Source organism: Athene noctua, chromosome 2 (genome assembly GCF_965140245.1).
Source record: "Athene noctua chromosome 2, bAthNoc1.hap1.1, whole genome shotgun sequence".
Classification (NCBI taxonomy): domain Eukaryota; kingdom Metazoa; phylum Chordata; class Aves; order Strigiformes; family Strigidae; genus Athene; species Athene noctua.
Window position 1 is genome coordinate 147779178 of NC_134038.1, and position 121896 is coordinate 147901073.

At 41.9% G+C, this 121896-nt stretch overlaps 1 protein-coding gene across 2 annotated transcripts; it reads left to right on the forward strand.

Moving 5' to 3' along the window:
- The first annotated feature begins 53325 nt into the window (after positions 1-53325).
- On the forward strand, positions 53326-120765 carry TGFBR2 (transforming growth factor beta receptor 2). Of its 2 annotated transcripts, none has more exons than XM_074900574.1 (7): positions 53326-53702; positions 81518-81689; positions 83200-83390; positions 101701-102500; positions 106671-106812; positions 114718-114845; positions 118343-120765. In XM_074900574.1, the coding sequence occupies exons 1-7, from the start codon at positions 53609-53611 to the stop codon at positions 118520-118522; spliced, it is 1707 nt and encodes a 568-aa protein (XP_074756675.1). In that variant the 5' UTR covers positions 53326-53608; the 3' UTR covers positions 118523-120765. The 2 variants fall into 2 exon arrangements, with proteins under 2 accessions (XP_074756675.1, XP_074756676.1); XM_074900575.1 differs by lacking the exon at positions 53326-53702 and adding an exon at positions 79963-79977.
- Positions 120766-121896: the final 1131 nt, after the last annotated feature.

The window sequence follows — 121896 nt, forward strand, 5'->3', positions numbered from 1 at the left end:
GGCCCTTGCAGGGCAGCATTGATCCTGGTCTTGTTCAGTAACCTTTGACACTAAAGGTATCTGCATGTTCTCTTTGAAGCAACTACAGGCTTGAAGGAAAAGGTCATAGTTTGCATTAGACCAGCTGGAGCACTTGGTAAACAGAGACAAGTCTTCACGCATGCAAACCTTTCTTCTGGTCTGAGGGAGAAGCAGCAGGCAGACTCACACTACCTAATTTTGCTCAGCCATCATGGCTACAAAAACATCATTACTATTGTATTTTAATGCTTTCTGTAAAAATGCCAGAGAAATAGAAAATAGAAATCTGGGGAGGGGTACTTTAAATTTTTAGTATTCTGCCCAAGAAGCAGTTCCCCAAACTGAAATAATTTTGTTTGGCATTTTTCCTAGATTTGTACTCGCACAAATCTGACTCCAGAGCAAATATGATCATTTAACAGGGTCACAAAAGTATCTATCAGCAGGCATCTTTAAGATTGACTTCCTCTCTTTCACCTTGTTTCAGTTGCCAGGCCACATTCCCTCAGCCCTGCAGAACTTAATTTTCCTTCCAGCCCGAAGGCTGGTTCTCTGATGTCTATTCATATACATAATAATGCCTTTATATTTAAAAAAAAAAAAAATAGGATCAAGTATGAGACTTTTCAGTTTGCAAATAACAGCAATATCTATCAGGCAAGCAAGGAAGCAAAAACTCATCATTTAAGTCCCAGATTAGAAACGGTGAGTATAAAAAACTGCTTGAAATTGTATCCTGCATTAAAAGGAAAATAGAGCCTGTCTTTCACTCACTGGAATTTACATGTCTTTTTCTCTCATGCAATAAGTGGGCTTCAATAGATGGGCCATATTAATTACATTTTAACTTCAGCCATTTTAAGGCTTGCCCCTTAATCTACATGAATTATTTTCGTTCTGTTGGAGACATAGGAAAAGAGGCAGACAGCTCCTGAGAGTAATTCAACTCACCTCTCTTATGAGAGGATGAATAGTCCTGTGTGACTGTCTTGGATTGCCTTTCTTCAAGATAGCTGAAACTAGGTGAGAAGAGCCCTATTTCCCAAAGTAAAACCCTACAGAATCAGTCCCTTATTTATAGTTTTATCTTATAAAGAAAATGGTATGACGTAAACTTCTTTTTTAAGGCATGAGCAAAACATTCGACTTTGAGGAGGATCTTTAAGTTCCCAAAAATATTTACCATGGTGTGGCCTGATCCTAAAGTGAGCTGAGAAGCAGTGGCTCTTCAGACTGTGTGGAGACTCCCTATGTAGAGTTTCTGTATGGGGTGCTCTCTCCAATGTGGATTACATTACCACCTAGCCATGGGACTCTTCAAAAATGTTTCCAGTCGATACACAGTAACAATGTTTACTGGAGAAAAATGCAGTCTTGCAGATCCCATCAAAAGACCCTTTCCTTCAGCCTTTATCAGAACTGAGGAGTGACTCATTTCAGAACTGAAGTAGAGCCTACTCTGCATCTCACAGGCATCTAACCACTTTCTAGGAGCCTCAAAACCCACAGAAGTCATTTCTGGGTAAACATTAATCTGGGTATTTAGAAACAGATCTTTTTAACCCAAAATAAAGGTGCCATTTCTCATTGGTTATTCTACTCTACCTTTGTGTTTCTCTTTTCCTTAGAAAAATATGTAACTGCAATAATTAAACTGACGCTTTTAAGAATAAATTTACCTGAAGCCTCTTCTACAAATATGAAGTCGTTAGACTTTGGCCTTTGCTTCAGATTTTGCCAGGAGGCCACTTCTTACAGTCAACTCTATTCAGCCAAAAAGAAAACTGTCACATAGAAATACTATGCAGCTGGATGGAGTGATCGTACCATTTATGAGTTTTGGGCCAAATCTCATCTTCAGTGATTACCTCATAGCACTCTAATGGATATACCACTTAATGGTTTTGATGTGCAAAGAGATCAAGCTGATAGAAGCTCAACCTATGCTTTCAAGCCAAGGCTACAGGCAACAAATCCAAGGCACATTGATTTAATGTATACTGATAAAGACAATGTCTTGGCATAAAAATTCAGTAGTGTGCTGAAGTGAGGAAGGCTAGTAGGCTAATGTGTACATGGTCCAGTACAAACAATTTCACCTTATACTGACAAAGTATGATTAGTAGGAATAAAAAATCCAAACTCTGGTAAATAAACACTAATGTTTGTTATACCCACTAGTTGTGTACCAACAGAAATTGAAGAAAATTATCCCCCGATGTGCTCAATACTAGTCTTGTTAAATTTCAAGCATTCTGATTCTATGAAACATGCAAATAAACCTGGCTGCAATCATCTGAGAAGTCACATGGAATTATTATATTAGCTTCATTGCATTTTCTTCAAATGGATAATCAAGTCTAAACTTGCAGCTTCTTTACTAGATGGCACTTTGCACCTAACTAGAGTCCTGTGTGCCTCTGTCTGCTGATATGGTTAAGGACTTCCAGGAGTCCATTCACTGAACACAGGTGGCAAATATGCTCCTAATTTCAGGCCATCAGTTAAATGCTTAGATTTGGATGGAAGTAATGCCAACCATAGTCTTTCCAGGAGGATAGTAAATGCCAATTACATTATAGTCAAGAGGCAAAACTCATGGTGCCCAGAATAGATGTGGAAAGCACAATGAGATATTATCAGTGTACATGACATGCCCTTGAAATTTCTCATCCAGAAACACAATCTCTTTCTGAAGAGAGTAATAGTGCTGGGAAGCAAGGCTGCAAAACTACATGGCTAAAAGAAGCAGTTAAACTAGTGTGTGGCCTCAAAGGCATTTGGGAAAGAATGAAATGGGAAGGCACACTCGGGGATGCCTTAGTGTTAAGTTTGAAGTTTTACAATTGCAAAAAGAAAATAGATTCTGTAAATCTCTTCACTATGATGAGAACACATGTAAGAGGTCAGTTTTCTGGAAGCTGGTCATTTGAAAGTAATTCTGATCTGCATCTTCTCATTTGAACTCTACTTCTTTGCTTCCTGAAATGCATAGTGTTAGTTTCCTAAATAGAAGATGGATTAAAAGCTCAGAAAAACTCATGTCACTTGATTCTTTTCACTGGTAGAGCTATTGTTACATAATCATCATAGGAACATAAAAAAAAAAAAATGGGAAGGGACCTTTGGAAGTCAACTGATTAAACTACTGCTCAAAGAAGGCTAATGAAAAAGTTTAGAATTTCTAACTTCAGAATCTTTTCTGGCAGTGGCATAAACCATGTTCTTTGATTTCAGTCACTGTGGTTAGTGTAGAGACTGGGGAAAGAGAGAGATTTTTAACAACCTCTTTGATTTTCCTGTATTTTTGTGCTCTTAAGTCTGCCTGGCTCCCACTGTAAATCGGGACCTCTCTAAAGTATGTCTTGCTAATGGGCCGTGAGAAAGAAAATACAGTTTTAGCATTCCCTACTCTGCCTGTGTCTTTTGTTCCCATTTTAGAGGAGTGCCATTACAGTGGGAGCTGAGAGAAGAGCTGGAATAGGGTCATTCCCACAACCTGTGCTGATGGGGGAGGCTCCTTTGCCTAGTCCCACAGTACCTTTCATGCTGAAAGATCAAATGTAAACCTTCCTTACATCTTCTGCTGTACTCAAAGAAACAGTACAAAGGACCCATACATTTAGGTTTCAAATAACCATGTTTGCTAATACACAGGGCCCAGCTGCACACAAACCTCTGCTATCTGGAGAGTTGGAATCCATCCACGTTTGCTGGATTTCAAATTGGCACTTAATGTATCTCTCAGAAAACCAATAAGAGGCATGTAAAGAAATGAGATATATTTTCCAGTTCAGAATTTCCCTGTAATTAGAAATATTTCAAGTCCTCTTTTTCTATTTCAGTAATCTAAAATGGAAAAACTCATCATAAGCAAAAGGCAAGCAATTTTCAATCTGCATGTGAGACATCATTTATCATTAGGAGCTATGAGAGCATGACCATTAATTTTTTCCCAGGTCTTTCATATCTTGTATTTTTTAACTCACTTTTGTATTACGTTTTTGAATGATAAAGTGTTCAATTCACTGCTTAGGGATTGTTCTCAAACTCTTTAATATAAACCACATCCATACAATATTGAAGGATCTGACTTAAATTAAATCTACAGAAGAAGGGATATTCAAAGTTCTCTATTTTTATGAGTGTATCATCCATCTTCATCTGTCACGTCAGTGTCTCTCTGTACTTTAAGACTGTGTTATCTATTGCTTAGATATCCTTGAAAAGCCAGGAAAAAAAATCACAAGCAGTGAGCATTTTGTCATCAACTTCACAGAGTCCAGAATTCAGCTTTTAATGCAAGGAATATTACTTATATGAAAGTGTCTGCTCAGTCACTGAAGAAAATTAAGTATCAGGTGTGAGAGACTATGGAAATTAGGTTTCACCTTAGTTATGCAAGTGTTAATCATAACTAAGCTCCATGGATTTAAATGGAGATGCAGCAAGGTCAATCAACTGCCAGACAAGAACCAGGTTCATTAAGTGCTAAGGGAGTGACTTCCACCAATTTTCCAGACATTGCATCTTCCTGTATCATTGCAGGGTGAATGGGAAGCTATAAGCAGCAGTAAATAACAGAAGAGAATATGATAAAGTGGGGGGATGGTGGGGGTGGGCGGGGGGTGGTTGTGTGTGTGTGTGTGTATTTAACTGTAACCTTCCTGTGAGTTGTTTTTTCTGCTACGCGTTCCTTTCCCCTGCAGTTGGTTTGCAGGCCAACAGAATGTCAAGCTGTTGCAAGACACACTGTTTTAGCACATCTGTCAATTCTCCAACCAGTGTTTACTTGATACACTATATACATGCAACCTGGCTTCCACATACCATCTAAGAAGGCACATATATATGCAAATGAACTTGAATTGTTCATGGGGACTTCCAGTGGTCTGGTACCTTTGGAAACACAGTAAATCATCTGATACCTATGCACCAAATTGTGTAGTAATTTGCTCCTGAAAACACTTTTGGTACCAGTTTCAGTTTTAAAATTTGTCCATGATCAGAAGTAGGTTTTTATAGTGTCTGCTACTTAGAGTAGTTGTGAAGTGTATACACTGTAGAGAACATTTACATGCTTTTGATGCAGTATAGAAACAGATTGTCATAATAAAATATAATACAGCCTAAGTCATCACTAGCAACCTAGATGATTTTTAGAGTATAAATACTTCTTCCATTTCTTAAAGTGCAAAGACTTGACTCACTTCACTATGCTTCCTCTTAAGGAGAGATGCTATCATGCAGAGGTCATACTACTGCAGCTCACAGTTACAGGAACATGCATATATATACATCAACAGTATCCTTAAAAAATTGATGTCATTTATGAGCCATTTTAAATGAATTTATTACTATTTATTATAGGGATTGTATTTATTAAGACATTTTATCAAAGTTTTTGGACTTTTTACTTAAATAAAATAAAAAGATATGACTTTCTTCTTTGCTTTTAGTGTTGCAGCAGCCAGTATAATTTGGAGAACAATTTGGCTTTTCTTATTTATGTTCATAATTAAGTTAAGATGAAATTTTGTTTCCATTTCCGTTATTCCCGGATGAGCTGTCATGAGAAAATAAGCTCAGGGCAATACCGTTTGGTCATGGCATGTCTAAGAAATCCAAAAGCTTGGCTTTCAAATGAAAAAATCAGTAATCAGAGGTGACTTTTGTTTATTATTCCCTACCGTGTCACTGTCCTGCAGTGGACACATGGATTTTTAACATTCCAGTCTGGAGACCTGCAGCTTCTCTCTCTGTTAACAGCTTTCAAGACTCCAAACCTCCAGCAAGCAGAAATGTCTGATCGCAGAGCTGTGTGCTTGCTGCCCAGCTGGGGAAAGCTCTGCTTGACTTTACCGTCTGCCTCCCCCCAGCGCTTCTAAGAACACCGTGCAGTGGGGTGACTAACGGGTGAAACTCTCTTCTGGGAAGAGTTAGCGTAAAATACAAGGAACCCGAAAAGAATGAACTCACTGTGTGGTTGGGGGTGTGTATGTGCACATGAAATTCAAACCAAATGTCTTACAGAATGAAGACTGGTTTGCAGAGAGACCTCCTGTGTTAAGATTGTAAACTGATCATGTTCTGCAAACAGAAAAAGATGAAAAATGAATGCCGTGGACCCTGCAGATTTGTAGTCACCTGGGAGCTTGGGCACGTGTGAAGCTTCTGACACATAAGCAGCCACACTGAAGTTGGTGCCCGTGATTAAGCCTTTTCCTGAATCAGGACCTGCTCGTGAATTATTGGCTTAGTTCTAATTCTTGCCACATGGGATTGCTTTTAAATCTAAATTCATTCATTAACGTTTATAAGGTGCACTGAGATCTTCCAATGTGTATGGCACTATTGAAATGCTAAGCATCGTTATAACTCATGCTTGCAAAAGCAGCTGAAGATGGATTTACTTTACATGGCAGACAGTAATGGCTCACTTGGAACAGTTACACATTCTATTGGGTAAATAACAGGAGTGTTATAAATTGTAGCAGTGATATGTTTACATAATAGATGGTAACCACTCCAGAGGAGCCATAACAGTCAGCTTAATAATGCGCATTTTGAAAATGATGTGCATATATGTATATGTGAGGAAACAAAATGGCTGTAGGAGATAGAGAGCTGACAGTTCCTGGTAAATACTGCATGTTTTCAATGCTGTATTTTAATGGTTTTATGCAAACATGTCCATCCGGTGGCTTAACATGATAGCAGAGCAGAAAAAGTGTTGTATTCCAGGGCTGTCGCTAATGTATATACCAGTGCTGTTAGATGCAATGTAGATGGGCTACACAGTGGGCTGCTGACTTTGCAAGTCAGGCAACACTGCTAAAAGCTTTCAGGCATGTTTGTTCCTCAGGACAACTCCCTCCATTTTCTCATCCCCCTTTTGGCTGTGTACCTTCACATAAACTTCCTCCCACACTTTAAAAAATGCAACCATTTCATTTCTGCCAAGCATGTTGCCTGTCCTCCATCTGCACAGTGCCTCAGGAAAAGCAGTCCTCCCAGCTTTGTTCTCTGGCTCTGTAGCATTTACCTGGCTTTTTCTACCTTACTGTGTCTTAATTTTTAATATTCTGGGTAGTAAAGTTCTGGTAAGGAATGCTCTCTATGAAACAGTATGAAACTGTATCTTACATATACCATAACCATGCTGTTAGGTACTGACTGTGTACTGACTATGTGAGAGGGGAAATAATGCAGTAGCATTACTGTAAGAGCAAAACCAAATTCTTGACTGGAGCTATTCTGCGGGTGTTTGTGAAACATTTTTTTCAACAAAAGAAAAATGCCTTTTTGACCAAAGGAATTTTTTTCCTGGGAAAAGAATACTTTGATCAAAATCATTCATTCTGGAAAGGAAAAAGGAGGGGAAGCATACAAAAAAGGCATCATTTTCACTGCTAACAAAAAAAAAAAGATAGGAAAATAATAATGCAACTTTTTCTTTTTTTCAAATTATCCTGTCAAAAATAGTCATATCAATCTGCTTTATTTCATAGTTGTGCTGATACACTTCCATCACATAGTTCATATAAGAGCTTTCCCCATAATCCCTCCACTGTTTTAAGAAAAATACTTGGACAGTCTCACTCTCTTTGGTTCCTCATCTGTTTAAAAAAAAAAAAAAACAAAACAAAATCCCCCCAAAAAATAACAACAACAACAAAAAAACAACCCAAAAAACTTTACTCAAATAACTTTTTAAGTACTAAAGATAAGCTAAGAACACTTTAAAACTTATTTTTAGGATTGAAACTATTTTTAGTACCCTAAAATAGGAAGCCTAAAGACAGGAAAAACTGTCAACAAGGAGCTCTGTTAGCCCCTGTGCTGTGGTGGCTGTATGACAGACCAGAAGAACTGTATTCTTACAGCTTTTGTAGAGTAAGAATCATACTGCTCTTTCCATATTTACCTGTTTTTTGTTTCTCTCTAAGTCTGTGCAGTTTGGGTCCCCATGACAGAAAAGGTTTCCTGGGGGGAAAATCACATGGGAGTCCAGAAATCAAGCTGCCTTTTCAAATCTGAGAAGCACCCTACAGGGATGCAGCCTGGTGCTGTGGCTGCTGAGCCGCACAGGTCTTTTGGTATGTGCCAACCCTTTGGCAGAGCCCATGCTGTGCATGCCACAGCAGAAAGCCCTGTCACCTGTGGAGGAGTCATCTTGTCCTCCTTGCCCTGACTGGTACAGAGATTCCTCCCCTTGGGTCATCTGGGTTGACACACGAGGAGAAGGAAGTCTGCAGGAGCTGGAGACAGGAGCTTTGGAGGTGTGGTCCATGGACAAACTGGGATCTGTTTGTCAATTATGGCTAGCAGTAAAAAATGGAAACATTTTCTTGAGGGCTGGGACGGGGGCGAGTGCTCCACTCCCCCCAAAGCTCTTGTACCTCCAGTTCATTTGTTAGACATCTCCCTTCGCCAGAGGATGAACTTGGACTGCAGATTTAATACCCCCTTGCAGCTTAGCCCCAGTGCGTGCTCCTTGCCTCCTCCCCTCTGCTGTGCAGCTCTTGAGTTTCTTCCTCTACATATAGTAGAAGCCAAGCAAAAGTCAGGAACAGAAAGGTCGGGGCATGAGTCCTGTGTGAAAGCCGAGAGAGAGGAACAGCTTCAGAGATTATATGGCTTTACATGTTGCTAATAAGGATTGTTTAGAGTTAAAATAAAACTTACTGTAAGGTTCTGAATTGTTTCTTAACTCATTTGCCTTCAATACTGTCTGGGAGCTAAATAGATTTCTACTATTACCCATTTCAGATGCCTGTTTTAAAATATAATACTTTGATCCAGATTTATAAAAATTTTCCTTCTAGAGGATTCTCTTCCCAAACTACCAGTATTATCTCAGTGTTAGAGTACCTGGCAGATCTAGAGGTTTACAGTCAGTTAGATGAAACCTAGGAGAGGTGGGGAGTTTGGGTTTCATTCTTATCTGTATGTGCAGCAGCTGGGTTAGGATGAGGATACGCTCGAAAGATTGATTTTTCTTTTCCTGTAAATACAATGGAGAGATGAGTCTTTTCAACTACAGAAAAACCACACCCTGCCATAACAGGATCCCCACCCTGTCTCTGCTCAAACCTTTTGATAAAAGCCCCATGCTGTGGGCAATAGTTTTAGATTAAGAAAACTGGAGAGGTAAGGATGGGGTGGCAGGTCTCTGACTTACAATGCAGTCCATTCTATTTATCTACAGAATGTCTAAGGACCACAATTTATCTTACCCCAGCAATTGCTAAGAACTCTGTGCCTCATCAATGTTCAGTCCAGCTGTGGGACTGGGACAGTTTCACTTTTCATATAAAATGGTCTTAACCCTTCTCAGGCACATGATTTTAACCAAAATGTGGTATTTACAATATATCCTTTTCTCATTTTGCAACATCAACGGTCATTTTAAAAAGAGACTTACAGGAAATATTAGGGGAAAAAGCAAAAGTACAAGAGTTTCCATCAGCAAGACACTGGGAAAGTGAGACACGCAGACCAAAAAGGAAAAAAGAAATTACCAAGCAAACCCAGCAGACATGCGTTGACATTATTCTTCCTAAAGTCAAAATGTCATGACAGCAGCAACGAACGAGATGTATAGTGTGATATTTTAACTGGTCTCACTCGTGGTAGACTTACATGTGTTGCAGAGAGACAACTCTATTGACAAGTAAATTTTAATCAAGATGCAAGTCCTTCTCTTTCCCTCTTTGTCCTAAAGACATACCATTAGCCCAATTAGTGACTTTTGCTTTCTTTTTCTTATTTGAGCAGTAAGAGAAGATGATTGAGAGAAAAGAGATAATCTATAAAGTAGGCCAAGTACTTAAAATTTGGATTTTGGACAACATACCTGTGAGTGTTAATTGGGGAACAAACCATTAGAGTTTTTTCCCACAAGTCTTTCAAGGTCCAGCCCAGTACCTCCAATTAAGTTGTTCTGAAGAACAGTTTATCCTGACCAGGGTCTCTGTCTCAGTATCGAGTAAGGAATGGGGTTGACTCATTGTCTAAAAACTTATTCTGAATAACAAAAAATGTATTTCTCTCTCCTTTCTTCCTAATATCCATTTTGTGACAGTGACTTGATTGTAGCCCATATTTTGTTTGTAGTATTTTCAGTTGGGAGTTTCAAAATGCATAGGCAAGTCTGATACTTCTTGCCTCTGAAATACAGGGTTAACTGGGAATCGTAACTATTTTTTACTGGCTTCAGAAATCTGGTCTTTTATTTTTCCATCTGTTACTAATTTTTCTAACAGATTTCATTTTTGGAGGTGTGAAGAAGACAAAACAGATTTTATTGGTTTTTTTCACCTGCAGAACCTGATTAAAAAATGTCTTTCTGCACAGAATACACTCAGCTTTTGAAACTGTGGGTGGGAAGCTCTTCTGAATCCTCATGTACTAAATCCTGTCTCTTGTGATGTAATTCGCATTTTAGTATGTAGCATATTTTTCTTCCCAAGCTGTAGCATTTTCTAATAATTTTGGTGACAGCATTTGTCCTCAAAAGGAATATATGCAGTACATGTATACTGCGTATATGCATGTAATTCTAGTGTGCAAGAGAGCAGGGTGCTTTATGGAGTTACTAGACTATATATGCTATCTGAAGGTATTGATGTCTACACTGTAAAATCTGAAAAGAATGTAAATTAACTATTGTGACACCAAGAGAGAGTTGGCAGCTGAAAAACTAAGTATTTGTGGGCCAGCCTGTACAAGAGCAGCAGAGCTGGTGTGCTGTGAGACTGAGTAGGACCCTGTGGTGCTGCTGCTTAGTTCCTAAAACACCTCCACCTCTCATTCCCTTTCCTTATTTCTATGTTGAGTAAAACAGTTTTTCTTCTTCCTTTTAATTTTTAGAGACATTTAAATAAGTTCTTTTTGAAGAAGCTCTTTTGCCTGACTGCAGGAATTGTTCCTTAGAGGAAGGCAGCCAGCAAAATACCCTAGAAACAAAAGAAGTAAATGAGAAAAACAGCTCCGATGGGAATGATTTACAGGCAATCTCTGTGAGATTAGCAAATGGAATAAAAGCCAAGTCTACAAAAGGAGGCAATGCAGAAATGAGATACTGATCTCTCTGCAAGAGACACTGTCCCAGAATTTGGGATCAGCTCAACTGAGCAGCAATAAACAAACAAACAAAAACCAACAAAGCTTACAATAGCTTGGATCATAAAAAAACTTAAAACCATGCTGCCAGCCATCTCAAAACAAAGCCAACAGAAGAAATAACAAAACTTTCGAGTAAGCTACAGTATTCTGCACATCCTAAGAAAATTGCCCCCTCTCCCAATATCTAACATGAATATATGTTTGCTATATATGTTACAAAACCTCCTTAGCACTGGCTGACCATATCTTGGTATTTTACAAAGGACCTTACAAGCTGGGCCTTGTTTCTGTTCAGCTATTTCTAATAGTCAATGCAGTATTTTGTCTCCATCCTCATCCCTTCCTGAGAAACTTGGCCCTCAAATCCACACACTCCAGTCAGCTCTCAGAAGGTGCTTTGGAATATTCAACTGGGTTTTTTTCCTCATATTTTTTCTTTTTAGTCAAAAAATACTGAACCTAACTTTTTGAAGGAAAATGTATCCGATGTGATGAAATTTTAATTGGAAAATATTTTTCAGTTCCAGGAATTTGTGGTCCAAATGTGACAGTAACAAATTGTTTCAATCTAGATTTTAGTATCTTGTGGTTGGAAGAGATCACAGGATTTTCCAGATTTTAGGCATGGTATCTGTTTTAGTTTCCTGACCTGTTAAAAGTACCTGACAATGGATTAAGACTAATAGAAAACTTGCTCTAGGCCCATTGGTGTAAACTGTGATCATGAATTTATATTAGCAGAATGCAGTCAAGCCATCCAAAACATCCAATATTTGGTGCAGCACCACGCTGGATATTTCTGAGCTACCTTATTCTATTCCAACTCTGGGCCCCCTGCACTGCACTCTGTTGTACAGCAAAGATAGGACAAATTCAGGCTTTGAAGATTTTGCCAAGTTTCACGACAATTATGTTCCAGATCAGATTTCTTTTCACATTAATAGTCACTGCCCTCTGATTACTGCTGGAGCCCACTCTTGAACAGTTCTAGTGATTTGCCCCGTCCCTATTCATAATAATGTAGCCAAACTCCTTAGTTCACTGAAAATAAAAACAGATCCACAATTTACAGTCAGCACATCCATTTTGTATTTTAAGAACAGATTGTTCAGTGCAGCAAAGTGCTATTCATGATGGAATAGTACTAAGGCATTTCCCACACTACAAACTGGGATCTTTTAATGAGACTCAAGGGACTGTTATTCCCTGACCTGCTTTTCTAGCTCAAGGACATGGTGGAAAGAAGTTCAGCCTGAGAAACTCATGTGGCACCTCGTATTTGTTGGCAGCTTTGAAAGCCTCACCTTTGAGGCCAAAAACCTGCACTGTCCTGGAGTCAGCCCTGATCCCTCAGTGGAAATGTTGTCTGCATGCTAGAGCTAGCTGACAGACACTTAGGACATAAAGCATAAAGGTACTCAAAATTCATCTTGTTTTGTTTTGCTACTGGACATGTAGTGGGGGAATTAAGAGCAGTCACCTGGGGAGGTAGAATGGAGAAGTCACTGCTTCCTAGCCTCATCCCCACTGCACTCCAAGAGAGCTTGCCGAATAACATCAAGAAAATCTTCTGCAGTGCTTCCAGAACTCATTTGCTACAGAAAAGGCCTTTGGTCTGTAGTTATGCTCCAAGCCAGAAAGCATTACATTGACTCCAAAAGTGTTTAAATATTTTTGATAAGGAAGAGAAGAAAGATTTTATGCTATGAGTAAGGAGGTGTGGAAAAGGAGCAAAGAAAAAAATGCATAAAGGTTAATTAAAAATTATTTGCTGCATGAAGCAGTTATGTAATGTGCACCTAAAATATAATCCTGCTAAGAAATCATAACATGGATTTCTTTTATATTCAGGATGAAACTTTTCACTACAGTATCCAGTAGCTGGAATCACTAAATAATCATTAAACAATCCATGTTGGAAGTGGTTTTGTGGTTATTTTAAAACAAAAGGAAAATAATAAGTGTTGGTGAAATACAATAGTTTGGAAATACTTTTCCTGGAAGAGAGATATACCTTTTAGGGTATTCACAATCCAGTGGGACAAGTACTTCTTCTACTGCTTTGATAAATGAATTTTTTTGCTGCTTCAGAGTCAAAGGGAGAGCCACTTTCCAGAGTGAATGGAACTGGGTGAATCACATGGTCTATGGCAAGCTCTGGAGTGCTTAGCAAATGAAGTCATCCAGACAGGATTAAATAGAGTTATGTCTCCGTAGCAGAGCCTTGTTTATGGAAAATGAGTTTGGGTGATTGGCTTAGCCTGAGCACATACTGTTCTTTTTTACCTAGGCACATACGGCTTTCTTCGAAAAAGTAGTCCTGTCCCAGGCAACAAATGTTCCTGGTTTTAGTTCACAGAGGTGGAGCTTGGGGGAAGGAGGCTGGCCTATCTCTTCCTCTGATTTCCCATAGCCTTGGCAAGCTCCTCAATATATACAGCAGTCAGTGCTGCTTTTTTTTTTTTTTTCCCTAATGAAATCCTATACTTTTTGAGGTCCCTGTGTCTTTTCCAAATGAAGCCGCCAAGAAACACATGAAGCATATATCAGCTGCAATTAGAAAATGGTGTTTTGAAATTATGTTGGTAGTTTAATGCATAAATATTCCTATTCATATTCATCTAAAATACATAAATGCACCAGCTGTGAGGTTCTTTCCTTTACTTCAGCTTACGAAAAATTCCGGGAGATCAGGAAATTTAGAGCACAAGAATGGTTTATTTTTATACCTATTTCCCTTGTCATTTCCTTTTCCCATTCCAGTCCCTGTGAGAAGAACCAATTAACTTGAGAGATTTTCTACATTCATTAGTATCTTCATTAAAAAAAAAAAAAAAAGCAGAATTGTTTCAAGAATGGTATTTTATGCCCAGTAAACTGCGATAATATTGCCTGCCAGAGTGCAGAAAATAGGGGAAGTGCCAAAGATGTAAAACCTGTGAATAAATACAACAGTTAAATTTTGCATCTGCACCTGTATCAGAATGGAACAGATGCCATTACAAAGCAGCAGGTTGCTGAATAAAAGGTACTTTAAGAAAGCAGGTTAGTGGCCATAAATGAAAAAGTGATGGTCGATGCTGCTGAACTAGTTGCTGGAAAAGAACCTGATTAGCACTTTTCAATAGAAGAGCAAACTTGTGACTTCAGCAAAACTCTTTAACACTATCAGACATGTAAGGGAGTCACCAAAATGTCACCTGGGCTACATGCCTCAACCAGAGAGACAGGAGTGCCCTGTGTGGATGCCATCTGAGTAGTCCTGGGCCCACAGGGCATCTGCTGCTGGTACTGCTGCATGCTTCCCTTCTCCTCCTTCCCTCTCTCCTCCTGCCACAGAGATGCCAAGCCACCCTGCCACGAGCACAGCCAGTAGCAGAGGAAGGTGATAGGGAGGAGCACAGTACATGTGGGGGGTGAGAGCTGGTCCCTTCACGTTTATGGTCTTCTCACCTGATTTGGCTGGCTGGGGATACTGCTCTAGTCTCAGAATACTCCTTAGATGTCTGCTTGGGTTTGGGCTTGATGCTTTGCTCATTCACTTCTTGGCCTCAGTAGAAAAACACTAGGTCAGTAATAGTGCAGAAGAGAGTTACTTCTGCTGTGTACATAGTTCCCTGCTATTTACCACTGTATTTCTATGGGTTATGTTGCATACCATTTTTTTCACTGTTATTATTATTTCTAGTGAAAAACACTAACAAGTTCTTTTCCACTGCTCTTTTTCTTTTAGTACTGAGGAGGTTGGAATTGGCTCAAACTGTCCAGCCAAAATTGTGTATAATATCCAGAAATCCTCAGATGGCAAAAGACCAAGGTAGCTGGTTCTTATGCTCACTCATCTTAATTCTTTGCTATGTAGATATGAAGTCCTGTGCAGATTTTTCCCGTCCTTCAAAGAGTTGTCAAATGATGTATCGTGAACATTAGATACCGACCAATAATGTACATTGGAGCAACTCAGAAAAATTTTTGTTCTAGGATTAGAAAAGCCTGTGCATCAGCAATATGTCACACTTCCTCATGCTACTCCCTGGTTCTTTCCTTCTTGCCATGTTGAGCAAATTGTAGTATTATCAGTTCTTGCTAGACTGGCAGGAACTCTACTCTGACCCATTTACTCCAAAGGGCTCTACAGTCTCTTGCAGTGACAGTTCCTCAGCACAGACAGGTCTGACACTATCTTTTGGTGAAGCTCCAGCAACTTATTCTTTAATTCCTAGCTGAATCTAGTTTTTCCTATTATTAGGGTTTTTAAGTTGCCAAACTCAGCCAGCATTTCAGACTTAGGGTTTGTGGATAAAGTCAAGTACAGTCAGTTCTGAAAGTAACGATGGGTCTAGTTGCTGTTCGAATAAAGTGACTGGATCTTTAGTAGCTCCATTTCAATTATTAAAGGTAGAGTGAGAAAGAAGAGGGAAGGAAAATAAAAGCATTTATGGTGGAGCAAAGCTGTCACCCCAGAAATAAAGTGGAGGAACATTTCATAATTCTTAAACTGGTATCCCCAAACCTCTGATAAGACAGGATTTTTGGTTGGATGCCTTTAGTTCCCAAGCTCCTGTTTCTTTAAGACCCCACTCAGAGTATTCAGTATGCTGTTATGTAAAAGATAAAAGTTTTCCTGACTAAATTATCAAGAAAATTTACAGCTGCCTTCAGTGGCTGTTTGCAAAATACTGTTTCTCTGGGGAAGAAAAAAAGGCCCCATTTTTAAGGAAAGGACTTCACATACATCTGCTACACTGTAGGTTCAAACATAGAGAAGAGAATTTTAAATGCAAAATTCAGTATGAGAAACATAATAGCTGAGTTCTTGATAGACATGGTGAGGTTTTGATCTTAATCACAAACAGCACAGAATACAGCTTCCACCTCTCAGTCATATTTGCTGAAGTAATTTAGTATCTGTTATCATGTTGCCTAAGAGGTTTCATTAAACATAGAAGACAAATCTGAGCCAAGTATCTCAAACATCTTTCAGAGTTTGTAAACTCAATACCTTATAATAGAAAGCATTTCAGTGTCAGAATGCTGCAAAAATCTCACGCTTAAGAATGTTACATGTAGGACAGTTCACCTCAGAAATTATGTTTAGTTTTTTAAAATAACATTTTTCTGATTTTAATCAGCTTAAATCTTCAATCTCCTATACTTGAAAATACAGGAAACAAGAATTAGACAATGGATAAAAGAGCTCAAAATAACTAAACCAAAATTTCCTCCCATGAAGTCAGAGATCTGAACCTTGCAGGAGTATCAAAGTACTGCATATATTTTCTGTCCACTAAACTAAATATTTTAAAATACCATAGAGACTTTTAAAAATAAATACCTTACTTAGAGCACTATTTCTCCTAAAAATATTTTTTAGAAACACAATTGTGGTTTTGGTTTCTATATTGTTCAAAAGAAGAAAAGAAAGTCTGATGAAGCAAAAGCCAGAAAACAGAGCAAATGCTGTAGTGTTCCTGTAGAAAAGTCAACAAACAAACAAAAAAACCCACTATGGGGAGAGATGTACTGAACTATCCAGGGCAAGACTGTAATGGCAGTGAAGGGAATCACATATGCCACATTACGAAAGGGAAACCAGATGTAAAGCTAAATTAATCCCACTTCATAGAATAAAACAGATAACCGAAGCATACACGTGCGTCCTGTTGGCTTTACTTGTTCCTGCCACACATCTTGGATTTCAGTGGCTGATTAAGGATTTGGGAGGTTTTTACATTTTCATGAGCCTGCTGCTTTCTTGGGGTTATAAACTCTCTCCCTGACAGTATACTGCATATGAAAGGTGAATGCTTGCAATAAGAAATGCCAAACCTCTTCAAGACAAGCTTAAAGCTCTGCATTTCAGTGTTGTCCATAGAGCTGGTTGTACAATACTCACCCTGCTCTAATCATTAATGATATCTATGCCTGTGCAACAAGGAAGATGGAGTGATAGAGCCATAGCACCTTACACGAAGAAAAGAGGTCTAATATTTGTGAATGTTTTCTAAATTATTGAGTAACAGCTGAGACTGTTCTGATGGCACAGGTGCCTTTGTAGTGGAAAGATCAGCAACAAATGTTACCCCAAACAATATTTGATTAGTGTGGGAATAGCTGCAGCTCAGTTTTGTGAGCCTTTTGTCTCATGAATTATGACTTCAGGTTTGACCCGGCTCCTTCTGAAGTCAACAAGTCTTTCCATTGTCATTCAAAAGAAGCTGGATATAGATAGACCTACAAAGTCAGTAGTCTTTGGGCAAAACTCTTTTGGCTTCTACTGAAGAAGAAACAGCCTGAAAAGGCTGTAAATATTTCAGAATGGAGTTATATACTTGTGCTGACACAGCAGACAGTTTCTTTTTATCTGGAAGTAAAGAGCATTTCAGCTTACTTCTGGATTTTAGCTGGTTAGAGAAGAGTTTTAAAATTCACAAAATACTGCATTACAAGTTGCAGATGTATTCCTCACTACTGTGGGTCAATGTGAAACAGTGGGAAAGTAAAACAGCTTGAATGAAATTGCCATGTGCCATGTTGACAGACATTCACTGAATGACTACATGTTCTTGGGGGTTAACTACAACTTTGGATTTGAGCATTTTGGCACATCCATGGGTCAGCAGAAGTCCTATGCAGCCTTTCTTGGAGTTATTGCACAACTGGACTTGTGTAGTGTGAATGATTCAGAGAGGCTGAGCCTCCTCCCTGTGCCTGAGAGGATCCTTTAGAGAGCCATTTTCTGTGTTTGCTCAAGTGTCCTGCAGAGATTACATTTGTGGAGTGAGGCTATTACTAGAACTAGTGAAAGGGATGGGAGAACCTCACAGATCTTTACACACAGATAATTGCTAGGGAGTTCAAGTTCTCCAGCACAAGGACATGTTAAGAGTGGACAAAGAACAAAGGTGTGAACAGATCTCTGAAATCATCAAAGGAACCAAAGGTGCGATTTAAGTAAATGTACAGTGCTACCCATGTCTGGAAATAAACACACTGGGAGAACAGAAGTATGTGCATGTTGGGGATGACAGGAAATTCAGTTTCTCCATTAGAAGATCTGGCTTATGCTATACATTGACTGATGTTAATGAAGCAGACTATATTTTCATCATTGCTTGGTAACTCTGGCCCTGCTGGTGTATTTGTGTATATTTGTATAGTGTATAGTGTATAGTGTATATTGTGTATATTTGGTGTGTGCGTAAAAAGGACGTTTTTCTCTATCTTTCTTCACATTCTCTTCCCTCCAGTGGACAAATCTGGCAGGTGGTTACTGTCTTTACCTCTGCTTCTTCATGACCTCTCCTGAGAACAAACACTGTTTCTGAAAGATTTCCCCTGCAAGTTTTTATAGCTCTACTAAAAATATTGTACACACACACACTTAAAAAGATGTCTTATCAGCATAAAATAATGTGGAAGCCCTTTAGAGTAAATTACTGTAGGAAAAACATATCCTTCCTCTCCTCACACAACATCAACACGTACCGTTATTACGTATGTGTTCCTGTCTTGAGTCCAACCACGTGTACTGCTACATATTGAAATGTCTGTACATTAGACAGTTACTTACTTTGAGCAGCTTCAAAAATTACAAGCAAATTTTTAAGTACATTCTGTGCTTTGTCCTTACGGACCAGTTCCTGTTATCCATCAAGTCTCTTTTCAAATAGGACGCGGTTTTGGTACTGCAAAGTCAACAGCACTGGAAAATTGGCAGGTACGCTTGTTTAAACAACATTCCCAAGTAGTCTCCTGGCAGGTGTTTCCAGAGTACTTTGAGCACAATTCTTTGGATGGGATATCTGCCAAGGTACATAGCAACAGGGAAAAAAGTGTTTTCCTTTCACCACACTTGGGACAGTGCAGTGGTTTAGATGCTGCGCTGTGCATCCATTTCAGGAGCTTATTTTGGCACAGGCTCAGAGCCTATACAATGGCAAAATACACAGCATCTTCCTGCCTGTTTAATGCAAGTGAGTTCCAGAATACCAACTGGTAGGTTATCTTTCTGGAAATGGGCCAGCCTCTGGCATGCCTCTTGCACTGATTTAATCTTTCAGCCATATAGCAATCCTTTACCTTAGAACTCCTTACCATAGACCATCATGCTGCAAGGGTTTCTGCAAGTTCAGAACAAATGTTCATTTCATAGCCGGCCAAAAGAACAAAATGTGAAGGGTGGGTGAGGCAGGAGGGGGATCGGAGAAGCCTTGTCTACCTGGCACTGATTTCTGTTACAGCTGAACCTAGCTTTGCTTAATTGGAACCTGTCCTTTAGATTTGAAAAACACACGACTGGTTTTATAATCCTTCTGGCAGACCATCCACGTCTCAGTATGTGTTCTAGACCTAAAATTACCCTCTGTATTATCCATGCAGAAATAGTCCCTTAGATATGTATACTCTTAGATACATACAAATGCTCTCTGACCTAAAATAGAAACAGGTATGTGGAACAGTAAACAGACATCAAAGGCTAAAGGAAACATTAACTGAGAGAGATGCTGTTTTGAAATTTAAACTTTAATGCTGTGCTGAAATAAGCCCTGTTCAAAGACACGGTCACAGCGTGTTTGGTTGTTAAACGAGTACTTAGTAGTCTAATACCAGAGCTGCAGCCACAGGTGACCTGCACTCATGCAGCCTTGCCACAGGTTATGGAGAGTGCTCTATGGCACAAAGCTAGTTTCCAAAATAAGGGCTTTCATCTCAAATCCAGTTCTAGATTTTGCTTATAAAGAAAAAGACCTGGCTCAAATCAAAGCACTTGTGTTTTCCTGGGTGTGTAGACAGGGTAATGCAGAAGTTTCAGATGTGACCTACTCCAGTTACCTCAGAACCTCTCCCCACTGCAGAGACTGTGTAAGCATCCAATACTGCCAGTTATTTCACTTGACCTGTTACTGTCTGTGTGACACAACTCCATACTGCCTCCTTACCCACGCCACCAGCTGTATAGTGAGCTACCGATACCTTCACCTCTCATTCGCAACTTCTGCAAGTTGGCATAAATGCAGGAACCCGTAGTACTCTGTAAGCTGCAAATGACAATATCATGTGGTAAATACTGCAGGAAGACAAGCAGTGTGGGTGGTAGGCTTTTTCTGTTTCATTTTGTAAAAATCTCCATTTCTCTGTTGAAATTGTCTGGCACAGACTTTTCAGGTTGCCAGAGCAGGCTGCCATCAAATCCAGCTGGCCTGGCTACAAAATGTGTGGACTGGCAAGGACTATCCCTTGCCCCTGTAACTGCCAACCTTCCTGTTTCACTGAGCCGGATCTGTTTCTCACACAAAATTCACCTCGGCCTGAGCTAGAGGCAGACTCTTCTCTAGGGGCTAGGCTTCTCTGGGGAGTCATGACTCCACCTGTCTTCAAAACTAACTTCAAAGCTCTCCTGTTGTGAATATTTTATAGGTGACTATTTCCACTACTTTTCTTTGCCTTTTATGTGTAAGCAGAAAGGGGAGCTTGTTTTTGTTATTGTATCTTATGTAAGTTAGAGAGCCTAGGCGTACACATGTGGACAGGGATGCTGTGGGACTGGGCACTGTGCAAACACAACACAAACACAGGCAGCCCGGCATAGACAATTGCTTGTCCGGGTGTAAGGGGTGGGTGAGCAGGAGAGCATGAGAACACAGCTAAACACTACAGGGTGGCATGATAGGTCTAAGCAGCCCTGCTCTTATTATACTGTGCCATTATGAGCATTGCAGCAAATGGAAGTTTTCAGCAGGCTTTGGAAGAAAAACTGACTGTCCAAAACAAAGCACAAGTCATCACTTCAGGGGAGCGCAGCCCAGATAAGATACTCAAATGCTGTTATTTGGGGGAAGAGTACAGTACTTTCTTACTATTAAGTCCTTTATAAATTGTTTTATATTACTTTGTGTAGTAACTCTTTTAAAGAATGAAACAAAGAAATGAAACAAAGAAAATGTACAATGGATCCAGTGGAATCAGATATTCAGTTCCTAGTTTTTGGTATTTGACTTACAAAACCACTTTTCAGTGGTACACATAGATACTTGAGTATTACTGGGGCATTATAGCCATATTTGCTAAGCATCCTTTTTTCTTGATTTGTAGACACAACGGTGTTTTCAATCATTTGATATTCTCAGAGGGTGACATTCACTCTGATGCTAGCTCTGTCCCCAGGGAAGAAAGTAACCTGAGAAAATAAATAGAAATGCTTTAAGTCTGGGTGAAGCAAAATCTGAGTGAATATCTGCAGAAATGTTTACAGTATTTGCCAGTCTATGTTGCTTCAATGAACAATAGAGTGAAGAATACTAGTACTAGTACTGCTTGTAAAAAAGGCTATATTCTGAGTTGTTACTGGAATCCTAAGCATTTCCAGGTGTTGTGCATGGCTTACAATAGTAAGGATGGAATTTTTCCCAGCCTCCTTTTCCTTTTTGTTTGGACTTTTTCTACAGTTGTGAAGGTTACTAGATTGACAAGCCTAGAAAATACTCATTTGTCTTGCCACAGATCATATACACTCCTGATGTCTGGGCTTTTCCACTCTGACCAATGAACATATTTCTTTTTTGCTTTGATTTCTTTATGTTGGAGCTGTCTGCCTTCTCCAGATAATGGGGTAAGACCATCACCATTTTCCATTAAAAAAATTTATTCTATTCAAGTTGCATAAATCCACCATGGACATCAATGTGAACACAATCACTTTCAGTGATGATAATGCTTTCTAGTCATTACCAAAGTAGGTCAGATAAGGGCTAGCGACCTAAAAACCTCAGAATTACTTTATTAATCCTGTAAATCTCTGGATTCCTCAAACAAAAAGTGGGCCTGCTGCATCTGACCGGTGGTCAGGCTGATGGACATTCCTGTTCAGGGGAATAAGGAATTTTTGGTTCCCTAATAATTTGGATTAGGTATATATTTTCAAACAACTTGCCTTTCATTTCTGGGGTTTCCTGAAAAATATTACTTTTGAAGAAGGTTCTTTTAGTTAGTAAGCGCTCCTGCTGGGGAGGGTGAATTATTGGTGTAGTTTTTCTTAAAGAAAATCTTTAAACATACGTGATCTTACATGTTTGCATCAGTCAGACAGGGCCTTGGAGATGGAACTTCGGAAACTGCAACTGCAGAAATTTTGGAAGAAGGCATTTCAGAGGTTTTCCAAGCCATAGGGGACACCCACTGACATTCTTACAGATACTTTTTGAAAGAGGAACATTCCTGAATGTTTTACTTCCCTTACAGTACTGGATGTAATTTTACTCCAATGCTGGCGTAGCTTTCTCTAGAGTGGGCAAAGGTCTTGCAACCAAAATGGAATTTCTGCGAGTGTGGTTACAACATGCTTCCTCCAGAGAACCTGACAAGGAAAACAGGGAAGAATGTGCTGAACAATCAGTGTGAAGTTTTTTTTGCCAAGCATTCTAATGCCTGTCATCCTCTTTGAACAGTCACTTCTGAAATTTCTGAGAGTTTATCAGAAGCACTGCCAAATTACCAGGGATCCGGTATTAAATCAACGGTTCAGACTGCAAAGAAATCACCACATCTTTTCCTCTGTTGAGTGCAAGGTGCATAATAACTCAGTGGACATTTTCCTGTAGAAAATAGAAATCACTAGGAGTTTTCAAACAAAATGTTTTCTAAGCCTAGCTGAATGGTCACCAGGTTGCCGAGTTGGAGCCAGCTTTCAAATCCCTGTTTGGAGCTGTGTCTAGGCACGGTTTCTAAACCAGCTTACCAGTACACCTCCATGGAACAGTTCTGTCTAGTATCTGTCATCAGCGTGTGCTGTCATAGCATTCAGCTGCCAGAGACCCAAGCATCAGTTATGACACATCCCATTTCCTTTACTCATATCACTAACTGAAATATGTCCAGAGCTCTACCCTTTGGATTTTGTGACCAATTAGTACAGGGATAGAGAATATCAGCTGACTGAGTAGTCTGTTCCATAGCAAGGAACACAGACTTGGAAATCCCAGCCCAGAAATATGGAAAAAAAAAATTTAAACACAGGAAGGAAAAAACCAGAATTAATGCATTAGAACTGCCTATTGGAAGGCAACTCACTTTCTAGCAAGACATGAGGACAAGGCTAGGAAGGCACAAGAGAGCCCACATTCTTTAGAAGGGTGCTGTGGCCAGGACTCTCCGAAAAGGATTCTCAGTAAAGACACTGAAGATCACATATGTAAGGTGGACTGTTTTCTTACAGGCTGTTTTCTCCTCAGCTTTGTCAGTAAGGCATCTCATTTTAACAGTTGTTACAATTGTGTTCTGTGACACCACCTAGTTCTAACTATTCCAGCCTTGTTTTAAAAATAACAGCAGAACACGAGAATTTGTTTCCTGAGCCAAAATCTGAAATTATCTTCAGGCTTCTCTATGCAAGCAAGAATCACTAGGCTTGAAATGACTACTCCCTCATTACATCTTAAATACCAGACACAGCCAAATCATTGTCCACATTTTCTTTGAGAAGAAATGTAATGATTATAAGGCAGTAACAATTCAACATTGCCTTTTGTTTTTTAAAAACTGTTACTAGTTCAGTGTTAATTCTCAGCTTGTAACTTGCTGAACAAAAGACGTGAATGTATTTCCAATATATCGTTCTCCTTTACATATTTTCTTTTTCCAGGGGTATTGTAGCAAATAAATTCACTAATAGCATTCTTAGAAACTATGAATTTTAAGTGCATGTTAGGGTTTATCTGCAGAAAATAAATTTTCAGCTCATGAAACCTGATTTTTAAACAAGATAATCTCAAGGAATCATGTTTCAGCATCTTAAATAATTCCATCTCAGATCGAAGTTATAGCCATGCAACTGAGTCATTGTAACAGAGCATCGCCATGCTTTTAAACCAGTGTTGAGCAGAGTCAAATGAGTTACTGCAAATAACTGCAAGTTGTTACTCTGCCACAGAACAGGAAAAATATTCCATGGTCAATGTATTCAAAACAGACTAACCCACAGTCTTTGAATGTTAAGTATTGAATATCCTTACCCAACTGTCTACAAATGATGCAGTCATTGAACTTTGAAAAGCGTATGCATTGGACGAGAATTGGAAGGTGCTCACAGATATTTTTCCAAAACTTTTATTTCACTGAAGTATGTGATTTGTTGCAAATTATTTACCAGTTCCACTAATGAGAGAGAGAAGAAAAGGAAAGTTGCACAACTTCAAAATAGAAAATGGAAGTAGTGTTGAATGTCTTAGTCTACAGTGTAAGGAAGAGATTTGTGCACACAGATCAGGCTTCAACCGGTGCAGCGAACCATGTAAGATGGAATTCATTTCGTATCACTCCAGTCATCTGGAAAGTAGATGTTTAATTTAGTAGCAGCCTCAGTTCACTCTATAGCCAGTGGCACATAGGCACCTCCTGAGAAAAGTCAACCATTTCAGATGGGTTGAATACTTCTCCACATTAATTACAGAGGAAGGAAGCCTCAGTAACCAGCACAATAGCTCAGATAACTGTTTTTCAGTAGGTTAGTGTTAGGTGAGATGAAACCTACCTACAGGAGGGCCTAGCTTCTAGTCAAAGTTACAGGTCAAAGTTTATCATGTGCAGTAAACATGTTTACATTATGCAAACAGTTCTTTGTCAAAAGGGCCTCTGGTTGGTGAGGGCCAAATGCATTCATGACAGGGTTGTCCTGTCCCTGGAGTAACTCTTGGTTCTTGCTCTGTGAAGCACAACAGCCCTGGAGCAGGGAGCACTGGGAAAGACCTGCTCAAGGAACAATGGGCTCATAGCTGAGCCACGCACAAATGAGGAAAGGAAGCCATTTATCATCTCTAGGCTCTAATGGAGAGCCACTTCCTATTAATTAGAGAAACACAGAAATGAAAAAAGAAAACAAGAAACTTACGCAATATGATCTCAGAGCTGGCTGATTTGCTAATGTAAAACACAGGGTGGAAAAAAAAAGGCTGATAATGTGGAACAGTAGGGCATGACTGCTGATCTCATAGAAAAAACATGCGGAAAATACTATTCAAAACATTGGCAAAATGACTTCATGTGAAAGGCAGATTTCTTCTCTTCCAGTGGGCAGAATGTTCCAAAGGAACCTGTATGCATCTGCCTGTATGCTCTTTCCATTAGCAGGCGTGCAGACAGCTTGGGTATTGGAGGGCCAAACGAGCAGTGTTTGGTTCACATGTGTGTATCTTTGTTGTAGACTACAAACCTGTCAGATTGAACATGAGATATTTTCCCGCTTGAGCCCTGGCTGTAAGTCTAGAAACATTTTCTGTGGTTTCAAGGATTTGGGGAGCAAAAGAAAGGTCCTTATCAGATGCAGTCACTCACCTCTAGCTCTCTAGACACAAATGGTAACAGCATCAAAATTAGCATCAGGATATGGCCAGTGCCTGCATTTTAAAACTGGAGTGTTGAGCATGGGTAAATGACCCAGGGACACTCTCTACCACTGCCATTTAGTAATGACATACACTTGTTATTGTTTTCATAGTAGTTATGAATGACCAAAGTAATAGGTATTTGTTCAGGTAGATTTAAAAAAATACTCATGATACTGTAAAAACATTACAATTTACAAGACAAAACTCCCCTTCATTTTCATGTACTGCAAAGAAGGTTTAACAGTGATTGCTTTCGGAAGAGATAGTATATTGCACTAAAATAGGAGATGTCCAGCATTTTTCATGGAAGGTGGTGTTCAAAATCTTTAGTAGCTCCCAAACGTTTAGGAAAAATTTCTCTATGTGCTTATGAATTCTGGCTCCCACTATTACGCACTCAAGCACTACACTCTTTTGCTATTATTGGCAGGAAAATGAGCTTGTCAGGGGCTGATCAGAGGCTTGAGAAACAAAACTGTTGGCCTCTGTTTCTCATGCTGTTTTTCCTGCCCTCACAAAATCTATAATAAGCCTGAGCACTGAATGAGATCCCACACATGCTAAGAAATGAACAGCTAATAGAAAGAGATCCCAGATGTCCCTTTGGAGGTGATCATGATCCTCTCCTGAACAGGCATCTGTCCATCATTTGACCAGAGGTAAACACGCTACATCAGCACTAATTGTGTGACTACAGTCTCTGTCACCTTCTTCCTTCCTAGCAAACCTATGCTTCCTGTCTGTGTATTTTTGGAAACATCAGAGCAAAGACAAAACTGATGTTTTCACCCTTGCACAATACAGAAAAGATGTGGAGTCCTTTTACTCTGGGTACTAGGTGCTTGTTTGAGCATTGAGTATTATTTTGCCTTCAGATTCTCTGACACCTGGCCTCTGGCAGAGGCATCTTCTAATTCTTTGACAAACCCAATGGCTAAATTAATTATTTTATTGCTCATAACTATTACATGCACCATCTTACCTTGGTAGTGTTGGCATCTGGCTTGAACTAGTAGGCTTCATGGAAAAGCAACTAGGAGCACCCAGTTTTAGGCAACAGTATTTTTGTTAGGTCAGTCACTGAGCTGACTCAGATGTAGCTTACATTGGTTTTTGGTTCTTTTTAAAGAGCCGTGCAGATGCCATGGCAACTGACCCAGGCTAAGAGAGGCAGGCTGGGTGTCACTCAACAAGGCTTTGGGCTTTTTAGTGCAGTTCACTGTAGAATAGCCTGACCTCTATATATGTGGCACTCAATCAGGCTTTTAAAGTATTTTTTTCATTAAGAAAATGGTTTTGTATAATTTCTGGCCTGAGGCAAAACAGCCTTGGCATTTGCAAAGGCTATAAAGATTATTAATATTTGACTAGTCCCTATCACTTCAGCGAACTGAGCATAGGAATGGCATAAGGGATACAGAACATATCAGGAGTTTGTCTTTTTCTGTTATTCATATAGGAAACATACAGCACATAATAAAACTTTATTCTGAGTCATTGCATTTTCCAAGAACAGATCTAAGAGCTGCAATAGTCTACAACAGAAGACCAGCAAGAAAGGCAGGAACGCCAAAGGTGGCACAGAGGCCCGTTTTCATGCTCTGTGGTCTAGAGCTAGCAGCAACACTGTGAGAGAGAGATCTGTAAACAGCAACAGCTCTCTGCTTCTGTTTAAACCTAAATTGAACTGGAAACCATTGTCTCATAAAGAATTGAGATGACATCAGTAAAACTTTCTCTTGGAGGCGCAACATGTCCCGGATTCTGGTGTGTTTTTACTAGTCAGGTTTTAATCTCTGCTTTGGGGGTAGAAAATCACATCCTGATGCAACCCTTTCAGATAGGTTGCTACCTTCCAACATAGAACACTGGGCAAAATACCATACTGCCTAGATAAGGAAGGTTTTTTTAATATAAATTGTGCCCCACATTTTCTCCAAAGAAAATTTTCTTCGCTCTTTCTTTCATTTTTATAGCAGCTGAAAATATGTCATGTACCTTAATATAGGGTTGAAGATTTAATCCCAGTTTTATGAGGTCTATGAAACTGATATGTATTGTGCAATGTGGGAATTAATCCCAGGTGACCACTAGGCAAACCTGGTGTCTCTAGTTATCAAGTGCTGGACTCCTACAAGTACACGTGTGATCTGCGTGTTTTCCAGTGTGTACAATTTTACAATTTAATGAGATAAAGACAAGTGGAATGTGCACACTTAATCAGTTCAAATGATAGTATTTCCTAACCCACATCACCAAGAAAGCCTCACAGCTGTTCAGGCTCATTCCAGTGAATAATAGCTTTCAAAGAAAAATGAACCATAAAAAATAGTAGAAATCAAAATGCAATTAGAGGCAACTGGTAATCTTTCTGTCTTAATTACAGCACTGCAATTGTCCTTATTTCAGAGAGAGAACTCCTGGGAGAATTTTCCCCACTGGATTGTTCGGGGAAAAAAATGAAAAACCTGTATATTTTTGTCCGTTTCCCTCTTGTGTGATTTGTTCCTTTATCCTAAAGACTGTCAGGTTGATGTCCTTTTAATTTCATTGTCTGGGAATATGTTAGCTGTGGTATTGAAGTGACAAAGGGAAATTGGGGGTTTCTGAAATCTTACAGAAGAATTAGGAAAAGTTCTAAGAGAGCATGCTCTGCATTGCTGTAGACACTAGTGATTTGTCATTTTCAAGGAAATTGTTTAGAAAATACCTGACGCTAGTTTTATGGAGCGGGTTGTATTACTTCATCTGTTTGGAACTTGGTGGATTGTACATGTTTCTCTGAATTAGATATACCCTCTCTCTTTGCTTCTCACCCTTCCTATCCCTCTTCCATGACACATTTCCCTAGTGCCTATTTTTACCCTTTGCTAGATTGTCTGTATTCTGAACAAAGTTCTTCTCTTTTTTTCCCCTCTTCATCTTCTCCATTGTTATCTTGTCTTTCCTCTCCTATAATAAGCTGTTTAATCCTGTGCATTTTCTAGAAGAGACTGTTATGGGTATACTCTGGCCATCTTTTGTAGGGCTTGTCCTTCCATTTCAGATCTCTCTGCTCACTAGATCCCTTCCACTGCTTCATTTGGCTGTGAGGGTGGGATTCACTCATCTAAACATAGGTGTCCATAGATATTTCAGTTGTCTGTCTTGAAATCTCTCAGAGGGCCTGAGTATCTAAGTGGGTGTCTTAGATACTCAAGGACATCTAAACCAAATTTGTTGACTGTGTTTAGGTAACTGAATTGTTTCTTTTCAGCTCCTCTTCCTCTTCTCTGGCAAAACAACTTATTCTCTGTGACAAATACAGAGTCTGCAGGCACAAGGCAGGGAGTCAGATGTCTCCTCTCTGGCATATAGATCTCCTAGGAAGCTCTAGCTATTGTTCCCCTTGAAATTTTTTGCACAGTACCAATACTTAAGAGTTATAGAAAGATGAGTAAGTCACTGTGCCACATCAAGGTTTATCCCGTTTATGACTGGGATATTGAAGAAAGACCAGCAAATTATCACCCATACTTGAATCCACATCCTGGTTTACCTCACCATACTTTTTCACAGTAGGCTTGACAGAAGGAAATGCATTCACTTGTACCACTAAATCCTTCTTTCTCAGTTTGTGATTTCCACTTCCTAGTCTCTGACAACCCTGTTTCTTTTTACGTTTCCCACGTGAGGTCCAGTGAAAATGCAGCCTAGTCAGGAGTTCTGGGTGCAAGTTTGAAAGACTGAACAAGAGCACCACCAGGTCAGATTCTGATACCAGTTTCATTATTTTATTTTTTAGTATTTTATTTTATACCTTTAGAGTAGCTGTGAAGCTCAGCATTACTTCAAATAAATAGGGCTCTGAAAATGGTGGCAACAGCCTAATTCAGCACCCACTCATATCTTGAGAAACGCCCATTGAAGTAGAAAGACTCACCCTTAAGTGCCTTTTGACCTTTTCCTTAACTAGGGCTTTAAAGTATAAAGGATATACAAGGAACCAGGTTCAAAACTCTTAAAAACTTAAAGAATGCAATTTTGCTGGGAAAAAGCATCCTAAATACCTCAGTTCCAAATACAATGATTAAGAATCAACAATATTTTTTTATCCTTTCTAGTGGCAGAGTTAGGCAATAACATTCAGCAGGAACTTCTATGTCATTCATTGTGGAGTCAAAATATTTTCTATGACAGGTCACAAATGGTTTTCCAGCATTTCCACACAGCTGGAGAAATATTCATACAAGCAAAAGGGCAGCAGCTGTGAAATTTCAAAGTCTTACCAGGAAAGGAATTCTAGAAATGTAACAGACATTTTAAAGTCCCCATCCTCTATCCAATCCCCCCATCTCTCTCCATTTCTTGCCTACATATGTCTTAAACACCAAGTAAAAGAAATTATTGACCTGGTATAGCTCTGGTTTCCAATTTGTATTCCCTGATATTGACAAAAAATCTATCCATAAATAAAATTAGAACTCTTTGTCTTAGGGATTGGATATCTCAGCATTAAGTATTAAATTGTTCTTTAAAAGACCATAAAGTATGGATACCCATTTGAATCCAGTAATTCCAGGCTGTGTTGTGAAACAAAGTCAGAAGGGAAACCTCCAAAACTGGAAGTGCACAGCAGCCATTGACAAACTTTCAGCCCACCAAATAAATGAATATACAGCATGCCTTTTTCAACATACTCCTAAGTCTCATGGAGAATACTGATTACATGCACTGTGGAATGAGCAGTTTCTTGAGCAGCAAACACTGATTGTCCTGGCGCTGCAAGTTTGAAAAATATGGATGAACTGCAGGAAGAGAAAATTAAGTAGTAGGCAAGTGCAATCAGCATAGTAATTTTACGGGCAAATTTTTCAGGGACTTGCTCTCTGTCTTCGGTAATAGTTTGGGTTTCTGCAGATTTTCTTGAACCATTCTAATCTAGAGCATTTTTCCTCACACAAAAGAGATGCTATTTTCAGTTCACAAATATTCAGCTAAAGCAAAAGAAGAGTTTATTTTGTGCTCTTGAACGCTGCTATATGTGTGTCATATACATCCACTCAGCAATAGTATAATGCAAAGAAATACTGACCAGCATATATTTTGTTGTTCTTAAACCTTGTTTTTACTTCTTTGATTCATTATGAAGCAGGTTTGCACTATGGGTGATCAATTTACCATCTTCTGTAGGTACAATCTCTGTAGCCACCTGTAACAATAAACTCTTTTTGACCTCAATGGCAACAAGAATGTGTGTTAGGCAGAGAAAAAGAACAGCAAGCAAACACTCAAAAAGCAGGAATGGTAAGCAGATGTCAGTCTCAGATTTACAATCTGAGAATTCACTGGTTTCATCAATATCATATAAATAGCTAAAGGCATCTAGTGGTGATTTTGTCATACCTAGGTATGGTGCCACAGCAATGAAGGATATATTCTGGAAGGGCTTAGTAGCCCTGTGCAGGGACAGATTCTTGGAGCCCAATTCCTTCGAATCATTTCAGTCACAGACTGTCCAAGATTCCTATTGCTCTTAGGAATGGCTCTTTATGGGTGCCAAAGTGGGCTTTGTTTTATTCAGTTTGGAAAGCTTCTTTTCAGTTCTTGCATGGGTGCTGGGGCTTTTAAAAATCTGGTCATTTGAGGTGTTCAGCCCTTCTGAAAAGCAAGCTTATACTGCAGTGTTTTGCAGGTATATTCATACAGGACAGAAGTGTAGGATAAAATCTCTATTAACCAGCACAACCTGTTAAAACCTACCAACAACATAGGGTAGGCACAGCTATGCCAAAATAAAAGGTGTCCTCTGATGTGTCATGAGGCGTTATACAGAAAGTGTCCACTAGGAGGCTCTGCCAATTAATCTCCAGTAGCCCAACTCGTCTTGCAGGTGAGCCCCTACCAAGCGACGAGGCTTGGCACCTTTTGCTAAGTGTTCAGAGTACATGGCATGGCTATAGATTTTGCTAGGGTGTTAGTGAAATACCTAGAAGGGAATTCTGTCTTAATGTAAGTTACCTCACATTTACTGTGAAGTGTGTCCATCCAAGTTTCCCTTGGCTTGTTCGTCTTCCTGCACACCCATGGTCAAAGAACGCAACCACCATCACTTATACCATGTCAAAATGCCTACTAGAAACTATCTAGATGAAGAACAGTCAGTTCAGGCTGAATCCAGGCAAGATCAAAGTGTGACTGGCTGAAAGGGGAAACACTTTGAAGAGCTGGCCAAAACACCATCACCAACCTTCCTCAAAGATATACAGCCCTTATTGATCAAAGCTATAGCTGGCGCCTCACTAGACTTGGATGATCAAATTTGCAGCAATTCCCAGAAATGCTTTCTCTCACCTTCAGCTCACTAGGAAACTCTGTCATTTCCTTGTAGATGGGCATCTCACCCCAGTGATTCAGGCAGTTGTCGCCTCCAGCCTGAACTCCTGTAACGGGAGTGGAATCTGAAACCTGTGAATGGATCCAGAAGGTGACTGCTGATTTTTTCCATACTGTAAGGTGCTTTTAGCACAGTATGTCTGAACTCAAGTCCCTCAGCAGGCTTCCACTTTCTCTCAGTACCTGTTTACAGCCTTGGCCATAATTTTCAAAGCAACTGAAGAAATATCAGGGACAGCTGCATACTCTGATGTGCTTTAGATCAGGAGGTTCAGGAAAAAATGTGTGAGAACTACTCACAATATGAATCTGGTTTTGCTTTGCTATATCTGCACCTCTTGCCAAGGTAATCCTGCTGAGGAATGCTCTGCTGGATTCTGATTATCTTCGTGAAATATTGCAGTCTTCCCTATGTGATTGGGAGGGGGGCCGGGACCTTATTACCATATATGACACAATTCAACAGCTGTTTTTATTCCATAATCCCTTCCTTCTTTCTTCCAGCTTTCTCCCACCAAAAAGACCTTAATCAATGTTGATCCCACAGAGCATATGCAAAGAATCCCATCCAGGCAACCAAGGACTTTACTATTGCTTTTGATGTCCTGTGGAAGGTATTCAGATACTGCCTTGTTCTGTTTAGGATTTAAGTCTCAGTAGCTCATTTTTTCACCTTCGGGCTCTTTTCAGCTTTGGTTATTTTTATTTCAAGGGACGCTGTAAAGGTTTTCAAGTACTCTGAGTTTTAAAACAATTTGAATTCTGAAGTTCCGTGAGTGAGACCTCCTGAGGGCAAAAGTCAGTTCATGTGGTTTATTCACTTGGCTATCTGTGGAATACAATTTGTTTCAAAATACTTAAATACTGAGATGTTCTCTCTTGATTCAAACTCAGTTTGAGGTTGTTAAGATATTGTGTTTCTGATATAATAAAAATGTTGGAATTAGGCAAGTAAAGACAACTGTTTCATTTAGAATGAAAACACATGAGGATGGAAGGAGGTAGTATTTAGAGCTTGCTTCTAAAACAATGAAACTGATTAATATTTAGGGTTATTTTGACAAGTGACTAAATCCAATGGAGTACGGGTCAAACCACTGTAGAGGGGGTGGTCTTCATATGATAGTTAAGAATGTGAATACAAGTAAACTAAACTGAAAGGAATGCTCCATCAAAATGCACGTTTTTCTTTGGAAGAGCAGGACAGTAAGGTATGATGCAGAAGGCTTGGATGGAAATGAGGAGACACAGACTGTTACTGCACAGAGGCTAAGATTTCAAAATGCACGTACAAGTGCATAGCAAAAATGCCTTTGGTCTTCAAAGTATAAATCACCCTTGAGTCAGTATACCCATCTCAAGCAAAATCATGGGCAAACTGGCTTGCCTCTATCCTTTCTCATTTTAGAACATCTTGTAGATCTATGAGGCCCACGGCCAAAAGTTTTACCTGGCTGTATGGACTAGACTCTGATTTTGGAGGTGTGCTTGAGTTGTGAAGTACCGGTTGGGAAACAAGGAGCTGCTTTGAATTAAACTGAGCAATAGACCTGACTGGAATTCATATGACACAAAGACAGCTGTAATTTTGTGCCTAACACAGATTTCTATGTAGAGGAGGATTAAAAGATCATTCACACCAGTCAGAGGTTGTTGCCTTGGTTGTTCATATAGCAAGTTGTGTGTCTGTAAAGCTCTCCCTCAGTTTCCCTTTCCATCATAATTCTGGCTGCATTCATTTCTGACTAAGAGACATACATGGACTAAACAAAGCCTTGCTATGCTCTGGGACAACCTCAAAGCCTAAACTGAATATCTGATGAAGGTAACTTGTTCACAAAGTAGACGAAGTAAAGATTGGTAGAAAAGATGTATTTATGTATCACTGTCAATGGTTTGGGAGTAGGGCCTGCCTTTTGATTCTGTGCATTCACTGAGTTGGCCCAGATGATCTTTCGAGGTCTCTTCCAACCTGTGCTGTTCTGTGATTCTATTATTAAATGAATGGTTTGCTCTGTCTCATGTATGTCACAGCTGCAAGAAAAAGAGAAATAATCATTCCAAACTGTCATTGTTGTAGAAAAACTGGGTAGATAGGCAGGCAGGCAGGCACATCTGGCACAGACGTTACGTGTGGGAGCCGTTCATGGAAAGAGCCATTTTCCCATTCACAGTGATTATTGCTGGGGAGAATGGGCAGCCCAGAAAGTTTAGACAAGGCATTTGGTGTGAGGTTATTAATAAAATTCTCATATATACTTCAGCATAAATTTCTACATCTCTGCCAGACTGAAGTTGTTTGTTCCAAGGCAGACCCCATGAAGCTGAAGCCATGGTTCTTCCTTTCTGTCGTACATGGAGGAATTTCTACAAGAAATCCAAATTTATACAAGTAAAAAGAGCCTGGTACAAATGCCAGAGAAGCAGAGATTAGTCCAAAACAAGAAAGCTGAAGAATCTCACTCTCCTAGTAGCCATGGATTAGAGAAGTGTTCTGCCCTGAGCCGCAGTCAGTGAGAAGCAGCAGCTGGGGCCAGACAGATAGAGCTGCTGCACACACTTTTTCTAGTATTCTCACACTCTTTTGGAGATTCCTGGAATTTACAGCCAGCAAGGACTATTAGTTAGTTTAGTCTGACCCACATTTTTTTATTCTGACTTACTCCAGTAACTTGTGTTTAGTTGCAACACATTTTCTCAATCTGAAGACATCAAGAAATGCAGAATCCACCACTGCCTGCACCAGTTTGTCCAATGATCAGTCATCCTCATAATTTTTAAAAGAACGTATCTAATTTCAAAGGCATTTCCTTTAAGCTTCTCATCATTGGATAAGTATGATTTTTTTCTGATATTTTATCCAGATGAGGGTAATTAATGGAGACGTCTCAGTCTTATCCTAGGTTGCCCTCTCCTACTTGTGAAGCTGACTTCCCACCTGAATTAATCTCTAAGACAGGAGTAAAGCTATCTAATAGTGTCTGTGGAGACACAGCATTGGTTTAACTTAAATAGTTCATTTTAGTTTTGTATTTTGCTTAGCACAGAAGACTCTCTCCCATCACCATCCTTCTGTAGAGACCTTGGACACTGCTACAATACAGCTAATGTATGACCATGGACATCTCATTTGTCCCTCACCATTCATCCAGCCCTGTAAGACTATAACCCTTTACGATGATAGCTGTACTTTCATTGTACTTACATTTATTTTTGTACAATGGCTAGCACCAATGTCCTGATCTCGTTTGTATGTCTTTGTAATGGTCAACACTAATAATTGATGAAAAAGCTCTGACAAGAACAAGGAAATTCCACTGTTCTTCAGTCTCTGCAGGTGGGAATATATGGCAGTTCCAATGTTTTGTAAGCTCTTCCAATCTAACCACTGGCCAGACTTTTCATCTATATATACGGTCACGTTTATTGGATGTGGGACACATCAAGAAAAATAACTTAAGAAAACAAGCTAATGTGGCAAGTTGTTTACAGTTACCTATGTTATTCTTTCCATCTCCAACTGTTTTGATTAATCTTTTGAACCCTGTCACAAAAGCTGCTGTGTTCTTTATAGCAGGATAGGAATAACAGTCACCATAGTTATTGCCAGTGCTTCTAAAACCCAAGAAGTTAATGAAAAAATAAATTGCATGTTATCTTTAATGAGAAAGTTGTATTTTTTTGAAAATTATATTCTTTTTTTTATTCATAACTGGAGAAGATTCTTCAGGGCAGTCTGAAATTAAACTTTAGTGTTTTTCTAATTATTCCTCCATTCAATCATTTTAGGGGCAAAACATGATGTGCAGGGGGAAGAGGGGTGGCAGTAATAACAGAAAGATAAACATTTGAGAAAATTCTAAATATTTTTAAAAGCTTTTAATGGAAGATGCTTAGGGAATGAAGTGCTGTTTCCTTTCAAAGCATACAAAATATGTATCTCTTTAAATTTCCTAAAAGTCTTCATCAAATCTCAGTCCTTTCTAATGTTGCGGATAAGGGGAACTCCTGGGGAATGTGGGTCTAAGCTGGATCCAGCAGATCCTCTTAGGGAAATTATAAAAAAATGTTTCTTCTGCAACTTCCTCAGATCAGGAAAACCTGCTGTATTTGCTGCTTCCCTGTTTTCCTTCCTTTGTGGAACCAGCAACACAGAGTCATTTCTCAGGGGTGTCACAACAAATGTATGCATGGATCTAATCGCACTGAAGGAAAACAACATTCCTGATGAGCTGAGCAATATGAATTGCTTACACTCCTATTGTGAGAGTTCTTGTTACTCAGTAAGACCTCAGTAGTTTAGGATCACTGACATTAGAAATTATAAAATCACCCAGAGTAAATAACAGTAAAATAGTTACAGTCCCTGTGGGGAAATGTTTAGTGTTAAAAACAGCACCTTGCTAGTTGAGCTACAGGAGCACTAAAGCCTTCAGCCTTTCTAGAAAGATTCACACTGAATCCTGATTTTCTAATGTAGATTGACATTAGCAAAGGTAAATAAATCCACAGATCTCTCTCTTAAGACACTGATTTAATCTATTTGGTTATGATTACAATTCAAGAACTTCCAAGAAGGGCATGGTTTGTTCAAGAAAGAAGCTTGAATACCTTTGAATTTGACTGCCCATGTTTTATTCTCTGCCACAGCTCAGAGGGAGACCCAGTCACCTGTGGAATTAAGTGTGCTAAATAAATTGCAAAAGTGCTAGAACTTGAACACTAACATCATTACAAATATCAGTCAATTTTAAACAATGCATTTGTGCAGCAGTGCTCCACCTGAACAAATCATATGTGTACAGCTCTCTTCTCCTCCAAAGGAAGGCCAGATGGCACTGTTGCAAAAACTCTCACTCACTCTGCTCATCTGCGTCTGTAAACTGGTAGTCCTTGAATAACGGCTTATTGTCACTGGTGAGCCATTTCTTTCTAGTTCTCACCAGTAAAAATTGCTTTCCAGGCTCTAATCTCTCTGTGAAACCATTGTAGGTAAGTCTGCTGCCACAGCAATCAAACAAAATATTGTGCAGTGCCAAGATGTTATGCTACAAATGAATTCTCAGCACATAACTCTCCAAGAACATCTTTCCACCCGGTTAAAAAGGGGTGGGACTGTTTCTCTCGTTTCCCTTGGCAGTTTCTCCAACAGTTCTCTCCCTAATTAAAACAATTCCTTTGCAGATTATTTTGCCTGAACTTACTTTACTGAAAGAAATTATATATCCTAACAGTTTAAAGGCACATTTGGAAGGTACTGTACAAGAAAGTAAAGACAGATGATGTAAAAGGCAGGACAAGGTGTGGTTTGTGAAAGAGAAAATGAGCTAAATATCAGCTTGTTCCCAAATATCCAGCAGTTCACAGAACTTTAAAATCTGCTTTTTTTTTTTCTTTCAATGTTAAGGTATGGAAAGATTTTTCCGTTAATTGTATGCATACCCATACTGAAGTATTGCCATCAGCTTGAACAGTCTTTTTGCAGTACAAGATGTAGAGACACTAACTCTTCTAGAAAAGGCAATGTACAACTGGAGGACAAGCTGCACTGAGCGGAAGGGACTCACCTCTCGCTCTGCCCTGTGGTGCTGCAGAGGCAGAGGCTGTTCTGCAGAGGTTGCCCAGGGGGTTATTCTGATGGCTCTGGAAGGGGTGCACAGGTGTGAGCTGCTGATTCTCTTGAGGGAAATTCACTATCATGGGTTCTTATAGAATTCCATTCTTCCCTTATTTAAGGACTATTTCATCTAGACAGTAAATATACTACTCGCTTGAATGACAAAGAGAGTCCTCATGTACTGTGATACATATTTACATCACTTGTGCATGTACTCTAACGAAGCTGCTTTCTGGATAAAAGCCTCAAGCATTTCACTGTGTCATAGTGCTAGGGAACTTCCACTTATAGAAAAGCTGATATGTGGAAAGAGTTAAAAACATGATCTTGGTAACAAAGGACTTCACTTTATCTAGGTACTTCTCTGCCCACTTCCCAATTGCTGGAAAGCATCCCACGCAGTTATGTGAGCCTCATAATGCTGTTGTATTGTGAGGCTGACCCCTTCAAAAATGCTCCCGGCCCCTTTCATAAATGTGGAAGTATTCTAAGCATCTTATTTTCCAGCAACATGGACACTTTGTAGCTGGTTCCTGGAAGAACCTTTTTTGTGTGTGTGTTGAAATCTTAAATCTCTTGCCTATACTCACATGGTAAGAGCAGTAACAGAACTGAGAAGTGACCATAAGTAACCACATGAATTTATTTCTCTTTCCTTCCTTACACAGTGTAATCATATGCATAGTAGTTTGAGGTGACAGGCGCTGCTGCAACTGCAGATTTTTGCAGGGCTCTGTGCTGATCTCTAAGGTCTGATAGAGCCTTTTTGCTCTTGCTACTTTTCTAAGCACTTAAATACCAGCTGTCATTATCAGGCCTCTGAAACGAAATTCAGATACATGAAGATTTCCTTCATCCAACATAATGGAGTTTCACACAAACTCTGAGCAGAAACTGCTGTTACGCTTCAGAGGGTGACAACAGCCCAGGAGCACCATGCAGCATTGAGGAGGAGTGCTATGTTCGTCATCAGAGGTCACTGAAACTGCTTAACAGTGACCACAGCCACCCCCTGCTACTGATAGTGTTTCTTTCTACACAGCTGGAGAAGTAGCTGTTTATACAAATAATCTTTATCACACTTTTACCAGGAAATTGCTTAACATGTATCTGAAGCTGAGCATGTTCAAGTTGAGCTCATTTCATTTCAAGCCAACTGCTGTTTCTGTGCTGCTCAGTGAGCACAAGCCATTCAATTTTAATTTTGCTACAAACAAACAAAGATAACTAATAACATACGCTTTAGAAAGACTCTTTTTTCCTAGAGCAAGATGTTTTTCAAACCCCTTTCCAACACAGAGTTAAGAGCAAAAACTCTTCTAAAAACTCCTGTGTGAGCCTGAGGAGTGCTGTGCACTGCATACATTGCTGTCCTCTCCTTCAGTGTTCTGAGCCATTCAGCACACTATCGGTTCTCACCTGTTTGGGTCAGACCTTAGTTTTACACAATGGCAGAAAAATAAAAATCATTGCCTTGGTATGGCTTGGTGGTCCACTCTCATCTGTTATTCTATCTCAGTTCTAAATCTGTTAGAAGAAACAACCCACCACCCCAGAAGCAACTATTAGAATGTATGAGGTCACACCAAACACTTTTTTTTTTAACATGTTTCTTGAGTTACTGCTAAACAGAGAGCGCCATATGTCTAATGAAATAAAATGTGGCAACAAAATGTTACGCATGTAGAAAAATTCCTGAAAATTGCTGTTGGCATTGATCATACCTATATGATCTAATTGTCTTTTTTTAAAGTAGTGTCAAGAAAGCAAGACTCTACTGACTTCAATGGGACAAAAGTCTGGCCTTACATTTTCTACTTGGAGTTTTCAAAAATATCTAGAAATGGAGCTAAACCAGACCTACAGCTCCAAACCCCAAAGCTCTGAGGAAGTTTTGGTTCGAAGACAAGCTTTGAAGCTGGACTTTGATCTGAATGGAGCAAGCCTAAACCTAGGATTAGATCTCCTATGAATGCTGAATAAAATTGTGTTTGGAACTAGATTCAGGCTTTACAACTTGGGACCTATCTCCTAAAATGGTGTAGATGAAGGCCAGAAATGTCTGCCTGCTATAAAAGGAGGCAGAAAGCCCCCCACCAGCTGCATACTTTGAGCTGCCTGTGTACAATAGTATCAACACTGCAGGGGTAAACCCACAAGGAAGTCTTTGTGGTAAACTGGTTTGCAAAAGCTGAGAGTGGTATGCATCCTTTGTAGCACAATAGCAGAAGGCTTCTGCAAAAAAACCTCTAATTCCTGTCTAGTGCTGCAAATGCAGCCTTTGCAAAACGTGCGTTATGCTTTGAAACCAATGTTCACACTGGTTCCTGCTTATCATATTGGCTTACACGCTCTATCAGCACCTGCCAGCTCTCAGTTGTCACCACTTCTTTCACACCTGGAAGATCACATTGCCACTCCGTGATGGGCAACAAGTTCCAAGTAGTAAGTGGCGATGTTAGCACGCCCCAGATGAATCACATTTGATACTGCAAATGTCTTCTTAAGACTCATCAACATGAACACTGTGAAGAGAATTATGTTTGCACCTGAAAGGCCATGTAGAAGAAAACATACTAGAGTTATGAAGCACATATATCATTTACGGTGTTTTCCACCTGGGAAGCAAAGTATGCCTTACATACCCTAATATATGTCCCATCCACACTGTGGGCTAGTAATTGTTACTTCCATGCCACACATGAGAAAACATGTCCACAGAGGTATGAGTTATACCCCATCTAGTCCCTTCATGTGCCACACACAAAAGTCAACAACAGAAATAAGAATACGTATACAACCTTGTCTAAAAATCTGCTCAGTGATGTAAGAAAAAGGACTATTTTTTAAGGTCATAATGATCACTCATGAGAAAAGAAACTTACCTGTGCTTCTCAGGGGTCTCTTTCTCCACCATGCATTCCAGCTGAGATCTTCAAGCACTTCACAGGCAGTAGTGTGTCTCTTAGTTTACAGGAGTCATTGGGTTTCCTCTGATTCTTAGAAAGCTCCTATGGCTTCCTTGAGAGAGGTTCAGGCTGTCAGTGTGCATGGTGCAACTGTGATAATTTGTAGCTTGAGTGGTTTATTTCAATGCAAAAAAATAGGTTTTTTCAAAAAATAGCAGGGGAAAAAAGACTCAGGTCCTTCGAGTGGTTACCTCCAGCTGTTTTCTCCAGTGGAAAATTATAAAATGAGTTATGGCTACTTGACCAAAGTTCAGTGAGGTGAAGGTCTATGTGTCTATGTAGAACAGGCAAAATGGTACCTTGCTCTATCACCTCCATGACCTGCCTGACTTCTGGTTGCCAGTGAAGCCCCTTCAAATGCATTAATTCCTTTGCCATGAGGTGAGTGGACAGTAAGCAGAAAAGAGGAAGGCAATGGAGCTTAACTCCACGCTCCAGCTGTATCATGCAATATGACCGCAGGTGGCCCCATTTGTCATAGCATGTGGAAGGAGTTGTGACTTTCAGGGGACGTTCTGCGTGACTGAAGACTTTTGAAGCCTGTGATGATTGGGCTGACAGCCATGTCTGGCTTGGTACAGGAAAGGAAAGGAACAATACTTGAACTGTCTGTGTAAATTCGTTCTTTGCCAGATTTTTATTGTTCTCACCGACACCCAAGAGGATGAACAACATCAAAACTAATCAATAAGCAGCAGCTAGATATCCAAGTTCTTAAAGAATCCAATAAATGTTTTTGGTGTAGAAAGGCAGTGATGAAAAGCCTCTTGTCAATGATTATATGACTGTGGCACCAGCAAACTTTAATCGCAGTGTTAAAGGCAATTCAGTGCTAAAAATCAAGTTTACTTTTTAAATTCTTTTGCCCACTGCAGGTAAGTAAGAAAAGGAATTAAAAAATGACCTCGTAGGTGATTTAGATTGCTTTTTTTCTTGAATCCTTACTGGTTTTAAGAAACTTTACATAAAATACCACGTAAAAGCTTCCACAAGAGCCATGGAGGATGATCCATACAGGATGGGCAGGGACATGTACCCCAGCGTTCCTTCAAGGGGCATAGCAACCCAAAGCAAGTATGTCAAACCCTGCCAGCCAGGGCTGCTGCCCAGCAAGATGGGAAGTGGGTTGAATGGGCCGAGCAGGCAATGGCAGCTGGCAGGAACTCAGTGGGGCTAGAAATAGCAGTGGGGGTACTGAGAGAGGACTCAAGAACTGGAAGGAACAGGTGAGAGGATACACTGGTGGCAGAGGGGAAAGCAGGACAGAAAGGGGATGCTCTGAGTCTGAAACATCCCGCTACAGCTCTGCGTTGTGGTAAAAGTCTGCCAGTGTTTTGGCTTCCAGTTTAATTACATGGAAGATAGGTCTTCACTGCAGTCAGCATAGGCTCTGGAAACATGGATCTGAGTGTGTAAATTAATCTAATGTACCTTTGTCCCCTCTGGGTCTCCTGTGGAGAGTGTGTCAAGCAAGTCTGGGAGTGTGTCTTGGTGTAGCACTCACCTGAGCTCATGATCCAGTCCCTGGGAAGGGTGGAAGAGCTCACAGCCAGGTCAAACTGTGGGACAGCACTGGCAGGTGTTGAGCGCTCTCATGAGTCAGTTTGTGTCCTTGCTTCAAATTAAGCCCATTTTTGCAGTGAAAATAGGATCTATACTCCCCGATATGCCACCAAGCTTCGTGAGCAGAGGAGAGGAGTATAAACAAGGTTCTGTGCAGGAGCACAAGCTCAATCTACAACACCATTTCAGCTACACCCTGCCAGCACCACACACACATATATGATGGTACTGGTAGAAAAAGTGGCCCTTAGTGCCACGGCTTTTTGCAGGACTTTATCAGCACATCTGAGAATAACTAGAAGAAATTGTTGAGGGCAGTAATGGAATGGAAACCAGCCTGAGCTGGCACTCTTAATTGTGTAACCACACAGCAAATAAAAGTGCTGTAAAGTACATTATGCCACTCCCATTTCACAATGCCCGTTATTCTAGGCTTTGACTAAAAGATACTATATGAGACCCAGAAGTTTTACCACTGATAAATTAACTGAGTGTGGTTGTTGCTAGTTATGAAACTAATAGTCAGAAATTTCTTCTGAATTAAATGTTCTTGTGCACACACACACACACACATACACACACACACACAAAAGCAGACACAATTTTGAAGAAGCAGCTTGTTAAGTCTAACAGTACCATAGTTTGGAATAGCAATAATTGCAAAGATGTTTAAAAAAGGATTTCTAAAATAGCAGTCTGTAATTGACACCCAGAAGAAAAATCAATGGGGATAGATTAAAACGCTCAGAACAAATAAACCGAAAGAAAAGAAGGAAAGAGATATTTGAGAATAGGAGAAATAAGGGAAAGGAACACAAGGAAAGGAGGCAAAAAAAAAGCAACTAAATGAAGAAAAGAAAGACATGACAATTCAGAACAGCATGCCCTTTAAAGGAAAAACATTGAAATCATACAAGAGTAATGTCATGCAGGCAGCTATAAATTACTTTTCATTTGTGATGGAGATTACTGAAGTTGATTTTTCATTTTTTTCTTATTTTTAAATCATAGTAAAAAATCATCAAAGAAAGGTAGAGATGAAAACCAGGTTAATATTCATGGCAAGCAAATACATGCATCAAATAGCAAGTACTATAAAAGGTCTTCAGAAAATTCTGACTTCAACAGGATCTCCTCACTCACTAATGAGCATCACTGCACTTTTTTGTATAACACCCCATCCCATCCCATCCCATTGCCTGTCTTGTTTGCCTCACCATAACACCTATAAACTCCTCCATTTCTAAGCAGTTTTTATATTAGATGGGCAGTGGTCACTCAGGACAGGGAGGCTCCAACTGCTGCATGATTCAGAGATCAAACTGTGGTAGCACTGGACGAGATGTGTCCTTATCTATACTTCAGAACCAGAATCATCCAGGTTGGAAAGGACCCTGGAGATCATCTAGTCCAACCGTTCACCTAGCACAGTTCCCACCTACAGCATATCCTTAAACTCTAAATTGACCCTACTCGTGAACACCTCCAGGGATGGGGACTCCACCACCTCCCCGGGCAGCCCATTCCAATGCTCAACAACCCGTTCTGTAAAGAAATGCTTCCTAGTATCTAGTCTAAACCTTCCCTGGCACAACTTGAGGCCATTCCCTCTTGTCCTATCGCTTATTCTTGGTTAAAGAGATTCATCCCCAGCTCTCTGCAACCTCCTTTCAGGAAGCTGTAGAGGGCGATGAGGTCTCCCCTCAGCCTCCTCTTCTCCAGACTAAACACCCCCAGTTCCCTCAGCCTCTCCTCGTATGACCTGTGCTCCAGACCCTGCACCAGCTTCGTTGCCCTTCTCTGGACACGCTCGAGTCATTCAATGTCCTTTTTGTAGTGAGGGGCCCAAAACTGAAAGCAGGAATCGAGGTGCGGCCTCACCAGTGCCGAGTACAGGGGTCAGATCCCTTCCCTGTCCCTGTTGGCCACGCTATTGCTGACACAAGCCAGGATGCCATTGGCCTTCCTGGCCACCTGGGCACGCTGCTGGCTCCTGTTCAGCCAGCTGTCAATCAATACCCCCAGGTCCCTCTCTGACTGGCAGCTCTCCAGCCACTCCTCCCCAAGCCTGTAGCGCTGCTGGGGGTTGTTGAGGCCCAAGGGCAGCCCCCGGCATTTGGCCTTATTGAAGCTCATGCAGTTGGGCTCAGCCCATGGCTCCAGCCTGTCCAGGTCTCTCTGCAGAGCCTCCCTGCCCTCGAGCAGATCAACACTCCCACCCAACCTGGTGTCATCTGCAAACTGACTGAGGGTGCACTCGATCCCCTTGTCTAGATCATCAGTAAAGATGTTAAACAGGAGTGGCCCCAACACCGAGCCCTGGGGGACACCACTCGTGACCGGCCACCAACTGGATTTAACTCCGTTCACCACAACTCTCTGGGCCCGGCCATGCAGACAGTTTTTTACCCAGCGAAGTGTGCGATTGTCCAGAACTCGAGCAGCCAGTTTTGCCAGAAGAATGCTGTGGGAAACGGTGTCAAAAGCCTTGCTAAAGTCAAGGTAAATTACATCCACAGCCTTTCCCTCATCCAATAAGCAGGTCGCTTTGTCATAGAAGGAAATCAGGTTTGTCAAGCAGGACCTGCCTTTCATAAACCCATGCTGACTGGGCCTGAGTATCTGGTTGTCCCTCATGTGTTGCATGATGGTGTTTAGGATGAGCTGCTCCATCAGCTTTCCCGGGCACCAAAGTCAAGCTGACAGGCCTGTAATTTCCCGGATCATCCTTCCGACCCTTCTTATAGATGGGTGTCACGTTGGACAATTTCCAATCAGTTGGGACCTCCCCGGTCAGCCAGGAGTGCTCATAAATGATAGAAAGTGGTCTGGCGAGCACCTCAGCCAGCTCCTTCAGCACCCTCGGGTGTATCCCATCTGGTCCCATAGACTTGTGTATGTCTATGTGATGCAGTAAGTCACTGACTGTCTCCTGGATTGCAGGGGGGTCGTTCTCCCAGTCTCTGTCTTCTGGCTGAGGAGGCTGGATTTCATCAATACAACTAACCTTGTTATTAAAGACTGAGGCAAAGAAGACATTAAGCACCTCAGCCTTCTCCTCATCACTTGTTACCAAATTTCCTCCTGCATCTAGCAGGGGATGGAGACTCTCCCTGGACTTTCTTTTGCTACTGACATACTTATAGAAACTTTTCTTGTTATCCTTGATTGCAGAGGCCAAATTAATTTCCAGTTGGGCTTTAGCCCTCCTGATTTCCACCCTGCATAGCCTCACAGCCTTTCTGTAATCACTGTGTGTGGCTAGCCCCTTCTTCCAAAGGCTGTAAACTCTCCTTTTCTCCCTGAGTTGCAGCCAAAGCTCCCTGTTCAGCCAGGGTGGTCTACTCTGGCGTCGGCTTCTCTTACAGCACCTGGGGACAGCCTGCTCCTGAGCCATTAACACTTCCTTCTTAAAGAGCGCCCAGCCTTCCTGGGCCCCTGTACCCTTCAGGATCGTCTCCCAGGGGATCCCTTCAAGCAGGTGCCTAAACAAGACAAAGTCAGCCCTTCTGAAGTCCAGGATGTCAGTCCTGCTTAGCCCTCTCCTGACCTCTCCAAGAATAGAGAACTCTATTATTTCATGATAGCTGTGCCCTAGTCGATCTCCAACCTCCACGTCGTCCACCAGCCCTTCTCTGTTCACAGAGAGGAGATCCAGCAGGGCACCTTCTCTGGTCAGTTCACTCACCAGTTGCATCAGGAAGTTGTCTCCCACACATTCTAGGAATTTCCGGCACTGGTCTCGTTCTGCCGTGTTTTATTTTCAGCAGATGTCTGGGAAGTTAAAGTCGCCCACAAGAACAAGGGCAAGCGATCGTGAGATTTCACCTAAGTGCCTATAAAATATCTCATCCATCTCTCTGTCCTGGTTGGGTGGCCTATAGTAGACTCCTACTACAACATCTGCCCTGTTGGCCTTCCCCTCGATTCTAATGCAAAGACACTCAACCCTGTCTTCACTACACCTGTGCTTGAAGCAATCATAACAGTCCTTAACATACAGAGCCACCCCACCACCTCTCCTTCCCTGTCTGTCCCTCCTAAAGAGCTTGTAGCCATCAGTTGGCGCACTCTAGTCATGGGAGACATCCCACCATGTTTCTGTAATAGCAACAACATCGTAATTTTCCTGTTTCATCACGGCTACAAGCTCCTCCTGCTTGTTACCCATGCTGTGTGCATTGGTATACTGCACTTCAGATGGGCCGATGTTTTGCCCCTTTCCCCCTTCACATCTAGTTTAAAGCTCTGTCTATGAGCCCAGCTAACTCCTGCCCCAAAATCCCCTTCCCTCTCCAGGACAGGTGCATCCCATCTAATGTCAAAAGATCAGGTGCCCTGTATACCAAACCCATGATTGAAGAATCCAAAGCCCTGATGGTAACACCAGTCTTGGAGCCACCCATTCACCTGCTGAATTCTCCTGTAATTTTCCTCATCCATCCCCCCAACCATAGGGATGGAGGAGAACACAATTTGTGCCCCCAACCCCTTAAGAGTTTTCCCAAGGACCTAAAATCTCTCTTCATTGCTTTAGGCCTTCTCCTGGTGATGTCATCACTACCTACCTGAAAAACCAGGAGAGGGTAGTAATCCTTCAGTCTCACTAGGGTAGGGAGTGTTGCTGTGAGCTTCAAAGCATGTGAAGAGACAACAAATATTCACTCTCATCCCTCATCAGTGTCAATTGCACCTTGATTTGTAGTAGGCAGATGAATTACCAAACCACTTTCTCCTCCAGCCGTGGTCCCCAGAGACATAAGAATGTTCATACAGACAGGGCAAAGTTGAGCAAGAAACGTTATGTACCTTTGTACAGAAAGGAAGTCTGACTTTAAACCAGCAATACTCATTTGTTCCCTCACTGCAGTCGCTATCTGGGTGTAGAATCTGGGGAACTGACACTCCAGAAATGCCAAATTGACAGAAAATGCATAGTGTTATTTCTCCATAGACAGTGGAGTCGATCATGCATCTTTTATTAACTGCAAAGCATCTCTCAGTTATGTTCTATTTATAACACTTTAATATTGTAAAAGGGTAATAAAATGGGTGTTTTCTGTTTTCTCTGTGGTCTAAGCTCTAAGCTTTCTCTAATAGCCCCTATATTGTTACAGTGATGCAGAGAGCCTGTGGATCACAATCAGGCCTGAGGCTGTAGATTAACAACCTCCCCCTGATCTTTGCAGAAGTCTTTAATGCCCTCAAGGCTTCTCCCAATCTACCAGATGGAGTTGGTATCCTTCACACCTATTGAGAGTTTCAGGTGAGCACAATGTAATTTCCACTGCCCAGTATTAGATGGCTTCAGCCAAGATTTGAAACTATGGATGGTAGCCTGGCCAGTCTGGCCTGAGTTGTGAAGGAAAATGCCTGCCCAACAGTCAGGGCTGGTAGGACTGCATGGAGAGTGTCTTCCGATGGGGGAGATGTCATACCAGCTGGAAGATGTGGGGGATTGTGTGTGCACAGCCTGAAAACAGACTCACAGGCTAGTTTGGTGATGGTCTCTGTCACGGAAAAGGAAGATAGCAAAAGTGAATTATATTAGTTGAGTTATTTTCCAGCCACAATTAGCCCATTTGTTCCAGGGTCAGCTCTGTTGGAACAATATCCCAGCTCCCAAGGCATTCTGGATCCTCCCGTACTGCTTGTTTCCAACCTCTAAAGCACAGTAGCCACCTCCTGTGACCACAGATCATAAAGTTGCCTTGCAGATAAAAATTATGGAACCATGAATTTCCTTTCTGAGAGGAACAGCTGTGCTATGGCAAATAAATTTGTTTAAAGATCCTGGTCAAATGAGTCAGTTTAACATCATCAGTTTACTGCATTCCTGAATAACACAGACATGATCTTCTTCTTGGTGGGGTGAGAGGATACTTTCCTCGGTTCTGGGGCTTTGCGGTTGCAGCATTAGGATTCTTTCAGATTAGATTTAGGGATATGCTCTATCATAGATTCACAAATCCCTTTTGTTCCAGTGGGAAAAATGAAACAGCAGGGCCTCTGTGTTACGCTACTTAAGTTCTTTGATAGCTTCAGATATTTTTTTGAGGCTTGGCATCCAACGCTCAAATTCTTTCTAATGAAGAGCCTAAAATAACAAGCTTTGATGATAATAAATACTACAAATTTTGTGGTAAAGCAGACACATTCTACAGGTAACCATATTTTTGAGCAACTTAAATCCCCCAAGTATATCTGTAATAATTTGGTTCCATGTCTTTTAAAAATGCCACTTCATCTGGACTTAGTTTTACTAGTTCTTTGTACGTGTAAAAGAGTTAAAACAAAAGATAGAACATGCTTATGGAAATGTGCAAGGTTTTTTCCCGGCTCAAATACCCATTGTGAGAAGTACAAAAATCCGAAGAAAACAGTATAAAATTCTTGAAATGTCCTTTGCTTTTGGAAAAATATAATGGAATTCTTCATGTAAAAGGTTGTGTGGTGAGATTAATGGTGCTTCCTGCTACTGGCAGGGCCAGCAGCACTGAGGGAACGATATCTCGTCTGACACTTCTGCTTTCACTATTGGGAGTGTTTATACGTACACAGTAAACACAGAACAAGCCAATTCAGTGAAGCTTAAACATGGTTGATTTGCATTATAGCTAAAAGTCAAAGATCAGGTGAACAGCCCTGCCCTGAGAGTCTAGCGCTAATTTGAATAATATTTCAAAACTTTATTTTGCTAAGTGTCATTCAGGAGATTTGTACAGAAAGCATTAATAAGATAAATCTTAAAGATAACATTATTCTTGTTGCTTCTGAAGTATGCAGGAGTTGATAACAAGCTGATTGCCTCCTTCTGATGGATGATTACACACAACAGATGTTTTAATCTGATTATATCTGTGAGATAAGCATATTGCTGTGTTAATTCCAGACATTTTTTGTGAGTCTTTCAGACTATTTTGCAACGAACCTAACCTTTGTAAAAGTCTGCTTGAGTCTGCGTGCATCCACATAATTGTGCAAATTATTAATAACAAGTTGAAACCAGTGATTATGCAAAAGAAGAAAACTGCATTTAATAGTAGCTGTAATTCTGTGCTCTATGATAACCTAAATTAAGAGAGAAATGTGATGCCAGTAGTGATACAAGGCACAATAGTTTAACACTACCCTAAAGAGGACTATGTGTTCTTCAGCAAATGATGCACAAGACAGGCAGAGCTTTTATCAAGAATGCTGAAAGGCCAATGCTCCATGCCAAGCAGCCTCAATTTGAAAATTAGCTGGCAAATGTCAGCTCTGTGAACAGAGCGCTACAGGGAATAGAAGTTTTGGGCTTGTAATAATCTAGGGTTACAAAATTTGACTTTGATTTGAACTGAAATGACAAAATTTCCCTGAAAATACACCTCTTCTTTCACTGTAGTGAAATAAGTATGCTGTATGTTGCTCCCATGCTTTATTTTTATACGTAACATGGAGAGAACAAAAAATTTCAAAACTAATTTACTGTTTCAAAACAAAAACTGATCTGTATCATACCAAAAAACATCAATATAAAACATGTCAACTTTTCAAAGTAGATTTCCTATTTTTCATTTGAAAGTAGATATGGCAAAACTTATTCAGAGTCATCAGTGTTTCTATTTTGGTCAAATTACTTATTCCAGTTATGTCATTAACAGTTTTGTCAAGGCAATATCAGCATACTATGTGCCCAATTGACTTGTTTCACTCCAAACAAAAATCACAGACAGTAATTCCAATGAGTGCCAGCCAGTAAAGCATCTTCTAGGTTACCGTATATGATGTATACAATTCAAAGAATATTTTCTTTAGGATTCATGTCATCTAATATCAGATACCTAAAAAGTAGATGTCTGGGCTAACTATGCTCTCTGTTGTCATCAGCTCATGTGTTTAGATGTTTTTAAAATATCTAGACTCCTCTCCATCCTTTGATGACTGAGGGAATGTAGGTGACCTAATAGCTTTCTGTCACCATAATGGCAGTTCTGTTTATCCAGCCTTTGTCCTCCATCCTTTGGACCTTGAACCTGATCTGGGACTAACCCTCTACGGTCAAACAAATGAGACTGCTCCTTTAGATGGCAGGAAAGGTGCTAGGTTGTCTCAGCCAATCTCCCAGAATTGCACTCCAAGACTAACTTTTAGACAGCTAAAGTAAGGTGAGATGTCTTTCCCTAAGACACATATGTCAGTTTTATGTAGGCATGAACATCACGCCATGTTAGTGCAGCTGCACAGGCCTTATTTAATTCTGAGTCAGTGGATCTGGAAAGTAGCTTGTTGTGGGATTCTTAAACAAAGCAACACTGGAGCTAATAAACTAATCAAACTAATGGCTTTACTGGGTACATCAGCAGTTCTTAGCTGTGGGTAGAATGATTTTGGGTTAAAAGTGTATGCTGGGTACAGTGAAATGACAGCTTGTACTAGCAATGCAAGTTTTGTGGAAGCTTGAAAGTGTTCTTCATGTGAGAATAACGCTGTAGCTTGCATGGGATTTTGACAGAAATATGATAGTGCAAGCTGAGAAATGGTTGGAATACTAAAGAGAGATTATTCGTACTCAGTAGTTTTTATGGACTGTTTTAAAAAGCTGTACCTAAAACTGCAGCAAGAAGCACTTAGCTCGTCTTCACTAGAAAGCCCTGAGATACAAGAGGTACTAGCTTGCTTGTGTTCTGGGTATCTCTTTTTAAAGCTCAGAAAGAAAACACAATATTCAGTGCTTCAGTATTTTGCCTTTCTGAGTAGCGAACTGAAATTAGCTGACCCTTCCTTACCCTGTCAGGCTGGAGTTAATTATTTACAGCTTTAATCTGTGGCTCTTTGAAGCGGGCGCTTTCTTACCTTAGTCAGGCTGAGGTTAAATATTCACGGTTTCAGTCTAGAAGTAAGTAATAAACTGCCATCTTTAAATAGGGAACTGGGAACTATGAAGAAGGAAATGGAAAGAAATGACTGGCTTAGTCTTATTTTATATATTTTGGTTGCCCAGGAAATCCTGATTAATCTGCATTTGGGTCCTAACAAGGAAGCTTATAGGACTCAAAAAGGCAGGATGTGAGCTTTTGTCAGTAAGCTTGATGGGACAAACCTGTGAACCAAACCGGGGTTTACTTCAACTTTCACGTTGAATTTTCGTGACAAAGGTACTCGTCCACTGAGGATATCCAGGTAAGATATATTCCTTCCACCCAAAAATTTATAGTAGCACCTACCACTCTCATGGGCTCTCTGTACAGCCGAAGTGCAGCTGTAGCACAATCCTCACTGCATGATGTATCTGTGAAAACAAAAACAACTCTTACTGAGAAATATAAGACTTCTGAAATCCACTAGTAGTAGTGTGTAACAGGCACTGTATCACCTCACATGAGAGAGAGGAGCTGTGATGCCAGCCTGCAGTCAGGGACGTGAGACTCCTGGGGACCTGAGTACAGCCTTCCCCAAGGCCTCCATCTCCTGCAAGCGCCTCTCCTAATCCCCAACCCCGGATGAGGGAGACTGGTCAGAAGTTGCCCATGTGGGAGAAGAGCCACTGCACTCGTGGAAGGAGTGGAGGCAGAGGCCAGCTTGCCAAGTCACGCCCAGATTGTGGTAGGTTTGAATAGTAACGTTAAATCTGTATTTAATGGCTTTTAAGCTTCTTTTTATACTGAAAGTTAGTCACCAAAAACTAACAGGAGAGTTCAGTATACACAGCCAATGTTCTAAGCAAACAGCAACTCTTTGGCACCTGCAGCTTGACAGCTACAAGGAGAGAGAAGTGTATACAGTCTATACTGATGGGGGTTAAGAAATGCTTTTGTTTAAGTGGATTACTGAAAACACAGCTTCTAGCACAGAGCTGGTGCACAGGAACTGGTAAGAACACTCCAGTCTGTGCACAAAGGGGAGTCCCAACATTTTTCTTACCTCTGGAAGGTGGCAACTGTATTTGGGAGAATCTTGACTGTATTGGGGGGGGGGGGGGGGGGGGAGGGAATGCTCTTGAAGAGGTTGATGAGAAATTGCACCATAAACTGGGACTGCACTGTGAAAATATGCATTTAGGGAGTTTTTAAAACTAAATTTACATAAAATCACAATGAGATTTTTTATGTCTGTTATAGGCCAATTAAAGGGATTATGCAAACATTTCCAAATTCACGCAGAGTTGATCTGGGACATTCAGAGCATGATTACATATATTCCCCCTGAGGGCTTAGCCCTTTTTCTGAAATACCCAGATCTGTACCTTTAACTAGTGCTGTAACCGAGATAAAAGCAAATCACCAAAATTTGAACAGACACCTTCAAACTATCCCCATGTGCATCAGTTTACCTTTGCATTAATGCCCAGTCATTTAACTCACAGAGGAAGGAAGGCTCTGTGAACCAAAAATGGGTCTTGAGACAAGTTCTGGCTATGCACTGGCTGGAGTTATATGGGCAGAAAGCTCAGGCCTTATTCAAGTTGAGAGTCCAATGGTTCTTATAGTCTCTGTCTGAGCCATGCCAAGCTGGTATCACTGGTGTGGACCTACTCCCTGAATCCTATGTGCAATTTCTCCCTTCTGGAGAAGGCAAAATCTCTGGTAAAAGCTAAACCTGTTTCGGAGGGGGATGGAGAAGAACTTCACCTGTGTCGCATACACAGCATTTGGGACCAAATGGTGCACGTTCAGCCCATTTGGGAGCAAAATGCAAAAAAAAAAGAGGCAGGTGACAAGTTGTCCCAGTCAGCTTCCACATCTGCAAACTGCCCAGCTACTCTGTGTGAACGTTTCCTGTTATTACCCTGACTTCAACCTCCTCTGCCCCCTGCTCTAGTTCATCCGGGGGTTACGTCTGACTTTCCAGTATCAGTTGTGCACAGGGGGAAACGGGCTGCAGCAGCATCGATAAGGTCAGGGATGCAGATACAAGGAGGAGCTCTGGGAAGTCCCCACGCCCCAAATGACAGGACCGGGGAGAAGGAACCGTTCGACCTGGCGGTTTCCCGTCGACCCTGAGCCCCTGGCAAGGCAGCGCGTCGCTCGGGGGCCCGGCAGCGCGGGCGGGTGGCGGTGCCCGCTCCCTGCCGAGGGAGGGAGGGCAGGAGGGAGGGAGGGAGGCGCAGAGATCCGGGCTGCACGTCGGGGCTGGCCCCGGCGCGCTTGTGGTGGGAGAGCCAGACCTGAGAGGGGCTGGCCTCTGGCAGATGATTGACATCAAACTGGGTGAGGTTTCATGTTAAAAAAAAAAAAAAGAAAAAGAAAAAAAAAAAAGAAAGAAAGAAAGAAAGAAAGGAAAAAGGGCGAGCGTAGGGGAGGGGGTGACTGTGGGAAGGGGGAGAGGGAACTACTGTAAGAGTAAGAAAGTCCTGCCCAGCTGTTTGCGAAGTTTAAGATTTCCTGTTTCCCCTGCAGCGCCGAAGTGAAGTTTTCAGTGAGTCACCCGCAGTCCCGAGCAGCGGAGCGGAGCGGCGCAGCCCGCTCCCCCGCCAGCCCCGCCGCGGCCTCCCCCGCTGCCCGCCCGGCCCGGCCGCCCCCCGCCCCCCGGCTCGGCCGCCCCCCGGGCTCCGCCGCCCCGGCTCCGCGATGACTCCCCGCCTGCCGAGGAGCCTGCGGCGGCTGCTTCTGCGCGTTTCCCTCTGGGTCCTCATGGGCAGCTCCGTCCCCGCTCTGCTCCGGGGTAAGTGCGCGCCGGCCCGGCGCTCCCGCTTGACAGTTGCTGGGGCCGGGGGGAGGCAGGAGCGGGGCCGGGAGGGGGCCGAGGGAGGCAGGCGTCCGCCGCGGGACGGAGGGACGCGGTTGCTAAGAAAGTTTTGAGGCTGGAGACATTTCGGGAGGGATGAGCGTGTTTGTTTATTGCCCTGCTGGAAAGCCAGCGGGGAAGAAAGGACTGGGAATCGGGGTTTCGCGGCAAAAAAAAAAAAAAAACAAAACAAAACAAAACAAAAAAAAAAAACACAGCAAAAAACAACGGAGGTCCGTCCGTGGAGGGAAGAGCGGGGGAGAAAAGAGAGGATTTGGCAGGAAATGCAGCAGGGTCTGGTCCGGCCGGAGGAGCCCGGGGAGGGCAGCACGGGAGGTGACTGCTGTCCCCGGGGGGAGCGGCTGCCCGGCCCTGCAGCTGCCGCGGCAGCTCCCGCACCTGGTGCCGGGCCGCAGCGTGTGCCCGGGGGGCGCCGGGCCCGGGGGGACCCGCCCGGCCGCGGCCCGCGGGTCCCGCCGCCGGCGGTGCGTGGCCGCGGGTGCAGCATCCAGCCCCCGGGACCGCCTGTGGGATGCCCGGTGGGACGGGGAGCAGGGACCGGGGGGCGCGGGAGGTGCCTCTCGGGGGCTGCGTGGCCTGAGGCGGTGCGGGCCGGCGCTCAGAGCTGAGGGCCTGTGCGCGGCCGCCGAGCTCGGGGCTGCCAGGATCCGCAGCTGCTTACCAAAAAGTTGGTTTACATGTGAGTTTCTGCCTACGGCGGAATGAAGTCGTGACTGTGAGCGGTTGGACTGAGAGTAGCAAGGCATTCCTGTAGCACTCGGTGCTCACGTTGTTTGATTCACTTTCAGTGACACTTCGCATCCCTCATTGCGTTTTCACCAAGACATCCTCAGATGGATAGGTTTCTGAGGCTGTGGCTTGCAGCATTCTTCATAGGAGAGTTTGGAATGTACTCAGAGCTTAAAGTGCTGCCGCAAAAACAAGGTCCCTGCCCTGAGGAGCTTTGGGTCTCCGTCCCACCAGTACTAACCCACAGATGTGAACTAACATCTGTAACCACAAGATTAGGCCCTAAATCGTGTTGCAGCACAACTGGTGAACCTAAAAAGAGAACATCAGATTGCAGCACAACTACATCTGAAACAGCTTTGAAGAATTAAGTAGGTTTCTGAGATGTCTTGTGATACCACATGTCTAGTTTTAGTCTTCAGGTAAGATGTGCAGACACCTGAGCTTCTACAAACTTTGCTCCGTGCCTCTGATTCTCCCTTGTGGTGCATTCATGGCCAATAATGATCTCAAAGTTGTTACTAAAATATAATAACATAAACTAGATAGTTCTTGTATAGCTGCTTTCAATAGCTATGTACAGAATGACTAACTTCATGTTTCATTAATAACCCTGTCAAAGTCAACAGGTTTTACATACCTGCAAAGTTACTCATGGAGGCTTAGGGCAGATGAAAAAAAAAAAAAACAGTTAGGAGTACGACACTCTGGTGTCCCAAGGCTACATTAGAGGTGTGAAGCTTCTTGTTGATTTTGATATATATTTTTATTACTCCTGATTAATATAAATCATACTCAACTAATGACAGCTTTTATTTTGACCCCAGTCCTGATTTTTTTGCAGATTCCCATCACGAAAAGCTTTAAATGAAAAATCTCCACTTCAGTTAATCTTGTGTTATGTATTATTATGCCTTTTTTTTTTTTTTTTTTCACTCAACCAGTATACACAGTCTCAAACTACAGGTAGATTTTAAAAATGGACCTAGCTTAAAAGTTTGTTCTTTCTTGTCATAGGTCCAGTGAGAAAAAAATATATAGATTGGTTACAGTTCAGCATTTTTCATACTGATCTTCATCTACACACTACAATAACTAAAACTGAGTAGACCTGTTGGCAGGTAATCTATCAGATAATCTATCCTATAGCTCCAAAAATTGTTTTAATAATCACTGTAGGATTCTATTTTGTGTATAACAGGAAAAGTTGGTCAGAAAATAACAGTTCTGTCGGGGCAGAAAGTCTGAGGTTTGGATATTGGTTGTTATTTGGCATCAAAATAAAAACTAGAGCTGCCAAATGTTTTGGGGAAAACAAAACAGTAAAAGGAGTACTTACTTTGTAATAATCAGTAGCTTGGCAGTTCACTGACAATGAGGCAGAAGAGATACCAGGCTTAGGAGAGCTCAGTTCTCAGGTATGCCTGTTAACCAGCTGGCTCTTGTTAGTGAAGAGGTTAATAAAGCCCCAACTAAAACTTCATTTTAACATTCTTCACAGCAAAATATTAGACAGGAACAGCACGTTCCCATAAAGATTCTGGACAAAAGCACAAATTTGTGAGCAGGTCCAGTAGGAACTGTCTATTTTGAAAAAGATGCTCTCATGTCCTGTACTATACACAAGTAATTGAAAATTTTCCCATAGAGTAAAAGGACAAGGTATGATTTTTTTGAATGATTGTGAATGCTATATTGAGCATAAAATCAACACATGGCAGTGCAAACCAGCAGTTGCCCACATGAGAAGTTGACGCTGCTGTCTCCAAGTGAATATGGATCTGTAATTTATTTTTGGGGTATCAAAACCAGAAATTTGTTCCTTAGAAAAATCTGTGTAATAATTGTTCATTTCTGAACATCAGGAACGTAATTTTGCCTTTCAGGCAAACTCTACTTGCATTATTGTCTCCTTATGTTTTAAAAGCCATATCACAGTCAGTTAATTTTATAGTAACAAAATCAAATCTAGAGCTTCAGATATTTGCAAGAGGGAGGTAGGAGAACAAACATCTTTGTAACATGGTAGAACATGTTTGTAACATGATCAAATCTAAAGTGCACTCCCACCCCCCATTAAAACTGGCAAATTTCCAGTTATTTCAGGAGCGAAGTAGGAATAGAACAGAGATATTACTGCATTTTCCTCTACTTGTGGGGTATCCTTGAATTCTAAGACTTCTATACCTGAGACTTTGAAAATCACTTGTTTAATTGCTATTTTGAGCTCCTTGGCCTTAACATGCTTCTGTAATATTCAGATGGTGAATTCCATATAGGAATAGTTTCTAATAAAAAATGATGAGCCAGATCTTAAGCTGCTGCAAATGAACATTAACATCAGTAGAGTTACATAGAGTTATAGCATATAAGTTTCCTGAAACAGTTTCAAAAGTAATTTCAAAAAAAGGGCAATGGAATAATTCAGATTCTTCATATTACTAATATTTTTTCATTTATATTTTATAAACACTTGCTATTATACAATCTACATTTAGCCAAACGGCGTTGTTTCAAAATTAAATACTCTTCTCTGGGATGAATTGTTACAGTTTCAAAGATACAGTGTGCTCTAACAGTGCCTGATAAAAGTTGTCATTGTGACAAGGTTAACTCTGAACATAGGATCAATGACAGTGTCGAGTTCTTACCAGAAGGAAAATTCTTCATGGTTTGGTTTTTGGGGGTTTTGTGGTTTTCTTTTTTCAGGACTAGGCTTTTAAAAAAGAAGTTGCTCTTTTGGGGGGTGAAAAAAGAGCGTAAGCATTACTGTAGCACCAGTTGTTGGAGTTTCCCATGCTTATATTTCCTCTGCAGGATATTTTTAAGTTGACATTTCTGCATCTGTGGCATAGGAACTTTTTTTCTTCTCAATAATGTATGTCTGTGCTTTGCATGCATATGAATACACTTTGCTAGCGTTCACTTTGCGTCACTGTCACTCCTCTGACTTCAGAAGAGCTGTGTCTCATGGTATAGCAACAATGAGCAAAAACAACTGGTTGGGCCCAATTTGTTATTCTCTTGGATTTAGTATAATAGGGTGCATTTGTATCCGCTAGGTATGAAATACTATCACTAGTGCTATACAGATTTTGATCTGAAAGTGATCCATGCAGTCTCCATGCTGGCTGGCATGGCTACAGTTGAGTGTTGGTACGATACGACAGTGAAAGTCAAGGCTTCCAGCCACCTTTGTGCCCCATGGTCCTGGCATCTGCAGGTCATTACAGTCCTGGTCTGCCCATGGTCCCTGCAGCCCCTCTGGCACCTGGTGAGCTGAGGAACAAAGGGTTGTCCAGAGGCAGGTGGGAGAGCAGCGGTGCAGTGTCTTCTTTGCCACATCAGAGACCTTTGACTCAGGGGATATTGCTAGGTAGGCGCATCCCAGGCACATCAGCTGGTTTGTATTGCCAGAGCAGTGTAAACTCGGTAAAATGGACTAAGGTATCAACCAGTTCTGTGCGGATGTTGGAGAATGTAAGGGATTTTCAGCATGGACTAGTAGAGAGACAGTCCTGTTAGGAAAAAGAAAGTTGTCTGAGTCCTAGTCTGAGAGTTTTAGTGCTGAGATTTTGGTTAACATAAGAGGTCTCTAGCCTTAAATTTTGTTTTCATTTCTTTTTTCTTGTAGGATAATGGGAACCGTTTTTTAAACTTTACAATCAAGAATAAAATAAAAGGTCATGACAAAATACTTGTGGTTTTTTTATGAACTCTAATTCTGGAATGTTAAAATATACCAAAATTAATAGGAAAGAATATACCTTGTTTTCAACAGACTAGTTATAAGTCCTTTGAAGTTAAACTTCACTGCCAGGTGGAAGTGATAAGAGTTGTATTAAGAAACAACAGAGAAACTTCTTACTACAGGGGATGCTCCTTTTACAGTAAGGAGTGGGCATACACACTGGGGCAAGGCCTTGTAGTTCAGGTAAATGCCGCTGATCCGTATGCCACTGTAAGCAATAAGTTGATAATAAATATTTGCAAGATTGGGTTATCAGTAACCTAGCTAAGTCTTCAAAGGTTATTTTTCATAGCATGTCTTTATTCTGGCATAGAGACAGAGAAACAGCTCTGGCATTGGTTGAGTACAACCATTTATATCCTACTGCCTGAAAGAACACAGATTTAGTTAGATGTTTAGGGTAAGATGTGCAGAGAGAACAAACCACTTCAAACACCATCCAGCGATGAAAAACTCATCCAAAGTAGTAGTTAGAACTAACAAATCTCACCAGAAGTTGCTTAATTCTACTTCTCCTGGTGATTGCACGCCATCATTTGTTTGTATCCATTAACTTCTAGGGATTGCAGCAGAATTTAAATTGGAGCATGTATTAAGGGGTCTGCCCCACAGACTATATAGATTCCTGAGTCAGGGACTAATGTCCATTTGCTTGCATTGCTGTGAAGTTTAGCAATTGTTTCAGATTTTAAGAAACAATAGCATTAGCAGTGGCAGGAGAAATACTAGTTGCCCATCGGTCCATGTTTGTGCATTTATTTTTTTTTTTTTTAATATGCCATTTCCTTTCTCTTGCTCTGAATGCCACTGTGGTTGTTACAGCTGGAACTACCTGTCCTTTTTTTTCCTATGAGTTTTACAGCCTTTTTACCTCTGGGAAGATCATCTGGGGCAGAAGTAGTTTTCCTTTGCTCAAACAACTGGTATTTAGCAAGAACTTCCTGCTGGCATTCATCCCTGAGTTGATCTGGTTAGAATTAGAGCTGGTTGAGAGTTTTTGACACTGTTTTTCATGGGAAAATGCTGATTTGTCAAAACTGAAACAATTTGTGGAAATGTACCAGTTTCCATTAAACTTTCATCAGGAAACCTTTTTTTTTTTGTTTGTTTTCCCCCCTAGTCCACAGTGGAATTTCTGATACAGAAAGACAGAGAGAGAAAGAGAAATCACCATTAATCAATAATTAGAATAATCACTGGTGAAGGATGGAAGAAAGGCAGGATCAAGTGCCTGGTCTGACTCATAGAATGCACGTTTGAATCTGGAGCTCCCCCTATCCACTGCCCCAAGATATTGGAGGGCTGTGACTCTCATTGTGCATGCATGCAAAAACACCCCCACACCCACCACTTCAAATGATTTTGGTTTCTCTCTGGTTGTGAATATGAAAATTTATGAAATGTTACAGCACTTTGTGGGGCAGGAAAAACATTCTTCCTGACAGTGTTTGTTAGATTGACCTGTTGCCATGTGTTCGTTTTCTCCTTGTTGGGTGGGAATGGCAGTGCTCTGAATGACTGGTGTCTTCTAGGTTTTGTTTCATATCATAATAACAAACTGTATTCAGAAATTTCTGTCATGCAAAGGAACCACAATTTTTATTAGTAACAGTCCTGATAGTCTGATTCTAGGATACCAGTTCTCCACTCACCCAGAGTAGTATTTTGGCAAAAATTTGGCTGAAATTAATGGATTTCAGGAACATATAGAGGTCTCTGCTTCCTCACACTTAAAGCACCCTTCAGTTTACAACCCAGCAGATACATCACTACAATGACACCTAGGGTTAATGTTGTGCTTTTGAAACAGTAATCTGGAATCAGAGGTATTAGAAAGCTGTCTTCTGTTTACTACATAACCTGTTTGTACTCAAAGACTTCAGCCTACACCACCAAAAGAGCTGTTGTTCTGCTCTATAAGTAGATACCTGGGGTTTTAAGGTAAAAAAGAAAGACGTATCAAGCATCCAAAGCCATAAACTCACTGTGATTTGAAAGTCACACCATATACTTTCTGGCTTGTTTACAGTCACCAGTAATACACGTTTTGAAAGATAGCCTCTGCCCTCTATGCAGTTGATTGGTTCCTCCAAAACATTGCATTGGTATACCTGTAGACTTCATTTAATTCAGCATTTAAACTCAGTTAAAAAACCTGACCTATGCAGAAGACATTAGAAAATCCATCTTGTGTTCCCAAGGTCATGGTGGCTCTGTCAGGACTTAGAAACTTCCTTCTTTTAGAAAAGCAAGTGAATTTAAACAGTACATACTCAGAGAGCAGCAGTAAGGTTTCACAGTCTTACTCGTCTCCTCAGAGCAACATTTTCCAAGTAAAGACCCAAGTTGTGGTTCTTATGTGCCTGGGGCACTTTAATGGGCTGCTTTAAAAACTAGCATTGTGCAAGTGGAACACATGCAGGGCCAGATTGTCAGCTGGCATAAATCAGTTTTACTCTGTTGAAGGCAAGGAACCTGCCCTGATTTATACCAGCTGAGAATCTGGCCACGGAATAAATAATAGGCAACTGTATGTTATGAGGCTGTAATTCCCTCGAGGAGGGTTTTGTGCTATCAGTCTTACAGGAGCCGGAGTGATCCAGTTCTCTTTCTTGGAGCACAGGAGTAATTTGACTGCAGTATTTTGAAGTCCTCAGAACATTAGGAAGGAGAGATTTCAGGCAGTCGAAGGAAAGAAGATGCTTCCAAACTTGTAATGTATCATTAAGGTGTTTTGCCCAGGAAGAATTGTGGGAGGAGAATTTGAGAGGATGGAGATTAATTGGTTAGGAATAGATAGTCCCAAAAAAAAGAGAAATCAGTAAAAGGGATGATTGCTCATTGAGACCAGGCCTTTCCTCCAAAAGCACTCATGCACATTTCCCAAGCTGTATGTTACACCTCGATTCCTGTGTTCAGTTTTGAGCCCCTCACTACAAAAAGGACATGGAATTATTCGAGAGTGCCCAGAGAAGGGCAATGAAGCTGGTGCAGGGTCTGGAGCACAGGTCGTACTGGGAGCGGCTGAGGGAACTGGGGGTGTTTAGTCTGGAGAAGAGGAGGCTGAGGGGAGACCTCATCGCCCTCTACAGCTACCTGAAAGGAGGGTGCAGAGAGCTGGGGATGAGTCTCTTTAACCAAGTAACAAGGGATAGGACAAGAGGTAATGGCCTCAAGTTGCACCAGGGAAGGTTTAGACTAGATATTGGGAAGCATTTCTTTCCAGAAGGGATTGTTAGGCGTTGGAATGGGCTGCCCAGGGAAGTGGTGGAGTCCCCATCCCTGGAGGTGTTTGAGAGTAGAGTCGACATAGCGCTGAGGGATATGGTGTAGTTGGGAACTGTCAGTGTTAGGTTAGTGGTTGAACTGGATGATCTTCAAGGTCCTTTCCAACCTAAATGATTCTGTGATTCTGTGAAAAATGAAGGTCCCTCCTCATCTGCTAAGATGCTAGTGCTGGTGCAATTAATAAGGAAGCAAAGTGAAGAATGGGAAATGAGGACTAAGGGGCAAACTCCTCAGAATGTGGATGTGGTTTTTAATTTTTTTTAACTTTTCACCCAGAAGAGTAGTATGTGAGCTGTACTCATTTTATTGACTTAGAAAGAAAAGGGGGCTCAGTTAGATTTTCCAAGAGTTAACCTGTAGTTCTTCTGGGTCTAAATATTTTAGATGTGAGTTGCAGGTAAGTCACCTCCCTCCTGTTTTAAACCTGCTGTGGATTCTGCAGCTCAGAATGGGAGTAAGCACATCATATGTATACGTCACCTGTTGGCATCGTTAGGTGGTGCCTGGGGCTTTTAGATGATAATGTGGTAATTTTGTAGATTTCATCTCACTAACTAATATAAGCACACTTTGAATATTGCTTTACAAGAAGGTGAACTCTGAAACAGACCACAGATGATTAATAATGGATTATCACTTCTGGTTATTTTCAGTGAAGGAAGCAGAAGCAGCTGTCCAGGATTCTTATGTGTCTTGAGATGCTGATCTGGTCCAGTCCATGAGATCTAATTAATAGCTCAGATACTATTGACAACTTACTATATAAAGCTGCAGAACAGCAGTGGTTTTGATTGTACGGCTTAGGCAACGGTTTAAGAAAGGTTTTAGTGCTCAAAGGGAGCTGAAATTTCTTAATGTTTTGACTGCTGCCCTGTTTTTAGTGTTACCAGGCTGTCCTGACCAACTTCCAGATGCTTTGGGAGCTCTGTGGCTGGAGCAAATCTGAAGTCAGTTACATCAGGACTTAGCATCCTTGTGCACCCAGAGCACTCCAGGAGAGTAGCGTGTGTGAATATCTTCTGTCCGTTAAAGTGTGTGCTTGGGGAAATATGGTAGATGTAACTATACTTTTTCCCCTTCCAGTTTTTTTCTCCAGCTGTCTAGTCTCTTAAGATATTCCTTCATTAGACAGTATCCACCGTGCAATTTCAGGCCACTGCTAGAGGAAGGTCTGTAGCTACATGTTAGTTTATTTTACTTCAACTCACTGTAAAGCTACTAATTAACATTGAGCAGCACTACTCTGTTATCCTGAGCAAGACATTACATAGACTGGGGTATTTTTACCTCTTACCTTAAAATGGGCTGCATTGTAAACATATACACAATTAAGGATGTATCTTTTTTCATTATGTTATCAATAGTGATAAGATGGAAAGATAATAAAATCACATGGGGCGAGTTCAGCATCCAACCAGCACTGAGCTGCTTCTGGAGTTCACATGGTAGTTGGTCGCTTCCCGCTCTCGGGATACTCCCCCCTGATCTCTGTAGCTATCTTATGCTTTCCTGTAACTTGACTGGGTAGTGACTCCAGGGTGTCCCATTCTTCTTGAGAAACTCATAGAAGGAGTGCAGGAATGCAGAAGTAAATTTTTGTGTGTTTCACTAATGGGAACAATTTAATGAGGTTTTGAACAGCACAAATTTGTCAGTCTGTGCTCAGGTACCCATGAAGATTTCAAGAGAAGAGCTATCATATGCAGGTGGTGGTTGATCCTTTATTTCCTTTGTCTAGTTCTGCCTGCAAGCATGCAGCATCTGCCCTTCTCATTTGTCTTCTGCATACAAGGAGATCTATGATTCTGCAGTGGCTCTGCGGTGGCAGTTGGCCAGCCACCCTGCAGTGTACCTTCTACCTCCCCACAGTTCCCATTATGAATTTACGTGGTTGCACTGCCTCCTTTTCCTACAGTGGTTGGAGCCTTTGCCCAGAAAGTAGGAGGTCCATGGTCATGTCAGTCCTCAGCCTGAGAGTATCTAAACTCCATCAGGGATGGGCTCCCAGAGGAAGGATCCTTGCTGGCAGAGACTGGCCAGGGGTTTAGAGGTGGTACTCTGCAGAGAAAGGGTTGATGTGTGTGCGGGTGGTCCCCTGAAGCATGTCAAAGTAGAAGAAAGCCTGTTCCATGATGGATTCATTCATTATTCCAGCCCCTACAGGGTGACTGATACTCTCTCCAGGGAGTTCACAGTGCAACAAAGAGATACTTTACATACAGAATCTTTTTTTCCTTTTTAAACTGAAAACAACCGTTTTTCATCCTCATAAAAAGATCAGAGAGGACCATGTAATAGTCATGACTTTGTAAGCCTCTTTATTGAAGCTTTCACAAAGTAACTAGGTCAGCGATATGTGCTTCTGGGCTATTGAATTTCCCCTCTTCCCCTCAGTCTGTTCTTCCATTTCCTCACCCAATCTTACCACAAGGGAATGCCTTAAGTCAAAAATCTGGGAAGCTGATCCTTTTATTGCATTTGTAGTATTCTCATCTGGTATGTACAGTGCCAGGCCATCAGGCTTGCAAAGCTGGCATAGCCCAAGTTTGCGTGTAAACAGCAATACCACATTGTCTGGTTGTAACTAAAGCCATATCTCTCTTTGCCTCTGGATAATAGAAATAGGAAGATATTCTTTGGGAAGAGATTGGTGAACTATTCTGGAAAAGGGAATACAACTAAAAAGTGTTTCTTCATCTTTATTTTTCTTTCTCCATCAACTCTGTTCTCACACATCCTTCCTTCTCACATTTTATACTTCTGCCTTGAAGTTTCTGCCTGGCTGTGGGCTTTGCTGTTCCCTCTCTTCCCTGAGGCCACACCGGTACCGCGAATATTAGCACAACAAGAAGCAGCCTAAAGCTTCCCATATGTACATGTTCCCTGCCTTTAATGTGTGTAAAGGAAAATAAAAATGTGATTCAAATTAAATCTCCAAAATTCAGGAACATGGAATTCAGAATGAGGACTCAGGCATATCCCATGTAGATTTTGAGTTGTTTAAAAAGTAGGCACTTGACCCTAAAAGGAAGATTTTGAAGTATCTGTTAGGCATGAAAGCTCCTCCTGTACATGCTGAAGGGGGTTAAAGGCTTATTCTTTTACATGGGAGGAGGAGGAGGCAAGGCTTGTTGATGACTTACAACTGGGAACAGCTTTTGCATCTTGATGCGTGATTAAAGCAGTGAGCTAGGAATTGAGAAGCCTGGGCTCAGTCTCTTAGTCTCTGGAGACCCAAACCCAGATCTCCAGCTTCTTAGAATTTCATCCACTGTACTTTTGATGTCACCATTAAACTTCAGTACAGTTATTTGTATTAGAATTGCTGCAGTTTCGACTAGTTCTGCTTAACATGTGGCAAAAAAATAATGCATTGATGCGTTAATTAGTTTCTATAGACAATTATAGAACTTGTGGGAAATGAACAGAGATTGTTTCAACACTGGTCTATTGTGATTGGGAAACTGAGGTTCAAAGAGAGTCATAACCACTGTTATTTCTCAACAGAAATTCTCAGAGCATTCAGAAATTCTCATCAGCCTCAAATACCCTGCCAAATTCAATAAGACACGGTTAGCACTTTTTTTCTCCCTTATTTATTTCAAGTTAAGAGGCTGTGTGCTGGGAGATGCCAGGGAATGGTGATGCACAAGGAAGCTTTTGTAGTTTTTTTCAGTTTGGCCGTTTAAGGCCTAACTCTTCCCTCAGTTGTCTACATATATATTATTCACAGTTCAGTCAACTTGCACTTCCCCTAACTTTGCTTTTTTGTTCTGGTAACTTGTAATATGATGGTCAGGCATATACCTACTGGTGGTTTGAAGTCAGAAACATACTGGCCTCCTCATGGGTGAAGGTGGGTAGCAAATACTAGAAGGAAACCACTAATTATTTGAAGTATCTTCCTTTGAAAGTTAATGAGAAGGCATTTACCACTATTGTAACCACATACCTAGAAATAGAAAACACTGACATCTGCCCTTCCAAGCTATTGCTTAGCATGGCTAGTTAGACTACCAGTCATCACTCTTCCTTTTAAAAGGTGGATTTTGTTTTAAGTTTCCATTTTGTGCTGTTGAAACAGAGGTGTAGATAGCTTTGACCAGAGCAGTAATTTCCATTAGATTGTCCTTAGGTCTGCAATGGGTTAGGATGGAGGTGGTACTGTTTGTTCAGGGAACCATACTGCCTTTTTAGGGTTTTCAGGTAAGAGTTTCATGTTAATGATTGCCTGCCTTTTGAAAATTATGGACTGTTTGATTTTGAACATATGAAGAACAAAAGAATTAGGAATAGTACCCACAGCTGCTATTCCCTGGCTGGATACAGATTTGGTCAGATATGCAGACAGTTTGCCATGCCTTAATAAGATACCACATATCACATAAACACCAGTAACAGGGAGCATTTGCCTGGAGGCAAATGTAAAGTAGTGCAACCTAGGTAAATTTGTTCTGTGGGAATGCTAAGCTGTGGGTAGGAGAACTCACGTGGAAGTTCACCCTAATTAGTTGATGGAGAATAAAGTGTTAAAATGTGCTAACTTGGTGTTTTAGATTCTGTGGGGGATGAGATTATGAAAGGTGAACAAGCATCTTCTCCAACAAATGAAATCTGTAGGTGAACTAAATCACTCCAGAAACAGGGTGTGCATTTTTAACAAACAGGATAATTTCATTATTAGAGCCCTGCCGAGGGATGTGATAGACTTCCCAACGCAGATCTCTAAATCCAAACAGAATTTTGCTTTTAAAACATACACCCAGAGAAGTTAGGGCTTTGCAAAACTAGCTGAGTGGAATGATTTCACTCACGGAAGGCCAGACTGGGAACATCATCCCAGCTCTTCCTGGCATAGAGGTCCTGTAACATACAAATCTGTGATGAATGAAGCAGGTTACCACCACCAGGCTGGTATCACTCATGCCCCTCTCAGAATTAGGACTAGCATCTCCAGAGGCAACAAACAGTTACGCTACTCTATTAACTAACCCTGTGCAAGGATATTTCAAATATGCCTGCGTTATAAAATTTTGCATCCAAGGAATTAAAAAAAAAATGCCTCTGTTCCTACAGAGTACATTCCTCTGGTATAACCTAAACTGTTACTGCATTTGAAAAACTTGTTGTTGTGTTTTGTGAGAACACTTTTTAAGACATACTGTGTTCTACATGAGTGCAATGTTTGTGAAAAATGCCAGAGTGACAGCTTTAGAGAATGAGCTGCCCATGTCACTGAACAGTTACACCAGAAACCATAACAAAGCGTGCAACTGCCTCTGAATGTTTAAAGGGACGCTGAGTGGTTCAGCTTAGACTATGGCCGTGTTATGCACAGCTTCATCAATGACAGCTGTTGAAATAGTATTTTCATGACATAATTATTAATCCACTTGGCATTTGATTAAAATGATCAAGGCATTTCATAGAAGCCCTTAGACGTCGTGCAGATTATTAACTGATTTCTACAGATGAATAAGTGCCCTCTAGATGAAGGATGATGATGTGCTATGACCAATATCCAGAAACATTCAGTGACTCTAAACTGTTAAACATCAGCTAGTATAATTTGACATAGCAGCACTCAGACATCACAGATTAGCATCTGCTGTAGATCTTATCCTATTAAATTTGACTAATACATGTGACAGTAAACATCTTCTGTCCTGTGGTATCAGGATGAGGAATGTTATGCTGTTGCCAGAAATGAACTGCACCATCTAAGAGTTTATGAAACGTCATCATGTTTTGCCTATCATACTTCTCAGTTGTTAGAAAGAAATTGTTGAAGTAATTGGATGAAATTTGAGATACTCGAATGAAAATTTAGAGGCAATGGAAGTTTGGCTACTGAGCTGCTGCTTGATATCCTTGATCTTGTGTTTCTCTCTTATCTCTTCCCAGCTTTCTCCCTGAAACAACTCCTTCAATAGAAGTAATTGTTTTGTAGACACTTAAATTAGTTTCTTCTTTGCAGTGTTTCTTCTAAACAAGCTTGTAAGTGTATATGCTGTCTTAGAGTGCTGGTGAAAGATTAGGGTCTGGAGAATGCCTTAAGATATAGCTTGAGAACTGAAATAGCGGGTTTACAGAAGCAACGACTATCTCTAGAGCAACTGGGAGGGGAAAACCATAGAAATCCAACTCCATGTATACATTTCACATTTACAGTTTTATTCTGTCTCATCATAAACAAAGTGTAAGAGCCTGCAGTCTCTCACACATCTTCAGGCAGGTAGACTAAACATTTTAGACTGGCAAGTTCCTTCCCACTGAGCTATGCCTAACGTAGGAATGTCCTCACCTTACACTGTAATGCCAACCCTGCTGGGGGCTGGCTGCTGCAAGCAGTGAGTAATGTTTTGTTGTATGGAGTGAGAATTGATGTATTCCTGCATGCAGATTTTTTAGTGTCCAGGGCTATTTTTTTTTAACATGGGGACTTACCTGCTGAACCACACACACATGCAGAATAGACTGTCTTTAAAATACTCTTATTTTATAGTATAGTGAATGAATTATTCGCACATGATTTAGAAATTATGACGAAGATAAAGACTTTTCTGTGAACTTTCTAGGGATGAAACACCTATTTATTTCAGAATGAGCAGGTTTCACCCATGGCTTTTATTTTTCTTTAAGCCCAGTAAAATTTCAGCCTCAAATAGAAATGAAGGAACTGATTACTCTTTCCCCTATTTCAGCAGGATGGTATTGCCAGCTAGTGATTCAAAGTCTCAAAGGCAAATGCATTACAAGGAACAGCTAATACCTGGGGGATATGTTAGCAAATTTACCTTTGGCAGATAAAGGAGATGTTGCTTTGTTGGTAGAGATACTTCTTTACCAAGAAATCTGATAGCTCTCTAACAGCATGCTACAGCACTAGAATTTCTGCAACAGAAATCAGCAAAAGAGAGTTGAAAGTTTTCCTAAGGTTGAATATCATTAGAAGTGTGTATTTTTATGCATGTGCCCTTTTCTCAATACTCAGTGTATAATTCCCATTAACGGTTGTGGAAGTTAGATGCATCTATCAAGAGAACATGTCCCCAGGGTATTAAATTCTGTTATTCTGTTTCTTTGCATGTAACTTGACAGAGACAAATATAACCATCCAAACTACTGAATTCAAGAAGGATGTGTATTTTTCCCAAAATCCATTCAAAGTGATTCTGCTCCCAAGAGATTACATTTGAGTCCAACTTTCCTCTGATTTACTCTTTTAGCTGAGCTGATGGATTATGAAAGAGAGTAATTCTTTTTTCATACTGTTTTCCTGAATCTGTCATTCAAAACTTGCTGTATGGGGACAGAATGGTTCATAAACATTATCTTCCTGGAGGAAAATGGCTTCTCACAGTAAAAAGAGCTCTGAACAGAGCTTCCGCATAAACATGTTTGCCCATCAGTGACCGACAGAGAAGCCTCTGTGTGTGTTAAGGATGTGGACTTGTTAAATGAGACTTCTTATTTGGAAACAGTTTTTCAAATAGACTCGGAGGGATGGGCTATATTCAGATCTAAAGAAAGAAATTACATAGAATTCTGTTTTACCAGAATCTGTAGAGTATATTGTAAACTGGTACCACAGTAGGATCATCCTCTGGTCAGGGGACATGCCTTAACTTAAATTCCAGATCTCTCAAGTATTCCTCAAGTTCAGAGATCTTCAGAAAGCTAAGTGAAATTAGGTTTTTTATATTCCTTACATTAATAAGTTGTCTTTTTATATTAAGCTTAATCCAAAATCCCCAAGTCTTAGTTTGTGATTACAAATTTTGCACCCTAAACACATTCTTCTTTTTGTGTAATTTCCTTGTTTGTTTGTTTACAGCTGGGAGGGAGGGATAGTGGCAGTGAATGCACTTTAAAAAGTCTCACTAATGCTGTCCTTTTATCTGGAAAAACAAATATTTATAAATCCCTCTGAATCATGTAACTGTGTACCGATGGCAAGTTTGAAAGCACAGTTGTCTGGTTAATCCATTTAAATGCTTATTTTAAATGGGCAGCTGTGAGTCTTTGTGTGCACACAGCTTCTTCCCATACTTACTGGTGTGTTATAAAATACCATGGAAATTCTGGTTTGGTTCAGTAGCAACCAGGACACATACATATAGTTTTCTACTGGACAAGATAGGGACTCTCCCCATGCAGAGCACCTCCTTGCTTAAGGTGGACTTAAGAGCTGTGGCTGAAGCCAGTTTGCTCGGTCACTTCCAATTCTGGCTGTATAGGTTACTGAGGTCATGCCTAAAGAATGTGTGGGTCCTGGTCAGAGGCACAAAGCACCCCCTAACTCATGACTTCATCATGCTCCAGCAGTTGACACAAAAGGTGTACTTGTGAAGGGTCACACAACAGGTGCAATATGGAATCCTGCATGGGAAAAGATTGAGGAACTTCAGTTTGAATTCCTCTACCTAGGTAAAAATAAAACACCAAACAGCAGGACTGTAATTTATGTACTCCAAACCTTGCCATTGTACCTAAAATCTTTTTATGTCTTATTTATGCTGTTTGTGCCCCTTGTGCTTCATAATTCTGAAATATTTCCTGCTTGTGAATGTGACACTTAAACCAATATTTGAACAGATGGAGCCCGGTCCAGTTAACAGTTACATTTTGAGACTGCTTTTGATTTTCTTATTTTTGAATCCCAAATTCATTATTTAGGTTTAGCTTGTTTGACTAAAGTTTTATTCCTTGGTCCACAGGATCTTGCTTCCCATTTACAGAAAAGGAAGTGTAGTCAGAATCAGGCCCTTCGAAATTAGAGATGGGAATTACAGTTCAGCAAAAGTTTCAGAGCAAAAGGTGAAACTCAGGCAATACTTTTAGTCTGGGTTTGTAGAGCATTTTCCCAGACTAGTGGTAGTTTCAGGCAGATGTTCATCAGACTTTTCCCCTGAAACAAAGCAGAATTGGAGTGACTGGCTGAATTTTATTTTTGTGTTCGTATTACAGATCTGCAGCAAAATCAGATGTTTCACTTCACACAGAGGATATCTGTGCTTCACTGTACTATCTGTCCCTTTTATATAGTTCTTTCTCTTGAAAAAAGTATATTCTAAAAACAAGACTGCTCTGACTCTTTCAGCATCCTGTGAAGAGGAGACATCTGCTAGGTCTGTGTACCGCTGAGGAAACAGTCACAGAGAGTAATACCTGTCTTCTCAGATGTCTCCCATAAATGTTGTTAACTGACTTGAGACGCCAAAAGTACTTTTTTTACACTTCAGAGTTAAAAGAACCTCCCGTGTACTTTCATAGTGGATTTAAACAGCTATGGGGCCCATCCTGAGGTGCCTCTGCAAATATTTCTGGGGAGAAACATCAATCCTTGGAGGGCTTCCCAAAGCGTCATAACCCATGCAGAGGAGTCCTAGGCAAGCCCCATCTGCTCTTAACAGTGATGATGCCTGGCAGAAAAGAATGACTGCAGAGCCCTTGTTTCCTCTCCTGGAAGGGCTGAGACATCTCCTGTTGTAGGGCAAGTGGCATTTGAAAGCAGACCGCAGTCAGGTTGGAGACAGCAGCAGACAGCAGGTCCCCTGTGTCCCAGGCGCAGTGGGCAGCCTGACCCTGCCCCAGAAGTAATTGCAGCCATAGATCCACAGAAACTTTTCTCTGCCCTCAGCAGTGCTGCTGCTGTTGAAATATACAGTTTTGCATTACCCTCGCCGTGGGTTCCCGCTCCTCATACCACATTCTTTATTGTGTTTGTGTAGTCAGATAGCTGTCTAGACTGGAGAACTGTTCTGGGTCAAACTGGCCTTTTGGAGGGGGAGGGAGGTGTGGTAAGGTGCGGTCTGATCCCTCTGCGAGGGAGGGGAAAGTGCAATGAGGGATGTGAACAAATAACTAGAGTAGTGGAGTAGGACTGCTGGTTTTTTGCAAACTGAAACCGTGCAGATATTTTCTCTCACTGGAGAGAAAAGAAAAAGGGAAGAGCTTTTGTGTTCATAATGCTTAAGAAACAAATCAGTAACTTTTCTTAAAATGGTTTGAAGACTTCCCTATGAGGCAGACAGTTGTTCTCAAAATATGCGTTTCCTGGCATCAAAAAGGAACATTAAAAACAAGATGTCAGAAAGGATGTGTGAGTGTGAAGGACGCTCTGCAGTGGCATCCCCAAAGGAGGGATCCGCTGAGAGCTCTGAAAAGCTGCATGTGGCAAGAGCCTTTCAAAAGGTAAGGTGGGTATGGCCTTATGACTTCCAAAACCTGTCAGGAAAGTGTGTCAGTAGTTTTAAGGGGATATTACTAAAGCAAATAAAATTAAAAATAAAAGCATGAAATGGCAAATACAGGAGTGATACTTTTTCTGATTCACTAAGCAACCTAGCGCTATTGAAGGGAACCTGGGGGAGTCAAGCGTAACTTTGAATTTCCTGTTTTGTGTGATTTGTCACAGTCTTAATGTTCGTGCTGCATTTTCACTACTTCAAAAATTGAGCAAAAAATCTACCCCCTAACTAACGTATTTCACGACCTTTCCTGGAGGTTCTTCTCTGAGACCAGAGTGGGTTTGCAAGCGCCTGTCAGTCTGCTGAGTGAAAGAACAGTGTTGTTAAACATCTGCGCATCTGTATTAACTCTTCATAAGGCACAGCAGCTGCTTTTAGGTGTTATTTACACAGTTTCCTCTACATTAGTTTGCTCTTTTAAATACACTGGAGTGCCGTGGACATACATTTAGCAAGAGTTTAACTGTAGCAAGAGTTAACTTTAGCAAGAGTTGAACTGTTGTTTCAGGAGGAAGATTTGGCTTTTTGCCACCTGAGTTGCTGCATGCTGCCAGCATAGAGATCAGTCTTTAAATTGTTACCATTTTGCATTGGGAAGAAATTATTTTCTGCTGTCTATCTAGCCCTCTTTATTCCTGTTGAAAATGCTGCAGGTAAGTAGTCAAAGTAACCTGAAAGCTTTTTCCACATACAGTATTCACACCTCTTGAGCTTATAGTTAATTTAGAAGCGATTGAGTAAAGTGCTACAACTTTGTGTGTGGTAATTCTCAACTCTCACGCTGGCTAGACTTGTTCCTAATATAACCTATAGTGAGTTAAATCAGCTTTAAAAGTATTTGAAGATCCACGTGCAAAAGTATAAAACTTCCACTCCTTTAATTTAATCAGTTAAACCCATGTGGTGGTTTGTGTATGCCAGGCCAGCACTTAGTTACCTGAAGCCCTTCGAAAAGTTAAGTATGACAAAGCCATACACTAAATATAAGTAAAGCCCTGTAGGAGTGTCATTTGTGAGTGTTTGGCCAAGCAAGTATGTTACTATTTTTGATTTCTGTGCGGCTTTGGTTGTGCAGTGGCCTGTGGGAGCTGCGGACAGGGCTCCATCTGCACAGCATGCCGTGTGGCTGCCCACTCTGGTGTTGCAGTGATGAGCCATCAGGACAGTTGTCTGTGCAAGGGAGAAGTAGGAACTGTACCCATGTGCCCACCTACTCTGTCCATCACAGTACCACCACTGCAGTTCCCCATGGGAAGGATGGCTGGGTCTGGCCATACAGTATAGTGGGAAGCTCGTAACACTTTGAAGTTTGCCTCTTTATCCCTACCATAGATCCTAATGTGTTCTGCTGCCCAGAAGTTTAGCAGAAGATGCAGTCACTTGCCTTATGATACAGACTTCAAAACTGCTCTGCCTTCCTCCCATCTGTAGCCTGTCCAGTGAGGATGGTCCTAAAAAAGCAGACAAGATTTGTCTTCGTGTTAAGCAGATATCACAAGACAGAGACTTAGGACTGCTAGTTAGTAATAAAGGGATGCCTTTATGTAAGCAGCACTGATACCTTAAAAATATGATTAATTTTTTGAAGATTTCATGGATTTTTCAGTTTGTATGTGGCCTCGCAGATAAACTGAAGAGTCAGGATGTGTCTCTATGGAATACTTGATAGCTAATAGAAATAGCTTGGCCATAACGTTGTTAGAAAATGTCCTGAAGTATTGTTCCACCTGTACTGGGTGGATTCCTGAATTTCCCTGTTGGAAACTAGGAGTTTAATAAATAGGTCTTTGAAAATAGGGTTCAATGACTTTTTACAGTGGACATTCCTCATTTCTCTTGCAGTAAGAGAGATAAAGGAAAGAAATATAAACTAAGCTTTTGGAGGGAATATGTGCCTCTGTCAGGACAAATGATTCACCCTTCCCAATGCCATTATGAAGAATGAAGAGCCCTGTCATATTTTGAAGTAGGTTGTTGTTAATGGTGTGACTGTTGAGGGGGCAGGAGTGGAGAGAAGCGTTTCTACAAACTGCTTTCTAAACTAGCTGAAGGGAAAGGAACAATGGGTTCAGAAACTCCATTCAACCTACTTAGAAGATTCAATTGCATGGTTTTGTTCTGGTGAGGTGAGAGTGGAGGCACATTTGTGTTTTTTCTGAGTCAGAATTGTTCCTAATGGTGTGTGTTTTGAATGTCGCAGGTTTTGCCACAGAGTCTCTTCTGTCATTAAAAAATCTTTGCTTCCTTCTCTATCACAGAAATAACTGTCTAATGCTTGAATGACTGCTGTCTATTTTCGCAGCATACAAGTTGGAAAAATAATATTTGTGCAAAGCTGAAGTGTTTATACTCTCTCAGTTCTGTTTCAAGTGAAGCAATGTCAGCTTTCACTGGGTAGGCAAGAATACAAAAAGAGGTGAAATTTCAGGATATGCTTTTTAATGGACAGGCCAGAATTAGCTATGCAAATGTAAGTTCTGAACCATGAATCATGCTTATTCCAACAAAGCGGGAAGGCTGTTTTTCCTCATCTTGTGAACCTGATGAGCATTACTGTACTCAATACTCACTGTATATTTGAAGCCACAGAAGGAGTTAACCCCCAATGACAGCTTCCAGTAAATTCCAAACTTAATGCATTATGCAGAAAAAAACTAGACCCTGTAGTCATAGTTGAATAAATTGATCTTCGTGTTATATCACATATGGTTCTCCAGTGCTGTGTGCTGTTTATGGGCTGTGTTAGGGAGGCTGCGGGTTAAAGTCAGGAGAAGATGAAACATCCCTTTGAGTGCCCGATGGGAAGCCATCATTTAGATTTTTTTTCAGCCTTTTTGCCTGGAGACAGTATTCTTTTGTTCTGCCTACCATGGAGTGCTAAACAGTGGCCAGAAAATGTGGAAGAGAGCAACAAGTTAAAAATCTGCAGGTAAAAATCCATCTCATTATTTGAAATATCCCAATAATATTATTTTTATTCCCTGTTTTCAGAATGTGTTCATACTTTTCTTGTAAGTGCTGAGCTGGAGTCTCCTCACACCTGTGCAAATGTCAGTCAGGAGTCACAGCAATGAGCTCCGTTCTTAGGCACGTTTGAGGCAGTTCACTGCCGTGCCCTGTACCAGTAAGAAGAGCCCAGCCCATAATTAAAACTGCCAATGCTAGCTCATTTTGGAAGTGGTGGATAAAAATAGTGTTATTTTAATGCTTTAAATACAAGAATGATTTTTATCTTCAAGATCTCCAGTTTAGTATGCTGTTCCCTCCCTTATTTTCTCTGGCTGTGTCCCTCCCCCCAACTCCTGCCAGATTTGATTCTGTTTCTGTGTCAGTGCCTGCAGCAATCCCTAAAGCAAAGTTTTGCCAGTTCCACTTGCTGTTAAAAGCCAGGCACTCCACTGCAGAGACAAGTTTTCTAACTCCTGGTCCATTTCCTTTTGTCTTATCCCTCTGCAAGTACCTTCCCCCCACTCCTTGCCTACCTGTAGGTGGGAAATAGGGATTTCACACATTTCAGTGCAGTTCATCAGTGGCCTTCCCACTGTAAACCAGTTCTTCTGCTCTGGCCTTCCTTCAACTGGGGGGTGCCCAAACTACTTATGGCTAGGTCTAGCTTGTCAGAATGGCTTACCTAGTCTGCCCTCTTCTTTCCTAGCAGACTTCTCAGTCATGGCTGAAGAGCAGGTCATAGCCCACACAAACTCTTTGAAGGCCTGTGGGCCCCTCCGGACCCTTCTTTCCCCCATCTCATAGTGGCTCCTTTGTGATAGGATGGGTTGCAGGGCTGTATGTGTGTCTCGTTGCATTAACAGTTGTGTGGTTGCCATCTGATAGGTGTGACTGGCATTTTTTTCATATGATGGGCAAGAGCCATTACATGATAGGGAGAAGTCATGACATGCATCTCCTCCAAGCAGTTCATGAAGAATTGTGTTCATAAAAAGTAAGTTATTTCGGTCTTTATCCTTTGCAGAGCCCTGATAAGGTTTGATCAGACACGAAAGCAACACAAAGCTCCCGACTACTTTGCAAACAAAAGTACAATCGGTACACTTAAAGGCATGTCTTTAAGTACTAAGGCAGCTGTTGTGCTAAGCCAGAAAGCTGAAGATCAAAAGGAAACCTAAGAGGTGAAACACCTTCTGAGGGAAAAAAGGGAGTAAGCTGCTAGGGGCAGACCAGGGTGACAGCAGTGATCGGTGACTATATATGATACAGATTGAGGCAGAGAGATTCTGCAAAAGAATCTGTAGGAATGTGTGGGTTTTGGAGTCCTGCCACAGGGATAGTTAAATATCTGGTGAGCTAAATATTTATGGAACCTGTTTTCCTCTGACATGTTTTAGTTGTACGTAAAAGATACCTCATATTTGGCTTTACAGAATCTGTCTCAGCACTCTTGATAATCACTGTTGTTAATCTTAAGAGAAACAGTCACAAAAGTCCTGTGCCCATGGTACTCCTACTGGGATAAATCATAGTTGAGGTAAAGGACCGCAGCCAAGTCAGGGTCGAAGACAGTATGAACTATGTGAGTTCATACTCACATAATGAGGATGGGAGTATGTACCACAGAGTGACACTCTATTTCAACTCATGATGGGATTAAGCTCAGAATTGGCAGCTGTAACTGAAAAATTGAAAATACTTATTTCATAGGGTCACCTGTGAAGGTGTTGTCATGGGACTTCTTAGCTGATCTGCAAGTGTTGCCAACTCCTGTGATTTTATGGTGAGTCGTATGCTAGCTGACATTTTTCTTGAAGATCAAGCTCCTGGATTCCAGTGATTTATTTTCTTTTTATCTTTTCATTTTGTAAGTTAGACAGTAATTCCAACCCTCCTGCTTATGGCCAAAGTTTCAAAACATGACTCAAAAGCTGTAAGAGTCCAGGCAGCAATGGCAAATAGAGCAGTTGGGTTTTGGTTAGGTTTTGTCTGGGGGTTTTTTTCCTTCCTTTATTTCTGTGATGTCTCTGACTAGTCTTATGATTTTGTAACTCATGATTTTTGAATCTTTGGGGTTGATTATGGTTGCATCTTTTCTTCCTTGTATTAATAGTACACTGAACATTCTCAGTATAATTGAGAATAACCATCAGGATATATCCAGGTCTTAAAAGCAAAGCTCAGATCGCACATCTGCCTTGACTCCTTCCCTCCTGCAATTACTTCGTCAATATTTGTAAGGCAAAGAATGTGCTTTTGCATCATCACCGCTCCACTTTCATGATGCCGGTAGTGTCCCCATCACTGTCAAAGTTCCCCTGAGCTTACAGATCGTGTATTGGGGCAGCATGCAAAATAGAAAAAATGCTGTGTTTAGTACTGTCCCTGGCAAAACCTTTCTTTCTTTCTGTTGGATGAGAAGGTAGTACAGCTTGGACATTCTTCATAACTGCTATTGTGCTTTCCAGCTACTGAGATATGATGTCATGGAGCTGTGCCCTTTGAGACAACAAGGACAATCTTCAAGGCTTTCTGATAAAGGCATCCTTCCCCTTGAGGGTTTCCATGATGCAGTAAAGTCTTAAATTCAAGTTTCTCCCATCAGGTGGAATTATTTCACAGCAGCTGAGTACTTGAGTTCCCATACCAACATCTCCCTCAGCAATTTTTTTTTTTTTAAGGGATAGGATCTATCTGCTCAGCAATGCTATTTTATATGTATACGTGTGCCAGAGGCACTGGATGAGAGAAATGCAGTAACAGTATTTTACAAGATAGGAGTAAGACAAATTGGCTGCTTGTTTCTGAAATGTATCCTAAGACACAAATAAAGTTTTCCAGTGTGGATATTCCCAAAAAGACAGCATGTTGGTTTGGGCTCTATTTAAATGTTGTTGGCTTTTGAGAGTTCTATAATGACATCGAAAAATAAGAGGAATGTAAAGTATAGCCTGAGGCCTCAATGGAAGTTACAGATCTACAAACAACGGACACAAAGCAAACAACTTCAAGACAGTCAGTAGAATTTGGGTGAGGCGTACTGTTTATAAGGTCCTGAGAAATCGTAAAAAATACGTGAACCATAGAGTAAAAGTGTTGTCCTGCGAGCCTGGCTCTGCCAGAATCCATGGAGTTGATTTTGTATGTGGCTGCTCTGGTGTCTCTTCCATAATATCCAGCCCACATGTTGGCTTGCATGTTCCATGCATTTTAACCACGGTGACTGATCTATGCTGAACCGTCTGGTTGAAAGCTTCATAGCCAAGAAACCGCAGTCTTTTATTTAGAACCCTCTCCATGGATAAGGAAGCGAGGAAAGCTAGAATTAGGCTTCCTGTAGAAGTCAAAATAAGAAAACTAACATAAGAGAGTAGGTGGCTAAACTCAAATTTTAGGAAACAAGCACACATTTTAGAATTACTTCCTTCAGATGTGCAAATCTGTGTTTTCTCTGTTGATTTTCCCATTATAGCCACTTTTTTCTTCATGCAAAATGAAAGTTTGCTTCTGTCCACAGTGTTCAAGTGACTTTGGTTGTCTGAATGGGAAAAAACCTTGAGGAGTTGGCTCATGGGGTATGAAGCCCACAGCAGGATGGTCAAGCATTTTTAGAGATGGCATTCAAGTGACTACAAGAAGAGGAGGAATCTTGCTGTTAATGAACCACTCATGGCTTGTGGGCCCCTCAAGGAATGAGTGAATACACTTCTCTAGGGAAGAAGCCTACCGACTTGTCATTCTCCCAGCAGGTTTTTATTGGTTAGAGATAGGTCTGAGTTCATGTGACTTGGAAGGCGACCAATCTTTCCTGGATTTCTAAGTCCTCAGAGTCTAATAGCAGGCTGTGATCAGAAGAGAGTGATGCTGATGTTCACATCCGACTCCAGATTTCATCTCAGGCCCTTTGCAGAGGTTGATTTCAGCATCAGCCTGATAGGGGAAAGTCAAACTTGGCTTTAATTTGGGTCTAGTTGTATTATCAGAGTGGGCAAAGTTGAGCTGTATTAATGAACAACTCACCAACACCTGCTAGAGCAATGTGACAGTATTAGGGAAAGTAAACTACAGTCTCACTTTAAATCAGATGTGGAAGCATGAAAGAAAGTTTGTCCACCTGGGTAGTTTATCCAGTACCTTGAACTGTCAGAGACATGAATAGAGAGGCACTGTCAGCCTCTATACAAGACTTTTTAGGGAATTTATAATTCAAGTGCAGTCAGTTCTGGAAGTCCTAAAACCCCATTAGATTTTGCCATTAATTTAACCTGTTCAGAAATTAGCTGGTCCTAACTACCCAGCCTTTTGCTAGTAATTGATTTAAGGCCTACCACTCTGATTTAGAAAATTAAGGTTTGTGACCTTTCAGTGGATTGCTGCTTTCCAGATAGTCTGTTGTGGGGTTTTTTGTTGTTTTTTGTTTTTAAATCAAGTTACTTGGTTAAGAGATCTGTCTTTGGAAGAGGTCCATGTGTTTATTCCAGTGGGTGAGTCTTGGCAGAACCTGGCATGGCCAGGAATGGCACAGGAGCAAGCCCTGACTCTCAACAAACATAATGTGCTTGAACCAGTTTACCTAAGGACATGTGACTTTTGGCTCCAGTGCTGCGGGCACTAGAGAGGACTGAGTCATGTCTGTGGCAGAGGCATCCATCGCGACACAGCTGCCTAGTGAAACACGGAGCCATATGAGCTCAGAACTGAAAGCAGTGTAGATCCAGCTAAAGTCTTTGCAGTTTGAGCAGCAGATATCTTTCCCCTGTGCTCGGTTGCAAGCTGCTTGGCACCCTGCCACAGGTTTCCTCTGTGAACTTGGGTGAGTCACTTCATCTCTCCCTTGATATTCGCTCAACCAGGCTTTTAGGACCATGGATTGTCTCTTACTGGGTAGAGGGACAGTCCTTCATTATCAGGTTGTTTCGATCAGTACTGGAACCTGGATAAATTAATACAGCTATTAGTTTCTCTTCATCATGGGGTAAATAAGAGGTACCATCCAGAAGAGAGGAGCAATTTGCCATAATGATGATTATATTAACATATATTTTGTAGTACACTAGATTCAAGACCTTTTGAGTTCCTACCACACCTACTTCAATGAGGCTTTGTTCTTCTGCATAGCTTCTGGGAGTTCCTGCAACACAAATAATTAAGAACAAGAAATGTTTACCTCAGGCTTACAATTCAGCCAGCCCATAACATACTGCCAGTATTCTCCACCCAAGTAAGTGCTCCCAGTGAGCTCATCTTAACCCTACCCTCTGTGTAGGAACTTCTTCTATATCATTAAAATCATTGGGAGTTTTTGCGACTGATTACAATGGCAGTAAGATCAGACCTCAGGTCAGTACCAGAGCATGCTAGTGATGGGGAGGATGATGATTTGGATGAGGAGGGAAGGCTTTTCTTTCCATCCCTCACAATGGCTCAGAAATCGATTGAAAATGTTAGCAAGAGGCCTTTTTATTTCCTTCTGGAAAAAGCATGTATATTTAATTCCTGTAATAAAACATTCTCATGGTAGTAAATAGTGAAGTTCTAGAAGGAAAAAATTGATTTCTCAGCTAATGGAGGAGAGAGGGGGAAATTACAAATCCCTGGTTGCCTGTTATTGGTTGACTAGCAACACTTGGCCACAGAGAGCAATATGAACATAGTTTTAACACACAGGTGGCTACGAGAGAAGGTCTGTGCTATATGAAGCCCAGTATCTCCTTAAAGTGGTTCGGCCTACTTTTCCAAATATATTACAAAGTGAGTCAGACTGAAACTGTTGTAGATAGTCTGCTCCACTTCAGATAGTTGCATATTCATTTTAGCTTTAGAAAAAAGTTTGTTGGCATTTTCTGTTCTGACTTTTCAAAATAGTCTTTGAACTAAAAATATATTTCCTGAAATTCATACACTGGGACAAAAAATGTCTCTTCCCTTACTGCTACCACACTGAAGCAGATGATGAGTACTAAGAGTCGGAACCTGTAAGCAAGTAATTTTTCAGTGCCTGTGTGCAGAAATGTAGCTGTTGGGTCAGAGCAGACTTCTACAAGACAGACTGTCATTGCAAGTTAGTTTGAGTTCAAGTGCCCCTGAGTTAGCCCAGGAAGACTCCAGTGGCAGATTACATACAGCTGCACAGATGCCCTATCGCATTTCCAGCTTGAGTTTCACCCACAACCTCTGGCAGACCATCTACCTTAAGTTGAATGTCAGCTCCAGCTCTGTGTTTTTCTGTGTGAACATTAATCAGATTAGGGATGACTCCCAGGTTATACTTCAGGTTACTAAAGACAAACTTGCAAAATTCATCATGATCCGTGTCATAATGATGTCACTCCTCTAACATGCATTCCCATTATGGTATCCACAGTTACTCTGGCACACAGACTTTAATGCAATATATCGTACGTGGGGGACAGATGTGCTGCCTGTGAATAATGCAAATGAGTTGACTGCAGAGTAGTTCTTTCAGTGCAAACGGGACTCAGAATAAGCTTGATTCTGTAAATTACAAAGCAACTTTGCTCCCTCTGAAGTCATTAGAAGTTGATTTCACTTTTCAAATTCACTTTGATTAACCTGGTCTTGACACTGTGCCACTTGCCCTGTTGTAAAGAAAATTGGTAGCTGTGAAAGATCCAAGATTTTCTAATTTAAGGTGGGAGGGAGTGTTTGCTGCTGATGAAAAATTTGTCTTCATAATGAGCAGTAAAACAGTCTGATAATCTACCATTATTGAGTTTCCTTCTCTTTTTCTTTTTCTTAAGCTGAAATTATGTCACCCGTAGACAGAAATAAGGAAAGTGGATTGCAAATGCCGAACCTATGCAAATTTTGTGACATTAAAGTAACAACCTGCTCAAACCAACATCAGTGCAAGAGCAACTGCAACATCACTGCTATCTGTGAGAAGAATAGTGAAGTCTGTGTTGCTATATGGTAAGTTATTTCCTAATACAGATGGGGAGAGGAGCACACCTTCATTCATCATTACTTAGTACTTTCCTTGATCGCTCTGATATTTGGAATGTCCCTGCCACCTCACCAGGCTTTGCTCTATTGCTTCCAACTCGTATCTGTGTTCAGCATACTGAGAGTTGCTTGAGGTTAACAATAATTCTGATATGAAGTGTTCTGGGGACTTTTTTCTTCTAAAGCAGTTCTGTTCCAGCTTATGCTGTTATTGGAAAAGAGGCATGTTTCTGCTCAAACCATTAAGCTGCATCCACCCACAGCACCCAGAGCAGAAACAGATTTGAGACTCAGAGAGGATTGTGGTGGCATTTGCTGAAGAAAGGCGATTCACTCTCAGGTTTCAAAGTGAACTAGACTATGTAGATCTATCACAGGAGACTTATTTACCATGTGTAGATAGAAATAATTTCTCTTAACGGTAATAAAATATCTTCTGTGTATTTAGTGACTCTGATGTAAGCGTGGTGCTTTTTATATAGTGCATGTCTTAGGTCAGGGAAATTAAGGATATATGAAAATGAGTTGTAATGCTTTTTTAGGATTTGTTGACTCTAAACTTGTATTCCAGTCTGAAAACTGGGGGTTTGCTCTTCCGTAAATGGTAAGCCAATCCTTCCAAAGAAAAAACGGAAACAATCTTAATGAGCTCATAAGTGGACAAAAGGAACAGAACTGAGTATTGCTGCTGATCTAGGAACATAATTAGAACCACTTACAGAAATACATAATTCATTAATTTATTGAGACATTAGTTGTATCCATTGACTTGAAATGCAGGATCAGTCCAGTGTGCTGTTCCGTATTTGTTTCGTGCTCCTTTAGTAAGTGGTCAATATATATTATTATCATACAAAGTGCAATTTAAGGTACATTCTAGATTTTTTCATGCCAATTTATCCAAAAGGCAGGTGAGTTGAGAACTGAATCTAAAGTGATCTTTGACTGTGAGTCTTGTGTCAATGAAGTGAAACCTGTGGACCAGGACAAAACACAGGAATATGGTCCAGTTATCAGCTGTAAATATTTCCTTGACAATGAGGCAACTCCAGTTTGTACAAGTTCTATGGTTGATACTGGGTTTTCATTTGTTTGGTTTTTTTTTTTTTTTAATTATAAAGATAACTTCAGTGCAGAAATTGTGCTGATTGTAGGCTTCAAAAGCAAAATAAAAAGACCAACTCACTAGGAATTCCTCAGATTTTGAATAATTCTGGGTGAGATTTTCAAAGGCCCTCATTGGAGCTTAGTGGTAATATGATACAGGAATAGCTATGCCATTTTACAGATGCCCCAGTGTGAGGACCCTAGACACAGCTAAATTTACCCCATTCAGGAAAGCCAGAGAAGAATATATGATACTCTTTAAATCCCATTTGCGTTCTCAAAAGAGGCAAATTTGGGCAAGTGCAGTCTTGTCTGCTCCCTTTGTAAAATATTTCTTCTTTGATTTCAGTTTTCTTCTTTTCATTTTTAGGAGACAGAATGATGAAAATGTGACATTAGAAACAATATGCCATGATCCGCAGAGAACACTCTATGGTCACATGTTGGATGACTCCAGCTCAGAGCAGTGTTTGATGAGGGAAAAGAAGGAAGATGGGGGATTGATGTTCATGTGTTCCTGTACAGGTGAAGAATGCAATGATATGCTCATTTTTCCAACAGGTAGGTTTAATAATTTACGCTGCATTCCTAGGATATACCTTGCAAATAATATGAACTGTCATTCCAAGGGATTTTGGAATCACATTTTGTGGAGGAAAATTTCTAGTGGCAGGAGATATTTTGGACTCTTCCAAGCCTTGCAAAATTTCAACCTTTCTTTTCTGCATTCAGAGGATATTTCTTCCTGCCAGGCTGTCCTCCTTTTGAAATAAGTCTGATACTCAGCTCAAGACATTGCTCTGAAAAGTTGATGAAAAGAAAGATGAAAGCAAGATGTTCAGAGTTGGTCTGTTGACACACCAAAATGCAACATATGCTAATTACATTATAAAACATAAACAAGAGGCAAATGCCGTATTTAAGGTCTTGCCTCTTCTAAAAGGCTGTATTGCCATAGTGTGGCATCTGTATATACAGATACTAGTGAGTAACTTGATAGGATGTGAATTTGAAGTCAGCTTCTCTGTTGTCACTGACCATCTGCACTTGTTTTGTGGTAGACATGAAGTAGCTAGAAGGCTCTTTCACTACATCGTGCTTACTACAGCAAAAGGGCATGTATGTGAGTTCAGTTAAACCAGTGAAATCTGAATATAGACCAAATCACAAGTGTATAACCTGTCTCCATTCTACTTCATGAGTGCCTATATAGACCACTGCAAATTCAGTAAAGGCGGTGCAGGTGTGTACAGTGCTGGTGGACCTCATGCTGCACACACACGTGCATGTGTGCATGCACACACTGCACTTTATTTTGTCCTACTTGCTGGATCCCAGAATGATTCTTTTACTGAGACTAAGTCAGGTCTCTCTCAGGCAAGTGTGAGGCCTCCTGTTGAGAACACTCTGTGCACACACTTGTAAATGAGTATGGCACAGAACACCTGTATGTTCCTTAGAAAGGGCTATAATCAAATCCTAGTTAATCTGAGATAATGAAAGGTTGGGACACAGTTTCCACTCCTGGGAGACATGGTGCGTGATTGCACTGACACGGACAACTATGTGAGTGGCTTCTAGCTCTCAGTTCCCAGCCCTCCAAGAAGGCTAACTAGTTTAGGTTGCAAAACCACACCAGATTAGCCAAGAGCAACCTAGAAAGTTTCTGCCTCCCTTGGCCCAGGCTACCCATATCTGGTGCCATCTCTTCCTCTCTTCCTCATCCCCTCTCCAAGTTTGATTTGAAACCAGACAACGTAGTTGTATGACCAACACTTACTTGGGCAGGCTTTAAAGGAGTTGGAGTAAGTGTTTGTATTGGTGTGAGCACAGATGGTAGACCCAGGACCTAATTCTAACAGATTGCCTTGATTTTATTGAAGAGAACGTGTTCGCCATGTTGTGATGGTTTGACTCTGGCTAAATGCCAGGTATCCACCAAGTCGCTCTATCACTTCCCCCCCCCCTTCCCTTTGTTTTCTCAACAGGGTAAAGAGGGGAAAGAAGATAAACTAACCCTTGTGGGTGAAACAAAAGCAGTTTTAATATAAGCAAAGCAAAGCAAAAGTCCGCGCGCGGAAGCAAAAGCAAACAGATTTATTCTCTACTTCCCATGAAGAGGCGATGTCGGGCCTTCTCTGGAAGCAGGGCTCCAATACGCGTAGTAGTTGCCTCGGAGGACCAAGGGTGACCCCACCCCCTTCCTCCTTTCTCCCAGCTTTATACTGAGCAGACGTCATATGGTATGGAATATCCCTTTGGTCGGTTTGGGTCAGCTGTCCTAGCTGTGTCCCCTCCCAAGATCTTGCCCACCCCGTCCCACTGGGGGAAATATCAGAAAGAGCCTTGGTGCTGTGTAAGCACTGCTCAGCAGCAGCCACAACACCAGGGTGCTATCAACACCCTGCAGCTCCCAGCATAAACCACAGCACCGTGAGGGCTGCTATAGGGGAAAACCGATTCCAGTTCAGCCAGACCCAATACAGTCTCCACCCCTTATTCCATACCATTTACGTTATGCCCAGGTCCCACATAATATTCATTTATCTATTCCATAAGCTTTCTTCACTTCTTCAGATGTTCAGTGTCTTGGCTTCCATCTGTCAAGATAGATGCTCAGGACAGAAGTATGCTTGACCGTTGGACTCCAGCACCGGCTAGGTTTGGGTCGTCATTGCACGTGTCTGGTTCACTCTTCATCGTTCCTACTTCCTCCATCACTTCCTGCAACATACAACTCATCCCACAGATTACTTTCCCCCCAAGGTTAAATGTTCTTGAGGCACACACTGAGTAGTCCCATCCTCCCGCATTACCCACCAAGTACATCCAGGTCCCTGAGCAAAGACAATCCCACGAGTGGGCTTGCCTTTTCCCAAGGGAGGAGCAATCCACACTGCCTTCCCCAGCCACCTCCCTGTGTGTACTACAGGGACCTTATCTCCTCCCACAGTATGAAGGGGGTTTGTTTGGGCAGGTCCAGGACGGTTAACAGATCCTCTGGTATTAATTAGCCAAGTGGCTTCTGCTAAATTTATATCCCAATGCTTCCATCCCCCATTGTCCAATGCTTTCAACATAGTCTTCAACAGTCCGTTATATCTTTCAATCTTTCCAGACGCTTGTGGGTAATAAGGGATGTGATACACCCACTCAATGCCGTGTTTCTTTGCCCAGGAGTTTATAAGATTATTTCGAAAATGGGTCCCGTTGTCTGACTCGATTCTTTCAGGAGTACCATGTCGCCATAAAATTTGCCTTTCAAGACCCAAGATGGTATTTCGGGCAGTGGCATGATTTACAGGGTACGTTTCTAGCCAACCCGTAGTTGCTTCTACCATGGTGAGTATGTAGCGCTTGCCTTGGCGTGTTCGTGGCAGTGGTCCAATATAGTCAATCTGCCAGGCCTCACCGTATTGAAAACTCAGCCATCGCCCTCTGTTCCAGGGAGACTTTACTCGTGTGGCTCGCTTGATTGCAGCACATGTTTCACATTCGTGAGTGACCTGTGAGATGGCCTCCATGGTCAGGTCCACCCCTCGATCACGAGCCCATCTGTACGTTGCATCTCTGCCAAGATGCCCTGATGTTTCATGGGCCCATCGAGCTACAAACAGCTCACCCTTACGCTCCCAGTCCAGGTCCAGCCGAGCTACTTCAATTTTGGCAGCTTTGTCTGCTTGCTCATTGTTTTGGTGTTCTTCAGTGGCACGCCTTTTGGGCACATGAGCATCTACATGACGCACCTTTAGAGCCACGTTTTCCACTCGGGCAGCGATGTCCTGCCACAATGCAGCAGCCCAGATGGGTTTACCTCTGCGCTGCCAATTGGTCTTCTTCCACTCCTGTAGCCACCCCCACAGGGCGTTAGCCACCATCCAGGAGTCCGTGTAGAGATATAATACTGGCCACTTTTCCCGTTCAGCAATCTTTAGGGCAAGTTGGATCGCTTTTACTTCTGCGAACTGACTTGACTCTCCTTCTCCTTCAGTGGCCTCAACGACTTGTCTTGTGGGACTCCACACAGCAGCTTTCCACTTCCGATGGCTTCCTACCACACGACAGGATCCATCAGTAAAGAGAGCATAACGCCTCTCATCTTCTGGTAACTCGTTATATGGCGGTGCCTCTTGGGCACGAGCCACCTCCTCAGGCTGCACTCCAAAATCTCTACCTTCTGGCCAGTCCATGATCTCTTCCAGGATCCCTGGATGGTTGGGTTTCCCCAGTCGAGCCCGTTGCGTGATTAACGCGACCCATTTACTCCAGGTAGCACTGGTTGCATGGTGTGTGGCAGGGATGTTTCCTTTGAACATCCAATGTAATACAGGCAGCCGTGGTGCCAAGAGGAGCTGTGCTTCTGTACCAACAACTTCTGAAGCAGCTCGAATCCCCTCATATGCTGCCAGTATCTCCTTTTCAGTCGGAGTGTAGTGGGCTTCTGATCCTCGATATCCCCGGCTCCAAAATCCTAATGGTCGACCTCGAGTTTCACCTGGTATCTTCTGCCAGAGGCTCCATGTGAGTCCGTGCTCCCCAGTTGATGTGTAAAGTATATTTTGCACAGCTGGTCCTGTCCGAACAGGCCCAAGAGCTACCGCTCGAGCTATCTCTTGTTTGATGTGCTCAAAGGCTTGTTGCTGCTCAGGACCCCACTGAAAATTGTTCTTCTTTCGGGTCACTTGATAGAGAGGGCTCACAAGCTGACTGTAACCTGGAATATGCATCCTCCAGAATCCCACAAATCCTAGGAAAGCTTGTGTTTCCTTCTTGTTGGTCGGTGGAGACATAGTTGCTATCTTGTTGACAACATCCAATGGCACATGACGGCGTCCATCTTGCCATTTTATTCCCAAGAACTGAATTTCTCGTGCTGGTCCCTTGACCTTGCTTTTCTTTATGGCAAACCCAGCTCTCAGAAGAATCTCAATTACTCTTTGTCCTTTCTTGAACACTTCTTCTGCCTCATTGCCCCACACAATGATGTCATCAATGTATTGTAGATGTTCAGGGGCATCACCCTTTTCCAGTGCAGTTTGAATTAGTCCATGACAAATAGTGGGGCTGTGCTTCCACCCCTGGGGCAGTCGATTCCAGGTATACTGGACACCCCTCCACGTGAAAGCAAACTGTGGCCTGCACTCTTCTGCCAAAGGAATTGAAAAGAATGCATTGGCAATGTCAATTGTGGCGTACCACTTGGCTGCCTTTGACTCCAGTTCATACTGGAGCTCTAACATATCTGGTACAGCAGCACTCAGTGGTGGCGTCACTTCATTCAGGCCACGATAGTCTACTGTTAACCTCCACCCTCCGTCAGACTTCCGCACTGGCCATATTGGGCTATTAAAAGGCGAATGTGTCTTACTGATGACACCTTGGTTCTCCAGTTGACGAATCAATTCTTGGATGGGAGCCAGAGCGTCTCGGTTTGTACGATACTGCCGTCGGTGCACGGTCCTCATAGCAATTGGCACCTGTTGTTCTTCAACTTGCAACAGTCCCACAACAAAAGGATCTTCTGAGAGGCCAGGCAGATTAGACAACTGTTTTACCTTTTCTGTATTCACACTGGCCACACCAAAAGCCCATCGGTATCCTTTTGGGTCTTTGAAGTATCCCCTCTTGAGATAGTCAATGCCCAAGATGCAAGGGGCTTCTGGGCCAGTTACAATGGGATGTTTTTCCCACTTGTCCCCAGTCAAGCTAACCTCGGCCTCCAATACTGATAGTTCTTGACAGCCCCCTGTCACTCCTGAGATCCAGATAGGTTCTGCCCCTCTATAACTTGACGGCATTAGTGTACATTGTGCCCCGGTGTCAATTAAAGCCTGGTACTTCTGTGGATTTGATGTGCCAGGCCATCGAATCCACACTGTCCAATACACCCGATCATCCCTTTCCTCCTCCTGGCTGGAGGCAGGGGCCCTCTATTCCTGTTCTTGGTCGGAGTACTCACTGTCTGACTCTTGCCGTGCCAGGCCGGAGGTTCCTTCTTCAGGATCAAGGGAGGTGATCTCAGTCTTTCTGTATCTGGGAGATCGCTGGTTACTTCCTTGTGGTTTTACACCAGCTACATTAGCAACCTTCTTAGATGTCTTCTTGTTGGCAGGGGTCTTTCCTCGCAATTCATGTACACGTGCTTCCAACTTAAAGGTGGGTTGACCATCCCACTTCCTCATGTCCTCCCCCTGGTCGCGCAGGAAGAACCAGAGTTCGCCACGTGTCATGCGCCTTGGCTTTCCTTTCCCCCTGACTGGGACAGAAGAGAAATGATTTCTTGGGGAGCTCCTAACATCCAGGGCACTCGCCCGTAGAGATGAGGAGGTACCAAGACTCTCTTCAAAGTTCTGAAGCCAGGAAGAGACTGCCTCCACAGTTGGCGTACATCTTAGTCCTTCTCCTGCATCCATTTCTGGGTAGTACATTGCGGCCAAGCCGGCAGAATACGAGGATGGCGCACCTTTAATCACCTTCCTCCACATGGCCCGTGTGCATGGGACATCCTCTGGATTTTTAGGGGCTTCATCATTATCTGGATCACCATAGATGACTTCCATCACTGCTAATTCTCTCAGGTACTGGACACCTTCATCTGCAGTAGCCCACTTCCCTGGGGTGTGGTCCATAAGATCTTCCTTAAAAGGATACCTTGCTTTAACACTTGAAAGGAGCCGTCTCCACAGACTGCAAATTGCTGTCTCCTTTCCAATTCCCCTTTCAATTCCTCGATTTCTAGCAAGGGAACCCAGCTGTTGGGCTTCCTTACCTTCTAGCTGTTGAGCATCTGCCCCATTATCCCAGCATCGCAGCAGCCAGGCAGCGATCCGCTCACCCGGCTGGCGGCAGTAGTCTTTCCGCAGATCTCGCAGTTCTGATGACGTCAGGGACCGGGTAGTTTCTGCCTCCTGTTTCAGTTCTGTTATTCCCTCTTCTGATACCTTTGCTGAAGGACCAGCTTCTTCCTCCTCTTTCTCCTCCCTTATTAATCGAGGGTATGGGCCTGTTGTTCTCCTTGTCCATTGTTTCTTTTTTACTACTGGGGCAATCTCTGTTGTTGTTATTGTTTGAGTTCCCATGTCAACCACAGCCCTTTGAGAGTGCTGAACTGCAGCTCGATAAGCACAGGCCAGGCCCCAGTAAAGTGCTAGAAGTTGTTGATTCTCATTGGGATAGGCAAGGCACCCCTCTATCAGGTGATGTGTCAATTTTGTGGGGTTGCTTGCCTGTTCAGGGGTGAGATCCCAGGCTACAGGAGGTGATAACCGTCCTAGGAATCTGCCCAACTCCTTCCACTCTCCCTGCCACCCAGGAACAGGCCGCCTCAGAGCACATTTTGGCACCGATTCACTCAAAATTTGCGTTCTCTTACACCAAGAGCATACCGAGCTCCACACAACCCACAACAGGCGAACAGCATTAATAAAGAGTATCAATGCACTAACATAAGGATGACTAAGTACCTCGGGAGCCTGCAAAATAAAACCACTCATGATGTTCCCGATTCCTTGCAGCATGTTCCCGAGCTTAACAAAATAAAGATAAGCAGCGCAATAAACAAGCCCGTGACCAGCACAAGAGCTTGTTGCTTAATAACTACTATAGCTACAGCACATTTAATATAAAACTGCCGTTGTTTTGCCCCACGTTGGGCGCCAGAATAGACTGTGATGGTTTGACTCTGGCTAAATGCCAGGTATCCACCAAGTCGCTCTATCACTTCCCCCCCCCCTTCCCTTTGTTTTCTCAACAGGGTAAAGAGGGGAAAGAAGATAAACTAACCCTTGTGGGTGAAACAAAAGCAGTTTTAATATAAGCAAAGCAAAGCAAAAGTCCGCGCGCGGAAGCAAAAGCAAACAGATTTATTCTCTACTTCCCATGAAGAGGCGATGTCGGGCCTTCTCTGGAAGCAGGGCTCCAATACGCGTAGTAGTTGCCTCGGAGGACCAAGGGTGACCCCACCCCCTTCCTCCTTTCTCCCAGCTTTATACTGAGCAGACGTCATATGGTATGGAATATCCCTTTGGTCGGTTTGGGTCAGCTGTCCTAGCTGTGTCCCCTCCCAAGATCTTGCCCACCCCGTCCCACTGGGGGAAATATCAGAAAGAGCCTTGGTGCTGTGTAAGCACTGCTCAGCAGCAGCCACAACACCAGGGTGCTATCAACACCCTGCAGCTCCCAGCATAAACCACAGCACCGTGAGGGCTGCTATAGGGGAAAACCGATTCCAGTTCAGCCAGACCCAATACACATGTAAAGATCGTACTCTGTGTCAGCTGCCTAGAATTCTTATACAAAGTGAACCACACCCTTGTGGATTTTGGCTAATTTGTTATACATTAGTCATATTATATCTCTTTCTCCTGCAGCTATGTAGCTGAATACAATCACTCTGACAAATGTGTGTCTTTCGTGTGTATGCTTATGAAAACCGTTCTATAAATTCAACACCAAGTGTCTTCATTCCCATCAACTCTGCAGCCCTCCTCACACTTCCAGAGCAGCCTAAAAGGAGTTGTAGTATAAATTAAAACCCAGTCTTTTTACCTTAATTCCTTTCACTCATAGGTGCGGAGCTTTTCCTTCTAGGTCATGTGCTGTAAGCACTCTAGGTGACTCATGAAAACTGTGCACTGCATTCACATGTAGTAAATGAATAACTACAGATAAAAATTAAAGTAATGTAAAACTTCAGTTTGTAACATTTCCAATTCATTCACAAACACAAGCATTAACTCCAGTATGGAGGGGGAGAACTGAGGCTTTGTCATTCCTTTTTTATTGTTGTGGATTAGTGTTTCTTTTAAATGAAAACAGCCCCTTTGGGTTGCTTGCCTGGTTAGCCATGGCAGGAAGACAAACGATTTTTACAGTATCAGACATGCGGTTTCCTGTCTGTGTTTAACTTTGAGCAGAACATCACAGCCAGCTGGTCCACAGCTCCTCCAGACAACTAGATAATAGCCTGTAATAATTTTGCCTTTGAAATGACTGTCATCCAGATCTATTCTGTACGTTGTTCTTTCCTCATTTTTTTTCTACGTTTCTTGTACACCAGAGCAAGAATTTTTGCAGTGTTTTTGCACATCCTATAGTTTTAGAGAGTGGACAAAAGCTAGACTAAAAAAGCCTGATCAAAAAGTGATTGTACTCATTTATTAGCAGAAACTGAGATGATAAAATGATTGTATTTTTTCACCTGACAATCCTTTCAAACTATTACTATAAATGATCAGTGTTTCTGCTCTTCTGCCTCCTGGGTGAACACTTAAGACAGAACAGATATAGTTTGTTCCTGGTGTTTCTGAGTTAAGAAAGAAAATTGTAGGTAAGGCAACAAATTCTGATTTCCACCAGAGGTTAGTCACTGCATTCCAGTGATTCACAGCTGAGCTGTTACTGTTTATAGTAACATTATTGGTTTATAGCACTGTTGGCTTGTATCAGTCTTGACTGTGAAGGGTAAACCTTGTAACTCCCAGTTTTAGACACAAACATCTAAAGGTTTTAGGTAGTGGGAGGTGTTGTGACTCACCCAAGAGTGGTTTTGGAAATGTTTGAAGTAGTAACATCCAAATCAAATGCCTGCTTCTTGTTTGGACTCTTATTTAAATTGCCAGTCTGCAAAATAAGCAACTCACAGTCAGGCATGTGCCTAAACATGCCTGTAGTTCTGCTGTGTCAGGGGGCTTCTGACCCTGATTCAGATCCCTGGCATTTCAGGCCATGGGCAGCCAGTGGAAGACACTATATGCAGAATCACTCCAAACAACGTTCTGTAGTTCTTGGAGAAATAATACTCAGGAGACAGGTAGCCATTGCAAATCTGACTACTCTGTGTTTATTTTTTAATCCCTCTCTTTTTTGCCAAATAAAATTGTTGGTGACTGGCAAGCAACTTGCACCCCTGTGGTGGAAAAATGCTTCTGACATCAAAATTCAATGCCAGTCTGTTTTAATTATTATTTATTCAAATGTCTAATGTCAGTGTTACCAGAAGGCAAAGCCAGGGAGCAAAACCACTGGAAAAGATGAGCCAAAATCAGGGGGGGAAAAAGGCTCTGGCTGGCTAGAAGTTGGCTAGATGGCAGACATGAGCCTGGTCCTGCTGTCATGGAAAAGATGAGTGCAGAACTGGACTACCAGGGTTTTTTCCTCCCAGATGTCTAGTTGTGTCTGGTGGATCTGCTGCATCTTGCTTTGCCTTCTTACGTTTTGATCTGTTACGATGAACCAGCTTGCTCTGTAGCTGTTCTCACAGTTCCAGGCCTCCCCTGGTGTTTGGGCAGACTTGCTCCTCAGCCTTCCTTTCTCCACACCATCTCCCAGCCTCTCTTCATCAGCCAGTGTGAGCATGATCAGTGCCTATCAGAGTTCTTCTTTATTAACAATTCTAAACTATTTGGCTGAGGTCAAGGCTCGTTTACCCAAAGGGACCAAATAGGACTCTGCTCTTTCCAGCCTGATGTCTGACCCATTCTCTATGGGCAGAGATGACCAGGCACTCCTTGTAGCTGAGGAAGTGCATGTTACTCAGTGCATGACCTACCTGCAGTGCAGTGCGACTGACTTCTCCCTGTGGTGCAGGCTCGTTCAGACACATTCATTCATTCAGTGGTGTGCAAGAGGACGACCCCAGCACTGGAGATTGCAGACAGGAAAATAAATTCTTTAACTACTGTTGTCCTTATATTTGCAGTTCTTATTCTGAGCATCGAGTTCAAATCTAAGCAAAACTGTAGCAGTCTCAAAATTTGAAAATGGGATTTGCAGACCTGTAGCACAGCTCTGATTGGTTTAGAGTTGTTTCATTCTGATAACTTACACAGTGATCGTTTTTTATCCTCACCTGTCTTGCCATGTTACGCAGCTCTCCATGCAGCTTGCAGTCAAGGTATGTGTGGGATTGTTCAGGTAGACTGTGTTTATTCCTCATGTACCACAAGAAGAAGTCTTTATTCTGGGCACTACCACTGCACCCATCATTAATATGGGAGAAACCTCTAGCAGCAACAATGTATACAGACTTTAATGATTACCTGAATCATCCAAACAGTTGCCTTGAACTATCAAAACTTCAGTAACAGAGATGACTGACAGGTCAACAAGAGTTTATAAGAATAATGAAGCTAATTGGGGAAGTGTGTTGGGGGGAGGGGGCAGGGGGAGAGTGTTGTGCTGCTAACAATCTTCACATCGATCATGGTTTTACTGACTTTACTAATTGAGACTGTAAGAGACATAAGTATTTGATTAATCAATTGTGGCTGAGTCATTTGCGCAAATGAATTACAGCATATGGATTTGCAGTGTGTCAAGTGCTGTGATTGCTCACTGTGTATGGTTGTTACCTGGGAGACCTGGTATTGTTCTGCTGCCTGAACTACCACAAGCATGCCTGCGTGATGCCTTGTCCTGTGCCCAGATCACAGGAAATACAGATAATGTTTTAGAATTTCCTTAACTTAGTATCTCTCACTTGTCTCTAACACGTTGCCCCTGTCTTTTCCTTTCTTTCTCTCCTCTTCCTCTCCTTACTAGAGTCAAAGCGTTAGTGATTTTACTTGACTCCATAGGAGGATTTCAGACTTAAGAGCAGACTTAAGATCTGTGCACAAACAGCCTCCAGGCCATAAATACTCATGTGATGAGTTGTCCAGTGCTCAAGGAACAGCAGAAGGGAGATGATTACAGCTGGACTGCTTCCAAGTGGATTTTAACAAAGGCTTTCATTAATCTGTTTTTCTGTTATCCAACTAACATGTTCAGAAGGTAACTGTCTTCCAGCTGCCCCATAAAAGAGGTCAGTAGCATTACATAACATTGCACAGAGCCTCTCACTGCTTGTATATTGGCATTGTTCTCTATGTTTCCTCTTAGGTATTTGCAGGCACAGTCCCACCCAATGCCTGCAGCTGTATGTAACCAAAGAAGAGGCTGTCTAATACTGAACGTCTGATTCACTTAGTGGGATTGAAAGGAACTAGAATGGAAAGAGGCAAAAGAAGCCAAAATTTTGTTTTGCTCTGTATTATTTATATTGTTTTCTTCCTAGGAAAATAACCATGCAGAGCTCAGTTACAGATTTGTGTAAAAACAAACTAGGCAGCGCTCTTCCAGTCTGGTTGGCATATTTGTTACAATTTGCATCACTTGAGAGCTTAATAAGTGTGGGAATGTGGCCAACCTTTTATCAGGTTGTCATGGAAGAGACTTTAATAATTACAGACAGAAACAAACTGTAACTAACACTGGCAACATAATATTTTGGGAAAGGTTGGAGGGGTGAAACTCAGGCTGAGAATAAAAATAGTGGTTAATGTGTGGCATCTGTTGGAACATATTGAAACTGGAGAGATTGATTTGTTCCAGAAAACCACCGCCAAACAGCAGCAGACACCAAATTGTATAGCTGAGGCATGTATCACAAGAAACACAGTCACATCATGTAAGGTTAGAATATGTGGGCTTTCATATCACTGAGTAGGAAAGCTCAGCTACAAAAGTCAAAATGTGTGAGAGATGCCATGTACACACAGTGAAGTGACCTGTTAGAATGGGAGAGATAAGAAGGGAATGCATCCAGGGGTGGGAAACTTTAATGGTGCTGTGCCAGCAAACCGAGGAATTACACTTTCTAGCCAGCAGTGAGGGAATAAAACAGCAACAAAATATTTGTTCTGTCTTAGAGCTTAAGAGTTTCTTAAACCTCCTGGGTGCTGAATAGCATACTTGGCAATCAGTTGAAAAAATGAAATTCTGCTTACAATAGATAAACTAGCCATTACATCATTGCTGCCCAGCCTTTTCACTGAAGTTAGCACCCAGAGGAAATCACGTTGCCTGCCTCTTGCCCCAGTGACTAAAATGCAGCCATTCCCATCAGGTGACAGATGCATACGCATGACTGCTCCAACATGTAACACATGTAACTGGGGATTTTCCCTGGGCATAGCAGAGATGTCTTGAGTCCTGATCACCCAATTGTGGGTAGTCCTGTGCCAAGGCCAAAGCTGCTGACTCTCAGTGAAGAGCGGCAGTGAGTGTACCACAGTTCTCCAAAACTGCTCATACCTTTGTCTTACTACCTACTTCTCAGGAAAAGAGGTAAGTGGTGGCACTGGGCAACGGCCTGCATTAAATGCTCTGAGGGCTGGGTCTGATTTGCCAGCCATATGTTGACTGCAGAGCAACATTTAAGCTGGCAAATAACCACAAGGCCAAGTGAATGAATTCCCACACCTTTGAGCAAACATCCTTAGGGCCCAAATTCCGAGCCATGCAGATGGCAGTGCTTTAGAAAGACAGCTTTAGAAACAGGCTCTAGATATGGCTTTACCTTGTCACTTCTACTATTTGAGCCCCTATAGCAGGCCAGGCAGACCCACCAGCTGCCAGAGCTAGTGCCTCTCCAGGACACTGCTTCGGCAGATACTATGTTTTGAATACCCTGGCAGTATCCTCTTTAAACTAAAAGATAAAGACATACAGCTCAAACACAAGTTACTGGCCTTGACAGACTTGGTTTACCTAGTCCAAAAAAACCTTGTCAGATTCAGGAACTGGCTGCAGGAATTTAACTTTCAGGAAAGTCTACAAGAAATGTCAGGGTTTATTTTCTACTGGATAGCAAGATAGAGTCCACTCTGGTTTTAAAATCTAGTAATCTCTGTCTTCTGCTATCAGATGGTTCAGCACAGAGCTGAGAGAGGGGTGGAACTGATTTTCTGCCCCACAAAACTATTAAGTTTAAAAAAAATTCTTCATCTCCAGCAAGGATGGAAAATTAAAATGTTTCCAAGAAACTGTCAAGTTAAAAAAATGCAGGTTAGTTTGAGGTGCAGCATTTGAGATTGATTATTTCAAAGTATTTTGTATCAGGATAAACCATTTTCCTAAGGAAGAAGCTCCCCACCCCCATCCACAAAGCCCAGAAAACAATGCCTGTAAAATTAACAGAAGTTTTTAAACACAAAAGTTGGATCAACTTTCAGACCGCTTTTGTCCTCAAGACAGGGGTTTCAGGGAAAAGTACAGGAATGTTAGAAGCAGAGATTCTGTTTTGAAAATCAACATTTCCCATCTAAAAAAGTTTTACTGAAGATTTCCAAGTCATTTTAATTCTAAAAAGACCAAAATCAGGAAGATACATGAGACACTGAACTACAGAATTTCATTGTCACTTGAAGATTCTGCAGTAGAGATAAACTAAATTACCCAAACAGCTGCTCAGAGTGAAACTTCATTTCACTGAAAATGAAGCATTTTATAGAATTAGTTTTCATCCAGAAAGTAGCGCTGAAGAGATGGGCAGACTTTTCCATATTTTATTGCCTAGTGTCTTGCCCAGAAGTCAGTACACACGTAAGGTTCAAACTTGTATTTTGCCTTATTCGGAATAATCAGAGATGAAAAGCTCTTCCCTGAATCAGAGCAGGACTTGAACTTGGAGCTCCCATACCCCAGACTAATCCCCTCACTGGTGGGGATTCAGCACTCGCATCTCTTGCCAAATTGCAACATTTGAACAGAATTCTGTTTATGCAAAAACATTCAAAAAGTGTTAGTTTTCATTCCAGTGTGGAATAGAAACCAAACTTTGAAACCTCAGAATTGCTGCAAAGTGGAGGTATCCTTCAGTCAGCTCAAAGGGCTGCTTTGTGTCTCAGGAGCTTGCAAAATAACTGTATCACAGTCCCGGATCTGGGCCCATATTTTGTGCCTGTGTTTCTGGGTTTTTTTAAGACATTAGACAGGCTTGCGATACATCTATGTTGATATGTTTAACCTGAGTTCTGCCAATATCGAATATATTCTTGCCCTGCTGTGGGGCTTTGACTAGCAATTGAATAGGCAGCAACTCTAGAACTTGCATAAGCAACAAGCAGCACTGAAGTAGTTCTGTCAGGACTGGCTGTGCATTTGTGCTGCCCTGTGCATTAAAGTGTGAGTTCTAATTTTATTGCCATTGTTTTATTTCTTGTTTCCAAAGTTCAGTGACGCCGAAGTTCAATCAAAGGCACCCAATTCAACCTAAAGAATTTGCAGGCAAAGCGATGTTGTGCATTGAAGCTTCCTGACTGAACAGGGGCTGTACAGTGTTTCCATTTTCCTTGGCACCTGAGCCCTATTCCCTAAAGGCTTAGGTAGCGTTAAGGGCTGTGCAGATGGCTTGTGCTTAGTTTAAACCCCATACAGGAAGCTTTCTTTTAGCTCAACTTCTCTATTGTTATACTATATTAATAGGCTCTTTTGAAGCTTAAGAAAGGACTGATCCTCCTAAATAATAGTTCTGGGTGGGGAGAGTTATTTAGGAGCATGTTTGCAAAACCTGAAAGGCTGTTTAATTTAACCATTTCCTTGCCTGCCTATGCAGCCAGGTTTTGCTCATTCTGGTGCTCAGCAAGAGGAAGCAGCACTCCCATTTTTGAAATTATGGGGTTTGAGTCATAGGTATTTATTTTTAAGCAAATGAACATATTTATTCTTAGATTCCTGTAGTCAAGCCAGAAAATGTTGGCTAGCCACTATGCAAACATACAGATATGCTCTGAATTTTGATCCTGCCCTGACTTTGTACACAGATTCAACAGAGAACTACCCCAACGTGAGCTTGTGCTGGAAGGGCTGATTTTGTTCTGCTCATATCAGCTGTCAAAATCAAAGGCAGTTCCAGAAGTGCCTTGCTCATACCAACCCTCAGTGCCAGCAGCTCCTTGCTGCTGCTGTCCCCTTAAAATCTGCTGGCAGGCAGCTCACTCCCCTCCTAAACTCAGGGTTCAGCCTTGGCAGTCCTGACAGCCGGTTCTCCATAATGGGTGCTCATCCTTGCACTTCCCAAGCCTTGAGTGGACCTTGTCGGGTGTCCTAAAAACTGACAGTGAGCAGTCCTCGTTGCTTCGGGTGGGGGTGTGCAGCTGTATGCTTTTCACCCTCTGCCTTCCTACTTCCTCCAAGGGACAGTGCCAAAGCAGATGTGTCACTTTGCAACAGGGGTGCAGGATGATACAGTGCTCAGGGGAAGTGGCCAAACTGTTCAGCTTCTGCTTTGATTAAAAATTTTTTTTCATTCTTTTTCAAGTGTGACATTTGCAGCATCAACAGTTTCTCCCTTCCACCCAGAAATCCCCCTGCACTGCAAGTAGAGCTTTCTCTCGTGCGAAAAGAGGAAGAGCCAAAGGGGCTGTGAAGTCTGCTGGAGACTACTCAGCTGTAGGCCAAAATAATGCAGCCTGCTCTAGGGCATTATAGGAATGTTTGGAGACCCTCACACAGGTAGCCATAGCAGTCAAAGAGTGGCAGCTTTGGGTGAGTTTCTTCTCAGTTAAAGCTGAACATGCACCCAACTACCTCCAACTGCTTGGAATAATGGGGAGAAATTGCAAAGAGAACTAATGTATCATGGTTTTTTTCTCCCTCTTTTAGAAAGATATTTGTATTTCAAATATCTGGGCTACATATTGCAGCTCTGTGGAAAAAAAAAATAATAATAATAAAAAAAAAAGTCTTAAAGGGCCCTAAAGAGACATTTCTACCTGTTAGAAAGGATACCGTATGATATAGACGACATATTACTCAGTTCCAAGAGCAGAGTCCAAACTTCAAGCAAGCTTTTCTGTGGTGAAGAAAAAACAAAACAAAAAAACCCAGATCCCCAAACATTCATCAAAATTATTTTATCTGAGTGTTACAGATCATAGTTGTGTTCATGCAGTTGTGGCCTGCTTGCAGCCAAAACTCTGAAAAGCCATCCCGAAATGTAGTCAGTTCTCCTCCACTGGGGTGTTCTTTATAAAGCAGATTTTCAGCGATTGAAGAATGCACATGGGAATAAGCAATGCAAATCTTCAGTTTACTGACAGTGATATTTCTCCAGTAAGGGCCATAAAAAACCTGGGGGTTTTTTTCCCTTCTTCAGCATGTTGAGAAGCAGAAGGGATGCCTGTAATCTGTGATGAACTTTTAAGTATTTTTTTAATTTAAAATTAAAAAAGTTTAAAACTTACTAACGGTTTGTTACTGGAGGAAATCACTTGAGAATAAGGATTTGTGGTTTGTGTAGATGCGGAATAGATTGGCTTAAAACATTATTTTGCATAAATGAAGGAAATACATTCTTTGTAGGTGCTGCTAGTGAATGTCACTGACCTGTGCTAGCTAGGGATGTCAGTGTTAGAAAGGCACTTCCTCTTCCTTGAAACCCTATGAGAGAGGCTATTCAACCCTATTGAATTACGTGCTCTGCATCTGGTTGTGGACCTTTCAAACAGAGGAAGCATATCCTGGTTCAGGATTCAGGTCTTCTTCCAAATAAAGAAAAATATATTGTTTAGATATCCCATCACTTGCCTTTGAATAGCTGATGGCTCCTGTTGCTTGCCAGCGAGCTGTGTTTCCAATGGAAAAGTAATTACAAGGGAAATTGGAGAGTCAGAGGTACTGCTTGTTCTGATTGTAAACTCTTTTCCCCCACCCTTTCAGCATTGCTCACCTTCATTTTGAGAGGCACAGAGCAGGGGAAGCAGTTAGTGGCAACTTCCCTTCAGAGCTTATTAAACTTTCCCTTTTCATATTGACTTATTTGGCCTGATACACAGAACCTCAGTCAGTGACATTGCTGTAAGCATCTGCCAGAGCATTGTGCTGCCAACACAAGCCACTTGCTTAACTCTGGTTGCAGCTTCAGTTGTTTTAGTCCATTCAGGTTAGACTCCCAGGGCTTCTTCCAATCAATCCCCTCCCTCATGGAAAGATAATATCGTACATTTGCTCTGACTCAAAGGAAGAAATAGGCTGGGAGAGTACATTTGCATGTGTCTGATCAAATCAGGTCCAGATAAACTCTGACCCTCCTTCTTTAATCTATTTTCAGAATAAAACTGTAACCTTTTAAACTGTTTATCTTCCCTAAGAAATACTGAACTAGAAAATCATTTCTAGAGATGACAAGGCAGCTCTCTCTTCTAGAATAATGATCTTTACCATTCCCAGAACATCTCCCTATTCTAGAATATGTTCCTGTTGTTCTTCTATTCCCTATATGTTCCACCTAAGAATGTCTTAGTGTGTGGACTGCACCAGGTACAGAGTTTGGAGTAAATCATCTACTGCTTTACAACAGGACTGTCAGTGTACAGCCAGCAAGTGACACACAGAGGAAGTTTTCAGATACATAAATCCATGCAAAAAGTACATGGGGAGGGGGTGTGACAATTCTGATGTGTCATACATGCCCGATTGAGCTTGCAGGATTCAAACACCTGTGTACATACAGATGTTTGAATTTGTTCTAGCAAAATTCTTTCGCATACATCAAAGTAAGAGAATGAGCTTTGTTTTTCAGATGCATCTGCAGGCATACAAATTGTGCCTGAACATTAACACGCAGTAGTTGTGTGCAAATAGGCTTCCTGAAGATGTCTTTACATGGATCCCACTGAAATATACTGGCTCTGGAATGGTAACTGGGCAAGTGGGAAATCACGTGCTGCATTGTCTATTTATTTATCTTAGAAAAATTAATGTGTGCTAGTAATTACTGGTTAAAGGGGCAGATACATCAAGAATACGTTGACAGAATAAGTGCAGGAGACTTTGTCTATTGTATTCAGGAAAGTGAAGGTTTCATCCATAATGTATTAAGAGCCTGAGAGAAGAACAAAGCTGTTAAATTACATTAGGTTCTTTCTCATTCAGTTCTGGCTTCTTATAAAATAAGCAGGCAGGGAAGTCCTGGTAAGTGGAGGCCTATGTACAAAACAACATTTTGAAGTAAGAAAGCAGTGGCAGTTCTTTAATTATTGACAGCCTCCTATATACATAAAGCTATTATATAATTTAATGGATGCTTTCCTTCTGCTGTTCTTTACAGATGACCCTCATAAACCAGAGGAGAAAGACGAAATTTGCAAAGTCACAATCATAAGTCTTGTCCCATTACTGGTGATTTCTGTTGCTGTGATTGTTATCTTTTATGCCTACCGCACTCATAAGAAGAGGAAGCTCAACAAGGCATGGGAGAAGAATGTTAAGCCTAGGAAACATAAGGATTGCAGTGATGTTTGTGCCATTATGTTAGATGATGACCGCTCAGACATCAGCTCTACCTGTGCCAACAACATCAACCACAACACAGAACTGCTGCCCATTGAGTTGGACATTGTTGTGGGCAAAGGAAGGTTTGCTGAAGTGTATAAAGCCAAATTGAAGCAAAACACATCAGAGCAGTATGAAACTGTGGCAGTCAAGATTTTCCCCTATGAAGAATATGCCTCCTGGAAAACTGAGAAAGACATTTTTTCAGATGTAAACCTCAAGCACGAGAATATCCTCCAATTCTTGACAGCAGAGGAGCGTAAGACAGATCTTGGTAAACAGTATTGGTTGATCACTGCCTTCCATGCTAGAGGAAACTTGCAGGAGTATCTCACACGGCACATTATCAGCTGGGAGGACCTCTGGAAACTGGGTGGGTCCTTGGCCCGAGGGATTGCCCATCTGCATAGTGATCACACCCCCTGTGGTCGCCCCAAAACACCTATTGTGCACAGAGACCTAAAGAGTTCCAACATCCTGGTGAAAAATGATTTAACCTGCTGTCTCTGTGACTTTGGGTTATCCCTGAGGCTGGATCCTTCCCTATCTGTGGATGACTTGGCTAACAGTGGACAGGTAAGTTAAAAGGTTGAAGGGGGGTGTTGTACCAGTTGGTGTGTCAGTTCCTGGGGTGAAAAGAGGGGAAAAAACTTATGCTGCCATATTTACTTAAAATAATTAAAAATTAATGTGAAAGTGTTCAGAAACAAAGAGGCTCTAAACATTAAGGCAACAGTGGGAGAAGCACAGGGTAGGTTTTGTTATGATCAGAGAGCTGCATATGTATATGATGCAATCATCTTCTCTATACACTTATAGTATATGAACTTGTTAGCAACTGTTTGTGGTGCTGCTGCAGTACACACACACATAAGGATATGCTTCACTGTTGCGCCAGAGTTTTCATGCCTTGTGGCATTACAGCTTTGTGTGAGTAGACCAACTCCTGGTGTACCCCAGCATATGTGAAGTCAGTCTTCTGTCTTCAAGAGATTTAAGCAGATAACTAGAGTGATAGATAATCACTTTAAAAGGCCCCAAATAAACTTGTTTAAGATTATGGTACATTCTCCACATGCAAGCAGATGCAAGAATGTCAAATGAAAATAATTGCCCTCGTGCTTTTTCAACTAAGTAGCATGGATAATACTCATCTACTTCACAGGTATGCCAGGAGGATATTTATGAATGCTTTGAAGATTAAATTTTTCAAGTATATCTCTAAATATTGGCTCTTCTAATGAAAAGTCCCTTAGTATAAATTCAGACCATTTAAGTTAAATAATTCCGGATCATTTAATTACGTATATGTGTATTTTATATTTATATTTTTATACATAGGTCGCATCAAAGTATGTCCATTTGCACTGACTTTTACTTCACATGGAACTAATATTTAGGTTTAGAATGTCTTCAGGGACAGATTTTCAGTCAGTAGTGCTCTGTTGAGTTCATGGGAGCTTTGCTGTTGTTTATCTAATGAAGATCTGTCTTTGATTCAGTCTCCTTAGTGAGAGGCAACTGTCCTGATCTCATTTTGAGAAGGTTTCTTAACCAGAGTCAGGAGTGAATGTTAACCAGTAGAGCCATGTTTAAAAAAATAATACAGACACAGCTCACAGTTATATGTAATTTCTCTCTAGCATGCCAGACCTTTTTGGAGTTCAGTGAAGTGCCATATTGTCCGTCATAAGAGTATTCATCAGTGTAAAGCAAGGACTGTGAAACTTAACCCCACAGACACTTTGCTTAAAGCCAACCCTTACTTCAAGCTGATATCTCTGGCACTGCTCACAGATACTTGGAAGTAGGAGGACAGTGCTGATACTACCTCTTCCATAATCCACACTGACAACAAAGTATGGTGATGCCCAGAGCAGGTTACTGCTTTGGAGCTGGCGTCCTTGGGCACTGGTGTTGAGGTCCACTGTTTTTTTCTGTTTAGCTCCAGTGAATCTGTTTGAGGGTGAACCAACCAGTGTCATTCTTCTCTGTGACAAGGAATATGATCATGTGAAGTGTCTCAACTTCAACTTCCACCTTTATTCTTCAGGGCACACAGTCACTACTCACTTAAATACCCCAACATGCCAACTTTAGTGTTGTAGCTTTTGCTAAAGGGGTTTTGCACAAGGATTTGCCTTATGCATCATTTCTAAACTTTACCTTTTGACTCAAACCCTTCCCATGAGAAGGTACAATTTTTTTAAAGTATATAATGGAGCTGACCCAAATTTTAATTCAAGAAAACCTGTAGCTTCCTATGAAATAAATAAAAGAGTGGGTTTTTACCATTTTTCTGGTCAGCCTTGGACAGTAATAGTCAAGACAAGTCACTGGGGTTACAAAGCCATCTTCTATCCCATCTACCCAACTACCTTCCATATTGTGCAGATGTAGCCATTATTGACCATACAATGCCAATGCCTTTAGTGTCTGGCTGGAAAACACATTAGAATCTTTGCAGTCTTTTCAGTTTGGCCACCCGTGATGGTTAATATTTGCAGACATTACTTAACGTGAGTACATAAATCTGGACTTTGTCCCATTGTGTTCAAAGGACTGGCATGTGCCAGCAAGGCCAGCAGTTCCTTGCCTCAGCAGTGTCAGCAACCCTAATCAGATAAAGAGGGATTTCTACTGCTTCTCTGACTGATGTACCTCAGGTCACAAAACATCCCCCAGCAGCTTCAAATAAGTGTAAGATCTGCAGTAAAATAAACCAAAAGTAAAAAAAAATAACTAGGAAGAGAGATGGTCCCTCCCTAGAAGTTTTAGAGAAGCAAGAACTGAAAGTAAACTGGTTTTAGCAGAGAGAAAGCATATCCAGACTCCAGAGGGAGTTTAGATACCTAAAACACCTTTGAGACTCAGGACTCAGGATTCCGTGAGATACAGGAGAAGTATCTTTGACCCAAAGACCTAATAATCTAAATGCAGATAAAAGGACACAAGCAGAGTGGAACACGTGACAAATCCCAAGCAGGATGGAAATGGGGTTGATTTGATAACATTCTTCAAATTATTTTAAATTTTCTCTGTGTGTTCCACTGTACTTTTTAGTTATAGGGTTTGATCATTGTCAAGCAAAGCTGCAGACTAATTTTTAGTGCTGCAAAGAGGATGTGGAATGACAGACCAGACCAGCACTTTGTGACAATGCTAAGAATCTGTATTTAGTCACCATTAACTCGTGTTAAAATCAGCAGGATTTGGGGGTGTGAGACTGTGGGCCATAGGGTACAGGTAACCCTTTTTAAGTTTTTGTCCTGGTTCAGCTAGGATAGGGTTAAGTTTCCCCAGCTTTGTATGGGATCTGCTTGGGGAAGAAGTTGTGTGCCGGGGAACGGATGGGAGGTTTGAACAGCCAGTGCTGCAGAGTTTCTATACGTTAATGTCCTGTAGGGAAGGGAGATTCTGGTGGACTCGGTGGTGCCGAGTTCAGTGTATGGCTGTTGCTCATATGCTTGCCCTTAAATTCATCACAGAGTCCACATAATGGCGAATTTAACTTTGGGACTGATCGCACAGGTTTTTTTCTGTCCTCTGTTTGTAAGGGCTCTGATCCTACAACCGTTGATATTTTTGATGCAGAAATTCTCTGCTGTTGCAGGGTCCTATGGCAAATCTATGTACTTGATCTTTTCTGCTGTTTTCTTGCGGCACATTACACTTTTTGTGGAACTTCTTCCTGTTTGCCCTGAGCCTGGGGTAATAAGACATGTTTACAGAAGCTCTTAAAATGGATGTTGTAGGGCTCTCTCAGGGACTGTACATTTACTGTGTGGCTGCCTGCAATTGCAGACCCAGTAACTGAAATGATCTTTCGCAGTCCTGCTTGCTGCTGGGCTCTGGAGTGATTGCTGTAGTGAAGTCTAGCTCATTTGAATCACAGGTCCTACTGCATCATCCACCGGTACTTGTTCATCTCTGTGATTAACCGGTCTCCAATTTGAAAGTGTCTTTGCCTGATCAAAGACTTATACTTGCAGTTTTTCGAGGGGGATAAACTTTTTATACCTACCCTGTGAAGAGTTTGTCATCTGAGAGTAACTGTTGAGTGATCCAAAAATTATTCCTCGAATCCTTTCTTGTGATAAAAACAGACGTTTAAACTTTGCCTTCTGCAATTCAAGCTCATCAACTAGATCTCAGCAAAGCTGCTAAAATCATTGCTGAAAATTGCTCAGTATGAATAAAGTTTATGAGAATGGCTTTTCAAACAAAGGGGCCGATTTTTGGTTTCGATTCAAATGTGTGCTTCTGCATTCAGCATTTGTGTATTTGCTTTCTTTTGCCAGGCCTGCATTTGCCACTTTCCTTTTAAGCCTACCATGAAAAGAAACAGCTAACACTGTAATATGCAGTGCAAAAGAATACAATGTGTTTCTTGCTCATCTGAAAGACACTCGGCCAGTGGCAATTGCTTCAGGCCCAAAGAGCAGAGTTTATCTGTGAACAGCCAAAAAGTGAGAAAGCTTGTTACTGTCAAAATTATTTGCTTAAGGAACTAAAAAGGGCTTCTTTATTTTTCTTTACCAAGGGAGGTGCAAGTAAGTTGGTAGTCAGGACAATGCCAGATTCCCCTGGCAGCAGAAAATATGACCTGTGCCAAGTATGGCCTGAATTTTTGGATACATGTCAAATGGAACTGTTTCTGTGAAAGTTGAAGTTAAATCACAGCAGAATCCAAAACATGAATTACAATTGCAGCTCCTGAGCTCTCCCTGATCTCCTTTCCTGTAGGTTGGCACAGCAAGGTATATGGCCCCTGAGGTTCTGGAGTCCAGGATGAACCTGGAGAATGTGGAGTCCTTCAAACAAACAGATGTGTACTCCATGGCTTTGGTCCTCTGGGAAATGACATCTCGCTGCAATGGCGTCGGAGGTAAGTGCCATCAGTTTTCTCCTCTCTGAAAATATGTTTGGACAGACGTACTCTGGTGGTTGTCTGGGGAGGGGATCATTCTTTTTAATCGTCACCAGTCATTCTAGTGTACACCTGGATGCTGTAAGTTAACAGGCCTGCAGTAGTATGAGGCACACATGTGCATGAGTAGGCTTGAAGGGCAAGCACCTGAGAGCATGAGAATACGTGTTCTCAATTGGTGTAAAGATAAATCTGCTGATAGATAGACCACTTCTAAAGATAATTAATGTCTGTTTTTTCCTATAATATCTTGAGTAGTCATGGATTGACTCAGTCTGGTTCACCTCACCCAAAATGATTGGAAACGAGACAATTTGAAATATTAAGACCAAGAAGTGATAACTGCCTCCCATTTACTTTCATGGAATGTTAAGTCTGAAACATAATGAGGGCCAGTTAAGTGTCACATTTACTAATTGATCATTTCAGTAAGAGCCATCATAGTGATACAGAAACCTTCCAGCTTTCCCAAAATCCCCAGCTGCTGCTCATCACTTTTTGATGTTGCAAGAGATCATCCATATGAGAAATCAAGGGATGTTTGCTGTATGAAGTGCAGTAACAAAATAAAAATGATTGGAACTGACTACTAGAACTCTCCGGGAAGAGCTGCTGTGCTTGTTCATATTCAGAGTTTGTTCACTGAAACAAAATCTCCGTTTATGCTTGGCTAAAGCTGCCCCAGAATTCCCAGTGTGCAGCAGTGCTCTGTGCTAAAAATCAGAAAAGTTGCTTTTGAGATATCTGCATTATATATTGCCATGTTTGAAGATTTTCACCTTACTTCAGGGAGTAAAATGAGACTAAGTTACAGATAAAATTCTTTAGTCTGCTGGTATTGTCTGACATTCATTCTGACAAAATCTGCTGCCCAGTCCAGGCTCTCACAGGCAGCCTAAGGAGTGGGGCTGTAAAAGGTGACACTCATGTGAATATCATAGTAGACATGTGACTATGATTTGATTTGTTACCCTTCTTCCAAAACCACAGAGGCTCTCTTTCCATTGGACTTGGCACGATTGCACCTCAAAGGGCTGCCACAGAGACAGGACAATCTTGCAGGCTAGAACACTACAGTATGGGGAACATGGTGTACAGAAGGGAACCAGTGTCCCATGGGAAGATGTGCATAGCTGTTCCTTGTTTCTCTGCTAACACCCATGGGATGCCACAAAGATGTCCATGGAGGTCTCTGAAGTCACTCTGCACAGTGGCTGTGCGGCTACATGACGGTGTCCGTGTGCAGGCAGGAGGAGTGCCTCCACCTCAGTCTCCTCCTATGTCTGACCAGCATTTGGTCTTGATGGGTGGGCTGGACTGTGGGCAGCGGATTTGCCCTGTTTTCACCCTGCCAGGAAAGCTACATAGTGAGTATGTGTGCAAACAGCTAATTTAAAAGCATGAAAAAAAAAAAAATTATTTTCTAGTCAAACATTTCAGGGAAAAAACATTTGGTGCTTCAGGAACCAAACCTCAGAATGGCATATTCCAAGGCAGACCTATCCACATTTAACTGTCATGGTCATGCCTGTTTCTAAATGCATTGGCACAACCTCAGCCTTTCATTAGCACTTTGTAAATGTGGCTGAGAAGATTTAAAACCCAAGAAAAAGGATCTTTGCCCTGTCTCTTGAGCTCTCTCTGTTTCTTGCATTTAGGAACTCACCTTATTAATATAAATATGAGCTGTTCACTGTGGAGTCTTTTATCTTTGCTGATGCCTGAGTCCCTTCCTGTTCGTATTTGCTGAGTACAGTGAAATGGAGATTGTGGCAAGAGCAAACCTTATTGCTGCTGTTCTCAAAAGGCAACTGCCTAAAAGAGGATATAAAGCGAGTTTCATAAGGAAGGAAAATCACCAGCATGTTTAGCTGAAAGAGAGTGACCCATTATAACCTTGAGAAGAAGAGCTGAAGTCATTTCAGGAGAAGGAAAGATTTCTCTGGCCCAGCATCCCCTTTGCTTTCAAGGTCAAGCTTAACCCCCACCCACATCCTGATTTTCCCTCTTCATTTCATCCCTCAGTCATCCTCATCTCCAGAAACACATTTCATTAATTTTGTTTCCCTATTTCAGTCACCCTTCTAGGGGCTGAAGTCCCCAGCAAAACCACAGGAGTACTTGGGCAGATCTGTGGCGGGGTGGAACTTTGGCTTAGTGTCCTCATCCAGAGCAGTTAAATACAACTCCAGGATGTAGGTCCCTTGCCTTGTCACTGGTATGGAGCTGCAGAATTGCAGGATTGCTCTCATTTTCTTAGATTTTCCCCTGGTTCGTGCAGTCTGGCTATCTTTGCAACCAGCTGGTGAAATACCCTTACAGTGATTCACGACTACAGCTCCCCCTCTGCTTTCTCTCTCCATCTGTCACTTGTGAGACTCCCTCCTCCCCTCGCAGCCTTCTCAAGGAGCTGCTTCCACTCACGCAAACCCCTCTTTTCTTCCTAAACTGTTAGGCACTGAGAAAAATGACCTCCCGTATAAGCTGGAACAGGCTACCTGATTGTAGGAGCCTAAAAGATGCAGGCACCATCTTTCCAGGGCAGGGTTAATTCTGATGTCAACTCCCTGTCGCTAGAGAGACTTGTGACAGTTCAGAGGGCAGGAGTGTCAGTCTAAGCTGAGGCAGTGGCATTAGCAACTTTAATTAGGGAGAGACTCATGGAGGGGAGCTAATTGCCATTCAGCCACGTAAAGGCACAGTGACTTATTTCTTTTCCAAAGGAAGCTCTCAGGATTCATTTGTCAGCGTGCAGGTGTTCAATGAGTGTGGGAGGCAATGGAGGCAGGTCCTTTCACTACAACAGCTTTGTCAAGCACAGCCTCCACGCTATGCCAGGCCTTTTCAGTCAGCAGACGTTTAAACAAAAATACCCAGCAGCATAATCCATACTGTGAAGCTGCTGTAGTAAATAAGCAGGTGGGGACTGGCTTTCAAGAAAGGCCATGCTGTTCATTGTTACTTTGTTGTGCTAAATATGGAGAAGCAGAAATGGGGCACGAGGGAAAGGGAGACAGAGGCAAAGATCGAGTTTGACTGATTTTTCACTGGAGTATAATTTAAGAGGCATATTTAGAAACTCAGCAATACTACTTCGGGGAGAACTTCAACTGTTCCACACTGCCGTTAACTTGGTATTTCATTCAGCACAACAGCTGTGCACCAGATGCTGCACGTTGCAAGAAATATAATTTTCATCTCAACCACTTGCTTTCAGAGAAACACAGCTTTGGCGACTGCGGCAAGTGTAATTTCTCTGACAACCTCCTAGAAAGAAAAGAAAACCATCTGTTTTGTATCGGAGCTGCTACGGGTGGGGGACTGTTGGAGGTGGCAGGGGAGAAGGAGAGGAAAGGGAACTTCTGGATATATGGGGTTGGTGAAGAGGGAGAAGAGAAATCCCTCAGAAAATGTTGACGTTGCTCTTGCAGTATTGTACTGCCTGGAGTGGTGGCTGGCTTCACTATAGCAGCAGGGCTTTGTTAGAAATTGCAGCTTTGCTTTACCAGAGCTGTGTTTAATATGAATAAAATCAGTGATTAATCTCATGCTTACTTGGAAAGCATCAGCCAAGAGACACAGTTTGGTAACTAAACATTTGTGCATCCTGTACCTCATGAAATGTTCAGCTTTCATCACATTGACGTGGAGAGGTGACAGTTTCTGGTGGCAGGGAGCATTTTCATAGCCTGTACAGTGGAGCTGTGCCTGCACATTGGGCCCTGAGGTGGCTGTAGCTGTGGCCTGATTTAAACCTCTCCTTCAGTGGAGCAGAGCCCAGTTAGGGCATGTCTGCACTGCTCTGGCTTGTGGTGGCATACAACCCGGAGCTGGTGCATCTACATAGTGCAGCATCACCTTATGACAGTAACTCATGTCCTAGAATTCTGTAAGTATCACCACAGTACTACATGTAAGGTGTCAAGTGCTGTCCTTCAGCAAGCCCAGGTAGAGGTAGATAAGATCATTGGCACTACACTCCCTGCTGGGCGTTCACATGGTCTGTGTTTCTCTACTTTCCAACCTAAGGATCCAGCCCACAGTGACTAAGCAGCCTGTAACCTTACACTGATGGCAGAGCTTGTGCACTCCCAAACCTTTGGAAGGGTGGCTGTGTCTTTGATCACCAGATGTGAAGTCACTTAATGATGTCTGTGCAAGAGAAACTGCACAGTGAGTTCACCCATCCCAACACACCCTCACCCTTCCCAGCTAGCATCTGTATTCTGAAGAAGAGGAACAGGGAAACCTAGGGAAAATGTGAACTAAGCATTTTGACAGCTCCTTAAACTTGGCCTTGAAATGGCCTTTGGAGCCTCTGCTTTATACATTATTATCCCTTTGTGCAACAGCTAAGTAGATCCACTGCCCAAATTTCTCTAGCATGAAGACACACACACACACGTGTGTGTGTGTGTGTGTGCGCGCACGCGTAAACTGTCACAGTAATTTCACCACTGATTGATTTATCCCTTCTGTGGCTCTCCCTTTGTAAACTCTAAAGGAGGGTTTCAAAAAGACCTAAAAATTCCCAAACACAAGCCCACTGCTGTGGACTGTGCTTCACAGTTGATTTTTGATGGCCTTCTTTCACCTCACACCTGCTTTGATTCTATAAATGAGCCTTCATATATGAATATTGAATATGAATATTGAATATGAATAATGAATATTGAATATGAAGTTGTCCCACAGAAATCAGTAAGACAGATCACATGAGGGAGTGTCAACAGGGTTTGCAGGTGTGCTGTTCTGACCCAAAGGAAGAGAATTTCACTGCAAAGAACTTAAGAGCAGAAAAAGTTCACATGAGCGAGGTGTAGTTTTCATGAGGAACCCACAGCCAAATTTTCCAAAGCATTCATCATGCACAACAAATAGATTTTCAGTAATGTCCCTGTATGGGGCTAAAAATCCAGTCCCAGCCTTTCTCAGAGTTATGTCCAGGCCAGTGTCAAAGAAAACCAACCAAAGGTACAGCAATCATTAATGCAAGGTAACTCACAACCATAAAGATTAAATGCTGGAGGTTAAAGTTGAAGGAACTCTGCCATTACCAAACACTAAAGGTGCTGTAGTTCATGGCACCCGAGGTATTAATGGTACTTCGGCCAGTTGTCATTTGTAGCGCCTGACTGGTCTAAAAACAATCAAAAGAAACATACAAGGCATGAAAAATAGATTCAGCATCTGTATACAGCCATGCACAAGCAGCTAGGCACAAACATCTTAACCTACCTCAAATTGACATCTGTTACATCTACTATAGCACGTCAACACGATCCATGATCCCCAGCTATTACTGCAAAATGTGTCTGACACCTGAGATTCCACAGCATAAGAATGATTTACTGCGAGAGGATTCAGTGGGCTTTTCTTTCTAAGGGAAAGAGAAGCAAGATAATAAATAGCAAGAAGATGCTTCAAACTGAGGGAAGGCACAACTGTATTACTATAAAGTCATTACAGTGAATTGGCATCTGACCTCAATTTCTCTTTCTTTACCATAAAAAAAAAGCCAACAAAAAAACCAAAAAAACAACCACAACAAAAAAAGCCAGATGTTGAAAAACCAATTCAGTCTTCATATTTGGAAGAGGATTGCTTATAGCATAGATGGGATTTCTCGAACAAGGAAAATGTATTACAAACCTGTCAATATCCTGGGAAGGCTTTCTCTTCCCCCACCTCAAATCATCTCATGAACCTGAATGGCCTTCGGATTAAGCTCAACGAGAGGGAACAGGTCAGCACTGCAGCACCATTTTCACTCTGTTTGTTGGACATTTGGACTCCTCTGTCTCCTCATACTGCAAGAAGATCTCAGAGCCTTGACTGCTGTCCGTGACCACTACCCCAATCAAACCATGACTGATGGAGATGGTGTAGGAAAAATGGCTGTCAAGGTCATGCTTTTTAAATTTTCCCAGCAAAATTTACTATTTTGGTTAGCTTTGAAAGTAGAGGTATCTGCTTTGTAATCATTGTGCATCCGCTGCAGAGTAATCCAGGTCTGACCAGCAAGATGGCAGCTTCCCAACTAACTTCTAGGGCTAAAGTCTTTTAAATTTATTTTGGCTGAGTAATCTCTAACTCAGATTAATGTGGGTGAAACTGGTATGCCTTCTTGTAGAGGAAAGGAAGCAAAGCAGACTTTGGCCCTTGAATCTTAAAGAAAGTGATTTACGTAAGAGAAGAAGGATTTATGTTTAGGGACTATAGCCACTCTTCAGAGCATTGTGTGGACAGTGACCAGCACCAGACGGTTCAGGAAAAGGAAGGAGAGCTGCACAGGTGTCATCTGTGGAGTGACTACTGCACTGCACACACAGTTGTTTGCAGCTGGATCTCTAAATGCTGCACATTTGAAGTGCAAGGTTTAATATCCTTTCCAAAATGTTTATTGTTACATGGCTATTCTTTTTAAGCATTAGAAATTCTTCGTCTTTAAGCAGTATAAATTCTTCATCTTGTGGCCATCACATAGAAGTGAGATCTACAGCCTGACTCTAAGGTTTTGGAGAAAAGTCCACCTTTTAGTTATGTTCAATGCTACTTTGTTTTTATCGTGAGACATGACCAAAGGATCTGACCTGCGTTATCTTGATCATTAGTTATTTGCAGTATCTTACCATATGACCTCCTACCTTTTTCTCCAGAGGAAACAAAGCCAAGCTTTAGAGGTTCTTCCCATTTTTTTCTGGTCCTTTAATCATTGTTGTCAGCCTTCTCAGAGCTTCTTTTTATCCCTTAAGAGGAGTGAGCAGCACGGGACACTGCATTTGAACTTTGGTTGTAACAATACTGTGTCTCCCGTCTCGTTCATCTCTCTTCACACATCTTCTGGGCACTCACATGCATTCTTCAGTCTGCCTTGTAGATTACACTTCAGTTTTTCTTGCCCTCAATTAATTCCTAGAAAGAAATAAGAGGCAGCAGAACAGGCCAACTTCATAAATCTTTATCTAATACTAGCAAGTCATTAGGCCTGTGAGTAAAGTCTCCATCTGTTCCCAAAGAAACCACAGCATTTTCTACACTGTGTCAGCATCTACTATAATATTTCCGCTCTCAGAGATTTCTTGAGTTTTCTCCAAAGGTCCCATATGTCTGCCTCTTCCTTTCTCTCTCCAAAGAAAAGCAAAGAAAATATGCAACATGAAAACAAAAACTAGAATGGCAGCAGCCCCTTCAGGAAGCTGTGCCCCCTGCATCAAGGGCCAAAACTGACCCATTTTGGGAAAGAGGCCTAAAATAAGAGCAGACTACTACTTTTTTACAAAGGAATGCAGCTCAGTAATAAACAAGGGCAGCATGGCAGCTTCCAGCACTGCTCCTTATTGTATCTTTGTTCTTTTCAAGCAACTGTTTCCCCCTAGCAATCTGGCACTTTAACATCTATCATGATCTAGGTAGATTTCAGTTTGTATTTCACCTTGTAAGTGTGTGTGGACGCCAGGGGACCTAAGGGAGACCAGTTCTTGCAAGCCTGGCTTGGGCAAAACCACCTTGAAACCCCTGTGTGTTTTGCCTCGGCACAGACTGGAAAGCTCACAAACCATTATAGGTTACTGTGCTGCTCTGACTGTTGCTAATATGATTATGTACTAAAGGGTTTAAATGAAAATTGTTTAGCTGGCTAGGAAAGAAAAGGGGAGGGAGGGGGCGTGTGGGAGAAACACATTTGAAACATTTTTGAAAATGCCAACTGGCTTTGCTTTGTTTGGAGCTGGTCAAGCAGAACAGTGGCACTGAGCAGCTAATCAGTAGCTCCTACTCCTCCAGAGAACAGTCAGCTCCCTTCACACTTGGCACCAGTGCAGCCCAGCTGAATACCCTTGTGTTTGCTTATTCTCTTGGCAGAAGTGAAAGAGTACGAGCCCCCGTTCGGCTCTAAAGTGCGAGAACACCCCTGCGTGGAAAGCATGAAGGACAATGTCCTAAGAGACAGAGGGCGACCCGAGATCCCCAGCTCCTGGCTTAACCATCAGGTAAGAACACCACATGTGAGCAGCTGGGGGCTGCACTGTGCATTTAGCTGCTGCCTGAAGCCTGAGCCTTGAGTCGGTGTCCTGCCCAACAGGCTGGACCGCTCTTTTGCACAGATTACAGCTCCGTCACACTGTGACACCGCTGCTGCCGTGGTTCAGACACCACAGCGCTCTGCACCATGCCTACCCCAAAGCTCTGGGATTTCTGCTGCCCACCAGTGTAATCTAAAAGTGATCAAAACAAAAAGATTGGAAACCTGAGACCCGACAATCATCCAGAGAGCCACAGAATAATTAGGGCCTTAAAGCACACAGTGTGCAGGCTCTGAAAGGTCAGAGAACAACTTCACACGTGGGCCCCTTCACCAGAGAAAACAAATCTCAGTACTTTATCGTGGAGACCAGTCATAGTTGTATCCCAGCTGTTGACAAGTTTAAGAAAATAGGAAATGAGTCTTCAGCAAGCCAGTCTGCTTTTATTCAGGTTGCGCATTAGCAGTCCGTTTCCCTTGCATGTCATGAAGCACTCTGTCAGCTTTCCTCATTCACAGATCCCATGGTTGCACTTCCTAGGCGATAGTGGATTTTTCAGTAGATGAAACTGAATGGAAACAAGCCAAAGGCATGCAGCTCTTCACCTTTGCTCTGAGCAATCATATCAGTAGAGATAAAATTATAATCGTATCAGAGAAGTGAGGCGTGGTCATCCTCCTTGTCAATGAAATATGTTGAGTGGTCTTTACAGGCAAAAGGAAAGCATCGTGAACATATAAAAGCCCGGGCAACCAAGATCAGCTAATATTTCCATCAGGAGCAATGTAATACTCCTTTTTTCATTCTAGCTGAGATGTTAAAAATCACAATCTAACACCTACTTAGGAAAGGCCAAGTGAGTGGCCAAAATCAATCATCTTTCCAACCAAGAACAATGCCGCTTGATGACTATGGCAAAGGGCAGCCCCTTCCTGGACCACAGGGACTTGCTGCTTATGTAGTCATCTGTGATGAGTAAGGTTATTGGGGAGGGGTGCTTTAACTGGGGAGGAAAGCTGTATTTTGAGGGACACTTGGATATCTGATGTTACAAGTACTGAAAAGCCCTTGACATTTCTAGGAGCCATAGATACAACCATATTCTAAATAACAAATTGAGCTGGGAAGGAGAGATTATACTAATGCTGATCTTTATAGAAAATAACTGGTTACAGAAATTTTATTAAAATTGTGGATAAGCTGATAAAAGGGATCATGAGTTGAGCGCAGTTGTTTGTTTTCCATGAAGCCAAAATGAAGGTCCTACCAGTAATACATATAGGTACTTTAGAAGAGCCCAATTAACAAAGCAGAAAAGAATCCCGAGCCAGATCATCTGGGAGATAAAAATTAAATAGTAGAAAATGCTTAAAATTAGGAACACTGATAACATTTCTCAGGATATTTAAAAGACACGGTCTCATGTGTGAAAGAAATTAAAGAAGGGTAGAGAACTGATTAGGGGAACAGAACAACAGGAAGAATTGTGGTCAGCAAACTTGAGGATAATCACAGTTTTCTCCAGAGCAAAAGGAAATCTAACTCAGTACCAATCTGTTGCTGGATATGAAAGAAAGATACTGCTTATGCTAATGCAAAGGCAGACATGGTCGGCAAATATTTCTGTTCTGCATTTGGGAAAAGTCAGATGACATACATGTAACAGAAGGTGATGAAAGCCCTTATAAAGCAAAAGTCGTTGGCACTTACAGCAGGCCTGGGGCAGGGTTAGGTGGCCCAGAGACTTGTCTGCGTTCAGGACAGGGCTATTCCTGTGGGTACTGTGGAAGGGCACTGCATTATGTGGCAGCAGAAACAGGCAGTACTGCACCCCCAGTTATGCCTTGGAGAGAAGTGTCCAGGAGCTCATTTCACGCACAGCCAATTGTAGGCACAAGCATAGGTGTGCCAGCATGCCCAGGGTGCCTGGGCAGAGGGGCACTGGGCTCGGGATGCCCGTGGTGCTCAGGCACGGGGCATGCCCACGGCTGCTCTCATGGCAGCAAGCATGAGCGCGTGGAGGGCTGCAGCCTGAGGCACTGGAGTAGAGCTGTAAGATACACTGTGGATTTCATCACCTCTGGGTTTACATAGTAAGTAAAATGATCACACTCGGTGTCCTGCATTTGGCTTCAGAGATTTCTTCCCTTTGTAAAGCCCAGACCTCAGTCTGACCCCAATACAGGGCACCGACTGGGAGGACCACACGTCTATGCTTGTGTGTCACCAGGATGGGCACAGCTGGCTCCAGCAGAGTTCAGCTAAGAGTCTAAGGCAGGAATGGATGCCTGATAACACACTCACAGGACATTTAATGAAGGTGGATTTAATTCCCGTCATCTGAATCCCTTCAGCGTTTCACATTGCCCTATCTAAAATGCAGTGATGCATCAGCTTCCACGGGGCTGTGACAGTTTGCAGCAGCTGAGGAGCTGCTTTAACTCCATGGAAGTTGCTCTTACAGTAATGGCTCTTCCATATTCATTTCCTTCCTCTGCAGTTGTGTTTTTGTAATGAACTCATTATTCATCGTGATAAAATTCTGGAATGGATTTACATATTACAATCCCCCCCCCCCCGTAATGAGATTTGTTGCACTATTGATTTCAAGTTAATGTTTAATATTTAATTTAATTTACTGCTAGTAATTTCAATGCCAGCAGAAAACTAATGTTATTTGTATACAGACAATAACATTCTGCTATTAACATTGACATCAGTCAACATCACCAATTAGGTAAATTATGCAATTAATGCAATGTTGTGAAATGTTATTTTTTTTAAATAAGAAGTTTAAAATAAATCCTACTTAATGGGCTTTTAGTGTCATAAAGCAAAGCACACAATTTCCTGGCAAATACTTCATGTTTATAAAATGCATTACAGAAATGCAACTGTTTTTTGCTCCTGTAAACATATGCATCAGTATTGAAATGAAGGTTAAATAGTTACATCTGTGGGTGACGTGTTTAAGTGTTTGTGGGACTGTGGCCCATATTTGCATGTAGATTTAGATAGTCTGCAAAGAATTCATAAAGGGCTGATGTAGGGCCTGATATTGCTGGCAATCAGAATTTTGTTTGTAAAGCCCAAACAGAATTCAGGCACACAAAGGCATGGGTTGAGTGGGAAGTCACATTATCCACAAATTCTGATCATATTTATTGAAAAAACTCTATAAAAAATTCTATAGCACTAGTCCAAAGCATCATTTTTCTTGTTATAAAGTATCAGAACGTATGCCCAGAAATGACAGTGCCACCTGAAGTGCTGAAAATAGTGTAGAGGGTTTCTTTTAAAAAAAAGAAAAGCATGTCCCCATGACAGTAGCAGCAGAGCCCATAAAGCACCTCCAGGACACAGGTGAATAACCCGCTGAACTTCAGAGGCCACTAAAGCACCTCTCACACACGGGTTTTGGCGGTGACTGGCTCCATCACAGCTGCTCTCTGTGCTCTCTGCAGGGCATCCAGATGGTGTGTGAAACTCTTATTGAGTGCTGGGACCACGACCCTGAGGCCCGGCTCACAGCGCAGTGCGTTGCCGAGCGCTTCAGCGAGCTCAAGCACCATGACAAGCTCTCGGGAAGGAGCTGCTCGGAGGAGAAAATCCCTGAAGACGGCTCCGTGACCACCGCCAAGTAGCGTGCATCCGAGAGCTCCGAAATGGAGGGAAGTCACTCCTAGACGCGTTCACCTTGGCAAAGGAAGAAGTCTCGATCGGTGCCTTGACTTGCTTCCTGAAGGACTGAGGCTGTCCCTACTCCCTTTAGGCTCCGGCTCCAGACAGGGAGATGTATTCGTGGGAATTAAAAGTCAGGGAGTAGGTGTCATACCCTAGCATTGGCTGCCGGCATCATGTCATGGGAGGAGCTATGTATGTTAGCACTTCCTCAGGAAATGAGATTTAAAAATAGCCAATAAGATTATGCACTTTATTAATGCCTGTATATAACTATGAAATTGCTATTTTTGTATATATATATACATATATATATATAAAAAATGTGTGTATATGTATATATATATCTATCTATATATCTATAAACAGCCATGCTCTGAAAAAAAGAGGTTAAAAAAAAAAGTGTTTCCAGGAAATTACCGGTGCATTAAAGATCCCTCCTCCTTAGGGAAGGAGCCTGGGGAGACTGGCATAGCACAACGCCAGCAATTGTGCACTTAGTGCTCTGCCAAAAAGGTAAGAATAATATGCAATAAGAAGATGGCTTTCAAAGCATGTGCTGTAACCACCTGCCTGTGGCCCTGCAGTTGGTGGTTGCAGGAGCAGTCTCACAGCAGACAGGCCAGTTTGGCTCTGCAGTTGTACCTACGTGGTCCTGTCTGCAGCACATTTTGGGAAGTTCAGGGATGCCTTTGCTCTCTCACTTTAACCCCAACGTCCTCACATTGTCCGAGAACAGGAGTGTGAGGAGGTTTGGTCCCTCCCACATGTGTGTTCTGATACAGAGGTCATTAATGTTATATGTTTATTGCTCAGAATTCATGCTGCTTGCAAGCAGGTTGAAAAATATCAGCAGGATGAGTTTTACCCTCCTCCCATCCCCACCCCCAAACCATACAAAACAAGATGGGGCCACCAATAATCCAAGCAGATGTTTTATATTTGCTGTGCATTCTGAGTGCAGGCAGTACTTTTCTTTTTTTCCTTCCTTTTACCTTGATTGTGTTGCTGTAAGAACAAACATTTTTTTCCCCTGTACAGCATGTCTAATTGCTTGACACACCACAGTCTGACTCTGTTTCATGCTTTCTAGAGAAAAGTAAGAGATAACAGCTGGTGCCTTTATTTTTGCAAAAGGACCATGGAGGTAATGGAAGCATTAGGTAGCATTAGGTTAATGGCATATCCTGCCCTCAGCACTGCTTGCATATAGGGCTGCCCTCAGCAAGTCAGCAGTTAACAGAAAAAAAAAAAACAACAACAACAACCCAAACCAAAACCCAAGACAATTTATTCCGAAAGGACCCTTTAGACATTGCTTACATTCTTTCAGTTCTCCAAACTGTTTAAGACAGTTGACATCACATTGGGCCTATATAAATGACAGCAATGCATTTAATAAGTGCTAACAATTTTGTCTTTGGGAGTTTTGCGGTTATTTTTTCACTTTTTTCTTCCCCATGGCATGTAAGCAGGCCTTGGAAATTAGAAATTCAGTCAGCACAAACCAGTCCTATACAGATGTATCTGGTGCAATTTATTAAACACCTTTGACAGATAAACATCGATATTTCTCTAGAAGACGTATAAGTCAATAGGAATCATGCTTATTCAATTAGGAGTTAAGATTTATGATGACAAATATTTTATTTGAAATGGTTTTGTATCTGCTTTTTTTTTTTTTTTATTTTAACTAAACTACTCAAAAATATTTAAACAGAGCAGGGCAAAACCTCAACAGCTACAGTGGAATTCAGAGGATATTATGTCAAATTTTATAAGGGGGTGAGGGGTGTTTTTTGTAAGAAAAGGAAAGAGGGCGTGGGACCGCTGCCCTCTAGCGACGTGCCTGACGCTGCCCGAAGCAGGAGGTGGGGAGAAGGAGTGTTGAGTCCCGTTTCTCTTCCTCCATCCATGCTGAAGGTCAAGGAATAGTGCCCGGTAGTTCCTGACAATACTGACATTTTTATGGTGGGGTTTGGTTTTTTTGTTTTTTACTACTACATGTAAAGGAAAATTTTTATTCTTTTAAGGAATATTTCACCGTACATCATGTATGAAATAGGAATGTGAACGATATATACTCTTGTATATCAAATGTTTCAAGCACTTAACTTGCTTTGTAAACAGTTTTGGGGGGTTTTGGTCTGTTTTATTTTGTATAAATCAAATGTTTATTGGAGTAAATAAAATAACACTGACTGAAGTTTGTCTTTCATCTCTGGAGCATCCAGAATTGGGAGAGGGCTCTTCCTAAAATGAACCCTATTCTAAACTGCTTCAGTGTTTCCTTTCCACCTGAATGTCATGCTCAGTGTGTCCAATGGCTTTTGCATGTGTCCTGCTTTGCTAATGTCTCCTTCCCGCCATCTCCATCCTGCCCTTCAGCAGAACAGCACTAGCAGATACCCAAACCTGCTGGCCCCTTAGCCCCTGCACTCCACTAACTCAGGGGAGGGGAGGAAGAAGCGGGTTCACAGCTGACTCTCCTACTTTTAGGTTGCTCACTTCTCAGTGCAGATAAGGCCTTAGTTAAACCTCAGTTGTTTGGTGCTGGTATTAAAGCAAGCCAGAAGACAGCCTACTAAATCTGTGTCACTGAAAAGTGTATGATTAATGTGCTTGTGCCTTACAGCTACTGCTCTCCACTCAGAGCTTTCACCTTTTTAAGCTGATACCCCTCCCAAGCAAGACATGCAGAACACAAGCACCACATAAACAAAGAGCAAGATACCTCCCTCTCCCCCTCAAATTGCCTCACGTGTGGCTTTACACAGGATACAGTCCACCAGTGCCTGATGTAGGCATCTGAGACTCTTCAGGCATCACCGTTTTTTTCAGGTATTGTATTTTGGTGCCGAAACCTCCATCAGAGCTCATGCTTGGCTTGACTGACTGTCTCCTTTTGAACTTCCAGTGGGGATTCCCCAAACAGGCACCCAGGTGTCTTTGTTCATGAATCCATCAGAAATGCAGAATAACTGAGGCTGGCAGGGACCTCCGAGCCAGGCACTGTGCTTGCTGGTCATCTGGTCCAGGCTCCTGTTCAAAACAGGCAGCTCAGATCAGGTTGCCCAAGACCTTGTTTAATTTTGAATGTCTTCAATGCTAATGGTTTCACGGCCTCTCTGGACACCCGGTGCTCCGAACAGAGTAACACACATAGCTGATGTCAGGTGCAGTGCAAAGCACAGCGGCCACATCCAGTCTAAAACTGGCAGAATGGGAGCTTTGTGAAGAACATCCCCTGAGGCCTAGGTGTCCTCTTCAGCAGACAGGTGCAGGTGACGGGCTGTTCCTTCAAGCTAGCTACCCTCTGCCCCGTACTGTCAGACTA

Excerpts from the sequence above, each read along its gene's own strand:
- TGFBR2 (XM_074900574.1), top strand. The coding sequence starts at position 53,609 with ATGACTCCCCGCCTGCCGAGGAGCCTGCGGCGGCTGCTTCTGCGCGTT. Across the intron at positions 83,391-101,700 it reads TATGCTCATTTTTCCAACAG|ATGACCCTCATAAACCAGAG; the intron begins GTAGGTTTAATA and ends TGTTCTTTACAG. Across the intron at positions 114,846-118,342 it reads GCTCCTGGCTTAACCATCAG|GGCATCCAGATGGTGTGTGA; the intron begins GTAAGAACACCA and ends TGCTCTCTGCAG.